Source organism: Hakea prostrata, chromosome 7 (genome assembly GCF_041222555.1).
Source record: "Hakea prostrata isolate BN-2017 chromosome 7, UWA_Hpros_2, whole genome shotgun sequence".
Lineage (NCBI taxonomy): Eukaryota > Viridiplantae > Streptophyta > Magnoliopsida > Proteales > Proteaceae > Hakea > Hakea prostrata.
Window position 1 is genome coordinate 52,549,121 of NC_142606.1, and position 144,179 is coordinate 52,693,299.

The 144,179-nt window shown below is 41.0% G+C and overlaps 1 protein-coding gene across 1 annotated transcript; it reads left to right on the forward strand.

The window, feature by feature from the left end:
• The first annotated feature begins 49,093 nt into the window (after positions 1–49,093).
• LOC149011358 (F-box protein At3g07870-like) lies at positions 49,094–51,472 on the forward strand. The gene has a single exon (XM_089163022.1). It carries the CDS (start codon positions 49,342–49,344, stop codon positions 50,542–50,544), a length of 1,203 nt encoding a protein of 400 aa, XP_089019148.1. The 5' UTR covers positions 49,094–49,341; the 3' UTR covers positions 50,545–51,472.
• Positions 51,473–144,179: the final 92,707 nt, after the last annotated feature.

Genomic DNA, 144,179 nt, shown 5'->3' on the forward strand with positions numbered 1-144,179 from the left:
TATTTGTGGATGGATCAACACTCCCTCCCCCTTGCTTGCATTTTCATCTATGCCCCTCTCCCCCAGAAGAAAAAAATTGTAGGTAGAATTAATTTGTTGGGCAGCCTTGAATGAATTTCTTGATACCCTACCCAATCCCTTCTTCATCATTAAAGATTTTAATGAGACTCTCAACCAAAACGAAGAGATTTGTGCACCTCATTTACCCTCAATCTAGCCTCATTGCTTTTTTAAAATAGCTGGAAAGCAAAACCTTGGAGCCATCACTTGGAATGGAAACCCCTTTACTTGGTTCAATAAAAGGAACCCGCCAACAATGCTTTGGAAGGGCTAGACAAAATCTTTGTTAACCTTCACTGGTCTTCTCTGTTCCCAAACTCTCTAGCCAAAAAATTACTAGCTATAGGATCTGATCATAACCCCCATGCTGCTAATTACAAACACCACTAACCCCAAAAAATAAGTCTTGCACTTCCACAATGCATGGTGCTTCCATCCAGATTTCAACAATTTTTGGCAGCATACTTGGTCTTTTCTACCTCACTCCAATGTCCGCGCCAAATTTACAGCTCAGTCCTTCCAATTGAAAAAAATGGAACCAAGACTGTTTTGGTCACATTGACCGCATCAAGGACCAACTTATTTGTTAAGGCTTTGATTTCTAACTCCGTTGAAGGTTGTGAGAATGTGACTAAACAGAAAAGTGGGCGCTCGAAGTAGAAGAACTTTTTTTTTTGTTTCAAAAATCAAGAACACAATATGTCAGTGATGAAGATCGAAATACAAGGTGTTGGGATTTATTAATTATATTATTAAATTAAATGTCCAAGGGAAAAACTGAAAAAACACTTTTAGGTGGTTACAAAATATAGGGTTATATATTTGTAACCACTGCATCACTAAAAAAATATACGAAAATCATTCGTGCGTAAGTTTTCCAGAAAAGAGGCAGCTCCCTCTTTCCTAGAAACACAGGAAATGAGTTTTTTGCTTTAGATCTCTTTACCATCCTTTCCACATGACATTTGGGTTTTGGAATTTATTCCCTTTCCCAGAGATTGTAGAATCACCCCGGTGGAGCTTTGGTGGAGGAACGAGGACGTGGATCCAGTTTAGTTCCGCTGCAAGATATTCTATATTTAGGAAAGCGAATCCAGGTTAAGGAACTTTCCCCTATCAATTGTGGAATTGAAAATTATATGAAATATTATCAACATTGGCATCAGAGCCGTGGTTCCCATGATTCTTGGTTCCTCCCCATTGTTTATTTTCATTGTATGGATCCAATGAGAGGATTAAGGGTTTATGGAAACCCACAATGAATCCAGAGTTTAATAGGAAACCCATGAGAGAATTGAGAGAGTTTTATGCAACCCTTATTTGGTTCGAATCTGAGTGGGAGGATCCTTGTTAATTTCCCTTATGAATTTTTGCATGAATTGATAATCCATGAATGCTTTGGTTTAATGTTTATTGGATTTTTTTAATGCATATATATTTTTTCTTTTTGATGAATTTTTTGGGAGAAAAAACGTGTTCTTTCGTTTTCTATCAAGTCTTCAACATTAATGGCCCAAAGATGACTTATTGCCTTATTTCGGGTCACTGGACCTACAAATAACAAAGTTTCCGGATTAGGGTTAGGGCTGGGTTTCACACATGCCTTATTCTTGGTCTTGAGATTGTGATTGTTTGTAGTTGTTAATTGTGATTGAACTACTTGTTGAATTCTTTTGAGCTCACCCTTTAGGGATATGTTTTTAGATGACTTTGCAAGTTTGAAAGAGATCCCATGCACCAGTATGGAGGACCCTTCCTTATATATTACAGTTGCGGACACAATGGGAGAATTGTACGACCCATACACCGATGTTGACCACTTTAATGGCTCCTATTGATAGTAGTAGACACCGTCTTGCTCGCCATTGGGATCAAGAGTTAGATGAAGATCCAAAGATGCAAGTGCATAAGCCTAAGGTGAAGAAGATGAACATCAAAAAAAAAGAAAAAGAAGAATTGATGGAAGATTTGATTTGACTCTTAGACTTCTTTGTTTCTTTACTTTCCATAGTTGTATTATCTTAGATTCGATCTACGTTCTACATTGGTTTGTAGAGTTATTTTCCGCTATACTCTACAGTTATCTCTTTGATTGGTATCTTTTATTCCACACTCTGATATTCTTTTTTGATTTTGAGATTCTTACTTGATTGTTTCTTAATTTACTTTAATACAATGATTTCTTCTTGCTCGGTAGTATTCCAATGTGCATGGGTATGTTGCCCTAACTTGTCTTCGGGGGGATGTGACAATAGCTGCCATGAAGTTTCTCCAAGAAGATTGAATTCTTAATTTGCAATTAAGTAATCCATCATGTGTAATATGGACCCTTCATCTTGAGTTGGCGGTTTGGAGGGCTAGGATGCACCTTCACGAGTTTAGAGGTAGTGAATTTGGTATACAAGCACCATACTTATCACAAATCAAGGTAAGTCCAAGTAACAATAACTCGGCATTTATTCTCCTGCAAGTTTCGAAGAAGACATTCCTTCGTGGAGCAATTACCCCTCAATACGATGATTGTGTTTTCTGAATTGGACTTAATCATTGGAGGTGGCTTCCCATCTTTAGAGGCGGCCCACACTCACTTTCTTTAAATTCTAGGAATCAAACTTGGATCAACATCGAACCTGTGAAATCCAGCCCTATCCTAACCCTGACCTTGACCCAAAAATCCGGTTGTTTGTAGGTCCGAAAACCTAGAGTAAAGAAAGAAGCCAACTATGGGCTATCTCAGTAGAAGACATGGTGTTTGATTCAGAACCCATGGAAATTGATGATGGAGTTCCATACTTGGAAATCTGTGCTGATCTGGAAAGGAAGCTGCAATTTGTTGAAGATGAGTCTAGTTGATGGACTTAAAGTATAGTGAGACATGATTCGAACGCATTTGTCTATACTAGGTAAGTCATATGTTGTGTTGGGAGAAGCTCATGAGGTTTGGACTTGAGTTGGGCCTCGAATTCCCTGTCTAGGCCTTGCTGACTAGCTTGGTCGACTGGTTGGTTGATTGGGCCAATTGACCAAGCAATCGACCAACAGGTCCAGAAATCCGAGAAAATCCTCTGTTTAGGGTTTTTCACTTTCTATTTAAGTAAACTTCGTGTTTCTTAGTATCCTTTGCCTCCAAAACTCTCTAAGACCGTGGGAAGATTCTTTCAAAGCTCTCTTTGGTGATTTCAAAGGATCTTTGCAAGATCTTTGCAAGATCTGAAGCTTTTCATCTTCGATCTGTCAATCAAAGGTTAGTGATCTCTTCTGTGTTGTGATTTATTCTTCTATGATCTTATTCTTTATTGAGACTATGAAGAAGATGCTGCATCCTTGCAGCCATCTTCTTCTTCCATAATCTCCTTTCATGACAATTACATTGATCTTTGCCATGATCCTTGTAAAACCCTCATAAAACCATGATCTCCCTTTTTGATTCACTTTCTTAACATGATTGGATATAATTTTCATGATGGAATTGTATATCACTACTGATTATCTCCTACTAGGATGAGATCTGATCATTTCTAGTTTTCCCATGGATTCATAGTATATTTTTCATCGAAAACTAGGGTTTTTACCAAATTAGGGAGTCATGATTTCAAATTGGAGGGTAGTGTTTTTAATCATTGTTAATGCCTAATCTATACTCCTTTAGTGTTAGAATACTGTTATAAAGGTTTCCTCCAAGTTTCGTAGAGTTTCAAATCTTGTAGATTGAGTTTCGGATCAAAATCCATGTTTTTGCTTCGTACTGACTCAGTTGGTCGACTGGGTCAGTAGACAAACCAATCGACCAAGCAACTTTGTTTTTTGCTCGATTTGATTCGTTTGCTCTCCAATTTTATAGGCTTCTTTCCTAATGTTGTATCTATGATTGTTCGGGGTTTATTTGCTAGGTTTGGAACCTCTCTCTTTGATCTTTGGATAATCATCAACGCTATTTAAGGTAAGGACAGTTATCTCCACAGTAACATAGATTGCGTGCATTTTAGTTTCTAATGACGGAAACTCTTAGATTCACTACTGATATTGTATTTTTTTAATTATGATGTACTGCTGTAAGTACAGTAGCACCTTACTTATGTCTTCTTTTTCATTATTCAAGTATATTTATGCATGCTTACTCATGTATGTTGTTTAATGAATGGATCATGCTTTTACATATTCCTTTATATGATGAGATGTCGGTTATGTATGATGTGACTAATTTGAGAATGTGATTGATTAGGTATGATTTGATATTGGGAATTGTCCTTTTGACATTTCTGTCCTTGGACATCAGTGGGAATAGTATGGGATATTTTCAATGATGCCCTCTGACGCTTTCCCGGATTATTGGTTGTCATACCTAGGGCTGTCTAGCAGTGTTTGGCTAGGATGTCCCCGTTATATCAGACCCAATTCAGAAGGGTATTGAGACCGAATGACCCGTGGTAGCAATGGGGATTCATGGGCGCTCAAGACTGGTAACCAATCCGCGAAAGGACATGAATCACATTGTGGATACTCCTGAGAGGCCATTTATTGGTAGGGTTGCAAATAGTAAACTTGGGCTCATGGGCGCTCAAGACCGGTAACCAACCCGTGAGGGGACATGAGAGCTTCCCGTCTATTATTTGTGGATGACCAATAGGGTTGATGAGTCCGTAGTCAGGGACTATGCTGACTCTAGTGTGAAGGATACCGGAAAGGATTGCCAGGGGCTAGGAATGGTCGTATCTGGATCTAAGTTGATATGACTAAGTAGATGACATGCATTGGGTAGGCTTAACCTTGACATGCGCCAGTACTTAGACCAATGGTGATGTGAGAGAGCGGTGACCTATACCCTCAGCCATGGATTGTCTCGAGGGATGAGACCCACTATTAACCGGCGTTGTGAGATGAGACCTTCCTAAAGAAGTATGGTGCTATGACTTAAAGCACGTCTGCCTATAAAGGCCAGCATACATAGAGTTAGATGCATACACACATTGTCTGTTTCATATCGCATTGCATCATGTTATGCTCTGAAATCATATTATTTATGTTGTTATGATTTAACTTGCCTTACTGAGTTCATTCGAACTCACTCTTTTATGTGCAACCAATTTTGTTAGATTACTCTACAAGTACTGAATACTATGAAGGGCAATATGAAGAAGCACCAGTTGAAGAAGCTTACTACATGCAAGGTGTTGGCAACAATGAAGATCACATTGATGATCCCACGATTGATCACGTTGCGTACTACGATTAGACCTAATGTGGAGTGGGAACGTTTGAGTTGGATTGATGAAGTCCATTATTTTAAAGACATTATCTATAAACTAGAAGACTCTTAGTTTAATTGATTTCCATTTCTTTACCTTCCTTTAAGAACAATTATATTTCTTTTTAGACTTACGTGCTACATTCCGCTGTAACTATGGAGTGAGATTCTGCCTCACTCTACTCCTTTTTGATGTTTACATCTGGAATCATTTTCCGCACTCTGATTATACTGTCACTTATTTCCTTATTTGGATCTCTTATTTATAATATTATACTTTGATTATATTCTTTCATGATTTTGTTATTGCTTATGTGGGAGGATGATTTCCTCGATACTTGATCTTCGGGGCTGTGGATCACACACTCGAGTATGCCAAATAGGGTGTTGGCTGGGTGGATGTGACAAAACCAGACAACCTACAGTCAGATTTTAGAACAACCAAACTGAACTATATTACTATTAAATTAGCTACTAGGTTAGTCTTGGTTTATATCATTTTGTGGTTCTAAGCATGAAACCGCGTATGGAATCATATTCTTACAATTTCAACTTGATTACAAGTCAAATAAGTCTAATATGTGGATCGTTATGACTCACCTAGTGTCACATCCACCCATCCGGTACCCTACCTGGCATACCCGAGTGTGTGATCCACATCCCCGAAGATCAAGTATCGAGGTATTCAACCTCCCACAGACAATAACATAATCATGAACATAAATAATCAATGTACAAAGTATAATCCAAAAGATCCAAATAAGGAAAGAATAAATCATATATCATCAGAGTACGAATGACAATCAAAATGTCTAAATCAATAAAGTAAAGTGAGGCGGAATCTCACTCTACAACCAGCGGAAAGTAGATCGCAAGTCAAAAGAAAGGTTACATCTGTTTCTAAGATAAGAAAGAAAGATATAACAAACTAAACTAAAGTCTATTCTATCTTATAAAGAACGTCTTCATAAACATAGACTTCATCAATGACGCTCAGACGTTCCCACTCCACAGTAGGGCTAATCCTGGTAACAAGCAAAACCACTTAAGGAATCCTCAATGTAATCTTCATGGTTGCCAGCACCTTGCGTGAAGTACACCTCTTCAGTTTGTGCTTCCTCATATTGACTTTCATAGTCATCAATACCTGTAGAGTAATCTAACAAAACATTGCACAAAAGGAATGAGTTTCAAAAAAACCCAGTAAGGCAGTTAATCCATAACAACATAAATGGCAGGATTTCAAAGCAAAGTAAAATGCTATATGATATGAAACACATTATGCAATATGATTCTAACTATATGTATGCTGGTCTCTATTGGCAAACATGCTTTAAGTCATAGCACCGTACTTCTTTAGGAAGGTCTCATCACACAACGCCTTTTGGTAGTGGGTCCGGCATCCCTTAGGACATTCCATGGCTGGGGGTTAAGTCGCCACTCTCTCACATCACCATTGGTCTAAGTATCGGTGCATGTCAGGGTCAAATCCTAGCCAAATGCAAGTCTCCTACTCAGTTACATCAAGTCAGATCCAGATACGTCCATTCCTCACCCCTGGCAATCCTTTCCGGTATCCTTCACATTAGAGTCCTCATAGTCCCTGACTATGGACTCATCAACCCTATAGGTCATCCACATATGGTAAACGGGAAGCTCTCACGTCCCCTCACGGGTTGGTTACTAATAACTCTATAAAATAGCGTTAAGATTGGTAACTTTATACTTGAGATGGCTTGATTTAGGAGTATTTTGTCTTTGTTTTAGTGATAGTATTCCTTAGATGTTGTCTTATTTAGTCTTAACATGTTGCATCTTGTTTAGTTCATTATTGTCACTCTTACTTGAATTTCTCTTCAAATTTGTGGATGAATTTGATTGTTTCTCTTTCTCTTGAAAAATGTAGGTAAAGAGCCATAATAGGAGAAGAAGTTGTCCTCTAACTTTGCTGCAGCATTGCCACAGCAACCGAGCAGAATATTCTCAGATCCAATTCAAATGGAAATGACCAGAAAGGGCTAACTTAAGTGGACAATATTCTTGTAAATACATGATGGTTCTCAGCCCTTGATCTCAGGAGGAATGTTCTAATCCTATGGCCAAGTTCTACCCTAATGATTGAATACATTTATAGAGGGAAGAGAGGTAAAGAGGAGGGAGGAACATTGGACACACACTCGGCCAGGAGAGAATAGAGTACTCGGCTGAAGAAAGGAGAAGAAGGACCAGAGCTGAAGTCATGCGGAAGCATTGAAGGCTGCTGGAGAAGTTGATTAATTGGAGAAGAAGGCTGGAGCTCATGTGGAAGCATTGATGCTTTAGTTTCTTTTCATTTTCATAAACTTATCTTCTCATCTTCTAGCTTAATGTTAATTATAACTACTGCTGTGTTTTTAATGTCTATTATGGGCTAAACTTGTGTTGTGTTGGGATGATAAGAGTACCTAACTTGAATTTTGAGATGTACTTATCATGTGTTCTTCAATTTTACTACAATACAACTTGTTGTCAATGAATTCAGCATGATATATATTGATTAATTTCTGTTCTTGATAAATCTTTCATGAACGATTGTTAAGATTGAGTTAGCTAGAAAGTTAATGCATTCTAGGTGTTTGTTGAATTGTGTGAGTTAGCATAATCTTTAATTAGGTTGTGTTAATTAGTAGGTTGGGTAGGAATACCCAATTACCTCACATTACCATTGATTGGATTGGGTTTAAATTGCATTCATAGTTCAACTCTTCATAGGAATATGCAGATGTTGATTTAGGATGCTAGCTTATGTGTATTGGAAAATACCATATTGCCATTCATTCCAAGTTCTTGATATATTTTGGGGTTGTAGTATTACTTTAGTATTTGCATTATAAAATTCAGGGGAAGGGAAACTTGATTCCCAACACTCTCTTCACTCACTAAGTTCCCTCTATTGCTTAATCTCCTCTTTAGTTCTTCAGTTTAATCACCTGTCATTCGGTTAATTAGTTAGTCAATCACAAATCAATCTTGTTAATCTCATTTAAAAAGCGGCATATGTAGTATCCCTATCCCTATATATATAAAAAGCGCCTTTGTACCAAAAAAAAAATCTTGTTAATCTCATTTAAATCAATTTTACTTTTACATTGAAAGTTAAGGATAGAATTCTCCATGGGATCGATACTCTACTTATCATTTATCACTTGATTGCGACACGTGCACTTGCGTAACATCTTGGTACACAAGCAACAGTTACCGGTCTTGAGCGCCCATGAGCCCAAGTCTATCCATATGCAACCCTACCGATAAATGGTCCCCACAATGTGATTCCTGTCCTCTCACGGGTTGGTTACCGGTCTTGAGCGCCCATGAATCCCTATTGCTACCATGGGTTGTTCGGTCTCAATACCCCTTCGATTAGGGTCTGACATAACAGGACATCCTAGCCAAACACTACTAGACAGTCCTAAATATGTCATCCAACAGTTTAGGAAGGTGTCCAGAGGGCATCTCCAGAAACATCCCATATATTCCTGTAGTTGTCCAAGGACAGAAGTGTCAAAAGGACACCTCTCCTTTCCAAACCATACTTAATTATTCACAAACATAAATCCATAACATCACATATATGGTAACTTCTTATATGGAAAGAAATCAATAATAACATCCAACTTGCATATATTTGGTAAGTAAATCACACATGGATCAATTTAGTATAAACAAGTAATGCTACTGTAATCAAGGTAGTGCATCAGTAGTATATTATTATAAGAATCTAATTAATGAAATAAACCAAAGATTCAAATATAGAAACTAGAACATGCAATCTATGTAGTTAGGGAAATAACCATCCTTACCTTATATAACTCGCAAAGGATCTTAGGGAATCAAGTAAGACCTTGACTAAACTTGGGAAGAAAGTCCTAAACAAGTATATATAACATATTAGGAAAGATACTTAGAAGGAAAGGTATCAAAACATCCAAAACAGACCAAATATGAGGTTGTTGTACTCATTGGTCGATTGGATTGGTCTACTGCCTCAGTCGACCAATGAGTCGACCAACAGAGACAATGGCCTTCAAAAATCAGTGTTTTAGAATATGAAACCGAATTTGGTGGTTCAAAAGGGTACTAAATAAGGAGGAAACTACAACGGCAGTATACTAGTATATAGAGGACTCCAAAACACTAATCAAATCAAGTCTTCAAGTTACAAATTAGGAAACAAAAAGTTACCATAATTAGATCAATCATGGTTCTTGAAGAATTCATAGTAAAAATCATGGACAAGAACAATAGGATGATGGATTACTAATATGACAAAGGATTCATGAATAGCATGCATAGATTCTCAAAAGAAATAGAGCTAAGGCTGAAGAACATCAATCTAAATAAGGAAAGAGAATGAATGCAAGCTTTCCTTCAAAAGTGAGTGATGATCTTGATGAAGATCATCCACCAAGCTTTAGATCCTTAGGAAAAGAGAGGGAAAGAGTATAGTGATAGTTGCAACAGAGATACAACCTCACTACTATTGTCCTCAATCAGAAAAGGAAAGAAAAGTAATGAAGAATCAAAGATGAAACATAGAAGAGGATGATCACATACCTTTTTGTGTACAAGCATGAGTTTTGACGAAGATCCGTCAAGATAATCACCAAGGACACAAGGGAGATGACTTGTAGAGGGCTCTGGTACGTTCCAAAGAGTTTGGAGGCAGAAAATACGAAGTAGACTCGAGATTGGACTTAAATAAAGCAAGCAAAGACCTAATTAGCAAAATCAAATCCCATTGGTCGATTGGATTGGTCGACTGGTCCAGTCGACCAATCAAAACATCAAATCCAAAACAGGGAATTGAAGGCTCAGATCAAATCCAAACATAAAGGGGTTTTGCACACACACTGTAACATCCAGCCCAAACCTAGCCTGAACACCCTATTTATTTTGGGATAAAGAAAGACTGGTTCAATGTTAGACCTTAAAAGTTGGACTTTAATTTCAATATTATTATCTTTGAAAACCTTAGGAAGCCATGTCAGACCTTTCCCTTAGGGTAGATCTGTAATGTCTGGCCTTATCCTAACCTTGACCCGGCCCAGGACCAGTTATGTTTATAGGTCCGAAGACCCAAAGTGGGGGAAAATATACTTGTGGACCCTTTTGGTTGATGATCTGGTGTCGGAACCCAAGCCCGTGGACATTGACGATGATGCCCCTCACTTGAGAGCATTGTCAGTGTTAATTTTGAATCTGCGCACCGAAGAGGGGTGAATTAGTTGAAATACCAAATAAACTCCTGTGCTCAATCCGAATATATTTCCCAAAACTAAACTTCTTTATGGACTTGTAGGAGAAAACCCCACTCCATTTGACCCCATATAGCCCTCCAAATCCCTGTCCGAAGTTGCTGAACTATGTCTGGCAAATCCTGCTTGCGCATCAAAGAAGGTGAGCTTAGTTGGTGGACCTAATAAACTCTCATGCTTGATCCAAAGGTATTTCTGGAAACTATACTTCTTGATTGACTTGTAGGAGAAAACCTCACTCAATTTGATCTTGTATAGCCCTCCGAATCCCTGTTCGAAGTTGCTGAACTATTTCTGGATTTTCTGCTGAAACCTGTTACCAGTTTTGGTCGATGCTCTTTGGTCGATGCCATCAACCAAGGACCATCGACCAAAGTTGCTCAGAATCGTGAAAAAGATGCTTTTTGGATATTCCTTCCTCTATTTAAGTGAAACCTAGAATGATATTTTACTCATTTCAACACTTGAGAACGTGGGAAGGCTCCTCTTAGGCTCCTCCTTGGCTTGGGTGATGATCTTCTACAAAAATCATTGTCTCTCTTCTCTAATCTCTTCTCCAAGGTATGTAATCTCTCACTCTCTCTCTAATCTACTTCTACCTCATCTTGTTCTTGCTACTGAGTTCGTGAAGAAGGTGCTGCAACCTTGCAACCACCTCTTCTACAAGCTCTTTTGCTTTAATTAAACCTCTCTTCACCCTTTCCATGCTATGATTCTCATACATGATGTTCTTGTTTTCTTATTTTGATTTTTCTCTTCTTTACAACATGAATTCATCTCTTAATCTGATTTTATCTTTCAATTAGTTCTGATTATATGTTAGTATGTATCTCTAATCTACTGCCCATCATTCGCTTAATTGAATTCCTAAGTTCTTTTGCAATTGCAATCGATTTCATTGATGAACATGATTCTTGCAAGTTTGAACCTAAGGTTTCAATTTGGGGGTTTTGATTTGGACCATTGGATTGTGATAATACTTGCTAGGTAGTGTTCTTACATTGTTATTAATCATCCCTCCAAGTTTCAGATCGATCCGAACCCCGGAAGACCCATTTCGGACCAGAATCCCCAAAATCCACTATTCTGTCCCGAAGACAATTTTGGTCGATCCTTATGGTCGATACCATCGACCAAGACCATCGACCAAACTTGTTGCTGACAGCAACCTTGCTCCGTTTTGATCCGTTTGACATCCGATCTTCTCGACTTCTTCTCTAACTTATTATTGATGTTTGTTTAGGGTCTTAACAATTCTTTTGGACTAATTCTTGATATTCTCAATTCATCATCAACTCAACCTAAGGTAAGGATGGTTATCTCCATAAACATATAGATCATCAACTTATGATTCATGTTCTTATTTATGAATAGAATCTCTTGATTTCTTTTAATATTTATAAGACTGTTATATATGTGTTAGAACAGTAGTATTGAAATCTTTATACTCTTGTCATGTTACATTACTATTCTTGTTTACTTATGTATATGGTGATTCATTTCAATATCATGATTTAACTTGTATTATGAAGATGTATTGGATGCATGAGAAGTGATGAACTTGAATATGTGATTGCCTACGTATAACTTGGGATTGGGGAGTGTCCTATTGACGCTTCTGTCCTTGGGCACCGGAGGGAATAGTATGGGATGTTCTCCGAAGGTGCCTATCGACTCTTTCCCGGGTTATTGGATGACATACATAGGACTGTCTAGTGGTTTGGCTAGGATGTCCCTATCGTATCAGACCCGAATCGGAATGGCATTGAGACCGAACGACCAGTGGTAGCAGTGGATATTTTGGATTATACTTTGTACATTGATTATTTATGTTCATGATTATGTTATTGTCTATGTGGGAGGTTGATTACCTTGATACTTGATCTTCGGGGCTGTGGATCACACACTCGGGTATGCCAGGTAGGGTACCGGCTGGGTGGATGTGACAATACTTCTTTAGGTCGTCTGTCACTCCCCCTCAATCATACATGATATATTGGGTATGCCGGGGTAATTGGGTAAAGTTCTCATCAAAACCATGGTTGGGGCTTAAGTCACCACTCTCTCACATCACCATTGGTATAAGTATTGGTACATGTCACGGCGAAGCCTAGCCCAATGCAAGTCATCTACTCAGTCGTATCATGTCAGATCCGGATACTTTCCCTATGGCACCGACCAACTCGGATCCGTATCCTTCACACTAGAGTCAGCGTATTCTATGGCTACCACCAACTCGGATTACGGACTCATCAACCCTATTGGTCATCCACAAATGGTAAACGGGAAGCTCTCACGTCCTCTCACGGGTTGGTTACCGGTCTTGAGCACCCGTGAGCCCAGGTTTATCCATTTGCAACCCTACCAATAAATGGCCCCTTTCGGGTATCCGCAGTATGGTTTATGTCCTCTCACAGGGTGGTTACCGGTCTTGAGCGCCCATCAACCATACCCTACCATGGGTCATTCAGTCTCAATTCCCTTCCGATTCGGGTCTGATACAACAAGGATAATCCTAACCATACATCTAGACAATCCTATGTATGTCATCCAATAACCCGGGAAAGTGTTGATGGACACCTTCGGAGAATATCCCATACTATTCCCTCCGATGTCCAAGGACAAAAGTGTCGAAAAGACACTTCCCAATCCCAAGTCGTACGTAGTCATTCACAAGTTCAATCTCATCATATCTTACATAATCAATAATTCATCATATAAACAAAGGCATATCATAACATGATTAATCATATACATAATCATAAAGAATAATTAAGCATGATATTCCGAATGACATGTATCATACAATTACTGATAAAAATGCATACAATAGTCATGCATGGTTAAGGGGAACACATATGAAGTATATCTACTAAGCTTCCAAAGTATAAGTATGTTTGCATAATCAATGTACTTGAGGTAATGACCGTCCTTACCTTAATCGAGTCGGGAATAGGATTAAGAGTCACCAGGAATAGCCCCAAAAGTCAGTGTTGTACCCTAGACAACATATAATCAACATTAGAAAAGAAAGCAATTGAATCGGAGGTCAAACGAAGCATTTCGGCCACAAACAAGGATGATGTCATATCTTGGTTGACTGGCTGGTCATTGTCGATCGACCAAGCGATCGACAGCAATGATTTAAAGCTTAATAAAGAATGGGAGAATTGAGGATTTGGCCCGAAACTGATCTTCCGATGCTCCGAATGACATGAAACTTGGAGGGCATGATTATGGCAATATGGGGACACTACACACCAAAAATTATCATGATCCAACGGTCCAATTGTGAATACCCAAATCAAAACCCTATGTTTTATATGCTAAACATCACATATAGAATTGGAACTGATTGCAATAGTAAGAATTGATGGCGAATCAATTATGGGGATGATAATAATTGAATTAGGATCATGACTCAATAGTAATTCAATTTAGCATACATCTACACTTCAATTTGAACTAAAGAATAGGTTGAAATGAAGGGAATCAAAGCAATGCAATGTAAGCAAAATCTTAATGGGAGTATAACCTAGCAAGAGTGGGGTGATAATCATTGAATTGAAAGGGGGAAACTCATGATTAAGTGTTTGCAAGGTTGCAGCACTTCAACCATGGACTAAAGATCATAATTTGATAGAATAATGAGTAGATTAGAAGAAGAATAAGAGGAATCATACCTTGAGTTGATGATTGAGGTGGAAAACTAATGATTGTAGTCAATGATCTTCACAAACACCAAGGAAGGCCCAAGAGAGTGTCACTTTTCATTCTCTGGAGTGCCAATGATTGGGGTAGACCTTCATTCACGAGTTCCAAAAAGGTAGGGTCAAAATGGTAAGTAATTTTGTGAATTTTCGAAATTCATAACTGCTGGTCGACTGGGTCGTCGACCAAGGCTTGATAGCAACTTCAAGAGTGGATTTGGAAGGCCAGACTGATTCGAATTGAGTTGGGTTTTCTCCTACAAGTCAATCAACAAGTCTAGTTTCAAGAAATACCTTCGGATTGAGCACAGGGGTTCAATAGGTGCTTCAAATAATTCAATCTTTTTCGATGCGTAGATTTCCACTATGTGCTCAAGTAAGGGGCATCATTGTCAATGTCCATAGTGTCACGCCCTCCCAGCCGGTACCCTATCTGGCATACCCGAGAGTGTGATCCACAGCCCGAAGATCAGGTATCGAGTGATCAACCTCCCACATAAACAATAACATAATCATGAACAATCATAACAAGAGTGCGGAAGACAAATCATAGATCCAATAAAGAAAGAATGAATCAGAATAATAGATATAATCAGAGTATCAAACAGATAAGTAAAGTGAAGCAAAAATCCCACCTTACATCCAGCGGAAAAGTAGCTCTAAAGAGAATAAACTAGACAAAACCTAATCCCAGTAGCAAGTACATTGGGTAACTAAATTGTTCTCCACTTTATAGACAACATCCTTGTAAGTGTAAATCTCATAAATGGCACAAGGACGCTTCCACTCAATGGTCGGACTAAGCATCGTACGGAGCATAACCACTCGTGGGATCTTCAGAGTAATTGTGGTAACCGCAATCACCTTCCGGAGATATGCCTCTTCGCCTTGCGCTTCTTCATAGGGACCGTCATAACACTCGGTGCACTGCGGGATAGTCTAACAACATTGTACAATAAAGGAATGAGTTTCAAAGAAACTCGGTAAGGCGATTAAAATCCATAATAACACAAATGGCGAGGATTCCGAACAAACATAAATGCAATATGATATGAGACAAACAATGAATGAATGAATCTAACTCTATGTATGCTGGTCTCTATTGCGCAGACATGCTTTAAGTCATAGCACCGTACCTCTTTAGGAAAGTCCACTCACATCCTCAACCATTTAAGATATCTTGGATTCTCTCACGGATCATTTCACCGGTCTTGAGCAGCCGATTGGTAATGGGTCCTTCATCCCTCGGGACAAACCATGGCGGGGGTTAAGTCAACACACTCTCTCACAACCATTTGGTATAAGTATCTGGCGCATGTCGGGGTAAAACCTAGCCAAATGCAAGTCTTCTACTTAGTTACATCAAGTCGGATCCGGATACTTCCATTCCTCGTCCACGACGATCCTTTCCGGTATCCTTCACACTAGAGTCCTCATAGTCACCCGACTACGGACTCATCAACCCTATTGATCATCCACATATGGTAAACGGGAAGCTCTCACGTCCTCTCACGGGTTGGTTACCGGTCTTAAGCGCCCGTGAGCCCAAGTCTAACCATATGCAACCCTACCAATAAATGGCCCCCACAATGTGATTCCTGTCCTCTCACGGGTTGGTTACCGGTCTTGAGCGCCCATGAATCCCCATTGCTACCACGGGTCGTTCGGTCTCAATACCCCCTCCGATTAGGGTCGACATAACAGGACATCCTAGCCAAACACTACTAGACAAATCCTAGATATGTCATCCAACAGTTTAGGAAGGTGTCCAGAGGGCATCTCCGGAAACATCCCATAATATTCCCGTAGTAGTCCAAGGACGAGAAGTGTCAAAAGGACACCTCTCCTTTCCAAACCATACTTAAGCATACACATGCATCAAATCATATCATCACATATATGGTAACTTCATATATGGAAAGAAATCAATAATTACAATCACTTGTATAACATTGGTAAGTAAATCATACATGAATCAATTTAATATGAATAAGTAATGCTCTTGTAATCAAAGTTATGCAACAGTAGTATATCATTGTAAGAATCTAATTTAGGAATCATATCTATGATATTCAAATATAGAAACTAGATTCATGCTATCTATGTAATTAAGGAAATAACCATCCTTACCTTTTATAACTCGCAAAGGAATCCTAAGAAATCAAGTAAGATCTCGGCAAACTTGAGAAGAAGGTCCTAAACAAGTATATACAACATATTAGGAAAGATCCCTAACAGAAAAGATACCAAAACATCCAACATAGACCAATTCTGGAGTTGCTATACTCATTGGTCGAGTGGATTGGTCGAGTGGTCCAGTCGACCAATCAGTCGACCAATGCGAGACGATAGCCTAAAAAAAAAACGAGTTTTAAGATATGAAATCCGAATTTGGTGGTTCAAAAGGGTATTAATCAAGGGGTAGACTACATCAGTAGTATTCTAACATATAGGGGACCTCAAAACACTAATCCAATCAAGATATCAAGATCCAAATTAGGAAACAAAAAGTTACCATAATTAAATCAATCATGGATCTTGATGAATTTGAAATAGAAAACAAAGACAAGAACAATAGAAGGATGGATCATTGCTTTCGGTAATGGTATCATGAAAACATACATAGATCTTCATGGAATAAGGCTTAGAAGCATAAATCTAAATAAGGAAATAAAACCTACCATATATGTAACTACCATGCATCATGAAGAACACATAGTATGGTAGAAGAGAACAACTAGAAATCTATAGATTATGGATCATGGAAAGAAAACACACAGTAATTAACTACTAACATGATCAACATAGAAGATCCAAAGAGATCAGAATTTAGATTAGAAGTTTAATCAAAGATTAGATCATGGTTTGATCATGATTCCTTCAAAAGCTTGCAATGATCATGGTTAAGATCATTGTTCTAGCCTCAAATCCTTAGGATGATCATGAGAACATGTTCAGAGATGTTTGCAACAGAGAATGCAGCATCTCTTCTACTGTCTCAACTCAAAAGGGAAAGAAAAACAAAGATGGAGGAGAAGAAGAGAGAGTAGACATACCTTTTGATGCAAAAAGAAGAGTTTCGACGAAGATCCGTCAAGAAAACACCAAGGATGCAAGAGAGATGACTTGCGAGAGGTCTTTGGTTCGTTCCGAGAGGGTTTGGAGGCAGCAAATACGAAGTGGACTCGAGATTGGACTTAAATAGAGCAAGAACAACCTAATTGCCAAAGACAGCACTCATTGGTCGAGTGGATTGGTCGACTGGCCCGATCGACCAATCGGTCGACCAATCTTGACAAACAAGACCAAAACGAGGGAATTGAAGGTCCGGATCAAATCCAATCCTAAAGGGGTTTTGCACACAAGTCAAGTGACTTACCTAATAGGTAGAAATGCCTTCAAACCAAGATAGAGAGCACTCCAAGTCCATCAACTAATCAGATCTTCATCAGGATTCAGTTTCCATAAATAGAACCTCATCATCAACTTTCATGGATTCAAAGCCAGACACCAAGTCGTCTACTGGGATGGCCCAAAGCTGACTTCTTACTTTACTTCGGGTCATCGGACCTACAAATAACAAGGTTTCCGGGTCAAGGTTAGGGCTGGGTTTTACACATAGGCTCTGGATCAAGCATCGAATCTTCAACTAAGAGGGCCCACAAGTCTCTTCTTCCTCTACTTTGGGTCTTCGAACCTGCAACAGAACAAAATCCGGGCCGGGTCAGGGTTAGGATGAGGCCGGATTTTACACCTTCATCCCTTGGGATATTCCATGGCTAGGGTTTAGGTCACCGCTCTCTCACATCATCGTTTGGTCTAAGTATTGGCGCATGTCAAGGTAAAACCTAGCCAAATGCAAGTCATCTACTTAGTTATATCAAATCATATCCAGATATGTCCACTCCTCGCGCCGGGCAATCCTTTCCGGTATCCTTTTCACTAGAGTCAGCATAGTCCCGGACTACGGACTCATCAACCCTATTGGTCATCTACAAATAATAGACGAGAAGCTCTCATGTCCTCTTACGGGCTGGCTACCGGTCTTGAGCGCCCATGAGCCCAAGTCTACTATTTGCAACCCTACCAATCAATGGCCTCTTACGAGTATTCACAATGTGACTCATCTCCTCTCATAGGTTGGTTACCAATCTTGAGTGTGAAATAGGGCCCAAACCTAGCTAGGACACCCTATTTGTTTTGGGTGAAGAAAGACTTGTTTAGTGTTAGATCTTGATGTTGGACTTTGTTTTCATTGATACTACCTTTGAAAACCTTAGGAAGTCATGTTAGACCTTTCTCTTAGGGTAGGTCCATGTCCCGAAGTGAAGGAAGAGGTCTCTATGTGCCCTCTCTGTAGAAGACATGGTATTTGACCCGAAACCCATGGATATGGTTGATGGTGCTCCATACTTGGATCCATTGTTAGTGTTAGTTAAGAATCTGCAGCCTGAAGAAGATGAGCTTAGTTGGTCAACCTAATGAGCTCTCGAGCCCGATCTGAAGGTAGTTCTTGAAACTAGACTTCTTGATTGACTTGTAGAAGAAAACACCACTCAATTTGACCCCATATAGCCTCCGAATCTGTCACATCCCCCCAGCCAGTAAGTACCCTAACTGGCATACCCGGGATTGTGATCCACAGCCCCGAAGATCAAGTATCGAGGAAATCATCCTCCCACATATACAATAACATAATCATAAACAGGAAATAATCAAGGTTTAAATATTATAAACAAAAGGTTTAACTCAAGAAATGAATAAATAATATAATCAGAGTGCGGAAAATGATACCAGATATCCGAAGATATCAAAAGAAGTAAAGTGAGGCGGAAACTCACTCCACAAACATAGCGGAACGCAGTATGAAAGTCAAAAAGGAAATTACAACTGAAACAAATGTACTAAGAAATAAACTAGGAACAAGAGTCTTCTAGTCTATAGATAACGTCTTCATAAGTGTGGACTTCATCAACCCAATGAATCCTTTCTAACTCTATGCTGTTTTCAAAAGTAGTACGCAGCTTGATCCGCCGGGGGATCATCAGAGTAATCTTGATCGTCGCCAGTACCTTGCGTGTAATACGCTTCATCGGCTTGCGCTTCACTGTACTGCTCGTCATAATAATCTGTACCTGCAGGATAATCTAACCAGAAAATATACAAAAAGGAATGAGTTTTGAAGAAACTCAGTAAGGCAAGTTAATCCATAACATCATAGATAACATATGACAAAACATAACATGATGCAATGCAATATGAAACAGATAAAGTATGAATGCATCTAAACTCTATGTATGCTGGTCTCTATGGTAGACATGCTTTAAGTCATAGCACCATACTTCTTTGGGTAGGTCAGTCACTCCCCCTCAGCCATCCTGGCATCTTGCGTCTGCCGGGTAATTGGGTAAAGTCCTCATCAAACCATGGTAGGGAATTTAGTCAACACACTCTCTCACAACCATTTGGCATAAGTACCGGCGTATGTCAGGGAAAAGCCTAGCCCAATGCAAGTCATCTAGTCAGTTATATCATCTTAGTTTCAGATACGTCCATTCCTCGTCCCTGACGATCCTTTCCGGTATCCTTCGCACTAGAGTCAGCGTATCCTATGGCACCGACCAACTCGGAATACAGACTCATCAACCCTATCGGTTATCCACATATGGTAAACAGGAAGCTCTCATGTCCTCTCACGGGTTGGTTACCAGTCTTGAGCGCCCATGAGCCTAAGTCTAGCCATATGCAACCCTCCAATAAATGGCCCCCACAATATGATTCCCGTCCTCTCACGAGTTGGTTACCAGTATTTAGCGCCCGTGAATCACATTGCTACCACGGGTCGTTCGGTCTCAATACCCTTCAGATTCGGGTCTGATATAACAGGGGTATATCCTAGCCAAACACTGCTAGACATCCCTAGGTATGACAACCAATGATTCGGGAAAGCGTCAATGGGCATCTTTGGAGAACATCCCATACTATTCCCTCTGATGTCCAAGGACGACGAAGTGTCAAAAGGACACTCCCCAATCCCAAACCAAACTTAAGCAAACACATTCTCAGATCAGTCATGACATATACAACCAACAATTCATCATATACAAGAGAATGTAAAAGCAAAATCAAATTAGGTAATAATAAGTAATTCATATAACATGAATAATGAAAAAGATAATATAAACAAGTGCTACTGTTCTCACAGTAAGAGATTAGAATTAAATTACAATAACAGTAAGTAATCTCATAGTTTCATAAGGTAGAAACCAGAGAACAAGCAATCTATGTAGTTAAGGAAATAACTGTCCTTACCTTGATTATCGAAGAAGATGATCCAAAGATCAAAGTGAGCAACTCCAAACTTAGCAAATAAACTCCTAATAACCATAGATACAACATTAGGAAAGATGCCTAAAAGATCAGAGAGCAAACGAATCAAATCGGGCAAAAAACGAAGCTACTAACTCCTTTGGTCGAGTGCTTGGTAGACTGGCCCAGTCGACCAAGCAGTCGACCAAGCAAGTCAGTACGGAATTGTACAGACTGCTTTGGCCATAACTTCCTCGTTTGAAGTCGGATTGATCCGAAATTCGAAGGGGAACTTCCTAGGATGTATTAGAATCATATGGGAAGATAAAAACATCAAATCATGGTAAAAAAAAATTGGGTTCTTAATTTAACCCAAGAAATTAGGGTTTCAACCTTTATGGCTCCCCAAGAAAGGTTATGATCACAGAATGAAAATGAATTAATGATTTGCCAATTATAACAAGAAAATCATAGAAATTATAGTTTAGGTTAATAGAAACATTATCCATGAGGTTTCCCTCGCATGGGAGGTCACCAAAGTTTTCCAGAAATCAAGCAAGGGTTAGGGTTTCCAGAAAAATATACGGCCAGGGTTGAGATCATGATGATGATCATAGATCTCAAAGAAACGAAGGAGATCATGAAGGGATGGTTGCAAGGATGCAGCATCTACTTCCTGATCTCAATCAAGAACAAGATCGAAGAAAAGAAATTCGCAATGTTGAAGCGATTACTAACCTTGAATTGTAAAAACAGCGATGAGAGGCTTTAGATCTGCAGAGGAGTTTTCGAAATCACCAGAGAGAGTTTCGGAGAGGTGTTCTCACGTTCACAAAGTGTTTAGGAGGCAGCCGTAACAAAGAAATACGAAGTAGGGTTTAAATAAAAGTGAAAAACCCTAAAATTACAAATTCTCGGATTTCACACCCCTTTGGTCGAGTGGCCCACTCGACCAAGGAGTCGACCAAGGCAGACAGTAAGGAATAATCAGGGATTTGGAGGATCAAATGGGCTTTAAACCTTATGGGCTTTTGCATACACATCAAGTGACATGTCAAGTGTAAGGAAATACCTCCAAACCAAGTCAGATAATACTCCAAGTACTTCAACTAATCTCATCTTCAGACAGCTGCAGCTTCCTTTCCAAATCTACACAGACATCCAAGTATGGAACTCCATCAACAACATCCATGGGTTCAGAGTCAAACACCATGTCTTCTACTAAGATGGCCCATAGTTAGCTTCTTCCTTTACTCCCGGTCTTCGGACCTAAAAACAACCGGGTTACCGGGTCAAGGTCAAGGTTAGGTTAGGGATGGGTTTCACAGAATCCCTGTCCGAAGTTGTTGTTCTTGTCTGGTCGACTGCTTGGTCGACTGGCCAGTCAACCAGTCAATCGACCAGAAGATTATAAGCCCTAGAAAATCTGATTTTTGGGTCTTTTTGAGCTCTATTTAAGTGGTCTTCTTGGCTTAAGCCCTATTCTATTGCTGGGACTCTCTTAGGACGTGGGAAGGCCCCTCTTAGGCTCCTCCTTGTCTTGGGTGGTGATCTTCTACAAGAATCATAGTCTCTCTTCTCAAATCTCTTCCCCAAGGTATGTTTCCTCTCTCTCATTCTCTATTCTACTTATTCATCTACTCTTTCTTTCTATTGAGACCATGGCTAAAGTGCTGCAACCTTGCAAACACTTGGTCATGTGTTTCCCCTTTCACTTCCATTGTTTTTCTTTCATTCTTGCTATGCTATGCTTCCAATACAATCAATAGCATTGCATTTCTATGATTCCTATCATTCCAACTTGTCTTATTGATCTAAACTGATGTGTAGATGTATGCTAGGTCTGATTTACTATTGGTTTATGATTCTCGTTTAGTTCTTATCACTTCCTTAGCTGATTCCACATTATTCCTTGCCATTGCAACAAATTCCATTTTAATTCTTGATGTTTAGCATATAGAACATAGGGTTTCAATTTGGGTATTCCTAATTGGACCGTTGGATCATGATAATATTTTTTGTGTAGTGTTCTTATATTGCTATAATCAATCCCTCCAAGTTTCAGATTGATCCGAGCCCCGAAAGATCGGTTTCGGGCCAAATTCACTATTCAGCCCGTTACTGTTCATCTTGGTCGACCGACCGATGGACGATCGATTGACCAGATGAAGTCAAGCAACTCTGTACTTGCTCGATTTGCTCCGTTTGATCTCCGATTTGATTGTTTTCTTCTCTAATGTTGCACATATGTTGTCTGGGGTTCAAGTACTAAATTGGGGACTATTCTAAGTGATCTTTGGGATTAGTTTTGACTCAATTAAGGTAAGTACAGTTACGACCATAATTACATGGATTATGTGAATTATGCCTCTATGTTGGAAATTTGGTAGATTCACTTTAATTATTGTGCTTCTAACATCATAGGACTACTGTATGTACATTAAGACAGTAGTAACATGTTTATATATATTCTTTGATTATCATGACTATTCGTTCTTGTTAATTACATATATGATTGATCACGTTATGTTATATATCCTTCTATATGAAGAACTATCATTGGTGTATGATATGATGGAATTGATAATGTGGTTCCATAGGTATGATTTGGGATTGGGGAATGTCCTACTGACATTTCTGTCTTTGGACATCAGAGGGAATAGTATGAGATGTTCTTCGAAGATGCCAATCGACGCTTTCCTAAATTATTGGATGACATACATAGGACTTGTCTAAATGTATGGCTAGGATGTCCTTGTCGTATCAGACCCGAATCGGAAGGCATTGAGACCGAATGACCCATGGTAGTAGTGTGGATTTGTGGGCGCTCAAGACCGGTAACCATCCTATGAGAGGACATAAATCGCATTGCGGATACCCCAAAAGGGGCCATTCATTGGTAGGGTTGCAAATAGCTAGACTTGGGCTCACGGGCGCTCGAAGATCGGTGAGTCATATCTATGAGAGGACGTGAGAGCTTCCCGTCTACTATTTGTGGATGACAGATAGGGTTGATGAGTCCGGTGGGTAATATCCGTGACTCTAATGTGAAGGATATTGAAAAGAATCGCCCAGGGCGAGGAATGGACGTATCTGGATCTGACATGATATGACTGAGTAGATGACTTGCATTGGGCTAGGCTTTACCATGACATGCGCCAATACTTATACCAATGGTGATGTGAGAGAGTGGTGATCTAAACCCCAGCCAAGGTTGTTCGGAAGGTTTCAGGTCCCAATTCCCACCGGAGAACCCAAGATACAAAGATGGTTAAGGGAAGACTAATTTGAGACCTACCCAAAGAAGTATGGTGCTATGACTTAAAGCATGTCTACCATAGAGACTAGCATATATAGAGTTAGTTTCATACTTGCATCGTTTGTTTCATATCATCTTGCATCATGCTATGCTTTATATGATGTATCTGTGTTATTATGGAATAACTACCTTGCTGAGTTCTTTTGAACTCACTCCTTTTTGCAACATCTTCTGTTAGACTTTTCTGCAGGTACTACTACTGTTGTCAACACTTTGGTGACCAAGTTGGAGACTCGTACAATATTGGTTATGGTGACTACGTCGGTGAAGACTATCAGTACAAGACTGATACTTGCCAGGAGTAGTTTGGCCTTTGCACTTATGTGCCAGTGATGGGATATCGTCCCATTTTCTTTTTAACCTTTTATTTGAATCATTGAGACCGTAGTTTAGTTTGTTCCCCTTTCACCTTGGGAACCGGTTGTAACCTTTACTTTCATTCGATCTAACTTCCGTTGTTGTTGTAGAATGGGTTTCCCCCTTCTTTTCACACTTTGACTATTTATTTTATTGGTATCATTTCCGCACTATGATGTTCTTTGCGATCCTTCTGAGATCCTTTCCTTGACTTTTATTATTAAATTACTTGAAATTTTTTATTTGTTTTCGCTTTTGATTAAATTATTGTGCTAAGTGGATATGATAGTTCCTAAACTTGATCTTTTGGGTTGTGGATCACTCCACCGGGTAATCCAGATAGGGTACCCCCTGGGTGGATGTGACATTGAGCGCCCACAAATCCCCATTGCTACCACGGGTCGTTCGGTCTCAATACCCTTCCGAATCAGGTATGATATAACAGGGTATTCCTAGCCAAACACTGCTAGACAAGCCTTAGGTATGACAACCAATAATCCGGGAAAGTGTTAAAGGGCACCATCGGAAGTATCCCATACTATTCCCACTGATGTCCAAGGACAGAAATGTCAAAAGGACACTTCCCAATCCCAACATATTCAATTCAGTCATAATACACAAAACCATATCTCATCATATAAAAAGATGCATATAACATGATCAATCGCATATGTAAATGACAAGAATAAGTATTCCTAATCAAAAGAATACATGAAAATGATACTACTATACTTGAAGTACTTACAACAGTAATATAATAAAAAAATACAATTATGGTAGTAAATCTAAGAATTTCCCAAAATAGAAACTAGGATTCACAAAATCTATGTAATTAATGGAAACAACTGTCCTTACCTTAAATAGCTTCGATGAATATCCAAAGATCAAAGAGAATGGTTCCAAACTTAGAAAATAAACCCTAAAGATACATCATTAGGAAAGATGCCTAAATGATTGGAGATTAAACGAATCAAATCGGACAAAGAACACAGCTACTGTCTTGCTTGGTCGATTGGGAGGTAGCTTGGCTTAGTCGACCAAGAAATCGACCACCTGAATAGTACGCAGTAGAAATCTGATTTTTTTATCCAAAACTCATCCTACAAGATCCGAAACACTACGAAACTTGGAGGAAACCTCTAAAACAATAATCTAACATTAAAATAGCATAGATTAGACACTAACAATGATAAAATAAAAATATAAAAAAAATGCTAGAGAAATCAAATCGAAAGAATGATCATGGCTTCATGAAGAATTCACAAGGATCATGGCTAAGATCAATATGAAGATCATAGAACCTTAAGAATGAATGGAGATTGTAGAAGAGATAGTTGCAAGGATGCAACATCTTCTTCATAACCTCAACATAGAGAATAAATCATAGTAAGAGTAGATCAAATACCATACAAAAGAGATTACTAACCTTTGATTGAAGAACAACAAATGAAGAACTTGAAGTCTTGCAAGAGTTCTTCACAAACACCAAGGAGAGGCTTTGAGAGAGTCTTTCCACATTCTCTAAGGGTTTTAGAAACAAAGGAGGCTAAGAAACATGTACTTCTATTATATAGAGCACCAACAGACCTAATAGAGGATCTTTTGGCAGATTCTGTCCCTGTTGGTCGATTGGTTGGTCGATTGGCCCAATCAACCACCCAGTCGACCAAGCAAGTTAGAAAGGCCAAAACAGGGAATTGGAGGTCCAAATCAAGTCCAAACCCAATGAGCTTCTCCCAACATAACATATGACTTACCTAGTATAGAGAAATGCCTTCAAATCATATCCAACTACACTTTAAGTCCATCAACTAGTCTCATCTTCATCAAGTTGCAGTTTCTTTTCCAATTTTGAACAAGCTTTCCAAGTATGGAACACCATCATCAACTTCCATGGGTTCTGGGTCAAACACCATGTCTTCCACTGAGATGGCCCATAGTTGGCTTCTTCCTTTACTTCGGGTCTTCGGACCTACAAACAACAGGGTTTTCGTGTCAAGGTTATGGCTGGGTTTCACATTCACCTTTTGAAGATCTACATGCTACATTAGCAAAATTATCTCAGGTCTCGAGCATTGCCGAATATCAATCACATTTTGAAGCTCTTGCCAACCGAATTTCAGGGATGCCGAGTGCATTTCTGGTGAGTTGCTTTCTTTCAGGTTTGCATGCAGATATAAGGCATGAGGTGATGGCGTTCAAGCCAACGATGATGGCAGAAGCAATGGGAATGGCACGTTTGCAAGAATCGAAGCTGATGGAGGCCAGACAGGGAATATTACGACCAATGCCCATATCCACCGCCCTTCGCTACTACCGAATCCTTTGACACCGCCAATGAACCGGCCATTGCAACTCACAGGGGCGACAACCAATTCAATACCCATCAAAAGACTCACACCCACCGAAATGCAAGCTAGACGGGAGAAAGGGTTATGTTTCAATTGTGAGGAAAAATTATCACCAAGTCATCGATGTAAAGCACGCTAGCTTCTTCTGCTAGAGTGCGAGGATGGTGAAAACCCATGAGGTGTTGAATCACAATCTATCCCAGAAACAACGGCCACAATGATGGACGATGAAGTGATGCTCACCCTAAAATGTCTTACCATTCTATGATGGGGGTCAGTTCGCCACCACCATCAGATTCATTGGCATGATAGCGGGTCAGCCAGTTCAAGTGTTGATAGATGGGGGAAGCACACACATTTTCGTGCAGAACTGGGTTGCCAATCAGCTTGACTTGATGATCGAAACCGCTCCAGGCGTAACAGTGTTGGTTGGGAATGGGAACCGAATGGTGTGTGAAAGTTTGGTACAAAATATTCCTTTAAAAATTCAGGATTATGAGCTAACCCTACATGCATACGTGTTACCTATGTTTGGAGCAAATGTCATATTAGGTGTTCAATGGTTAGCCCAACTTGGACCAGTGGTATTTGATTATGGGAAACTAATGATCCAGTTTAATGAAGCAAGCCAGCGAGTGACATTAAGGGGAGAACCAGCTTAGCCACCTACCCAACTTTACTATCATGAGGCCCGCAACATGATTGAAGCCCAAAGGTGTGTAGCATTATTTGCATTAAACTAGACGCCTTGGAACCCGAAAAGCCCATGAGTGATGAAAGCCCAAATTTGTCAACACTAGTGGAGGCCCACACATCAATATTTCAAGAGCCCAATGGATTGCCACCAGAGAGAGCTCTAGATCACTACATCCACTTGCAATAGGGATCCCAACCGGTAAATGTCAGACCATATCGATACCCCTACTTTCAAAAATCTGAAATAGAAAAGCAAGTCACAGCAATGCTTAACAGCGGTATTATCAAGCATAGTAACAGCCCTTTTTCATCGCCGGTGCTACTCATGAAAAAGCGCGACGGAACTTGGCAATTTTGCGTCAACTACCGTGTGCTAAACGCGATTACGGTGAGGGATCGGTTTCCTATTCCGATGGTGGATGAATTGTTTGATGAATTAAATGGAGCAACTTATTTTTCAAAACTGGATTTGCAAAGTGGCTACCATCATATCAGAGTTCGCATGGAGGATACAACAAAGACAGCGTTTAGAACTCATGAAGGGCACTACAAATTTCTCGTTATGCCCTTCGGTTTGACAAACGCCCCGTCGATGTTCCAAGTGATGACGAACGATATTTTCAAACCTTTTCTCAGATGGTTTGTTCTTATATTTTTTGATGATCTGTTGATTTACAATTCAACATGGGCAGAACACTTACATCATCTTGAACAAGTATTGCAGAAATTGCAGGATCATCTTCTGCTTGCCAAAATGATTATATGCATCTTTGTGAAGACTAAAATGGAATGTCTCGGCCATGTGGTTTCATGGAGAGGATTGGTTGTTGATCAGGCAAAGGTGGTGGCGGTATTGGCTTGGCCCATTCCCCGTACCCTCAAGGACGTGTGAGGCTTCCTCGGACTCACCGATTATTATCGACGATTCATCCGAAGCTATGCGCAGACTGCAGCTCCTCTTATGGTCTTACTTAAAAAAGGGGGTTATCATTGGAATTCTGACATAGAAAAATCCTTTCATGACTTGCAGGATAGCCTGGTGCGAGCTTCTGTTCTGGCATTGCCCAATTTTACCAAACCATTTCTCATAGAGACTGATGCATCTAGGTATGGTGTTGGAGTGGTACTGTCTCAAGAAGGTCATCCAATAGCCTTCTACAGCAAGAAGTTATCACCAACTATGCAGGTAGCATCCACCTATGCCAAAGAGATGTTTGCAATTAAGCAAGCAGTGGCTCGCTGGCGACAATATCTATTGGAACAACGCTTCTATATCCAAACTGATCAGCAAAGTTCAAGGGAACTCACAACACAAATCATCTAGACACCTGATCAACACAAATGGCTGAGAAAGTTACTTGGGTATAAACCAGGGAGTGAAAACCAAGCAGCAGATGCCCTTTCACGTTCACCCAAAATTCTGATGGCTGCCTTGACAGTAACACGACCTCCAAAAGATATTGTGGATGAGCTGCGTAGAGAGATTAGTAACTCAAAGGAAATGCAGAAAATCATACAGGGAATTCAAGTGGGTGAAGCACAATACCGACAGTACCAATTGTGTGATGGGCTCATTTTTCAATGGCAACAACTAGTCATTCCAGCAATGTCTAGCTTGTGCGCACGATTCCTGCTCCAGTACCATGATTCACCAATTGGGGGACACTCTGGTACCATCGCACTTGAAAAAGGATAGCAGAAATTGTTATATGGAATGGAATGGCAAGGGAGGTTTGGCAATATCTTAGATTGTTCTATATGTCAGCAAGTGAAATCCCTCAATACGAGTCCAGCTGGATTGTTGCAGCCACTTCCAGTGCCCAAAAAGGTATGGGATGATATTTCTATGGATTTTATTGTTGGTTTGCCAATATCAGTAAGAAAGGGAGCTATTATGGTTGTTGTAGACAGACTTACCAAGTATGGACATTTCACGACACTACCACCTGCATTCACCAGCCTACAAATTGCAAATGCCTTCATGGCAAAGGTGGTCCATCATCATGGTATTTCAAGGTCCATCGTAAGTGACAGAGACCAGCTCTTTCTTAGCAATTTTTGGCAGGAGTTGCACAAGATGCAGGGAACAACTTTGGCTCTTAGTACTTCCTATCATTCGCAAACTGACAGTCAATCGGAGGTTTTATGTGAAATCCAGCCCTATCCTAGCCCTAACCCTGACCCGGAGACCCGGTTGTTTATAGGTCCAAAGACCCGGAGTAAAGGAAGAAGCCAACTATGGGCCATCTCAGTAGGAAATATGAAGTTTGACTCTGTACCCATGGATATTGATGTTGGTGTTCCAATCTTAGAAGTCTGTGCAAATTTGGGAAGAAAGTTGCACCTGTCTGAAGATGAGATTAGTTGAAGGACTTGGAGTATTATCTGACTTGGTTTGAAGGCATTTCTACACACTAGGTATGTCACTTGATGTGTTTGCAAAAGCCCTTGAGGTTTAGTGTCCATTTGATCCTTCAATTCCCTATTTGAACCTTGTTAACCTGATTGGTCAACTGGGTCAGTAGACGAATCAATCGACTGGGTCAGTAGACCAATCAATTGACCAATGGTGTGTTAAATCCGAGAAACTCCAATTTTAGGGTTTTTCACTCTCTATTTAAACACACTTCGTGTTTCTTAGTGTCCTCTGCCTCCTAAACACTTTGAGAACGTGGGAAGACTCATTTGAAACTCTTTTCGGTGATTTCAAAGATCCCTCTGCCAGATCTGAAGTCTCTCATCTCCAATCTACTAGTCTAAGGTTAGTATCTCTTCTGAATTATAATTTATTCTTTCTTCGATCTTGTTCTTAATCAAGATTGGGAAGAAGATGTTGCATTCTTGCAACCATCTCTTCCATAATCTTATTCTTTTCTTTAGGGTTTATGATCAACATAGAGATCTCAACCCTAATTCTTGTCAGATCTGTTTGAAACCCTAGTTCTTCTCATTGATCTGATTTCGTAACCATTTAGATCTAATTTTCATGATGTACTTGTATTTGATTCTGATTACCTTTTTCTTGGATGAGATATAAATCATCCCTTGTCTTTGCTGTGATTTCCATAGTGTATTTTCATCGAATTCTAGGGTTTTTCACCCAATTGGGGAAAAACCATGATTTTAATTGAAGGTAATGTTTTTGATCATTATTAGTGCCCAATCTTTACTCCCTTAGTGTTAGAATACTATCCTATAGTTTTTCTCCAAGTTTCGTGAAGTTCCGAACCCTGTAGATTGAGTTTCGGATCTGAATTCCCATACTTGCTTCGTACTGACTCTGTTGGTCGAATGATTGGTCGACTGGGTCAGTAGACCAATCAATCGACCAATGAAGGCAGTAGCTTTGTTTTTTGCTTAGTTTGATTCATTTGCTCTCTGATCTTTTAGGCATCTTTCCTAATGTTGTATCTATGATTGTTAGTGTAACAACCCTCGTATTTCTAACCCGAGATCCGTATTGCAGGTCTGAGAACCCGAAGGTCTAGTCAGGTAAATTTGTGGAGTGTTCGGATAGAAGTCCATGATCCATACCCTGAACCCATGGATTTGGATCCCCTGTCTGAAGAGCCTGCCTTGCTTGGTAGTTGGTCTTCTGGAAGACAAGTGTTGTTCGGAGATGTCTGGATTGAAGGTAAGATCTCCCCCATCTCTTCTTTAGGGCTAGGTTGTACTTGGATATCAACCCCCTAGCAAAAGCACCCTTGTATGGCAAATTACATGGGGGCGGTTGCTAGTGGCGGTCGAACAAACCAAGCGACCGGCTGGAGAGACCGCCCGGTCTATTTTCGGGGTTTTGCCCTATTTTTCCCCCTGACTTCTATAAAAGGTAACCCTCGTCCAACTTACGAATATTTTATTCGTGGTTACATTTTTGGAGGTCAGACGACTGCGGAGAAGTGCCGAAAGTGGATGCGAAGTCTTGGCGGTGATCCTGGAGATCGATCCTTCCCCTTTTTTCTGGTGTTCTGAAGTGAGGTAATGGATTCACCCTTCATCCTTTATCTCCTTTGTCTTTAAATTCCGTGTTAACCCATCCCCTCATCATTGTGGTTACCCTTTTGATTCAATTGTGACTCTCTTTCCAATCTTCTTGAGGTGATTCATCCAAAAACGAAACCCTGCTTTCGTGAAAAGGATAATCCAATCAAGGGAAGAGTTCTAGGTAATCCAATGATAGTAATTGTTAGGATTCCTTCACCCTTTGGCTATAGGAGTGTTAGATTCGAGATTCAGGTCATGCTCACTCGAAATCTGGACTGAAACGGGTGATCAGAACCCTGAGTTTCGGATTGAAACTCTCTATTTTTGGGGCGGTCACTAGTGGCAATCGCTCAACCTAAGCGACCGGCACGAGCGACCGGCTGGTAAACAATGACCAACCGACTTTTGGTTTTGATCCACTTTGATTCAATTAACTTATACATTATTGTAACCCTGTGTTTAGGTATTCTCTGTTTGAAAAGAAAGTCTTGTAATAGTTTACGGATCTCTTTTTACGAACAATTTACTTATATGCAGGTAAGGACATTCAATCCTATCTTATGAATAGACTTGAACATGCTAGTCCAGTGTCTGTTAGCATTAGCCTTTCTTTATATATGTTGTTGTAGTCATGTTTTATATATTAATCTTGTTATATTACTGTTGTTTGTCTTGTTTACATATATACTTTGTTGGTTATGATTGTAATATACTGATGATGCATAGTGTGAGGTTCTGATGGATGAGGTATTCCTTTGGGATATCAGAAGGTTGTGGAATGGGACACATGCCTACTGATGTCTCCAGACCTGTCATGACTGTTGGATGACATTCTTAGGTAGAGTCTAGAATTTGCATGGCTAGGTACCCAACATGCTACTACCTTTTCGGTAGGGGGATTGAAACCGGATGACCCATGATGACAGTGATGTGACGTGGGTCCACTGTTAGTCATATAAATGGTAGGGTTGCATATGTTAGGGTTGGGCTCATGGACGTCCAAGGAACGGATCGGGAGTCGTGAGAAATCATGAGAGCTTCCGCCTCAATAATATGTGGATGACCATAAGGTTAAGGAGTGGAGTCCAACAGCGGTAGCTAGTCCGTGAGGATTCTCATTCCTAGGTTGCGAAGGATACTGAACCGAGTTGGTTGGTGCCATAGGGGATGTATCTAGACTTCATGTAGACATGTTACCAGTATAACCTTGCATTGGATTAGAAACCCCAACATGCGCCAGTACTCATTACCAATGGTCGTGGTGAGAGACTGTTGACTTAACCCCATCCATGGTTTGAGAGTCAGGTGTGGACTTCCATTTTGCCCAGGATCCCTACAGAGGTAACCAGTCCTTACCGGATCAGAGTGACTAGACTTACCCAGAGGAGAGCTGGTGTATATCTTAAAGCATGTCAGCTGCTAGAGACTTGCATAGTTAGAAATCATAGTATCATTCATACTTTGTGATGCGTCCAAAATATGCTCAGCCCTTAGATCTCCTCGTGATGTCCTGCAAAACGAAAGTGTCAGATGTGGCCCGACCGCTGGGGTCGGGAGTCCACCTCCGAAGGCTAAGTCAGTTGATGAACTTAATCACAAACGGCTCTGCTAGAAGCGCAGAGCTAAGGAATGAAGAACTGGGAAAGGTGATCTAGATAGCAGATCGCTGATAGTTTAGGTCTATCAGTATGTATCTGAACCTGAGTCTCAGATAGTATTCTTTTCGATCCCCTCACCTTGTATGGTAGTGAGGTTTATATAGAGTGTACCTTCGAATCTCCTTCGTTGGACGCACTTGAGCCTTCTTCGGGTAGTCGTTGGATCTTATCAGTTAGATCCGTTGAGCAATAGACTTCTACTAGTTTGGGCTAGTAGAGGACTCCTGAGATAACCTTTAGGTTATGCGATGATTATCCCTTCGATAATGATTATCCGCAGCCGTCAATTCGAGTCTGCCATCATTAGGGTGATTACCCTAATCCATAAGTAGGATTAGGGCACGCTTGTAGCCGAATAAGCTTTCTTCTCCAGCGAGCCATCTTCCGGATCCGGTTCGGTCGGGAACGAGTCGGATCTCTCCGTCTCGACCGGGGTCGAGGGTCGGACCAGGTATGAACCCGGTCTGATCATAATCTTTCCATATCACGAGCCCCCCAGACCAAGCGTTCGGTCGATCCCGAGGGGTTGGTTTTTAACTGGGTTCGTCGTCGAGTGATAATCTCTGCGTGCTTCATTAAATGTCATATCACATTTAATGCGGTGGTCACTTTTCCTCGAGCGTTGTGAGTGTAAGGCCACATATCTCCTTGCAGTTGATCTGTCGTGGCTCACGTCATCCAAGCAACAGTTTCCGAACCCCTATTTCGGATTCGTGAGTTCAAACTTTCAAAACGTCTTTCAATCTTGATCGGTGATTTTGAATCAATCTCGATCGTTCAGATTCCCGAACACTCGTGCGGGAGTTTTAAAAGCGGTTAGTTGTCTTCGTAGGTTTCATTCTTCCCGTCCGGAATTTGAACCTTTGTTGTTCGCTTCGCGCCTTCCGCTCTCAAGCTTCCGCCTCACCGAATCAGTAAGTTTATTGGTCTTTTTCTTTTTGTAGTTTATGAAACAAGTAATGGCGGACGATAGGGCTTCTCTAGTACCCAAGTGTTGGTAATAGCAAGTGAGGCTTTTGCTTCTCCTACTCCCGAACAGTCGGATAGTGATAACAAAACCCTAAGCGTCCTCCGGCGCGCGAGTTCGCTGAAGTTTCTCAAAAAGGTTTTGAAAGAAAAACCGAAACTTCTCCTGTCCTTCTCGAGTCTAGATCTTCCAAGATTGTCGAGTCTTCTAGGCAGCCTCAAACTTCCGGGTCCAATGGTGGACCTGGCTGCATTCCCTCCATTTATGATGAGGAAACCCTTCTTTCAACCTGTCCAAGATTTTGATCTTCCTTCCTCATATCAGGTTAGGGCTCCCCACCCCGATGAGAGGGTTGATTCATCCCTTTCGGGTGAATTTTCTCTCGTATATAGATGCACCGGAAAGCGGGGTTCGCTTTCCCTTTTTTAATCCTTTGTTCTCCGCAGTTCTGAATCATTGGAACATTTGTCCCGGAATGCTCCTCCCCAATAGCTGGCGTCTCATCGTCGGCTTCTTGGGTTTGTGTTTTGAACTTGGCATTACGCCATCTCTTTCTCTCTTTGTACATTTTCATGTTCTTTCTATCTCCCATCCTCCCGGATGGGTTTTTCTGTCCAAACGCAATAAGGCTGAACTTGATTGGAGGGGCAGCATCCTTGTCAAAGGAACTTGCCCTTCTAACCACAAAAGATGGCGCGAACGATACTTTTTCTGTCGAGCGCCTCCATCAGATCTTAACTTCCCAACCACCTGAAGGAGGTGTACTTCTTCTTCTGAGAATAACCGAGGCCTTCCCTTATCCAGAGAAGACGAGGCGGCCATCAGGAAGATCAAATCCATTCCTTGGTATCAAGAGATACATGGATTTGAAATGGAGTATAACTCCATCCTTCAATACTGGGGCTTGGCTCATTGTGAGCTTCTAACCACCATCCTTTAATTTGACTGAAGTGATATGTTTTGAATTCTGACACTTGTCCTTCTTCTTTGCAGTGCCTCCAAGAATGAACCCTGAAAGCCTGCGGGTGAAGGCCGCCAGGGCCGTTGTGACAGCAGAGCAACGATCGCCCAGAGTCTTGACCGTAGATCAAGAGGCTTCTCTTCCCTCTCCCGACCCCTCTTATAGGGGTATCGGGAATATCGGGCCCGTAGCCGATGCTTCGGGTAAAGGGAAGAAACCGATGGTGGAGAGGTCTAATGTCTCTTCCTCCGCCCGAACCAAGAGGAGGCATGACACAATTGATGCTCCCTCCAATAAAAAATCCAAAGCTTCAACGGATGGTGAGGAGGTCTTCACCCCCCAGCGGACCCCGAAGCCGACCGACAGGTGACTCGGGATCCCGAGAAAGCGCTGAATGGAGCTCCCTCGGCCTTGCTCCTTCGATCGCCGGGAATTTGAAGCCCCGGATGACACCTCCCTTGTTAGTCAATCTACAAAGTACCGGTCTTCTTGCTTAGTTATTTTTTCATAATTCCTTATGACTTCTTTCGATATTTTCCGCCTTCCCAGGAATGTTGTGTTGAGCTTTTATCAACACATGGAAGCATTGAGTCGGGTTGGTCACACCAGCTCCTTGTCGCAAACTCCGTGAAGAGAATTTGGCGAAAGCCAATTCCGAAATAGACCAATGATCGCAGCTGCCGTGGAGCTGCAGAAAAAGCATGAGGAAGAAGTGATCTCCCTCAAGGAGGCCCTCGAAGCGTCTAAGATTCGTGCCTCCGCAGCCGAGCGCGAGGCCGGGAAGCAAAAAGCAGCCTGCCACGTTGTTTGGTGACAGGCTTGAATTCAAAAGTAGGGAGCTTGAAGAACATCTGAAGTTGGCGATCCCTAGCAAGCCCGAGCATATAAAGCCGTAGCTTCGGAAGGAGTGTGTTTGGAAATACCGACAACAGCGTACCTTTCTCCGAGCTGCTAGGTATCTACAACCTTCAAGCTTATCACCCGGGGGAGTAACGACGTTTGGGAGCGAATCCTCGGATCAATCCCCGCCTTCGACACTCGCTCCTTTTCGTGAGGTGTGCCACAAAGAGGTCTTCGGGAAAGTTGGTATGGATCTCCGGACCGGGCTCGGGAAGAAGATGATCCTTTTCCAGCTGACCCTCAATATGAGGCATACCGGCCGACGAGCCGGCACTTCCAGAGGAGAAATCACAAGCCGAGTCTCAAGTTGCTGCTGTAGAGGACTCAGCCGATGCCATTCTTGAGGAAGGCTCTTCTCATGATCCGGAGAAAAGTCCTCCCGACCAGGGTCCCTCGGGCAACAATGAAGAAAAGGCTTAGGGAGTTATCTTTTTGTACAGATTTACCCTCTATTTAATGAATAGACATTTCTTTCTCATGTTGGCCTTTATATTTCCCCGTCTCCTGCCGAAATCTTGCCTTGAATATCAAAGTATTAATGATAAAACTCATCACTTAACTTTGCATTCCTCGCCAAATAATAATCTTGTAGAAATATTGTGAAGATGCGTTTTGGGAAGATGCATTAGTCTTCCCCACTACTTCATTTATTGCAAAGTCTGCACGTTTCCCTTCTGCGAAGTTCAAACGTTTTCTTGCTTTTGTATACCATTCACTGTTTCCAATGAATCGAAAATACATCCGTTATTTTAATGGCGGTGCGACGATTGAAGGTATCTCTGCATCAGGTGCTCGCTTCCACATGTTTCCATGTGGCATCCCTCCGACCGTTGATCTTGCTTTCTGCGGATTTCGAAGCGTCATTTCGATTTAGGTCGTCGATTGTCCTTAGCCTTCAACCGTCGTCTTAATACCTGAGGCTATTTAAAGCCTTCGTGGGTACTCTCCATCTATCCTGACTTCTGCAAGTTAGATTTGCTAAAGTGCTAAAGCGACCTTTCGTCCTTTGGCCTGCTTCCGTATTCCTCGTACTCCAACAACAGCTCTATCAACTTCTGAACAAGTGAGTTTTTTGATTACTCATCTCTTTCCCCACTTCCCCCTTGAGTAAACTGCACAGTAGTTATACTTGGGGTTTAGTTTTTTGATTTTGTCAGAAGTGTTAGAAAACTAGGGTTTTCCCTCTTGTTGTTGTCGTTTATTTCTGTACTGATACGGCTTGTTTGTTTGCATAGTGGCTCCCAAGATCAACCCGAACTTTATCAGAGCAAAATCTTGCAAGAAAATCGTTCCGTTGGTGGTGGTTGGGGCCGGTGCGGTGGTTTCAGCTAGTGAATCCTCCAAGCGTAAGGCGATCGCTGCCGGTGAATCTTCAAGTCGATTCCCGCAGTTTCTATTGATGCCGTCCCTGCGCCTCCTTTGCCCGAAGTGATCGCTCGTCTTTCCCGGAAGATCTTGATCACTCCGTTGCCGATGGTGCTGCCGGCGCCCCGCTGGTGAGCTGTTGGTGCACCCCGAAGGAGACTCTTCGGGCATCTGAGGCAACTATGTTGGCGTCTGATGAAGGTGTGGTCCCAACAGGTGCTGCTCCTATTTCCAACTCTAGTGCTTGTTTGGCATCCTCCTCCTCTCCTTCCGAGTTGGAGGATTTTGCCACTAGGAAGCACCGTCGGGTGACAACTGATGCAGCTCATCCTTCTCTTGGTGTAGCTCATCCTTCTCATCCTTCGCTCGAATTAGTGTCAAACGAGTTTGACAGAGCGTTGGAATGGTGTACCGCTGCTCGAACGACTTCGAGAGCGCAGCTTCTTTCCAAACTTCTAGATGAAGTCTTTACGAAGTCACTGGTGATGTAAGTCTTTCTTCATTATCCTCTCGATTCTGAAAAATTACTTTTCTCGCTCCTCGTTAACTCGAAAGTTGTTTGGCGGGAGTCTTCTTGGTAACTTCCACAACCAAGTGGAAGCGGTTTCTAGGCTCAGAGGTTGAGCAATGAAGTTTCCAAGGCTTCGGGAAATCTCCGAAGCTAAAGATGTTGAGATTGCTCACCTTCGGAATCTAGCTTGGGAGGTGGCAGGAGAAAAAAATTCGATGATTGGTCATCTTCGGTCAGACTTGGATGATGCCGGGGAGAAGATCCGGCGACTGGAGCGAACAGTTGGAAAGTCAAGAGCCAAAGGATCTCGAAACGTTACCCGAAAGGCAAGTCGTCGTTCCTTTGCCCGAATCCCTTCCAACTGATGTTCGCAGAGCCTACGTCTTCAAGTATTTACATAGTAAGCCTTTTGTTGATATGCTGAATGCTTATAACTTGCAGGCGTACCAGGATGGTGAGAACGAAGTATGGGAATCAATATTAAGGAAGGATCCTCATTTTGATACGACTCCCCACAAAGTCTGTTTGCCATCCCGAAGTATTCTACCGACCCTGCGTATTCCTCCTCCCGATCGAACCAAGGATAAGATTGATCCTCCACCTTCCGATCCGGATATTATGCATTATCCGGAAGATTCTCCCGTTTATTCTCCCCCGGAAGAAGTCAATTATGACGAGCTTGTACTGAATGCGAGTTTGGTCGAGGACCATACTTCTCCTGGGCAAGCTGGACAAAGAGTATGAAATTGCAGAGGATTTTATGCATACCGAAATATTTTTGTAATCCTCATTTCTTCTCTTCTTTTCCTTGTATCCCCACCAATGGTTGACTCATATGTTTGTTCTAGCAAAGTCGCGTTGATCTTGTACAACTTCTCAACAGTCACTTATGATGACTTCCTTTTTTGACCGAAGATTGTATCCAGCTCTTGTAATTGTTTTGATACTGGCCTCTTTGGATCTTTTGAAGAAATAAGAAATTAACTTTATCTTGAACTTTGCTAGCCACTTGAATCGCTGTTGCATTAGGTCTTAGTTGTTTGAAACAATGCCTTTACTTAAGGATTTCCGGAGAAATACAATAAGTCTGAGAAGGAACTCACTCGGGTTTTAAACCGATGCCTTCACTTAAGGATTTCCGGAGAAATACAATAAGTCTGAGAAGGAACTCACTCGGGTTTTAAACCGATGCCTTTACTTAAGGATTTCCGGAGAAATACAATAAGTCTGAGAAGGAACTCACTCGGGTTTTAAACCGATGCCTTTACTTAAGGATTTCTGGAGAAATACAATAAGTCTGAGAAGGAACTCACTCGGGTTTTAAACCGATGCCTTTACTTAAGGATAATTCAAAAATTCAATAAGTCTCGAAGGAACTCACTCGGGTTTCAAACCGACGCCTTGCAAAAGGAACTCACTCGGATTTTCATCCGATGCGTCGACTTAAGAAAGTTCGAAAAATTTTCATAAGTGTTGAAGGACCCACACGAATTTTCATCCGATGCCTTATAGTTGGATCTTGTTCTTGAATGTGGTGTATGATGCCCCCCAATCAAAAGATAGTTTGTTGAAAGCCAAAAATTGCATTGATTGAGTTGAAAATGATTACATCGCGGACAAAATTGAAATCATCCTCAAGGATAAAACTTTTTGAGATGCCTAGCATTCCACGAACGATCCAACTCTTTCTGGGTATTGATGTTCTTCAGCCTGTAAGCTCCTGAACCTATCGGTTTCACAACCATATAAGGTCCTTCCCAAGAAGGGTCCAATTTTCTTTGGTGACGCGGGTCGGAAGCTAGGGTGTTTCTCAACACCAAATCTCCGGCTAAGTACCGAAGATTCTTCACTCGAGTATTATAATGAGACGCTATCCTTCTTTGATAATGTTGAGTTCGTGCTATTGCCTTTGCCCGAACTTCGTCCAACAAATCAAGACTATCAAGCAGTCCTTGTTCATTTGCTTTTTCCTTGAACTCACGATCCCGTAATGTCCCCGCCATTATCTCCACTGGTGCCAATGCTTCGGATCCATATGCCAACCTGAATGGAGTTTCTCCTATGAGTGTTCGAACCGTAGTTCTATAAGCCCACAGTACATTATGAAGTTCTTCGACCCAAGAAGCTTTGTCAGCTTCGAGTCTTCTCTTTATTCCTTCCAGTAGCATTCGGTTAGTAACCTCTACCTGTCCATTGCTTTGGGGGTATGCCACCGAGGACATACGATGCTCGATCATATACGTTCCACGTAATTGCTCAAATTGTGGACAAGTCGAACCGAGTACCATGGTCAGTGACAATAATCTTTGGAATCCCAAAGCGATATATGATTGATTCAAGCACAAATTTCTCCACTTTTTTTCAAGTAATTGCCGCCGGTAATCGGCTTTTACCCATTTTGTGAAGTAATCAATTGCTACTATCGGATATTCCCGTCCGCCTGATGCCGTGGTGAATTTGCCCATGATATCAATTCCCCACATTGCAAAGGGAATGGGATTTAGAATTGAAGTCATAGTTTCCGCCGGGCGCTTCGATCATGTAGCATGAATTTGACAGTTACCACATTGACGAACGTACTCCATAGCAGCCTCTTGGACCTTAGGCCAATATAACCCAAGTCTCGAATTTTGTGAGCCGGGGCTCATCCACCCATGTGAGCTCCACAAATTCCTTCATGAACCTCAGCCAAAGCTGATTTTGCTCCTTCGGGACCTATACATCTCATAAGGGGTCCAGAATAAGATCTTTTGTATAGTCTCCCATTCTGAATGACAAATCTAGCTGATCGAATCTTGATCAACCTTGCCTCACTGGATCCTCGGGTAATTTGTCATCCCTTAGATACTCGATTATTGGATCCATCCAAAGCAACGTTCGCTTCAATATAAGAAATTTCTTTCTCATGATAACTTGGAAAAGTTATCTCTTCAATGTAGACCGAAGGGTCTAGATTCTTTTCCTTGGCATTGGCTAGTCGGGATAGCTCATCCGCCACTGAATTTTCATTCCTCGAAATCCGAGATATCTTCAAATTCGAAATTGGTTTTGAAATGCCCGCACTATCTCTTGATATTTCTGCAAGCGTGGTTCTTTAATACCATACTCCCCCCGGACTTGGTTGACTATAAGTTGAGAGTCACTATAAATAGTAACATCTGCAATAGATAATGCTTTTGACAACCGAAGTCCTGCTATCAGAGCCTCATATTCTGCTTCGTTATTACTTGCATCAAATGCGAATCTCAAAGCATATCGAATAATAAATCCTGCTAGACTTTTTAATAGAATTCCAGCTCCTGCTCCATCTTTATTACTCGAACCATCCACATATACCTCCCAAGTGGTTGGTATAATGGGATCCTCAATGGTGGGTTCCACTGGTGCAGTAGTTTCTACTACAAAGTCTGCTAATGCCTGAGCCTTGATTGCAGTTCTGGGCTTAAAGCTCACTTGGAACTCGCTGAGTTCAACCGACCAGGACACCATCCTTCCAGACAAATTAGGTTTGTTAAGAACTTTACTAAGAGGAAAAGTTGTAAATACCTCAATTGGTTGAGCCTGAAAATATGGCCTTAGCTTCCTGGCGGCCATCATGAGAGCCAGAGCCTGCTTCTCAATTTGTGAATATCTTGTCTCCGCATCTAGCAACACGTGACTTACATAGTAAATCGGCCACTGTTTTTTATCTTTTTCTTGAACAAGTACTGCACTGACCGCCGAAAGGGACGTCGCTAGATATAGCTGTAATATTTCCCCCTTCTCCTGGTCCGGACAGGGATCGGTGGTTGTCCAAGTGCTTCTTTTAATTCCTCGAAAGCTTTTCGGCACTCTTGAGTCCACTTTGCTTCCTTACTGCCCTTCGGGTCTTTAAGTGCCTTGAAGAAAGGCAAACATTTTTCTCCAGACTTGGAGATAAATCGATTTAAAGCAGCAACTCTCCCTATTAAACATTGTACATCCCGAACGGTTTTGGGAGCCTCCATATCAATCAAAGCTTGTATTTTGGCAGGATTAGCCTCAATTCCCCTCTGTGATACCATGAAGCCCAAAAATTTGCCCGAGGAGACTCCAAAGGCACATTTTTCCGGGTTTAGCTTCATTTGATGTTTCCAAGATCTGAGAATACCTCAGTCAAATCTGCAATATGATTTGCTTTTGTAAAGCTTTTCACTAGCATGTTGTCAACATAAGCTTCAACATTCTTTCCTATCAGCTCTTTGAAAATCTTGTTAACGGCCCTCTGATATGTTGCTCCTGCATTCTTCAGGCCAAAAGGCATGACCTTGTAATAATAGCTCTCACGATCAGTCATGAAAGCCGTATACTTCTCATCCTCCTTATTCATAAGGATCTGATTATACCACGAGTAGGCATCCATGAAACTTAAAGTTTCATATCCTGCGATCGCATCTATCAAGAGGTCAATCCGAGGCAACGGGTAGCAATCTTTTGGGCAAGCTTTGTTAAGATCTGTGTAGTCTGTACACATCCTCCACTTCCCATTCGCCTTTTTTACCATTACCATGTTGGCCAACCAAGTTGGGCACTCAATTGGTTCTATGAAACCAGAATTCTTAAGTTTTTCAACTTCGCTTCGAGCAGCTTCATACTTTTCAATGGAGAAATTTCTTCTTTTACGTATCACTTGGTTTCGCCTTAGGGTCTATCGAGTTTGTGCTCGCAATGGCCCGATCGATTCCGGGCATGTCCTCAGTGAGACCATGCAAATACATCTTTATTCGTTGAAGAAAAAACTTCAACTCATCTTTAAATTCTTCCATTGTTCGGACTGATATAAGTAATCTTTTTCTCATCCTCGGTACACAGCTGGATTCGTTCCGGAGCTTCTCCATTGGTTCGGGTCTTTGCATCTCTCTGTCTCTTCCCGATCATCTCGAACTTCTATAGGCAGGGCGTTACCTTCCTCGGGCCCTCCTTATCTTTTAAATAGGCAACATAACACTGCCGAGAGATCTTCTGGTCAGAGGAGACTTGACCAATTCCCATATCAGTCGGGAATTTTATCTTCAGGTGCTTTGTCGAAACAATAGCACCTATCTTGGATAAAGATGGTCGCCCGAGGATCATATTATAAGTGGCAGGTTCCCGAACCACCAAAAAATTGATTCGGACAGTTGTTTCCTTAGGAAAACTTCCAATGGATAAATCCAACTGGACCGATCCTTCCGCCACTGCAGATGACCCTGCAAAGCCATATAGATGTGTGGATGAAGGTTTCATCAAGTCCTTATCCACCTTCAATTTTTGATACACTTCGTAGGAAATTAGGTCAACTGCAGACCCTGTATCAATCAAAACTCTATGCACTTCCCGTCGTGCAATCTCTACCTTGATTACTATAGCATCATCATGAGGTAAACAAACATCTCTTTCGTCTTCCTCGCTAAAGGTGATAGAATCTTCACCATTCAGCTTCTTCCGCTTGCGTCTCTCCGGTTCCAACAAATTTGGATTTTGTTTTCAGACTCCGGAGTGATTCGGGCTCTGGTCCCCCAAAGATGGTAAGGATCGGTGACCGAGTAGCTTCAATCACTTCCTTGCCTTTCTTAGACTTCGGGGCCTCCCTTGATCGTTCCGAACTAACCGAACGATCCCTTTTAGGAGCAGCCGCACGTGGCTCACGTGGCTCCTCCCTTCTTCTGCTAACGAAACCGGACAGATGTCCCCGAGATAACAATCTCTCAATATACGCCTTGAGATGACGACAGTCATTAGTATAATGACCATAGTCCTTGTGGAATCGGCAATACTTTTCTCGATCCTGCTGCTCTCCGGGTTTCAAAAGAATTTTAGGCGGCCACTTTAAAATATTTTTTCTTTTGAGGATATTTAAAATATCAGCCCGAGGAGCATTCAATGGAGTGTACTCACTTTTACCGGGGGACCTTTGGCGCCAAGGCTGAGATTTTCCAACCCGATCACGAACATTTTTCTTTGGCTTCTGCTTCTGCTCAGAAGCCTTTTGTTCCTTATTGGAGACTTTATTATCCCCTTGGCGCGCATCTAGAATCTCCATGACTTCAGCCTGCTTCTGGCATCTCTATACCAACTCAGCATAAGTCGCAGGCATATCCTGTAGTAATAACTCCATGAGTTTTCGATTAGTGAGCCCCGTGAATAGAGCAGTTCTGGCTACTTGTTCATCCAAATTTTCTATCTCCATCGTCACTTTGTTGAATCTTTTCAGAAACTCTCTGATTGATTCGTTCTTTCCTTGTTTGACAAGAAACAAGGTTTCTTCCGTTTTCTTGACCTCGTATTCCACTGGAATCGCCCTATGAATTGGCGCGCCAATTCGTCAAAGTTTACGATCCTTCTAGAGGGGAGGTTCGAAAACCACTTTTGTGCTTGCTCGATTAGAGATGAACCAAAAACCCCGCATAAAATTTCATCGGAATTACACTCGAAACCGCCATGGTCTCGTTGGTAATAGCCGATGTGAGCTGTTGGATCTCCGGAGCCATCGAATGTTGAGAAGGTAGGCAAACGGAAGTTATGGGGAAACCGATATCCCGCAATTGGCTCGACAAAGGGAGTCTTCCGAATGACCGAGTAAATATCCTCGGTTATTCTTCCCTTAGCCAATCGCCCTAATTTCTCATTGATGTTGGCCAATTCTCGACCAATCTGGGTCGGGTGATCTTCAACAATATGATCACGACCTCGATTAACACGATCATCCCGTGCTACTCGATCATCACGAACAGCCCGTCCTTCCCGAGCATTCCTCTCGTCGCGAACTCGCTCGATCATCACGAACAGTTCTTCGACGGTGGGTGAGTGAGTTCTTACCCCGTATCCAACCTTGTGTTTGAATCAGTTGTACTCTCTTGCGGTCTGTCGAACCGATCGTCTCGCCTTGGTTGATCATCGATCCTCCTAAGTCCTCGGTCTCCTTCACGGAAATTCTGATCAATATTCCGGTCTTCAGCCAGTCTCTGGTCACGTGGTAATGCACGTCTCCCTGAATCGTGCTGATCAGGCTCTTGTGGTAAAACCACTCGTCTGGTGAGCATGCGGAGTGCTTGGCTCACCTCCAAGAGTTGAATCTTTACCTGATCCAATTGATCTTGGATTGTATCAGGAGGAGGATTACGTCCTCCCTGGCCACCATCTACCTCGATAGGATTTTGGCTTTCCTGGGGAACATCTGGATTATTCACTCCAGGGATCTGAACACCGGAATTGCGTTGTGCAGCGGCTGCTGATCTAGTCACCATGGCTTTTCAAGTTGTTTCCCACAGACGGCGCCAATTGATGCGTCCAAAATCTGCTCAGCCCTTAGATCTCCTCGTGATGTCCTGCAAAACGAAAGCATCAGATGTGGCCCGACCGCTGGGGTCGGGAGTCCACCTCCGAAGGCTAAGTCAGTTGATGAACTTAATCACAAACGGCTCTGCTAGAAGCGCAGAGCTAAGGAATGAAGAACTGGGAAAGGTGATCTAGATAGCAGATCGCTGATAGTTTAGGTCTATCAGTATGTATCTGAACCTGAGTCTCAGATAGTATTCTTTTCGATCCCCTCACCTTGTATGGTAGTGAGGTTTATATAGAGTGTACCTTCGAATCTCCTTCGTTGGACGCACTTGAGCCTTCTTCGGGTAGTCGTTGGATCTTATCAGTTAGATCCGTTGAGCAATAGACTTCTACTAGTTTGGGCTAGTAGAGGACTCCTGAGATAACCTTTAGGTTATGCGATGATTATCCCTTCGATAATGATTATCCGCAGCCGTCAATTCGAGTCTGCCATCATTAGGGTGATTACCCTAATCCATAAGTAGGATTAGGGCACGCTTGTAGCCGAATAAGCTTTCTTCTCCAGCAAGCCATCTTCCGGATCCGGTTCGCTCGGGAACGAGTCGGATCTCTCCGTCTCGACCGGGGTCGAGGGTCAGACCAGGTATGAACCCGGTCTGATCATAATCTTTCCATATCACTTTGCACTCATTCATATCATTTATACATTAATGATTTGTTGGATGATTGATGGGAATTGTAATTGTTCTTACTGAGTTCTCTAGAACTCACTCCTTTATTTTGTATATGTTTATTAGCCTGCACAGATGAAGGAATTGTATCGGAAGATGGACTGGTTTCCTATGAAGGAACCATCCCGTATGAAGAGGATGTGGCACCGGTAGTGGGAAATGGAGATAGCCTGTGCGGTAGATCCTGCGGGTGCATGGAGTGCGCTTATCACACCTATTGATGGTCAAAAGACGAAAAGTGGTTAGACAGTTCGCTCAGTGAATGGAGAAGAACTGGAGGACACCCTATCTTGAAATTTATGAAAAACATTATTTATCCTTAGAAAAGGAAACTGAAAGAAACTAATATAACTCTTTTGATTGCTTCCGCTGAACTCGTATTCGTTTTATTCATTATTATTGCTATTGGAGTATTTGAACTCCTGTAATTCTTTAATTCATTTATTGAACATTTATTGTTCTTGATTGTCTATATTTGTATTTATTATTGTTGATAGACTAAAACCGTGGATCCTGTGATGGATCACTCCCACGGGTTGTCGGGCGGATAACCGAGACCGGCAGGTGGGGTGTGACAGTTAGGGGTTTACTTACTAAGTTTGGAGCCTCTTTTTCTTTGATCTTTGGATTATCTTTGACGATAATCAAGGTAAGGACAGTTATTTCATAATAACATAGATCGCGTATGCTTTGGTTTCTACTTTAAGAAACTCTGATTTTATTTACTGTTCTTGTATTTTATACTTCTGATGTACTACTGTAAGTACAGTAGCACTTCACTTATGTCTTCTTTTTCATTATTCAAGATTATATGAAATGTTTATTACTGCATATGGTTTAATGATTTGATTATACTTTTACATTCTCTCTGTATGATGAGTTGTTGATTTTGTATGTCATGACTGATCTGAGAATGTGTTTGATTAGGTATGGTTTGGGATTGAGAGGTGTCCTTTTGACACTTCTGTCCTTGGACATTGGAGTGAATAGTATGGGATGTTCTCCGAAGATGCCCATCGACGCTTTCCCGAATCATTGGTTGTCATACCTAGGGTTGTCTAGCAGTGTTTGGCTAGGATGTCCCCGTTATATCAGGCCCGATTCGGAAGGGTATTGAGACCGAACGACCCGTGGTAGCAATGGGGATTCACAAGCGCTCAAGACAGGTAACCAACCCGTGAGAGGACGGGAATCACATTGTGGGGGCCATTTATGGGTAGGGTTGCATATGAATAGACTTAGGCTCATGGGCGCTCAAGACCGGTGAGTTATATCCGTGAGAGGACATGAGAGCTTCCTGTTTACTATATGTGGATGCCCTATAGGGTTGATGAGTCCGTAGTCCGAGAGGGAATACGCTGACTCTAGTGTGAAGGATACCGGAAAGGATCCCGAGAGGGGAAGAATGGATGTATCTGGAATTGAGTTGATGTAACTGAGTAGATGACTTGCATTGGGCTAGGCTTAACCCTAACATGCGCCAGTACTTAGACCAATGGTGAAGCGAAAGAGCGGTGACTTAACCCCCAGCCATGGATTGTCCGAGAGGGATGACGGACCAATTACCAACCAGAGCCGAGTGACTGAGACCTTCCCAAAGAAGTATGGTGCTATGACTTAAAGCATGTCTACCAATAGAGACTAGCATACATAGAGTTTAGATGCATACATACATTATCTGTTTCATATTTCATTGCATCTTGTTATGTTCTGCTGTATGTTATTTATGTTGTTATGAGTTAACTTGCCTTGCTGAGTTCATTCGAACTCACTCCTTTTTGTACAATATTTTTGTTAGATTATTCTACAAGTACTGACTACTATGAAGGACAGCACGAAGAAGCGCAAACCGAAGAAGTGTACTACACGCAAGGTACTGGCAACTATGAAGATAACCCTGATGATTCCTCGAGCGATCAAGTTGCGTACTACGATTAGACGTAACGTAGAGTTGGAACAACTCTGTTGGATTGATGAAGTCCATTACTTTGAAGATGTTATCTATAGGATATAAAACTCGTAGTTCAGTTGATTTTCTTTCCTTCTTTTCTTTAGAAACAGTTGTAATTCTTTTTAGGCTTACGTGCTACATTCCGCTGTAACTGTGGAGTGAGATTCCGCCTCACTCTACTTCTTTTTGATGTGCTTACATCTGGTATCATTTCCGCACTCTGATTATACTGCTATTTATTTCTTGATTTGATCTTTTATTTATAATATTATACTTGATTTTATCTGTTCATGATTATGTTATTGAATATGTGGGAGGATGATTTCCTCGATACTTGATCTTCGGTGCTGTGGATCACACACCCGAGTATGCCAGTTAGGGTACCGACAAAGGGGATGTGACATTTTAAATCGTTGCCACCAAATGTATCTACGATGTTTTGTGGTTGATCAACTAAAACGGTGGGCAAAATTTCTCATTTGGGCTGAATATTGGTATAATACCTCCCATCAATCGGCAATCAACACCACTCCTTTTCAGGCGTTGAATGGGCGAGCTACCCCTACTCTGAGTTGGTAATTTCCCTTGACCTCATCGAATGCCTTGGTGGATGAAGACCTATGCACTAGAGACCAACTCTTAGATGACTTGAAAAGCAGTCTGCTTAAGGCTCAAAGTAGAATGAAATCGTTGGCAAATAAACATCATCTCGAGAGGGAATTCCAAGTTGGTGACTGGTGTATGTTCACCTTCGCCCTCATCGCCAGACCTCTGTTGCAGTCTGTCTGAATACCAAGCTCAGTCGCAGATACTACGGTCCATTCCAAGTGACAGAGCGAGTAGGACAAGTCTCTTATCGCCTGGCTTTACCTGAAACGTCAGCCATTCATCCAGTATTTCATATTTCCCTACTCAAACAGAGTCATGTTGAGTGTTCCACCTACACAACCTCTGCTGCCTCCTACACAATTGATCCCAACAGCTATTCTGCAACTCCGCGAGATCTACCGTGGCAACAATATAGTGCAGCAAGCACTGATTCAGTGGGCAGGGCTTCCACTCGAAGATGTCACTTGGGAAGACATGATGGTCCTTCAACTGTAGTTTCCAAACTGTAACCTTGACAACAAGGTTACTGTGCTAGAGGAAGTTAATGATACAACTGGATGTGAGATAAGAGTTAACACCTCAGCAAATAAGAGTGGGGAGCCAACATGACACTCATCTTGTGTGGGACAAATGGCCAAACACTTGAAGGATTACACTCTGTGAATAGAAGGTCCTAGAAGATGAGGTGTCACTTGGCAATTTGATCATAGAGGTCATGCGTTTTGTGGCGATTTGGTCATAGAGGTCATGCGTTTTGTATACACTTTATAACAGAATATATTAGGAGTGGTTGTTTCATTATAGGGCTGTTTGTCTAGAATGCGTGATGTTTGTTTGCTACTGTTTATAATTGTTTTCAACGTCGGTTGATGAGCTAAGGTATACAGCCTCATTTTGGGCATTAAATGAAAGGTTGAGAAGTTTATCCCTAATCTCAGCCTCTGTTTCCTTTCTTTCTCGGTCGTTTATTCTCTTCTCCTTGTTCGGTTCTTGGAAACGTATCAGTAGATCTACATCTTTCTTTTCAGAGGTTCTCTGCTTTTATCTGAATAGTTGGGTTTGGATCTGTTCTCTGCCTTACCATGAAAAAAGGAGAGGAGCAAGGGAGGATCACAATATTAGAGGATTTGGTGTGGGAGATCCTGTCGAGAGTTCCTGTTAAGTCACTGTTGCGATTCATGTGTGTATGCAAAAGCTGGTATGATATCATGAGGAACCGTGTTTTCATTCGCAAGCATTTACAGATAACAACTGAGAACAACAACCCTCTTCTAATTCTTGATGCTGTTGAATCTAGTAGTGGCAATAATGTTTTCAGTAGTGGCAATAATGTTTTCTACACTGTAGATTCTGGGTTTCCCAGCCGAGCAAAGAAACTAGATTTCCCATTCAAGTCGTATCTTGAATCTGTTAGAGATGTTGTTCTCGTGGGTTCATGTAATGGATTGGTATGCTTGAATTTTACGCCTCAAGGTGGGGAGCATGGTTTGGACACGTGTTTGTGGAACCCAGCCACTGGAGAAGGAAAGTTTCTTCCAGTGAGTGGGTTCACTTCCAATCTTCTTTGCATGGGATTAGGTTTTGATTCCATTAGTGATGATTACAAAGTGGTGAGGGTTGTTTACTCTTTGGATAACAAGAAAAACAAGAAGAATGATGTGAGAGTGTATTCACTGAGTAGTGATGAGTGGAGAAGACTGGGTAGTATTCCTTACTGTATTGATGAAAGCATGGCAACAATTGTGAACGGGATTCTTCATTGGATAGCTAGACCAGAAAACGAGAGTAGGAGATTACTCATTTGTTTTGATTGTGCACGAGAAGTATTCGAAGAAATGCCTGAACCGAATTATTATGCATATACAATTGAGAATGAGACTTGTATGAAGGAAAAGTGGATCGTAGTTCTGGAGGGATGTCTTTCTGTCTTTTGCTATTTCTCAGATAGAAGCCTTGTGAATTGGGTGATGAAGGACTATGGCTTGAAGGAGTCTTGGACTATGCAGTTTGTTTTTCGAAGCCGAACATGGACACATCGCTTAGTTAAACAAGTTAGGCCATTAGGAATTTGGTCGTGTGCTCGTATTCTATTGCTGAAGGATTTCAGTTCGTTGGTTTTATACGACACAAAAAGAAATTGTCTAACGCAGCTCGAAATTGAGGGGCTTCCACAGATACTTGAATTTCAGGCTTTTTATCACGTTGAGAGCCTTGTTCCACTGGTAGTTCCTAACCTGAGGAACATGAGTAAGGTTTCTAGCGACAATTGGATTACTTTCTTGTGAAAAAGGGATTATTTTCTTGATCTGGTGAGTTTACTCCTGCAACTTGTTTGTTACATCATTTAAAGTTGGAAATAGCTTTACTTGCAGAGAAAAGGGCAAGGTTGCATACTGTCCACTCCAAGGCCCTGCAGTAATTGGGAGTCTTGTGCACTGGATGTATCTACTCATAACTGTGAACATTCATTGTCAAAAAGAAGTCCTGATTGAGGATTTCTGTTTTAGTTATTTGAAGGGATATTGTTTCATTTGGATAAACGAAATAGAAACAAGATTGGGTAGCATTCTATGATCATTTTGTGTGGGAAGTTATAACCTTGTGTTCCAAGGGATTGGTTTCATGTTTCCCAATTGCTTCTTGTATTGTGAATACTAGTGAACACTTAGGCTCACTTTGGTATAATTTTTCATTGTCATTCTTGTGGGTGGTTTTGGCATCAATACCTCATTTTGTTTAATAGAATGGAAAAGATGCTAGGTTTCATAATCAGAGAGCATATAATCTGTAGTGGATAATGGACACAAATTCATTTTGATCATTACTGTTGTAGTTTAAAGGATTGTATGGTAATGTTTATATCATGCTTCCCTGTTTTTAGGTAAGAAAAAGGTTTTCTATGCATTTTCATTGTTTCCTAGCCTGAGGAACATAAATAAGGTTCATTGTGAGAAATGGATCACTTTAGATGATCTCTTAGGTCACTATTGCAGCAACTAGTTTGTTAGAGGATTGAAACTTCGAAACAGCCTAACATGCACAGCAAAGGGCAATGTTGCATATATTCTCCACTCTGAGGCCTTTGTACTGACAGGGAGTCTTGTGCACTAGATTTATCTACTCATAATTGTGAACATTGCTTATCAAAATATAGTTCGGACCAAGGATTTTTGTTTTAGCTATTGGAAGGGATATCATTTCATTTCAATAAATAAAATAGAAACAAGATAAGATTTTATGATTATTTTGGATTTTTGAAGTTAGAACCTAATGTTATGAGGGATTGGTTTCTTGTTCCCCAGTTGCTTCTTGTATTGCAAATACTTAAGGCTCATTTTGGCATGATTTTTATTTTGCATTTTGTGGGTGGTTTTGGCATCGAGATACTAGAATGGAAAATAATTTATTGCTTTAGAGTACAATATTATCTCACCAATCTCAAATTCCATTGATTTAGACTACAATGCTGTCTTCTCAGCGATCTCAAATTCCATTGACGAGAAATCCTTCCATATTTATACCTTCAATAAGAACTTTGTCCATATATAACAAGTTGAATGACTCAAAACCAAGCTGTTGCTCTTCTTCTTTTATGGAGAAGAATATTTCGTAAGAGTTGGATCAGGTCAAGTCCAATGTACTACGTTCTTATATTCTTAGTGTCTAAGAAAAATGAAAACTTCAAGAAATTTAGATTTTTTGTACAATTGGTTGACAGTAGACACCAAAGTTCTCTTCACTATGGGCCCTCTGCATGTTTTGTCTTTAATTCTGTAGAAACCAAAACCCATTAAGACTTACAACTTTAAAATGAAAACCAATTTGAAAGAGGAAACCTCAAGTGTGATCGATCTCCTACTGTTTTCTGCTAATGTTAGCAGCGGTCAGTGTAGGGAAAGACTCAAAGAGAGAGAGAGAGAGAGAGAGAGTTGCCGTGTGGACCATGAAATACTTAGCAGATGGCAACTCTTACAAGCTGAAAATAGGGTTTCTATGCATTTTTATTTTTTCTGGGTGTTGAAATCATGTGATTAAACAAGGGAATAATTTTCATGTAGAAAAAAGCACAAATGAAACAATTAACTTTGAGTACTTAGGCTTTTAAAATGAGGTTTTATTTTGATTGAAAAAGACGAGAATGCCTCCATTGGAAGGTGTTTCTCCTTCATTTCAAAAGAAGCGTGTTTTTTATTTATTTATATTTTTGGGTGTTTCTTAAAGTAGATTCAAAACTATGCAAAAATGTCAGCTGGATTCAAAAATGAAAGAAAAAATTTAAAAAAAATACAAGAAATAGACCAGATTACACATACATGATTTTGGTTATTTCTGTTCTAAAAATGAAAAGAAAAAAACATATAAGAAACAAGAAATAAGAATATTACCAAACAATGCCTTAATGAGCACATGTCTATGTGTCCTACAATTGGGTAAAAGTGTCATTTACTTTTCATATTAGAATCCGTTATCACTTTACCAAGATGAGATTATTGACCAGGCAAGGTTGAATCAAGTCAAGCACTTGATCCTTACCTGTTTAAGGAATAGTTTTATATTGCCTTACATTTACCAAGTATTTCGTTTATCAAATGAAACAATATCCTTTCAAATAGCTAAAACAGAAATCCTCAATCAGAACTACTTTTTGACAATGAATGTTCACAGATACATACAAGTGCACAAGACTTCCTGTTACTGTAGGGCCTCAGAGTGGATAGTATATGCAACCTTACCCTTTTCTCTGCAAGTTAAACTATTTCCAAACTTTAAATGATGTAACAAACAAGTTGCAGTAGTAAATTGTAAAAGCCAAGATCTAATCTACGGAACCGGATGATTAAACAAATCACCCAAATAAACAAAATAACCAATGATCTTGTGCAAATAAGTTGAAAGACAATCACAAAGCAAATAAACAACAAACCACCACAAGAATGAAAAAGAAATACAAACAACACACAAGAATTTTACGTGGTTCACTAACCCGAAATATTTTTATAGATTAGCTACATCCACGGTGAGAGATTTCACTATTTTAATCTTCAAAATAGTATAAGATTTGAGTGTGATACAATGTTACCTCAACCGATCACATAACCTCTCAAACCTCCTCAGAATACCCTTCCACCTTAAGCTCTTGAAGAACCCTTCAATCCAAGCTCAAGCTTCAATTGAATTGCAATGGAGAGAATACAATAGAGAAGAGAACCATATTCTTGCAAAACCACAAGAAGAAGAAGAAACCACTAAAGCTCATCCCGTTTTTGGACAAAACCCATTTAGAAGTCACTAGAAACTTTCTTTTTCTCACTCCATTTATCTCTCCCAAGGCCCTCTTAATGATACCAAACACCTACCCATGTTTAACACTAAGTGGGACCCACCAAATTCAAATTTGAATTCAAACAAAAAGATAAAGTGATTTTCATCACTAAACCCAACAATCTCCACCTTGATGGAAATCACTTACTTGTCAAATCATGTTTCTTGAAACCAAGAGAAGATAAATACCAATTCAACTTCTCTCCTTGGACAACCTTGGTAAGCATATCTGTAAAATCCAGCTTTTACCTAACCTTGACCCGACCCGGTTATTGTTGTGTTTGTAGGTCCGAAGACCTGAAGTGGTGGTAGGAGGGACTTATGGGCCCTACTGGTTGATGACGTAATGTCGGGATTTCAATTTATGGACATTGATGATGCTGCTCCTTCCTTGAGCGCATTACCAGTGTTAAGTTAGAATCTGCGCACTGATGAAGAGTGAGACAGTTGAGATATCAAACGGACTCCGGTGCAAAATCCGAAGGTACTCCCTAAAACTAGACCTCTTGAGTGAACTGTAGGAGAAAACCCCATGCAATTTGACCTTGTATAGCCCTCCAAGTCCGCACCTAAAGTTGCTGAACTATTCTGTAAAATTCTGCAGAAATATGTTTTGGTCGATACTATTGGTCGATACTATCGACCAACGGTATCGACCAACAAATTTGCTGAACCCAGATTTAAAGATTCTTGGAATATTCTTTTCTATTTATTTATTCCTCGAGACTGGAGCCCTATTCTCGCGTTTTTAACATCTGGGAATGTGGGAGAGCCTCCCAAGAACTCCTCCTTGGTAGTGGTGAAGCATCTTCTTCATCAATCATTGCCACCCACTCATTCATACTTTCTTGTTCCACTTTAAAGGTATGACTCTCTCTCTCCTAATCACTTTCTCACTCATCTTTCCTCTATTTCACTGTTGGGACCATGGCCAAGGTGCTGCAACCTTGCATACACCTTGCCATGAACCTTCTAAACCCCATACAATGATGTTTTCACCGATATGACTGATTGATTCACCTCATGATCATTAACTACACATTTCCATGATTTATTGCTTACCAACTTGCTTTATTTACCAAAACTGAGATGAAGCTCATGATTAACCTAATCTATACCTTGCATATGTGTTCCATGTTACTTCTAAACGATTCCCTACCTAATCCCTAATGTTTTCCCCAAATTTGCATTGAGATGTAGCCAATGCCATGACCTACAACTCTTAACCTGAATATGTCGATTTGGGGATTTCCAAATGGACCATTGGATTATGAAAGTTTCTTGATAATTAGTGTCCCCATGTTGTGCTTAGACTATCCTCCAAGTTTCGTGTTAATCCGAGACCCGGAAGACCAAATCTGGGCAAGAATCCAAAAAGCCAGCTTGCTGTCCTGGAATTGATTTGGTCGATACTATTGGTCGATACTATCGACCAAATGTATCGACCAATAGAGTTGCTGTTAGCAACTTTTGCCTAGTTCTGATTCGTTTGATCTCCAATTGTTCTGATTTCTTCTCTAACCTTTCATATATGCTTGTTTAGGACTTTAAGGCTATTTCGGCCACTTGCTTGCGATCTTGGACCATTCTCTTCTCCGATTCAAGGTAAGGATAGTTATCGATATAATTACCTAAGATGTGGAATTTTGACTTGGTATCCCTAACTTAGTAAATATAGTTTCTATTTCATATTATTATCATGTTAGACTTGCTACACATGTCTTTCAACAGTAGCTTTGTGTTTACATTATGTTATTTCAATGTCTTATCATGTTTATCAATTTCAATATATGATGACTTATGTCAATGTCATGAATTGAATGTTTATTATGATGTTGTATCTTGTGAACTGATATGATGAACTTGGGCATGTGATTGCTTAAGTATAACTTGGGATTGAGGGGTACCCTACTGGTGCTTCTGTCCTTGGACATCGGAGGGAACAGTATGGGATGTTCTCCGAAGGTGTCTTTCGACGCTTCCCGGGCTATTGAATGACATACATAGGACTTGTCTAGATGTCTGGCTAGGATGTCCCTATCATATCAGACCCGATTCGGAAGAGCATTGAGACCGAACAACCCGTGGTAGTAGTGTGGATTTGTGGGCGCTCAAGATCGGTACCCACTCCGTGAGGGGACATAAATTGCACTACGGTTACCCGAAAGGGGCCATGTATTGGTAGGGTTGCAAATGGCTAGACTTGGGCTCACGGGCACTCAAGACTGGTGAAATGATCCGTGAGAGGGACGTGAGAGCTTCCCGTTTACCATTTGTGGATGACCAATAGGGTTGATGAGTCCGGTGAGTAATATCCGTGACTCTAGTGTGAAGGATACCGGAAAGGTTCCCGAGAGGGGAGGAATGGACGTATCTGGAACTAACATGATATGATTAAGTAGATGACTTGCATTGGGCTAGGCTATACCTTGACATGCGCCAATACTTAGACCAAACGGTAATGTGAGAGAGTGGTGACCGAAACCCCCAACCATGGATTTGTCCGAGAGGGATGTAGGACCCAATTTCCCCCGGTGATGAGTGATTGAGACTACCTAAAGAAGTATGGTGCTATGACTTAAAGCATGTCTACCATAGATGACCAACATACTTAGAATAAAATCATATTGCATTATATGCCTCATATCATCTGCATCATGTTATGATTATCTTGTGCTTTATGTGTGGTGGAATAACTTCCTTGCTGAGTTCTTTTGAACTCATTCCTTTTCTATTGCAATATTTTGTTAGGCTATTCTACAGGTGATTACTCTGATGGCACCCTCCCTGAGGCGGACCCGGATACCTCATACTACTATCCGGAGACTAGCTACATTGAAGACTTCGGTGACCATACCGAAGAAGATCACCCGGCGTACCAGGGTTAGCCCTGGAGTTGTATGGGAGCAGTCATGTTGGATCTCCATGGTCCTCACCTTTGAAGAGGACATATCCATTGTGGAGGAGACTTATGAGTAGTTACCCCTTCTTTTTGTGACAATTAAATTTAGAAGAATTGTAATAACTTTAACTTACCTTCATAACTTGAGACTTGTACTTAACTAAATTTTGACCTCACTTCCGCTTGGTGAAGGAGTGGATTCCGCCCATTGCCTTCTTAATTTATCTAATTTGATATTTATTTCCGCACTCTGATTATCCTTGATATCTTATTCCTGAATTCTATTTTATTGATTGTAGCTTAATATTGATTGTTCATGATTGTGTTATTGTCGATGTGGCTGATGTGGTCTCTGAACTATGGATCTTCGGGGCTGTGGATCACATCCCGGGTATGCCAGATAGGGTACCGGCTGGGTGGATGTGACAATATCCGCCACATTCTCATTTGTTCCAACTTTTAACAATTGGATCCTTCCGTCTTCAATGACTTCTCGAATGTAATGATATTGTACCAATACATGCTTTGTCCTCTTGTGATGTACCGGGTTCTTGGCCAAGTAAATTGCACTCATATTATCACAAAACAAATGCATACCTTTTGACTCAATGCCAATCTCACCCATCAAACCTTGAAGCCACACTGCTTATTTACAAGTTTCGGTTGCCGCCATGTATTCCGGTTCGGTAGTTGATAATGCCACCGTCGCTTGAAGCTTAGACATCCAACTTATTGGACCATTTCCATACTTGAAAACATACCCCATTGTAGATCGCCCCTTATCACGATCATCACAATAACTAGCATCCACATAGCCCTGAATTTGCTCTCCACCTTTGCTAAATGTGATAGAGTAGTCACTTGTGCCTTTCAAATATCTAAGCACTCATTTTGCCGCCTCCCAATGCTTCTTTCCGGGATTTGCCATAGACCTACTCAACACACCAACCACATGAGCAATATCCGGCCTAGTGCACACCATTAGAAACATCAAGCTCCCAACTAAACTTGCATAAGGGTATCTTGACATCTTGGTCTTTTCATCTTCCGTATTTGGGCTATCATTGGAAGATAATTTGAAATGTGATCCCAATGGAGTTGAAACCGCCTTTTCTTTACACTTGCCAAACTTCTCAAGAATTTTCTCCACAAAAGACTTTTGTGAAAGTGATAAAGTCTCATTCATTCTATTTCTTTGAATCTCAACTCCAAGAATTTGTTTGGCTTGACCAAGATCCTTCATTTCAAACCTCTTGCTCAAACATCCTTTGAGCTCTTCAACTTTAGCTTTATCCTTAGACACCAAGAGCATGTCATCCACATATAAAACTAAAATCACATATGAACCATCATCAAAGAACTTAATGTATAGACAATGATCATATTCACTTCTTTTGTAACCAAGACTTAAAATGAAGGAATCAAAATTTTTGTACCATTGTCTTGGAGCTTGTTTAAGTCCATATAAGGACTTCCTCAACTTGCACACGAGCTTCCCTTTGCCTTTCTCAACAAATCCTTCCGGTTGCCTCATGTACACCTCTTCTAGAAGATCACCATGTAAAAACGCTGTTTTTACATCCATTTGTTCAAGCTCCAAGTCATGTATAGCAACAAGTCTAAGCATCAATTTAATAGTCACCAACTTCACAACCGGGGAAAAGACTTCAAAGAAATCTATACCTTCCTTTTGTGCAAAGCCTTGGGCAACAAGCCTTGCCCTATACCTTTCCACCTTGCCATCCACCCCTCTCTTGAGTTTGTACACCCATTTACAACCAATGGCTTTTCTTCCCTTTGACAATTCCACCAAATCCCATGTCTTGTTCTTTTGAAGTGCTTGAAACTCTTCATTCATTGCATCCTTCCAATGCTTTGCATCATCCGCATTGATGGTGTCAAGAAATGTACTTAGTTCTTCATTTAAAGCCACCAAAGCTCTAAGAGTATTTGGATCAACATAATCCTTGTACCTTTCCGGCAAACGAGTTTGTCTTGTTGGCCTTCCTCCCAAAGGTACCACAATTTCTTCTTCAACACCAACCGATGTTTCTTCTTGAATTTCTCCTTGTACATCTTGATTATCAAGATCCATAACATCTTCATCATGAGCATCCTCATTTGAAGAACTTGTAGGTTGCATGTGAAATTCATAGGTATCCTCAACAATTGATTTTTCTTCATCACATTTCTTTTCCACTCCCTTAATCAATATAGAGGATTCATCAAAATGTACATCACGACTTATAATGATCTTATGGGTACTTGGATCCCATAACCGATACCCCTTCACATTCTTAGCATATCCTACAAAAATGCATTTCTTGGATTTTGGATCAAGTTTGCTCCTTTGACAACTTGGAATCAAAGCATATGCATCACGTCCAAGAAATTTTAAATCCGAATAATCACAAGGAGTTTCATGCCATACCTCATTTGGAGTTTTTCCATCCAAAGTCATTGAAGGAGACCTATTCACAAGATAGCATGCCGTCAACACTGCTTCGGCCAACAATTCTTTCTCCAAGTTTGCATTGCTAAGCATTGCCGGAACCCTTTCCATCAATGTTCTGTTCATGCGTTCCGCCACTCCATTTTGTTGTGGAGTATGCACTACCGTATCATGCCATACAATTCCTACTTCTTTGCAAAATTTACCAAATTCATTATTTGCATATTCCATTCCATTATCCGTCCTTAAAACTTTGATGCTCCTACTGGTTGTTTCTCCACCTCAACCTTGAAGTTCTTGAATGCCATTAACACATCATTCTTTGACTTGAGAATTGTCACCCATACTTTCCTTGAAAAATCATCAATGAAAGTAACAAAGTATTGAGCACCACCATAAGACACATTCGGTGATGGACCCCAAACATCCGAGTGAATATAATCAACAATCCCTTTACTTGTGTGTATACCCGCTTTAAAAGCCCTTCTATGATGCTTCCCATTGACACAATGCTCACAAAATTCTTTCTCTAAAAAAAATTCAAATTTGGGATAAATTTCTTTTCCATCAAAATTTTCATACATTTTTCACTCATGTGCCCAAGTCTTCAATGCCACAACATAAGAGAAATATCTCTTTTGTCAACCGCCACATTTACAACATCATCAACAATGGAACTACCCTATAACTTGTACAAGAGACCAACCCGGATTCCCTTAATGATAACAAGAGCGGCTCTTGAAACTTTGAGTGCTCCATCTCCTTCGGAAAATTTACAACCTTCCTTCTCCCAAGTAGATACAGAAATCAAACATTTTGTCATATCCGGAACATGTTTAACATTTTCAAGTGTGTGAACAATACCATCAAACATCTTCAAGTGTACCAATCCAATGCCAAGTGTTCTACTAGATGAGTAATTCCTCATCTTCACCAATCCTCCTTCACATGGCTCATATGTGCTAAACCAAGATTTGTGTGGGCACATATGATGTGTAGCACCGGCGTCAAGAACCCAATTTTGGTGAAATTCCAAATTGCAACTCGCTATCAACACTTCATCTTCAATAACACTAGATGTGGTAGCCACAATTTGATTTGCCTCTTTAGAATGTTCACCAACAATCTCTTTACCTTTTTCATTTCCCGAGGTAGAATCATTTTTCTTTCTTTTGAAACAATTCTTTCTAAGATGTCCACTTTCTCCACAAAACCAACAATTATACTTGCAATCATGCCCCTTGGATTTAGAACGATGTCTTGACTTGCTTCTTGAAGAACCCTTTGAAGAATCATGACGTTCTTTGCTTCTACCCCTTATCATATTAGCTTCCGAACCCACCTCCATAGAACTTCCCAACGAAGCCTTTTCCGGAGTTCATCGGCAAGTAATGTACTACAAACCAAATCAAAGTCAAGAGAATCCCCCTTACTACAACTTAGGGTCGTTACTAAATGATCATAAGATTCCGGTAGAGTGCAAAGTAAAATCACTGCCCTGTCTTCATCCTTCATCTTTTCTCAATACTTTCCAATTGACAAAGTATATTGTTGAACTCATTCAAATGATTAGAAATATTTGAACCATCCTTCATTTTTAAAGAAAATAATTTTCTCTTCAAGAAAATTCTATTTGTGAGAGACTTTGTTTGGTAGATGCTTTCCAACTTTGACCACAAATCCGCCGCCGATTTTTCATGTGAAATATTAAATAAAACTTCATTGGACAAGCTCAACAGAATAGTGGACATGGCTTTGAGATCCATCTCTTCCCAATCATCATCTTTTATTTTCTCTGATTTCTTATCTTTTCCCAACAATGCTTTATGACAACTATTTTGAATTAACAAATCTTTCATCTTCATTTTCCATAGCTCAAAATTTGTCTTTCCATCAAATGGTTCCACCCTAAATGTATGAGCACTCATTGTCTTCAAAATAAATGCACAAAACCTATGCTCTAATGCCAATTGTAAAAGCCAAGATCCAATCCACGGAACCGAATGATTAAACAAATCACCCAAATGAACAAAATAAACCAAGGATCTTGTGCAAATAAGTTGAAAGACAATCACAAAGCAAATAAACAACAAACCACCACAAGAATGAAAAAGAAATACAAACAACACACAAGAATTTTACGTGGTTCACTAACCCGAAATATTCGAGATTAGCTACATCCACGGGGAGAGATTTCACTATTTTAATTTTCAAAATAGTATAAGATTTGAGTGTGATACAATGTTACCTCAACCGGTCACATAACCTCTCAAACCTCTTTAGAATACCCTTCCACCTTAAGCTCTTGAAGAAAACCCTTCAATCCAAGCTCAAGCTTCAATGGAGTTGCAATGGAGAGAATACAATAGAGAAGAGAACCATATTCTTGCAAAACCACAAGAAGAAGAAGAAACCACTAAAGTTCATCCCGTTTTTGGACAAAACCCACTTTAGAAGTCACTAGAAACTCTCTTTTTCTCACTCCATTTACCTCTCCCAAGGCCCTCTTAATGATACTAAACACCTACCCATGTTTAACACTAAGTGGGACCCACCAAATTCAAATTTGAATTCAAACAAAAAGATAAAGTGATTTTCATCACTAAACCCAACATAAACTCACGAGATCAAGAAAATAATACATTTTTCACAAGAAAGTAATCCAATTTTCGCCAGAAACCTTACTCATGTTCCTCAGGTTAGGAACTACCAGCGGAACAAGGCTCTCAATGTGATAAAAAGCCTAAAATCCACGTATTGTGGAAGCCCCTTGACTTCAAGCTGCATTAGACGATTTTTTTTGTGTCGTATAAAACCAATGAACTGAAATCCTTTAGCAATAGAATACGACACACAACCAAATTCCTAATGGCCTAACTTGTTGGACTAAGCGATGTGTCCATGGTCGGCTTCGAAAAACAAACTGTGTCCATGGTTGGCTTCAAAAAACAAACTGCTTAGTCCAAGACTCCTTCAAGCCATAGTCCTTCATCACCCAATTCACAAGGCTTCCATCTGAGAAATAGCAAAAGACAGAAAGGCATCCCCTAGAACTACGATCGACTTTTCCTTCATACAAGTCTCATTCTCAATTGTATATGCATAATAATTCAGTTCAGGCATTTCTTCGAATACTTCTCGTGCACAATCAAAACAAATGAGTAATCCCCTATGCTCGTTTTCTAGTCTGGCTATCCAATGAGGAATCCCGTTCACAATTGTTTCCATTCTTTCATCAATACAGTAAGGAATACTATCCAGTCTTCTCCACTCATCACTACTCAGTGAATACACTCTCACAATTCTTCTTGTTTTTCTTGTTATCGAAAAAGTAAACAACCCTCACCATTTTGTAATCATCATTAATGGAATCAAAACCTAATCCCATGCAAAGAAGATTGGAAGTGAACCTACTCACAGGAAGAAACTTTCCTTCTCCAGTGGCTAGGTTCCACAAACACCTCTCCCAACCATGCTCCCCACATCGAGGCATAAAATTCAAGCATACCAATCCATTACACGAACCCACGAGAACAACATCTCTAACAAATTCAAGATACGATTTGAATGGAAAATCTAGTTTCTTTGCCTGGCTGGGAAACCCAGAATCTATAGTGTAGAAAACATTATTGCCCCTACTAGATTCAACAGCATTAAGAATTAGAAGAGGGTTGTTGTTCTCAGTTGTTATCTGTAAATGCTTGTGAATGAAAACACAGTTCCTCATTATATCATACCAGCTTTTGCATACACACTTGAGTCACAACTGTGACTTAACAGGAAGTCTCAACAGGATCTCCCACACCAAATCTTATGAGAATATTGTGATCCTCCTTTGCTCCTCTCCTCCTTTTATCATAGAAGGTGGTAGGAGCAAGCCAACCTAGGCCAATCACTCTGGTCAGGTTAGGTGAAATACTTAACCTTAAGATTGGGTCACTTGGCCAGGTTAGCATGTTCATTGGATTTACCCTAGCTCTTGGGTTATAATATACACGTCGATGAATCTTAAACTCATTTGACACTTATTGGGAGAGCCCGTCCATAAAGAAAAATCAAACTTAACTAAATATGCAATGGAAAAAGCCCTTTCACTTTGCGTAATAGTCAAATCCGTTAGTTGTGAATAATTTATTAGTAGGTTCCTATGATAGAGGATGAGAAAAACATTCGATCTGTTTTGACTTGACCTAACATAATTTGACTTTTTCCATAAATTAGGGAGAAACATAAATTAGCTTGATCAATTACAAATCTATTATCCAGCCATGAATTGAAGTTCTTAAATATTGACATGAGTCTCTTCCTCCTTATTTTATCTTATTCTTATTCTTAAGCCTAAGGAATGGACAACATCTGGTTTTGGCTTGTTTCCTTTTCTCTAAAGGGGAATGTGTCATTTTGTTTGTGTAGATGTTTTGTAAGCTAAGCCCTTCATTTTTAGGTAGACTTGATTTGCAGACTGAGATTAATCAAACTGTTTTTATATTATGAATTTGATTATAGAGAATTAGATTCTATTGCACCTAGATGGTAAATCAAAACCTGATTTTTCATAATCAGTCAATCAAACGCTTTATATTTTGAATTGTGAAGTAAGATTTGGGCTTTGGCTTGACTGTTTAATGATATTACCCATTTGAACCCATTGTTACAACCACATCAACATATAAAAGTGGATACAAAGGGGTTGTACGATAACTTATTCTGTCACACCCCACCTGCCGGTATCAGTTCTGTAAAATTCGGCCTTATCCTAACCCTGACCCGGCCCGGATTTATACTGTTGCAGGTCCGAAGACCAGAAGTGGTGGTAGAAGAGACCTGTGGGCCCTCTTAGTTGTTGATTCGATGCTAGAAGCGGAGCCTATGGACATTGACAATGATGCCCCTTACTTGAGCACATTGTCAGTGTTGAGTGAAAATCTGCGCATCGATGAAGATTGAATTAGTTGAAGCACTTTCTAGAACCCCGTGATCAATCCGAAGGTATTTTCTGAAACTAGACTTGTTGATTGACTTGTAGGAGAACACCCTGCTTGATTTGACCCTGTATAGCCTCCCGAATCCACTCCTGAAGTTGCTGTCATGGCTTGGTCGACTGACAGTCGACCAGCCAGGCGACCAAGAGTAATGGAATCCGAATATTCATGAAATCACTTCCCATTTTGCCCCTACCTTTTTGAAACTCGTGAATGAGGACCTAATCTAATCATTGGCACTCCAGAGCTCGAGGTTGGACACTCTCTTGGGCTATTCCTTGATGTTTGGGAAGATCTTTGACTCCAATCATTAGTGTATACATTAATCATCAACTCAAGGTATGATTTCTTCTATTCTTCTTCTAATCTATTCATTTTTCTATCATTTGATGATCTTGAGACCATGGCTGAAGTGCTGCAACCTTGCAAACACTCAACCATGAGTTTCCCCCTTTCAATTTCTTGATTCTCCTCACTCATACTATGTCATGATTCAATTAAGATTAATTACACTCCATCACCTTGATTCTTTTCAATTTAACCTATTTTGATTCAAATCTGATATGTAGATGCATGTTAAGCTTAGATAATTATGAAATTAAGATTCTAACTTGATTCTTACCCTTCATTTGATTGATTCCCATCATCCTTTACAATTTCTATCATTTCCAATTTAATTCTTGATTAGTATCATATAGAACCTAAGATTTCGATTTGGGCATTTTTGATTGAACCGTTGGATCATCATGAAAATTAGTGTGTAGTATCCTCTTACTGTTATAAGCATGCCCTCCAAATTTCATGTCGATCGGAGCAGAGGAAGGGCAGCTTCGGATCAAGTTTCCATTGTTGGCCTGAGGTTAACAAGTCTTGGTCGACTGCTTGGTCGACTGTCAACCAAGAGCTGTTAACACCCCGTACTCAGCTGATTTGATCCGTTTGAACCCCGATTCGAATGTCTTCTTCTCTGATGTTACTTGTATGTTATCTAGGGTATCAACACTGATTTTGGGACCATTCTTGGTGATCATTGGATTTATTTACAACTTGATTAAGGTAAGGACAGTCGTTAATTATTCCAACATGCTTACCTTGTGGGAACTTAATGGTTATGTTCATATGTGTATTTCCTTTACCATACATGACTGTTATATGTTTCTATAAGTAATATAATGTCACATATCATTTAGAATATCATGTTCAATTGTACTTGATGATTTTATATATGATCAATCATGTTATGATATGTATTGTTTATATGATGAATCATTGATTTAGTATGATATGATGAGATTGAGCTTGTGATTGACTACGTATGACTTGGGATTGGGAGGTGTCCTTCCGACACTTCTGTCCTTGGACATCGGAGGGAGTAGTATGGGATATTCCCCGAAGGTGTCCATCGACGCTTTCCCGGGTTGTTGGATGACATGCATAGGATTGTCTAGATGCATGGTTAGGATTTCCGTTGTTGTATCAGACCCGAATCGGAAGGGTATTGAGACCGAACGACCCGTGGTAGAGTATGGTTGATGGGCGCTCAAGACCGGTATCCACTCCGTGAGAGGACTTAAACCATACTGCGGATACCCGAAAGGGGCCATTTATTGGTAGGATTGCAAATGGATAGACCTGGGCTCACGGGCGCTCAAGACCGGTAACCAACCCGTGAGAGGACGTGAGAGCTTCCCGTTTACCATTTGTGGATGACCAATAGGGTTGATGAGTCCGTAGTCCGAGTTGGTTGGTGCCATAGGATACGCTGACTCTAGTGTGAAGGATACGGAACCGAGTTGGTCGGTGCCATAGGGAAAGCAGTATCCGGATCTGGCATGATACGACTGATTAGATGACTTGCATTGGGCTAGGCTTCACTGCGACATGCGCCAATACTTATACCAATGGTGATGTGAGAGAGTGCTGACTAAATCCCCAACCATGGCTTGATGAGGACCTTACCCAATTACCATGGTAGACCCAAGATATCTTATGAATGAGGGGGAGTGACTGACGACCCAAAGAAGTATGGTGCTATGGCTTAAAGAATGTCTACCTTAGAGACCAGCATACTTAAGATAGAATCATATTTCATCATTGTCTCATATCATATTGCATCATATTGTGACTTGTATCGAATGGACTGTGTATTATGAAACGACTTGCGTTGCTGAGTTCTTTTGAACTCATTCCTTTTTGTGCAATTTGTTAGATTATCCTGTAGGTACAGAAGATCTTGATGGCGCGTCCTATGACTTGAGCTATGATCCCGCATACTACCCTTCGGGTGATGGCTACGCTGAGAGTCAAGATTGCTATGCCGAGGAGGATTATGGTTCATACCAGGGTTAGCCCCACCCTAGTGAGGGAGCGGCCACGTTGGGTTCACTTCATCCATACTTACGAAGAAGTTATCATTAGGATAGAAGAAACCTATGTGTAGGCCCCATTTCCCTGGATGACTGTAATCGTTTGGATATTCTCTCTCTAGTTCCTATGGATTTGTTCTTAACACTGATTGTAACTTAACTTAATTAACCACTGTTCCGCTGATTTGGAAGGAGTGACTTTTGATCACTCTTTCTCTTGAGATTTTGTCACTTAGAATTTAATACTTAAATGTTTCCGCACTCTGATTAATTATCTTGTCTTATTCATTTGATCTATTTATTGCTTACTTTATACATTGATTATATTGTTCATGATTATGTTATCGTGTATGTGGGAGGCATGGCCGCTCGATCTGGATCTTCGGGCTGTGGATCACATCCCGGGTATGCCAGATAGGATACCGGCTGGGTGGATGTGACAGAGTGGTATCAGAGCCCAAGATCAAGTAAGGCCCCAACCACAGAAACGATAACGGAACATTCCGAGTCACAGATCCAAGGTGACTCAATTACTCTTAGAAGTGAATAATAGATAACTCGGACTAGAAACCTGATTAACGAAGCATAAGTGAATTGTTGAATAACATACAATAATTATAATTTAACAATCATCACTTAATGAAACGAAAAAGAAAGTGAATAATACACAATAACAGATGAAACTGAAATAACCTTGATTAACTTAAATAAGTTTTACAACAGGTTACATATGAAAAGCATAACTGAAATCCTAGTACAATCTATCTATATAGGAGATCGTCGTCGAACTCTGGATGTCCTGACATCCTCAGTGATCTGAGTAAGCTGAGACTGCATCTGATCCTGCTGGACTCTATCTGTGCCAGCCTCACCTCGAGCCTCTCGTACATACGTGACTGACTCGCCTCCATCCTCTCGTATATCTGAGTCTATCTGGCTCCTAAACTCTCGAACAACTGCCCCTGTCTAACCCCCATCCTCTCCATCATGGAAGTCATAGACTGCATCTGAGCATACAGATCCGGTGCCTCTGGTGCAGCCTGTGATGGACCCCCAGTCTCAAACTGTGATGCGGGAACCCCCTGATCATCGGGACCGACCTCCTGTACACCGATATCATCCCAAGCCCGATCCTCTGCTGGAACATCCTCATCATCATCCTCGGACTCCGACTCGTCACCTAGACTGGGAGACCTGTCAAAATGATCTAATTGCATCAGTCCAATGGTCCTCGTACCGATGGAATACCCCGCACCTCCAACATCTCTCTCCTCACCATCCAGATCTATCCCGAAATAACTGAAGATGCGTGTCAATAGAATCCCAAAGCAAAGATTTCTAACCCCCGGATTCGTGACAACCTCGATCATAACATTCTGTATAATGTAAGACAAATCAATCTCGAATCCCATATAGATCCGATAGATGAGTAAGGCATCCATCACCGTGACCACATTATGATGTCCCGCTCTCGGTATGATGTTCCTCCCTACGATCCGCTCAATGACTCTAGCCGATGCAATCATCTCACCGCTGTTCCTAGGCTGATAACACCTGTCATCATCCCAAAGTGTCATGCATATCTCATACAACTCGTATGGAAGCATGTGTCTGCTGAAGTCCTCCCCTACTGATATCCACACACATGCATGTGGGCAATAAGCAACCCCGAGAATCTCTGCTAGTGTGCGAGTAGTGAATCTGATCTGAGTCTCCTTGATCTGACTCACTATCACTAACTTCATCTGATCAGCTCGACCCTCCATAAATGAAGTCAGATTGCCGTAAAACAGCCAAACCAACTCTGGGTACACCGGCAAATCCCCAGTAAGTAGGTGTGTCCATCTCAAAGTATCGAATCTCTCCCCAATCCGAAAAGTAGTCAACTCTCCAACCCGAAATGGTCGACCATACTCTATGTGACAATGCCCAAAGTATGCATTATAAAGAAACTCGGCCAATGGTGTGACGAAGCGGTGTCGATCAATCACCTCCGCTCGTGGCAGCAAAGGCACTTGACCTCTACCTCTCCTGGCTCCTACTACCCTACCTCAAGCACGACCACCTCGTCCTCGTCTCTCCATAGGGTATAAATATCTGTAGAAAAGATCAACAAGTCAATGTTAGAAGATTAACCAAAATCGGACATGAAGGGCATTTTCGTAATTTTTTGGAAAATTTCAAATTTGGGGGAAATTCAAGTTGAGTATACTGGCATATGCACAATACTTAGAATAGCATGATTGTGGTGTGTGTTCGAAGAAAACCAATCGAAATCGCGTCCTAAAGTTGAAAATTCAGCAAGCTAGAAAAGAGGAATTTCGATGTTTAGGTCAAATTTGGGGATTTTTGATATTGTTGAAATTGGTTGAAACGAATTGCATGATAATGTGAAGCATGTCATTTAGAATGTGTGGCATCAAATTTGGTGTTAAAACTCCTAGCGGTTTGGGAGAAATCGAAATTTTTCTAAATTTTGGAAACTTTCGGCTACGTTAACGAAACCAAGTTGAGATTTTGTGTTTGCTTGATGTTTAGGCATTTTTATTGCATGAAAACTATGGGATTATGTTTCTAAGCATGCATGAACATGTTTCTATCTAAGAACAACAAGTTTAACATGATATTTTGAGAAATCTGAGTAAGGAAATCAAATGAGAAGATGATGAATAGTGATTCACTTACTTGGTTGAGTAATGCTTGATGTTTTGATGATGTGAAAGCCTCAAACCACTTGGAATCTACTTGGAAATGTTTTCCAATGTGTTCTCCAGAGCCCCTCCACAAGTGAAATGAGTTAGAAATGAGAAATGAAGAAGAAATGAAGTTAAAAACCTGTTTTTTTCATTACTGTTGGGCTTGGTCGACTGACAGTCGACCAAGGCTATAAAAATTGAGAAAATTGGGATTTTGATGAAAAATTTTGGATTTTGACCAATGTCTGATTATTTGCTTATTATATTGATGAACCTATATATGATTTGAGCATTTTAATCATATGGTCAAGGGTGTTTTGATAAATTTTCGTGTCTCGATGTGATCAATGTTCCTTGCAGAATGGTTGTCTTGAGAAATCGTCTTGTCGGCTCCGGTAGTACCGGAAATGAGGAGACGCCTGCTGGAGGGTTTGATCAACAGACCCAAGAGGACAGCCATACTACCAATGGATAGAAGAAGTTATCATTAGGATAGAAGAAACCTATGTGTAGGCCCCATTTCCCTGGATGACTGTAATCGTTTGGATATTCTCTCTCTAGTTCCTATGGATTTGTTCTTAACACTGATTGTAACTTAACTTAATTAACGACTGTTCCGCTGACTTGGAAGGAGTGACTTTTGATCACTCTTTCTCTTGAGATTTTGTCTCTTAGAATTTAATACTTAAATGTTTCCGCATTCTGATTAATTATCTTGTCTTATTCATTTGATCTATTTATTGCTTACTTTATACATTGATTATATTGTTCATGATTATGTTATCGTGTATGTGGGAGGCATGGCCGCTCGATCTGGATCTTCGGGCTGTGGCTCACATCCCGGGTATGCCAGATTGGATACCGGCTGGGTGATGTGACAAGTTCCGCCTAACAACCCGTGAGTGTGATCTGTCACAAGATCCACGGTCTTATCATCAATAATAATAAATGCAAGAAATAGTAATCATAAGCAAGAACAAGTTCAAATGAATAATTAATTTAAAAGGATTACAAGAGTCCATATACTCCATTAATAAATCAAAGGAAAGAATTCAAATAATCAAGTTTCAAAGTTTGTCAAGTTCAACGAAAGCAATATAATAAACTAAATAAGTTTCTTTCCAATAGCTTGCTCTTGAGCCAAGAATTGCTCTTCTATAGCAAGATAGGAGGTTCTCCAGTTTTTCTCCAAGGACTTCTCAAAATGCCAGGCAATCTGCCTTCTTCTACCATCAATGGGTGTTGTAAGCGCATTTCAAGCATCCGTAGGAGGCTTCGTGGAATACATCTCCATCTCCCACTGATGGTATCACATTCTCTTCATAGGAGTTGCTCCAATCACACGGAACTTCTCCTGATTCCGGAATACCATCTATACAATATATTTTAACATACAAAGAAAAGAACGAGTTCTGACGAACTCAGTTAGGATAACACATATCACATACATATAACAATATATCTAAGTAGGCATATATGTAATGAATGATATGCAAAATATGAATGCTACTAAGATCTAACTATGCATGTATCTATACGGTTGACATGTTTTAAGATATAACACCAACCCTCCTCTGGGTAGGTCTAGTCACTTTGATCCCTCATGGACTCGTTACTTCTGTTGGGATCCCAGGTAAAGGGGTTCAATCCTCGTCAATCAACCATGGCTAGGGTTTAGGTCAACACTCTCTTACCACGACCATTGGTATGAGTACTGGCGCATGTCAGGGTTTCTAATCCAATGCAATGAAAGACCATAACGGATCTGTTATGGTTTGAATTTGATTTTTTAATTTAAGTTTTTTGATTCAATTTTTGGATTCATGTTTTGAATTCAAGTTTTTAAATTTGAATTCAAATTTTTAATTTTGAATTCAAGTTTTTAAATTTGAATTCAAATTTTTAATTTTGAATTCAAGTTTTTAAATTTGAATTCAAATTTTTAATTTTGAATTCAAATTTGAATATTGTAAACGAATCTTGTACAACAGCCATGTTTATTTATAAATACATAAGACTTACCCATCAAGGTAAGCAACCTACTTATCAAAATTAGAGTTTTTCTTTGCATTCTTTCATGGTATTAGAGCTAAGATTTTGAGATTTTTTTTTCTTTCCCAAGACACTATATTTTCAATGGCCACTGCTAACACTCCATTCCTCATTACCAATCTCTTGAACCTTGTTCTATCAAGCTTGATGGAGCAAATTATTTCATGTGGAGAGAACAATTAGAATCCATTTTTTACCTGTGATCTTATGCATCATCTTGATGGTATTAGATCAATGCCAAATCAAACTGTCACTACTGGAGGAACCCAAATGCCGAATCCAGCATTTCAAACCTAGAGAAAGAATGATCATTTTGTTCGAGCATGCATCAATGTCACCCTCACACCGTCTCTTTCTTCTCATATTCTTGGCCTTCAAACATCAAAAGATGTATGGGATTCTCTTGCACAACTTTTCCAACAACAGTCCACTGCTCGAAGGACTTATCTTCGCAGTGAAGTGCAGATGATCAATAAAGGAATGAGCACAATTATGGACTATCTTCACAAAATTAAGTCCATCGTTGATTCCTTAGCGGCAATCAATGACAAGGTAAATGATTATGACTTGGTAGTATATACATTAAATGGTCTTGGCTTGGATTATCTCACTTTCATCATCACTGTGGAAAATATTACCCCACCTGTTACATTTACCGACCTAAGGGCCAAACTACTTACTCATTAGCAACGGTTACGCCGTGGCTATGGGAACACCTAATCAATCTTAACTGATTCCCATTCCCCTACTGCATTACTTGTTATAGATCAGCCTAAATTTAATCGGCCTAGTAATAGTTAATTCCTATCCACCCAACAACCGAAACCCACCTAGATCTGTCTTCCGAAATTCATCAAATGGCCCTCCAAGATCTCAGAATTCCTATTGTGAAATCCCCCAGATTTCTACCCCTTTAACCCGTGGTTTTAAGACCGAGAACCTGGGCCTTGATTCGGCGACAATTGTGGACCATTTAATTCGAGCCCGAAGGATTGGAAATTAAACAAATGTTGGTAAATGACCCTTATAATGACTCAAAAACTCTCTTAAAGTTTAAGTAAAGAAAGAAGATTAGTCTCGATAGTGTAAAAAGGGTAATTTTGGAATATCTGTAGATCAGTGATGGAGAATCCGATTGACATAAATAAGATATAAAATCGAAGATCGTCGAAAGACCTTTCCAACGAGCCAAAGATCATCAAAATCGGAGTTCGTTTGGGGGTCCAACCATGAGCCAGAAGTTTGAGCCGTTTAGGTGAACCAACCCCCACCCTATTTTCTATTTAGGGGTAAAATTGGAAATTCGGATTTTAAAACCCTATTTATGTTTTATCTCATCCGTAAACGCATTTTTGGAGGCTAGAAAGAGGCGGAGGCTTTGGAGAAAAGGAGAAACGAAAGAGAGGAGCGATTTCCATTCTTCCGAAGGTGTCTGTGATCCGAATCTTCGCAAAATCATTACGAAAGGTTAGTTTTCTTTAATGCTTCTCTTACTCACAATTTTGTGAGTATTTTCTCTCCTTTCCTTTTAAGGAATCTTGAAAGGGAAGGTTGTTAGGCATCTTGGTTGCTTTCCTTTATTGTTTTAATGTCCCTTCCTAATTTGTGGGAGTGATATCTTTTCTCTTCTATTGAAGGATATGTGAAAGGGAATAATGATAGGTACCCTAATGCTTATATTTTCTTATATTAATGTTTCCCTTGAGTTTGGGAATAATGCTTTATCCTCTTGCAAAAGATTTTAGAATTTTGATTCTCTAGGTCATCCACGGGTGATTTATGAGAGTCAAATTTGGGGCATTTTGATTTTGGTCAAATTTAATAAAATTGAAGGTACCCGTAAGATCCTTTTGTTGTCAATTAGCTTTCCCCAAGATTTCGTTTCGTTTAGACTTCGAATTGGTGACGAATTAAAAACTATTCACTAGTGAGGTTGAGAACTACTCTTTTTTAGTCTAGTTTTCAGATTTGGGTTTTTGTGGGAAGATTTTAAGATATCATTTGAAACCCAAATTGGCTCTAATTTGTGATAATTATTTCTTTTGCATGAATAGGTTAATATATCTTTAGTCACTAATTTGTGAGAAGGAATTATTGATCATTGGAGGAAGAACAAAGTAAAAGGTGAGGAATATACTTAACTTTATATTACATGTGTAATGATGTCAGTTACTTTTCATTATTGATATCTTGTATTGCTTTAGTATTATCTTGTGGTTATTTTATGTCTTTTGTTAAATATGAATTGCTATGATTTATGTTTATTATTACTTCTGATGTTGCTCCTTGCTTTGAAATCAATTATTGTTGTTATGAAATGGAATGTGATTGTATGAGAGGAGAAATATTATTATTTCTTCTACCTTGTATTTTCTACTAGGGTTGTGGGTTCACCCATTGCCCTAGTGATATTATATGATTGTTTTTATTGTGGTTGGGAATGGGGAATGCCCTTTGGGCATTTCTGCCATAGGATACCAAAGGAGGCGGTATGGGACGCATTCCTATGGTGCCCTTGGCTCTTTCCCGATTACTAATTTACATATTTAGGGCATGTCTAGAAGTGTTTGGTTAGGTGACCTCATGAGTACTACTACCCTTTCGGCAGGGGGTATTGAAGCCGGTTAACCCGTGATGTTAGTGGCTGGGTCCTGTATGTCAAGCGGTGCCCACTATCATCATAGAGAGGTAGGGTTGCATATAATAGATAAGGGCTCATGGACGCTCAAGACCGGTGAAATGACCCGTGAGAGGACATGGAGATCATCCTGTCCATTATATGTGGATGACCACTGGGTTAATGAATGGGGTCCAACAGATGCCTCCATTGAGGATTCCATTCATAGGTGGGAAGGTATTGAACCAACAGAGCACTAGGCGTGAGGGGAGATATCCGGACCATATGTAGTACGAGACCATATGACTTTGCATTGGGCCTAAGATTATCCTTGACACGCGCCAGATCTTATACCAATGGTGATGTGAGAGAGTGGTGACCTAATCCCCAACCATGGCTTGACAAGACTTTACACAACAACCGCGGAGAACCCAACAGACGTGCTTGAGTGCCGTGAGGGAAGAGTGATGAGACCGCCCAAAGAAGACTGGTGTATGACTTAATGCGTGTCTACCATAGAGACTTCATGATAGAGTTAGGAGCATAATCATTCACATATCATATCATTGTCATCAATTACATTATTGATATTCATGTTATATGTGTGGTGTGGAATCTTGAGAATGAATGTGTGATATGATGTTGAGTTGACCTCACTGAGTTCTGTTGAACTCATTCCTTTTATATGTCTTTTTTTCTATTAGATTATGCTGCAGGTTATGAGGACTTCTTCCAAATGAAGGATGCGTTACCAGTATGTCTTCTTGAAGGAGTGACCGAAGAAGAAATTGAAGCACATGGAGCTTCATGCCAGTATCAAGACTATTCTTTTGGGTGGGATTCCATTAGAGAACTAGTATACTTTAGTTTTCCGCTGCGTTGAAAATTACTCTCTTTTCTTTTAAAAACTCTGATGTTATATTTTTATTTTGAAGTAATGGAGGATTGTAACCATTATTTCGGTTTTGATAACTTAGTATGATAAACTTGATTTATTCTTGTCCATTTAATTATGCTATATCATGTTTTGTATGGATTTGTCACTGAACCTAGATCTTGTGGTGTATCACCCCCACGGGCATTCGGGTAATGACCGGATCCGGCTGGGTGGGGTGTGACAGAAGTGGTATCAGAGCCTAGGTTCATACAAGTCCTAACATTATATGATACAGTAGGGGCATCCTGAGTCATCGATCCATAAATGACTCTACCTAATAGGAGTGAATAATAGGCTCAACATGAACTTAGAAAATTTATTGTAATAATGCATAATGAATCAACTTGAATAAGATACAATAAGTATATGAAACACAAAGTCATGAATGTCATTAATTAAACAAAAGCATAAAACACAATAAAGCATATGAAACAGTAAAGTGCATAATTTATAAAATATTTAGGTTCTAAAATATTACAACCCAATATCAAGTGAAAGAGCGTGGACAAACACGCATAATAAAATATGTTTGAAACATAATAAAGCCGAGTGAAGTTACCCGGTACATCTGTAATAGTAGAAGGTAGAGTCAAGGTTGTTAATGCTTGGGTGGAGGTTGAGGCATTTTGGACGAAGGAAGTTCTCCGAATTTTTCTCCCTCAGTTTTCCGTGTTAGTGAAATCCATTCCAAAGTGTCTGAAGATACGGGTCAAGCGACACCCGTACCCAAGGTTGCGTACCTTGAGATGATTCATGTTGAATGATATATGTGAAATCAATGAGGATACCTCACATATAAGCGAAGATGGTGTGTGGAGAAAGTTTGCATTTGATTTCGTGAAGGAGATGTAATTAAATCTCGCGTTCGAGCGTCGCATGGGGTTAGATCTAACCTAGAAGTATAGTAGAACCACCCCCAAGGCAAGAGTGAGGGTGAGAGAATGTGAAAAAGGTTAAAGAATGGAGGAGAAAAAAAAAAAAAAAAAAAAAAGACTGTGGGCGCGCGCGCGCGCGCAGCGCAGACGGCTGCGCCAGCGCGCGCGCGCGCGCAGCGCAGACGGCTGCGCCAGCGCGCGCCTCGTGCGCGAGCAGCGCAGACGGCTGCGCCAGCGCGCGAGTGTTTTCAAAAAAAAAAAAAAAAAAAAAAAAAAAAAAAAAATACTTTTGGCAGGTCTCTGATTTCCAGAGACCTACCGGGCGGGTGGCCGGGCGCTTGAAGCCACCGGCCTAACCCCCCATGGTTTAAAAAAAAAATAAAATTTCGGGGCGCTGTTTGTAGAGACCCGTGGGTTTATAAAACAATAATAAAAAGAAATATATATTTATATATGTATATAAACAAAATTAAATTAAATATAAAATTAGAAATAAAATAAAAACATTTTTTTTGGGTCCCACCCAAAAAAAAAAAAAAAAAAAAAAAAGTTTGAAAGAAAGTTTTTCTTCTTCTTTTGGTTTTGGGCATGTGATTTCAAAAACCACATTTGGTTCCTTTAAAAAATAAAAATCAAACAAATAAAAAGAACATTTTTTTTTTCGGGCCCTTGATTTCAAAGACTGGGTGTTTATTTATTATTTAAAAAAAAATTAGGTTCTGATTTCAGAAACCCCTAGTACTCTTGAAAAAATAAATTGAAATTATTATTATTATTTGTTTTTTTTTCTTCTTTCTTTTGGCCCTTTTATTCCAAAGACCCCCATGGGATTTATTAAAAAGAAAATTTTGGAATCCTTCAAGCACTTCTATTGATTCCAATAATAATAATAATAATAATAATATAAAAATTAATTAATTTTTGGGGGGACCTTTTAAGCGCTTCAATTGATATTTATTCTTGTCTTAAGCTCAAATGGTTGGTTGGTTTGCTAGTGGTTATTACAAGAGATGGATGTATGGGACAAGTGTTTGTGAAGTTGGGATTTTGGTAAAGTGAATAGTGAAATTGGTGCAAAGTGTGGGAAATCTTTTTGTTGAAGCTTGGCTTGTGCGGAAATTGGTTGGAGCATGTTTCTAAACACCCTTAGGCATGTTTCTAAACAATATCAGCAAGCATTTCCCAGTTCTGAATAAAATCATGTTGTTGATAATGAAATTGAAAAGAAAGATAGGTAAGAATGAAGGTTTTCTTGTGTTGTTGATCTTGATAGTCTGTATGAAGTGTCTATGAGTGTTGTTTTGAGTTCCTCTTAGCTGTTTAAGAAGTCAGCTCTTTACCCATTAGACCTATTCTTCGTTGTACTTTCCATCCCCTTTGTAAAATTCGGTGGAACAATCACACCCCTGAAGAAGTTCCTCATCTTATTGGGAGTTCAAGTATGCTTTCAATTTCGAGGACGAAATTATTTTAAGGGGGGAGATTGTAAAATCCCACCTAACCCTAACCTTGCTGCTGTGCTGAATGCATACCTACCATATACATTGTTCGATTTATTGTCTATCATATGAGTTGCCTAATTTCGTTTAGTAGAAGTTTACCCCAAACTTGACATATTCTCTCTTCGAGTTCTTTTTGTGCCTTCTATTCTTTTGATAGGAGGGTGATCTTAAGTCATTCCCATGATTGATCCTTATATCCCTGCTGTTCTATAGTGGATCTCCATACACTCTATAACCTTGTGAATTCTCCACATGATGATTTTGAAAAGAAATCAAGTGTGATCTTCATGATTTGTTATTCCTTCTAATTGTTTCAAGACTTCAAGCTTTTCATCTCCTATTCTTCAGTCAAAGAATTTTAATCTCTCTTGTCTTGTATTGATCTACTCTTGCTATGATTTATTCTTTGAGATTGAGATTATGAAGTAGATGTTGCATCCTTGCAACCATCTCTTCTACAATCTCCTTTCATTCTTAAAGTTTTGTGATCTTCATATTAATCTTCGCCATGATCCTTGTGAAATCTTCATGAAGCCATGATCATACTTTTGATTTGATTTCAAAGCATGTCAGATTTACTCCTTGTTTTATTACAAAAGACTTATTTTTATTTGTTTCCCGTAGATTTTGGGAGAAGAAAGTCAAGATAAAATCAATGTATCTCCATCTATTTGGAAGCCTAGTACTCTCCCAATTTCGAGGACGAAATTTCTTTTAAGGGGGGAGGAATGTGAAATCCCCCAGATTTCTACCCCTTTAACCCGTGGTTTTAAGACCGAGAACCTGGGCCTTGATTCGGCGACAATTGTGGACCATTTAATTCGAGCCCGAAGGATTGGAAATTAAACAAATGTTGGTAAATGACCCTTATAATGACTCAAAAACTCTCTTAAAGTTTAAGTAAAGAAAGAAGATTAGTCTCGATAGTGTAAAAAGGGTAATTTTGGAATATCTGTAGATCAGTGATGGAGAATCCGATTGACATAAATAAGATATAAAATCGAAGATCGTCGAAAGACCTTTCCAACGAGCCAAAGATCATCAAAATCGGAGTTCGTTTGGGGGTCCAACCATGAGCCAGAAGTTTGAGCCGTTTAGGTGAACCAACCCCCACCCTATTTTCTATTTAGGGGTAAAATTGGAAATTCGGATTTTAAAACCCTATTTATGTTTTATCTCATCCGTAAACGCATTTTTGGAGGCTAGAAAGAGGCGGAGGCTTTGGAGAAAAGGAGAAACGAAAGAGAGGAGCGATTTCCATTCTTCCGAAGGTGTCTGTGATCCGAATCTTCGCAAAATCATTACGAAAGGTTAGTTTTCTTTAATGCTTCTCTTACTCACAATTTTGTGAGTATTTTCTCTCCTTTCCTTTTAAGGAATCTTGAAAGGGAAGGTTGTTAGGCATCTTGGTTGCTTTCCTTTATTGTTTTAATGTCCCTTCCTAATTTGTGGGAGTGATATCTTTTCTCTTCTATTGAAGGATATGTGAAAGGGAATAATGATAGGTACCCTAATGCTTATATTTTCTTATATTAATGTTTCCCTTGAGTTTGGGAGTAATGCTTTATCCTCTTGCAAAAGATTTTAGAATTTTGATTCTCTAGGTCATCCACGGGTGATTTATGAGAGTCAAATTTGGGGCATTTTGATTTTGGTCAAATTTAATAAAATTGAAGGTACCCGTAAGATCCTTTTGTTGTCAATTAGCTTTCCCCAAGATTTCGTTTCGTTTAGACTTCGAATTGGTGACGAATTAAAAACTATTCACTAGTGAGGTTGAGAACTACTCTTTTTTAGTCTAGTTTTCAGATTTGGGTTTTTGTGGAAAGATTTTAAGATATCATTTGAAACCCAAATTGGCTCTAATTTGTGATAATTATTTCTTTTGCATGAATAGGTTAATATATCTTTAGTCACTAATTTGTGAGAAGGAATTATTGATCATTGGAGGAAGAACAAAGTAAAAGGTGAGGAATATACTTAACTTTATATTACATGTGTAATGATGTCGATTACTTTTCATTATTGATATCTTGTATTGCTTTAGTATTATCTTGTGGTTATTTTATGTCTTTTGTTAAATATGAATTGCTATGATTTATGTTTATTATTACTTCTGATGTTGCTCCTTGCTTTGAAATCAATTATTGTTGTTATGAAATGGAATGTGATTGTATGAGAGGAGAAATATTATTATTTCTTCTACCTTGTATTTTCTACTAGGGTTGTGGGTTCACCCATTGCCCTAGTGATATTATATGATTGTTTTTATTGTGGTTGGGAATGGGGAATGCCCTTTGGGCATTTTCGCCATAGGATACCAAAGGAGGCGGTATGGGACGCATTCCTATGGTGCCCTTGGCTCTTTCCCGATTACTAATTTACATATTTAGGGCATGTCTAGAAGTGTTTGGTTAGGTGACCTCATGAGTACTACTACCCTTTCGGCAGGGGTATTGAAGCCGGTTAACCCGTGATGTTAGTGGCTGGGTCCTGTATGTCAAGCAGGCCCACTATCATCATAGAGAGGTAGGGTTGCATATAATAGATAAGGGCTCATGGACGCTCAAGACCGGTGAAATGACCCGTGAGAGGACATGGAGATCATCCTGTCCATTATATGTGGATGACCACTGGGTTAATGAATGGGGTCCAACAGATGCCTCCATTGAGGATTCCATTCATAGGTGGGAAGGTATTGAACCAACAGAGCACTAGGCGTGAGGGGAGATATCCGGACCATATGTAGTACGAGACCATATGACTTTGCATTGGGCCTAAGATTATCCTTGACACGCGCCAGATCTTATACCAATGGTGATGTGAGAGAGTGGTGACCTAATCCCCAACCATGGCTTGACAAGACTTTACACAACAACCGCGGAGAACCCAACAGACGTGCTTGAGTGCCGTGAGGGAAGAGTGATGAGACCGCCCAAAGAAGACTGGTGTATGACTTAATGCGTGTCTACCATAGAGACTTCATGATAGAGTTAGGAGCATAATCATTCACATATCATATCATTGTCATCAATTACATTATTGATATTCATGTTATATGTGTGGTGTGGAATCTTGAGAATGAATGTGTGATATGATGTTGAGTTGACCTCACTGAGTTCTGTTGAACTCATTCCTTTTATATGTCTTTTTTTCTATTAGATTATGCTGCAGGTTATGAGGACTTCTTCCAAATGAAGGATGCGTTACCAGTATGTCTTCTTGAAGGAGTGACCGAAGAAGAAATTGAAGCACATGGAGCTTCATGCCAGTATCAAGACTATTCTTTTGGGTGGGATTCCATTAGAGAACTAGTATACTTTAGTTTTCCGCTGCGTTGAAAATTACTCTCTTTTCTTTTAAAAACTCTGATGTTATATTTTTATTTTGAAGTAATGGAGGATTGTAACCATTATTTCGGTTTTGATAACTTAGTATGATAAACTTGATTTATTCTTGTCCATTTAATTATGCTATATCATGTTTTGTATGGATTTGTCACTGAACCTAGATCTTGTGGTGTATCACCCCCACGGGCATTCGGGTAATGACCGGATCCGGCTGGGTGGGGTGTGACACCTATAACCGACCAAACCAAAACACATTTAATACTAATTCCTTCAAATGTCAAATATGTGCTAAGCAAGGCCATTCGGCTAATAGATGCTATTTCCGTTATGCCCAGAGCCGAAATAATAATCCACCACCTCACATTCCTTATGCTGGCTTATATGGTACCCAAAATACCCAACACATTACACCACAGAATGATGCACAGTGGATACCGGATTTAGGTGCTACCAACCATATGTCATTTGATCCAGTCATGCTACATTGATCTGCCACTTACAAAGGAGAAGACCAGGTTTCAGTTGGTGATGGTAAGAAACTCCCTATAACTCATATAGGCTCCTCAACTTTGAAAACAAATTCAAATGATTTATCTCTTAATGACATACTAATAGTTCCCCAATTGTCAATGAATTTAATTTCCATTTCTCAACTTACGTCTGACAAGAATTGTTCTGTTGAATTTTTTCCATGGGGGTTTCTGTGTTAAGGATTTGAGGTCAGGCATCACTCTACTAAAGGGTCTAGTCAAAGATAAATTGTATTCTTTCTCGACCAATGTTGTGCCTCCTTTGGCTCTTTATGGAAATAAAGCTCCTTCTGATATTTGGCATCACCGGCTTGGTCATCCTTCTTCTGCAGTACTTACTCATTTGAGAAATAGTGTCTTATTTAATTCCTTTGAAACACTTGGATCCAATAAAATTTGTGACGCTTGCCAACTTGGCAAACATCACAAATTACCATTTTCTATTTCCGTTAGTTGAATTGCTCAACTATTACAGCTTATTCATTGTGATTTTTGGGGTCCCACTAAAACTTAGTCAATTAGTGGATTCAATTCATATATTATTTTTGTTGATGATTTCAGTCGATTTATTTGGTTTTATCCTCTGCGATTTAAATCTGATGCAATTCATTGTTTCAAGCATTTTAAAAATATGGCTGAAAACTTGTTTTCTACTTGTATTAAATTTTTTCAAAGTGATGGAGCCTTAGAGTTAACAAGGGGATCTTTCAAAAACTATCTTGATGAATGTGGCATTGTATCCAGGATTTCATGTCCTCATACTCCAGAACAAAATGGAGTTTCAGAAAGAAAACACAGACACATTACAGAGATGGGTTTATCCCTTCTATTCCAAGCTCACATGCCCAAAGAATATTGGTTAGAAGCCTTTACTACTGCTGTCTATTTAATAAACCGGTTACCTACACCGATATTGCTAGGAAAATCTCCTCATGAAGCACTATTTGGCTTAAAACCAGATTATTGTTTATTGAGAGTTTTTGGCTGCCTTTGTTACCTCAACTTGACACCCTACAGAGAAGAAAAATTATCGCCAAAGTCCAAGGCTTGTATCTTTCTTGGTTACAGTCTTTATCACAAGGGTTATAGATGCTTAGATAAGGACACTGACAAGGTATATTTATCTAAACATGTTATTTTTTAAGAAAAGGAATTTCCCTTTTCAAATCCCCCATTACACCAATCATCAAACAAACCACCAGTCGAACTTATTTCTCTACCTGTTTTCATCCCACACACCCCACCAAATGTGCCTCCACTCACTTCACATTCTTCATCACCTATTTCAAACAACCAACCATCACAAACAGCCCCTACAACATCATCACCAGTCATATCAATGGCAAATCCAACCCAAGATGTTAATCAATCCCCACCAACAATAAACCAACCATAGCCCCAACCATCTCATCCTATGATTACTAGGAGTAAAACCAATTCTATCAAACCAAAAACCCCTCTCTCTTTACTCACTATTAGACACCCAATACCTCAAACCTTTCTTACCACCATCTCCAACATCCCAACTGAACCTAAAACATACAAATCAGCCTCAAAAGACCCAAAGTGGATTGATGCAATGCAAAAAGAATACAAAGCCTTGATAGACAATCAGACTTGGAACTTGGTGCCTTATTCTAAGGGTATGAATATTGTAGATTGTAAGTGGGTGTACAGGATCAAGACAAAAAGTGATGGTTCCATTGAGAGATACAAGGCACGATTAATTAGGGGTTCAACCAGCAAGCAAAAGTGGACTTTCATAAAACATTTAGTCCAGTTGTAAAGTCAGCCACCATTCGAACAGTATTAACCGTTGCACTATCAAAGTCATGACCAGTACATCAACTTGATGTGAAAAATGCCTTCTTGAATGGCAACTTAGCAGAAGATGTTTACATGGAACAACCACAGGGGTTTGTTTCCACATCTAAACCAACACATGTTTGTCATCTACAAAAAGCAATTTATGGTCTCAAGCAAGCTCCACGAGCTTGGTTTCACAGATTCAAAACATACCTACAAGGAGAAGGTTTCAAGCAAAGCGTGGCAGATTCTTCCATGTTTACATGCAAAACCCAAGGTACAATGACAGTATTGTTGTTATATGTAGATGATATAATATTGACAGGAGTCAATGAAGCTACAATTCAAGAGGTCATTCAAAGCCTGAGCAAAGAATTTGCAATTAGAGTTTTTCTTTGCATTCTTTCATGCAAGGTCATAAAGTAACATACTACATGTAGTCCATACACTTCCCCTATGGCACCAACCAACTTGGTTCAGTTTCCTTCCCTACCTAGGAATGAGAACCCTCATGGACTAGCTACCGTTGTTGGTCTACATTCCCTAACCCTATGGTCATCCATATATTATTGTGGCGGATGCTGTCATGAGCCCTCACGACTCTCGGTCGCTCCTTGGATGTCCATGAACCCCAACCCTAACATATGCAACTCCACCAATGTATGATCAACAGTCGACCAATGAATCTCTGCACGAATTGGTTATCGTTGTGGGATGAAATAGAGTCACGTCACTATTATCAAGGGTCATTTGGCTTCAATTCCCCTACCGAAAGGGTAGTAGCATGTAAGGGTACCACCTAGCCATGCAATCTAAACTCCTTAGGTATGTCATCCAGCAATCATGATAGTGGTAGGGGCATCAGTAAGCATGTGTCCCATACCACAACCTTCTGATATCCCAAGCAATGGATTCCCAAATGGATACCCTTCCATCATAACCACATCAAATCACCAAATATCATAACATAATCATCCATTCTATATCACAGAGCGATAAAGTATATATAAACATCATTTACAACATACATTCAACTACAATTCAATGACTTATACAACTACAGCAAGTTACATGAGCAATGAATAATATAAGAATTAAACAATCCATCATATAGCATATCATCGCATATAAATAAGAATGTGTGTCCTTACCTGTAAATATGTAAAAATCTTACTAAAGTGCAAGTAAACCTCACTCACAACAGATCCAATAAACTTCAAAGAATAGCTAAATATAGAGTTGCAAGAATATAAAGAAGACATGAGTCAAATCAGAGCAAGGACCAACTTCAGAGAGCTACTGTGACCTAGCCGTTGGCTTGGGGCGGTTGGTTGGGTCAAGCGACCGCCCCTATTACAGACAGCCTCTAAGTCCGAAATTTTGACTTTTCATCTCCCAATTTTAATTCGGTTTTGGGAAGATTTATATCCGAATTTCATCCTTAAGGAGCCTACAACATAAGCACGAAGGAGCAACCTAAAATTCTAAAGATCCATAATTCAAATCATCTCCTTCGATTAGATCTATCCTTTATTCGAATGCAAGGATTCGTTTTCGGATAGGATCTAATCAAATTCATTGATACGGAATAGAACTAAAGAATTTAACTAACTACCAATCCATAAGGAGCATGATTCCACACCAATCAAAGAGATGGGAAAGAATATAGAGAGTGTGGGATCAATGTGAAATCCAGCCCAAACCTAGCCAGGGCACTCTATCTGTTTTGGGTAAAGAAGGGTTAGTTTAAATGTTACACCTTAAAGTTGGACCTTGATTTGATCGTAGCTTGTTGCTTGTAGACCCTTTTGTTTGATGATTTGGTTTCGGAGCCCAAGCCCATGGACATTGTCGATGATGCCCCTCACTTGAGAGCATTGTCAGTGTTAGTTTTGAATCTGCGCACCGAAGAGGGGTGAATTAGTTGAAATACCTAATGAAATCTTGTGCCCAATCTTAATATATTTCCTGAAACTAGACTTCTTGATGGACTTGTAGGAGAAAATCCCACTCAATTTGACCCCATATAACCTTCCAAATCCCTGTCCGAAGTTGCTGAACTATGTCTGGCAAATCCTGCTTGCGCATTGAAGAAGGTGAGCCTAGTTGGTAGACCTAATGAACTCCCATGCTTGATATGAAAGTATTTCTGAAAACTAGACTTCTTTATTGACTTTTAGAAGAAAACCTCACTCAATTTGACCCTGTATAGCCCTCCGAATCCCTGTTTGAACCTTGCTGTCCTGATTGGTCGACTCATTGGTTGACTGGACCAGTAGACCAATCCAATCGACCAATTGGTTCTGAATTTACCAATTTGGTCCTGTCTCCTCTATTTAAGTCCAAATCTCGGGATTTCTTTGCCTCCTATGCCTCCTAAGCCTCTGGAATGAGTTAGAACCCCAATCTAATCAATTCCCTTGCATTCCTTGGTGATCTCTCACAAGACTTGAAGAAATCTTCATCCTCCTGTAGCAAAGGTATGTGTATACTCACTCTTTCTTCTATCTCTGATTTTCTTTCTTTAATTCTGTTCTTAGTTGAGATCAGGAAGAAGATGCTGCACTCTTGCAACCATCCACTCCATGATCTCATCTTGTTCCTTGAGATCTATGATCGTCATCATGATCTCAACCCCAGCCAGTTGAATTCTTGAAACCCTAATCTTGAAACCCTAATCTTGAAACCCTAACCTTTGAAATCCTAACCTTGTGTGATCATCCGGAGAACCTTTTGTAACCTCCCATGTGAGGGAAACCTCATGGGTCATATTCATGTTAATCTAAATTTGACCTTCTATGATTTTCTTGTTTTAATTGGCCAATCATTAATTCCCTTACATTCTGTGATCTCAAACTTTTCCTGCGAGCCAAAAAAAGGTGAAACCCTAACTTCTTGGATCAAACCAAGAACCATTAGTTTGATCTTGTTAACATCCAATCAATGTGTTTTCCTTACTAGATCTGTAACCTTTCATATCCTAGTTATTTATCCTTAACCATACTATATTTTCTTCATGATCCATGTTTAACCTAATTAGGATTTCTAATTATTCTTTCTTCGTTCTTGTTCTTGATTGAGATCAGGAAAAAGATGATGCATCCTTGCAACCATCTATTCCATGATCTCATTCTATTCTTTGAGATCTATGATCATCATCATGATCTTAACCCTAGCCAAAAGGGGGAGATTTTGAGGGGAAATTCTTGGGTAACCCTCATGAGAGGTTAACCAATTTGGGAACCCTTTTATTTCTGTTAATTCATTGGACCCTCCCCAAAACCTTTCTTGATTGTAAATTCTTTGCCCTAGGATGAATCTTTATTCTCCCTAGTCTTTCCGTGGGATACACGGATCCTTGTTAGTAAATCCCTAATCGTATGATTAGAATTTCTTTCCTTTCACTTTAATTGAGAACCTTATTTTCTCTCATTGGTAGATCCTTCCCAATTCCATTCTTGATTTTGAAATACTAATGAGATGTTCCTTTATCTATCTTGGGTTGTTTTTGTGAGAGTTAATTATGGGTAACTCTCATGGGAGGTAACCAACTCTTATGAGAAGTAACCATATCTGAGACCCTAATGTTCTTTTATCTGTTGGAAACTTCCCAACACCTTTTCAGATTGTGCATTCTTTGTTTCTTTTTCCCTAGGGTGAATCTTGATTACCCCTAGCCTTTCCATGAGAGCCATCGGTTATGTATGATGAAACCCTAACCCCTTTGTTATAGACCTTTTGAGTTTGATTTTCGGACTAAGATCTCCCCCATGTCTTCATTAGGGTTAGGTTGTACTTGGTCATCAACCTCATGAGCAATGTTTTTATTAACCTAAACTAGATTTCCTATGATTTCTTGTTATTTTCTTGATAACAATCATTCCCTCTCTTTCCGTGATCATAACCTTTTTATGGGAACCATTAGGTTGAAACCCTAGTTTCTTGGGTTAAATCAAGAACCCATCTTTTGACCATGACTTGATGATTTTATCTTCTTATATGATTCTAATACATCCTAGGAAGTTCCCCTTCGAATTTCGGATCAATCCGACTTCAAACGAAGAAGTTATGACTAAAACAGTTTTCACTATTCCGTACTGACTCGATTGGTCGACTGCTTGGTCGACTGGATCAGTAGACCAAGGCAATCGACCAATGAAGTCAGTAGCTTCAATTTTCGCTCAGTTTGATTCGTTTGCTCTCCGATCTTTTAGGCATCTTTCCTAATGTTATATCTATGATTGTTAGGGGTTTATTTGCTAAGTTTGGAGCCTCTCTTTGATCTTTGGATTATCTTCGGCGATAATCAAGGTAAGGACAGTTAATTCCTTAACTACATAGATTGCTTGTTCTCTGGTTTCTACTTTATGAAACTATGAGTTTACCTACTGTTGTTGTATTTTAATTCTGATCTCCTACTGTGGGAACAGTAGCACTTGTTCATATTGTCTTTTTATTATTCATGATATATGAATTACTTATTATTGCCTAATCTGATTTTTTTGCTTTTACATTCTCTTGTATATGATGAACTGCTGGTTGTGTATGTCATGACTGATCTGAGAATGTGTTTGCCTAGGTATGGTTTGGGATTGGGAAGTGTCCTTTTGACGCTTTTGTCCTTGGACATCGGAGGGAATAGTATGGGATGTTCTCCAAAGATGCCCATCAACGCTTTCCCGAATCATTGATTGTCATACCTAGGGCTGTCTAGTAGTGTTGGGCTAGGATGTCCCCGTTATATCAGACCCGATTCAGAAGGGCATTGAGACCGAACGACCTATGGCAGCAATGGGGATTCGCGGGCGCTCAAGACCGGTGAAATGATCCGTGAGAGGACGGGAATCACATTGTGGGGGCCATTTATTGGAGGGTTGCATATGGATAGACTTGGGCTCATGGGCGCTCAAGACTGGTGAAATGATCCGTGAGGGGACATGAGAACTTCCCGTTTACCATATGTGGATAACCAATAGGGTTGATGAGTCCGGTGAGTAATATCCGTGACTCTAGTGGAAAGGATACCGGAAAGGATCACCCGGGGCGAGGAATGGAAGTATCTGGACCTGAGTTGATGTAACTGACTAGATGACTTGCACTGGGCTAGGCTTTTCCCTGACATGCGCCGGTACTTATACCAAATGGTTGTGAGAGAGTGTGTTGACTTAACCCCCTGCCATGGTTTGTCCTGAGGGATGCAGGACCCATTACCAACCGGCTGCCCAAGATACCTTAACTGGTTGAGGGAACCCAAGATATCTTTTATGGTTGAGGGTGTGAGCGGACCTTCCCAAAGAAGTACGGTGCTATGACTTAAAGCATGTCTACCATATAGACCAGCATACATAGAGTTAGATGCATACATACATTATCTGTTTCATACTGCATTGCATCTTGTTATGTTCTGCCACATGTTATTTTATGTTGTTATGGATTAACTTGCCTTACTGAGTTTCTTTCGAAACTCATTCCTTTTTTTGTACAATCTGTTGTTAGACTTCTCTACAGGTTCGGATTTCTTTGACGGTACGTATGAGGAAGCACAAGGTGAAGAAGATGAAGACTGAAGAGCAAGAAGAGCTGACTGAAGATGTGGATTAGATTTCTTTTGTTTCTTCTAGACTTATCTTTTACTTTACTTGTATTAGCTTAGAGCTTTATTTAGATTTCGATCTACCTTCCGCATGTGTTTGTAGGGTATATTTCCGCTATACTCTACAGTTGTCTTTTGATTTGGTATCTTGTTATTCCGCACTCTGATATTCTATAGTGATCCTTCTGAGATCCTTTCTTGACTTTTATTATAAATTACTTGAACATTATGATTTGTTCTTGCTTTTGATTATGTTATTGTGCGAAATGGATATGATCGTTCCTAAACTTGATCTTTAGGGCTGTGGATCACACTCTCGGGTATGTCAGTTAGGGTACCGGCTGGGAGGATGTGACAACTTACCTCCACTAGATTTACAAAACGGACGAAGGATTGGATCTACTTCACAAATCACACTTCTCTCACCTTCTAGCACGTATCTTCTACCTCCTAACCGTCCACAGAAGCAATCTCGAATAGAATAATGAATAAAAAGGTCAGAGTTTGGTATATATATGGAACTGTGGGAAAATTAGGGTAAAAATCCCACAAGCAAACCTGACGATCACTTGGGGCGGTTGATTGGCTAATCAACCACCTTAAGCACCTGTTGTAAAATCCAGCTTTTACCTAACCTTGACCCGACCCGATCCCGACCCGATCATTGTTGTGTTCGTAGGTCCGAAGACCCAAAGTGGTGGTAGGAGGGACTTGTGGGCCCTGCTGGTTGAGGACGTGGTGTCGGAACTCCAGTACATGGACATTGATGATGCTGCTCCATCCTTGAGCACATTATCAGTGTTAAGTTAGAATCTGCGCACTGATGAAGAGTGAGACAGTTGAGATATCAAACGGACTCCTGTACATAATCCGAAGGTACTTCCTAAAACTAGACCTCTTGAGTGAACTGTAGGAGAAAACCCCATGCAATTTGACCTTGTATAGCCCTCCAAGTACACACCTAAAGTTGCTGAACTATTCTGTTAAATTCTGCAGAAACATGTTTTGGTCGATACTATCGACCAAATGTATCGACCAACAAGTTTGCTGAACCCAGGTTTAAAGATTCTCTGGAATATTTTTTTCTATTTATTTATTCCTCGAGATTGGAGCCCTATTCTAGCATTTTCAACATCTGGGAACGTGGGAGAGCCTCTCAAGAACTTCTCCTTGGTAATGGTGAAGCACCTTCTCCATTAATCATTGCCAACCACTCATTCTCACTTTCTTGTTCCACTCTCAAGGTATGACTCTCTCTCTCCTAATCACTTTCTCACTCCTCTTTTCTCTATTTTACTGTTGGGACCATGGCCAAGGTGCTGCAACCTTGCAAACACCTTGCCATGAGCCTTCTATACCTCATATATTGATGTTTTCACCGATATGACTATGATTTATTCACCTCATGATCATTAACTACACACTTCTATGATTTATTGCTCACCAACTTGCTTTATTTAGCAAAACTGAGATGAAGCCTATGATTAACCTAATCTTCACCTTGCATATGAGTTCAATGTTGCTTCTAAGTGATTCCCTATCTAATCCCCTATGTTTTCCCCCAATTTGCACTAAGATATAGCCAATGCCATGTTTAACAACTCTTGACCTTGCTGAATCAATTTGGGGATTTCTAAATGGACCATTGGATTATGTTAAATTCTTGATATTTAGTGTCTCTATGTTGTGCTTAGACTATTCCCCAAGTTTCGTATTAATCCGAGACCCGGAAGACCAAATCTGGGCCAAAACCCAAAAAGCTAGCTTGCTGTCCGAAATCTTTTTGGTTGATGCTTGTTGGTCGATACTATCAACCAAATGTATCGACCAACAGAGTTGTTGTCAGCAACTTTTGTCTAGTTCTGATTCGTTTGATCTCCGATTGTTCTGAATTCTTCTATAACCTTTCATATATGCTTGTTTAGGGTTTTAAGACTATTTGGGCCACTTGCTTGTGATCTTGGACCATTCTCTTCTCCAATTCAAGGTAAGGATAGTTATCGATATAATTACCTAGGACATGAAATTTTGACTTGGTATTCCTAACCTGGTGAACATGGTTTCTATTTCATATTCTTATCATGTTAGACTTGCAACATATGTCTTTCAACAGTAGCTTTGTGTTTACATTAATTTTATCTCAATGTCTTATCATATTTATCAATTTCAATATATAATGAATTATGTCAATGTCATGAATCAAATGTTTACTATGATGGTTGTATTTTATGAATTGATATGATGGACTTGGGCATGTGATTGCTTAAGTATAACTTGGGATTGAGGAGTACCCTACTGGTGCTTCTGTCCTTGGACATCGGATGGAATAGTATGGGATGTTCTCCAAAGGTGTCCATTGACGCTTTCCCGGGTTATTGGATGACATACATAGGACTTGTCTAGATGTATGGCTAGGATGTCCCTATCATATCAGACCCGATTCATAAGGGCATTGAGACCGAACAACCTGTGGTAGTAGTGTGGATTTGTGGGCGCTCAAGACCAGTATCCACTCCGTGAGAGGACATAAATTGCATTACGGTTACCCGAAAGGGGTCATTTATTGGTAGGGTTGCAAATGGCTAGACTTGGGCTCACGGGCACTCAAGACCGGTGAAATGATCCGTGAGAGGGACGTGAGAGCTTCCCGTTTACCATTTGTGGATGACCAATAGGGTTGATGAGTCCGGTGGGTAATATCCATGACTCTAGTGTGAAGGATACCGGAAAGAATCCCGAGAGGGGAGGAATGGACTTATCTGGAACTGACATGATATGATTAAGTAGATGACTTGCATTGGGCTAGGCTTCACCTTGACATGCGCCAATACTTATACCAAATGGTGATGTGAGAGAGTGGTGACCGAAACCCCAACCATGGATTTGTCCGAGAGGGATGCAGGACCAAATTCCCCCCCGATGATGAGTGACTGAGACTACCTAAAGAAGTATGGTGCTATGACTTAAAGCATGTCTACCATAGATGACCAGCATACTTAGAATAGAATCATATTGCATTATATGCTTCATATCATCTGCATCATGTTATGATTTTCTTGTGGCTTATGTGTCGTGGAATAACTTCCTTGCTAAGTTCTTTTGAACTCATTCCTTTTCTATTGCAATATTTTGTTAGGCTACTCTACAGGTGATTACTCTGATGGCACACTCCCTGAGGCGGACCCGGATACCTCATACTACTATCCGGAGGCTAGCTACAATGAAGACTTCGGTGATGGTACCAAAGCAGATCCTTCGGCGTATCAGGGTTAGCCCTGAGATAGTATGGGAGCAGTCATGTTGGGTCTCCATGGTCTTCACCCTTGAAGAGGACATATTTATTTTGGAGGAGACTTATGAGTAGTTACCCACCTAGTTACCCACCCCCTCTTTTGTGACAATTAAACTTTGGAAAATTGTAATAACTTATATTTTTACTTCATGACTTGTAAGTTTAGGTTATCAGTGTTGATCTCTTTCCCACTTATCTGAAGGAGTGGATTCCGCCCATGGCCTTCTTAATTTATCAAATCTGATATTTACTTCCGCACTCTGATTATGTCTTGTATCTCATTTCTGAATTTTATGATTATCCATTGTTAGTTTATTATTATTATTTGTTCATGATTGTATTATTGTCGATGTGGATGATGTGGTCTCTGAATTATGGATCTTCGGGGCTGTGGATCACATCCGGGTATGCCAGATAGGGTACCGGCTGGGTGGATGTGACAGAGTGGTATCAGAACCCCAGGTTCAGTAAGACCCTAACCACGGAAGCGATGATGGAACATTCCGAGTTATCGATCAAAAGGATAACTCAACTATTCTTAGAGTTGAATAATAGATAACCGGGATTAGTAACTGAATAAATGAAACTTAATTGATTATGGAATAAGACACAATAATATAAGCAAAACAACTTGATCTCATTAATCACATAAGAGAATTTTTACAAGTCTGAAAGAAAGTACATTTGGGAGAACATAAAAGGAAATTCCTAGTGCTCTCTATCTAGGTGATCTACTTCGACGATCTATCTGATCCCTCCTCGATCTAAACTCATCCTCGAGTCGCGTAAACCTCTCACCTAGAGTGTGCATGTATGACTCCATCCTCATCTGTCGAGCCTCGATCCTCTCGAGTATGGAATGAATCGAAGACTGATGAGAAGCCACACCTGGAGCCTCAGAAGTCTGGTGAGATGGACCTCCATCCTCGGAAAATCGTGGAGCAGGAACCTCCTCATGCCCCTGATCATCATCCTGAGCTGGAGCATCACCCTGATCATCACCGTCTCCATGCTCATCTACATCGTCATCCTCGGCACCCCCATCGATGTCGGCCTCATCATCTGATCTAACTGCATTACCAAGCCCCATCTTCCTAATCGACCATGCACAGAGGTCCTCACCTATGTCTATATCAGAAATCATCAGTGTGTCCTCTAGATCCACCTGGAAGTACTGGAAGATGCGTGTCAAGATCCGGCCAAAAGCTAAGTTCCTGACCCCGGGAAGCTCAACTTGGTCTATCATGATATGTTGCATGATGTGAGCCAAGTCTATCTGCACACCAGTGTAAATGCAATAGATGACTAATGCCTCCATGATCATCACCCTACTGTGATGCCCTGCCTTCGGAACAATGTTTCGCCCGACAAAGAGAGCGATGACTCGAGCAGATGGTAGCATAGAAGTGCCACTCCTGGGCATGTAGCAGTCCTCATCATCCCACAGAGTCATACATATCTTGTGTGTCTCGTGTGGAAGAAGAGCCTCCATGATGTCAGTGCGAGGAGGAATCCACCAATGAAAATTCGGTACGGACGGCACCCCCAAGATCGCAGCCAACTCACTGGTGGTGAATGTGATCTCGATGCCTCTGACCACGGAGCTGATGACAATCCGAGAACCATCTCGTAGGTCATCCTCGAATCGGTAGGTCAGGTTACTATAGAGGTACCTGACAAGCTCTGGGTAGACTGGATATGGCGTGGTGTACAAAGGTAGCCATCCCATCGCCTCTAACCTCTCCCAGATGCGGAAAGTCTCTAACTCATCTAAAACTACCAACCGCCCGTACTCGATCGGTATGTCGTAGAAGTAGCGCTCAAACAGGAACTCTGCCTGAGGTGTGATAAAGAGGTCCTCCTCGATAACCTCCTATCGTGGACCATGCCCTAGACCTCTGTCAGCCCTCCGTCCTCCCCGGGCATGATGAACCTTGTGGAGACAAGGAAAAAATTTCATTTTGATTAGTCCCCGTGTACAATTGTTGGATGAAGGGCATTTTCGTAAATTTTTGAAAAATTAAAATTTTTGCAAAAATGCAATTCGAACGTACTAGCATGTGCATAAGACTTGGATAAACATGCTGGGATGCTTCGTTTAGTGAAAATCTAACATTTTGACCTTGTGGAAGTGAAAATTCAGCAAAATGTGAGAAGGAAAATCCCTCCTTGGGCTATGTTTGTGATTTTTCAAAAGATGGAATTTCGGCAAACCGAATGTGGGAACACCTCCCCCATGGTAAATTAGTCATGTGAGACTTGGTTTCATGCAAAATTCAAATTGGTTTAAAAATGAGGCAAGTGTTTGCAAAGTTGGAAATTTTGAGATGAATAGTGATTTTGGAACCTAAGAATGTGAAATCTTGTGTTTAATGCTTGGTTTTGTTTGTAGTGTCACATCCTCCCAGCCGGTACCCTAACTAGCATACCCGAGAGTGTGATCCACAGCCCCGAAGATCAAGTAATGAGGAAATCATCCTCCCACATATACAGTTACATAATCATAAACAAGAAATAATCTGGGTTTAAATAGTATAACAAAAGATTTAAAGCCAAGAAATGAATAATCAATATAATCAGAGTGCAAAATGATACCAGATGTAATCACATCAAAAGAAGTAGAGAGAGGCGGAAACTCACTCCACAAAATACAGCGGAACGCAGAATGTAAGTCTAAAGAATTAATATCTAAAACAATGGAACTAAGAGAATATTCTAACATCAGGGTTTTCTATTCTATAAATAACGTCTTCAACTTAGTGGACTTCATCAACCCATTTGAGACGTTCCACGTATACGTTGTCTTTAATCGTAGTACGCATCTTGATCAACTGAGGGATCATCAAAGTAATCTTGATGGTTGCCAACACCTTGCGTGTAGTACGCTTCATCGGATTGCGCTTCATCGAACTGTTCGCCATAGAATTCAGTACTGGTAGAATAGTCTAACAATGTACAAAAGGAATTAGTTTCGAAGAAACTCAGTAAGGCAAGTTAATCCAGAACAACATAAACAACATGTGGCAAATGCAATGCAATATGAAACAGATAATGTATGAATGCATCTAAACTCTATGTATGCTGGTCTCTATGGCAGACATGCTTTAAGTCATAGCACTGTACTTCTTTGGGTAGGTCACGCATACGGCTCTTGTTGGTAGTGGGTCCGGGCATCCCTCTCGGACAAACAATGGTAGGGGGTTAAGTCAACACACTCTCTCACAACCATTTGGCATAAGTACCGGTGCATGTCACGGAAAAGCCTAGCCCAATGCAAGTCCAGATACTTCCATTCCTCCCCTCTCGGGATCCTTTCCGGTATCCTTTCCACTAGAGTCAGCGTATCCGACTCTCTCAAATACGGAATCATCAACCCTATTGGTTATCCACATATGGTAAACGGGAAGCTCTCATGTCCTCTCACGGATATAACTCACCGGTCTCGAGCGCCCATGAGCCCAAGTCCAGCCATATGCAACCCTCCAATAAATGGCCCCCACAATGTGATTCCCGTCCTCTCACGGATATAACTCACCGGTCTTGAGTGCCCGTGAATCCCCATTGCTACCACGGGTCGTTCGGTCTCAATACCCTTCAGAATCGGGTCTGATATAATAGGGGTATAACCTAGCCAAACACTGCTAGACATCCCTAGGTATGACAACCAATGATTCGGGAAAGCGTCGATGGGCAACCCCGGAAACATCCCATACTATTTCCGATAATGTCCAAGGACAGAAGTGTCAAAAGGACACCTCCCAATCCCAAACCAAACTTAATCAAACACATTCTCAGATCAGTCATGACATACACAACCAGTAGTTCATCATATAAAAGAGAAAGTAAAAGCAAAATCAGATTAAGCAGCAATAAGTAATTCATATAACGTGAATAATGAAAAAGATGATATACACAAGTGCTACTGTTCTCACAGTAGGAGATCAGAATTAAAGTACAACAACAGTAGGTAATCTCATAGTTTTACAAAGTAGAAACCAGAGAACAAGTAGTCTATGTAGTTAAGGAAATAACTGTCCTTACCTTCTAATTCGCAAAGGAACTTAGAGAATCAAGTAATACCTTGACTAAACCTGAGAAAAGAGTCTTAAACAAGTGTAAACTATGAGTTAGGAAAGATACATGGAAGGAAAGATTACAATTCAATCAAAACGGGCCAAGAAGGGGGGGGGGTCCCCTTGGGGGGGGGGGGGGGGGGCGGGGGGGCCGAGGGGGGGAGGGGGGGGGAAAGGGGGGGGGGAAAAAAAAAAAAATAATAATAAGAAGATGGTGTGGTGGTGGGGGTGAGGGGGGGGGAAAGGGTGAGGAATAAGTAAAAAAATAAATTTTATGTATTAAGGAAAAAAAAAAAAAAAAAATTTTTTTGGGTTGGTGATAGGAGGGGGTTAGGTTATTTAATTTTTATTATGGTTAAAATGGGTTAGGATGGTATAATAAAATGTGGGGAAGGGGAATTAATTAAATTTAATTTTATTTAATTAATAAAATTGAAGAAGATGTTTTTTTTGTTTTTTTATTTGGTTTTTGTGGTTTTTTTTATTTTTTGTTTTTTTTTGTTTTTGTTTGTTTTTTTTGTTTTGGTTGAGGTGGTGGGGGAACAAAGGCAAAACGCACCCTATCTATTTTGGGTGAAGAAAGGTTAGTTTAATGTTACATCTTGAAGTTGGACCTTGATTCCAGTGTTCTATCTCCTTCTTCTCTCTTTTCTTCTTCTTACTTGTTCTATCTTGATGTTTTGATTGTGGAGAAGGTGTTACACTACTATAACTACCCATTCTCTAATCTTCTTATGTCTTAGAGTGAACTCCCAATCACTCAATGCATTCCTTGAAACCACATGGTGAATCTCCTCAATTCTTCATTGATTTTGGTTGAGTTTTGGATAGCATGATCATTCTACTGTAGCTTCTTTTCTAATTAATGTTTAACATGTTTGGTCTTAGCCTTTACTACTGTTCCAATGTATTTCATCTCCTTGAATCAATTCCCCTTTCTTTCTAGCCATTTTAGCCTTCTATGTTGACCATTGATATAAGCATTCTAGTAAGTTTCTATTTTTGATTCCTCTCATTCTAGGATTAGTATTCTTTTGATTTTCTATTTAGTTATTCTTGCCTCTGATATCTTCTTGATATTCCATTAGAGAGAAGCCTTGTTCTCTCTAATTCTTCCCTTGAATCCATGGTGAGTTTGCTATGAGAACCATGTTGTTTCCAATTTAGAAACTCATGTTCCCAATTTATAAAGTACTGATTTTTGGACCATGGATGATGTCAAATTCATGCTAGATAGTCTTAGTATGTTTGTGTGAAGTTCCCTTTCGAATTTCGGATCAATCGGACTTCAAACGAAGAAGTTATGACCAAAACGAGTGCAATTTGTGCCTTCTTTGTCTCCATTGGTCGATGATTGGTCGATGGGCCGATAGACCAATCCAATCGACCAATGAGATCTGTTTTCCAGATTTAGGTCTTTCTTGCTCTATTTAAGTCCAATCTCGGGATTAGTTCGTCTCCTCTGCCTCCTAAGCCTCTGGAACGAGTTAGAACTCCATTCTAATCAATTTCCTTGCATCCTTGGTTGATCCCTCGCAAGAACTCAAGTAATCTTCTTCCTCTTGCATCAAAGGTATGTCTACACTCTCTTCTTCTTCTCCATCTTTGTTTTTCTTTCCTTTTTGGGCTGAGACAGTAGAGAAGATGTTGCATTCTCTGTTGCAAACATCTCTCTACTCATCTCTCATGATCTTCCTAAGGATTAATGGCTAATGCGATGATCTTAACCATGATCATTGCAAGCTTTTGAAGGAATCATGATCTAAATCATGATCTTGTCTTTGTTCATCTTTTGATTCAAATTCTGCTCTTCTTAGATCTGTTTTATTGATCATATTAGTAGTCAATCGCTGTGTTTTCTTTACAAGAGTTGTAACCTATCAATCTCTAGTTCTTTCTTCTTGATCATACCATGCTTTCTCCAAGAACCATGACTAATACATTTATGGTAAGTTTTGTTTCCTTATTTAGATTCATGTTCTTCAGTCTTAGATCTATTTTTCTTGAGGATCTATGCATGCTTTTCATGATTTCTCTATCACAATCAATGATCCATCATCCTATTGTTCTTGTCCATGATTTTTACTATGAATTCTTCAAGAACCATGATTGATCTAATTATGGTAACTTTTGTTTCCTAATTTGTAACTTGAAGACTTGATTTGATTAGTGTTTTGAAGTCCTCTATATACTAGGATACTGTCATAGTAGTTTCCCCCTTGTTTAGTACCCTTTTGAACCACCAAATTCGGTTTTTTATTCTTAAAACTCTGATTTTGTAGGCCACTGTCTCTATTGGTCGACTCATTGGTCGAGCGAGGCGATAGACCAAGTCAATCGACCAATGAGGACGGTAACCTCATATTTGGTCTATTTTGGATGATTTGATCTCTTACCTTCTAGGTTTCTTTCCTAATATAATATGTATACTTGTTTAGGACTTTCTTGCCAAGTTTAGGAAGATCTTCCTTGATCCTTGGAGATTCTCTTCAAGTTATATAAGGTAAGGATGGTTACTTCTATAATAGCATAGATTGTGTGATTTTAGTTTCTATATTAGAATCTTTTGGATTTGTTACCATAATTAGATTCTTTTATGAATATATTACTGTTGTATTTACTTCAATTACAATAGCATTATTTACTTGCTTTCTTTAGTTTATGAAAGTCTTTATTTGTCAATGTATATGAGATGAATCTTATTATGGTATATTTTCTATATCTTGTAAATGTACATGATATGATTGATTTGTGATTGTGATTGATTAAGTATGGTTCGGGGAAGGAGAGGTGTCCTTTTGACACTTCTGTCCTTGGACATCGGAGGGAATAGTATGGGATGTTCTCCGAAGATGCCCATTGACACTTCCTGAATTATTGATTTTCATACCTAGGGCTGTCTAGTAGTGTTTGGCTAGGAATACCCCGTGATATCGGACCCTAATCGGAGGGGTATTGAGACCGAACGACCCGTGGTAGCAATGGGGATTTGTGGGCGCTCAAGACCGGTAACCAACCCGTGAGAGGACAGGAATCACATTGTGGGGGCCATTTATTGGTAGGGTTGCATATGGATAGACTTGGGCTCACGGGCGCTCAAGACCGGTAACCAACCCGTGAGGGGACGTGAGAGCTTCCCGTTTACCATATGTGGATAACCAGTAGGGTTGATGAGTCCGTAGTCAGGGACTATGAGGACTCTAGTGTGAAGGATACCGGAAAGGATCGTCAGGGACGAGGAATGGACGTATCTGGATCGACTTGATGTAACTAAGTAGAAGACTTGCATTTGGCTAGGCTTTACCCTGACATGCGCCGGTACTTAGACCAATGGTTATGTGAGAGAGTGGTGACCTATACCCCTAGCCATGGAATGTCCCGAGGGATGCCGGACCCATTACCAACTGATGATGAGTGATTGAGACTTTCCTACAGAAGTACGGTGCTATGACTTAAAGCATGTACCCAATAGAGACCAGCATATATAGAGTTAGATTCATACATTCATTGTTTGTCTCATACCATATTGCATTTATGTTTGTTTTGAAATCCTGCCATTTATGTTATTATGGATTTAAGCGCCTTCTTGGGTTTCTTTCGAAACTCACTCCTTTTGTACCATATCTATTGTCGGACTTCTCTGCGGGTTTGGAATATGATGACGGTCCATATAAGGAAGCGCAAGGTGAAGAAGATGAAGGCGAAGATGAAGAAGAGCCAACTGAAGATGTGGATTAGATTTCTCTTGTTTCTTTTAGACTTATCTTTTACCTTACATGTATTAGCTTAGAGGTTTACTTAGATTTCAATCTACCTTCCGCATATGTTGTGGAGTATATTTCCGCTATACTCTACAATTGTCTTTTGATTTGGTATCTTGTTTTCGCACTCGATATTCTTAGTGATCCTTTCCGAGATCCTTTCTTGACTTTTATTATAAATTACTTGAACATTATGATTTGTTCTTGCTTTTGATTATGTTATTGTGCGAAATGGATATGATCGTTCCTAAACTTGATCTTTAGGGCTGTGGATCACACTCTCGGGTATACCAGTTAGGGTACCGGGCTGGGAGGATGTGTGAGAATGGTATCGAGCCCTAAGTTTTCGGACAATCATAACCATAGAACACAATAATGAAAGCATCCTTGAGTCATAGATCCAGAAGTGACTCAAACTTTCTTAGAAGTGAATAATAGAAAACTTGGATTAGAAACTTGAACAAACAAAGCATAATATACCATGTTTGAATAATGCACAATAATTAAAGTTTATGACTTGTACTTGGGTTGTAGTCATGGTTAGAGTTAAGTTGTTGGTTTTAAGTTATTGGGTATGTGTATGAGTTGTGAGTTGAGTCTTCTATTGAAAGTTGTCGTGGTGAGTCGTCTTTGCGAGTGAGTCCTTATTGTGAAGTATTGTCAATAGTAAGTTGTCATATGAGTTTGAGTCGTGTTATCGTCGTGTGTTGTCATGTAAGTCTGAGTCGGGAGTTGTCGTTGGGAGTAATGGTTGTGAGTAGTCGTTATGAGTTATAAGTCATAACTAAACATTAACAACTACTAATGCAACAAAAGAAATGCATAATGTACAATAACATAAGTGAAACAAACTGAATCTCATTAATCACATAGGATATTTTTACAAGTCTGAAAGGAAATACATTTAAGAAAGCATAAAAGGAAACTCCTAGTACTATCTATCTAGGTGATCGACTCCGATGATCTATCTGGTCCCTCCTAGATCTGAACTCCTTCTCCAGTCATGCAAATTTCTCTCCCAAGGTATACATATAGGACTCTATCCTCTCTGTTGAGCCTTTATTCTCTTAAGTGTGGAAGAAATCGATGACTAATGAGAAGCCACACCTGGAACCCCAGAAGTTGTATGTGATGGACCTCCAATCTCACGGAAGCATGGTATAGGTTTCTCCTTGTGTCTCAGAATCTCACCCTGACCCTGATCCTCACCTCCCTGATCATCAATAACATCCTCATCCTGAACTGGAACCCCATCATGATCATCATTGTCTCCATGCTCATCCCCATCATCATCATCATCACTGTCATCGGCATCCTCAACCTCTGTGTCATCAGCCTTGACAATGTCACCCTCATCCTCTGACCTAGCTATGTTGTGAAGCCCCTATGATGTCCCTGGTAGTGAAACTGATCGTTGTGCCTCCAACCGTAGACTCGATGACAATTTTAGTGCTATTTGTTTAGGAAATTGTTCCCGAGAATCGAGTGACCTCTCATAGCCCGAGACTTTCATCTTAGTCGTGTTAATCGATCTTCTATAGTATATTTGTGTGCCTCTATCCTCAAAACCGTCGAGCTGGAATAGTTCCCTCCTCGTCTAACTGAACTTCCTGATTCTCCTCATCATCATCTCCATCCTGATCTTGAACCTCACCTGAAGTTTGGATTGTTGTCTCCTTATCCTTGTATTATCTCTGCTTGTGGCGTAGGAATAGTACTTTGATCCTCATCTCTACCTCTCCTAACCCTAAAGCGTTATCTTCATGGTGGTTTGAAGGGACTTTGAAGAGTCAAGTTGAGTTTTGCATTACATGAGTAAAGGATGTTAAGCAATGCAATATTTGGTGAAGAGGGGCATTTTGGTAAATTTTTGGAAAAGTTTGTTTTCGATGGAAACTACGGTTTAGACATGTTAGCATGTGTATAAGAGTTGGTTTAACATGCTAAGAAGGTTTGTTTGAAGAAGATCCATCGAAACCCACGGAGTTTGGAAAAATTTTGCAAGAAGGGCATTTTCGTAAATTTTTGAAAAATTTCGATTTTGTCAAAATTTCGATTTGAACATTCTAGTGTGTTCATAAGACTTGGATAAACATGCTGGGATGATTTGTTTGAAGAAAACCCATCAATTTTGCTTTATGGACATGAAAATTCAGCAACTTTGGAAGAAGGAATCCTCTTATGGACAAGGTGTTGTGATTTTTGGAAAGTTGGATTTTCAACAAAGGGAGAGTGGGAGCATCTTCCCCATAGTAAATCAGTCTTGTGGGAATTGGTTTGGTGTTAAAATTCAATTTGGATTGAAAATGGGACAAGCGTTTGTAAAGTTGGGATTTGGTAAAGTGAATAGTGTTTTTGAACCAAAGTATGGGAAATCTTTTTGGTTGAAGTTTGGTTTTGTTTGGAAAATAATGGGAACATGTTTCTAAACATCCCTAGGCACTATTCTAACCTTTAGCCTCATGTATTTCTCAGTTTTAAAGAAAAAACATACCAATGGTAAATGAAGTTTGAAAGAAAAGAGAAGAAAGAGAAGGTCTTACTTGTGTTGTTGATCAATGAGGGTTGTAAGTTGCCGTTGAAGCCTCTTGAGAATCTTGGAACCTTAGGAGCCCTAGATAACCTTTTCCCTGAGCCAAACTTGAAGTTAGAAGTGTTTGAAATGGGATTGAAATAGAGAAAGTGGTCCCTTTAAGGTTGTTTTTCAAGCAGGACAAATTTTACTGTTTTGGCAGTTTTGGGAAAATATTGATTTTGATGCATTGTTTGGATTTTTAATGACATGTGCAGTTGAAATCAAGTATGTTTGACATGTTGGGAGTGTGATTTTGAATTTGGACATATTCTCATAGATTTTTGACTTTCGATTGGTTTGTCAGAATGACCGGAAGAAGGAACTGTGGTGCTTCCTTAAGTTGGAATGGAAAGAGAGTTGTTCCTAGAGCTGGAGTGTCCTCAGGCAGTGTTGAAGCCCAGAACCCTCTGACAGGTCAAGCGACCGGTAACCCATCCGGTGCTCCTCCAGTGGTCAACTACCAAGAAATCATTAATCTTATGGGGGATATGTTGCAACAGAGAGTGCACAGTTCAACCGGATCTTGACTGGGATAATGGCCATGCACAATGAGACCCGTGCTGCTGCCCAGACAAACCCTAATCTCGCTATTGTGCCTGATGTTGGAAGAAAGAATTTTGGTCACCAGAAGTCCCTACCCAGTAGAAGTCCTAGCTATGTTAAAAGACCCGGCGAGAAAGTTCACTAGGCCACTGCACCGTATTCCACCTTGACTTATCAGCCCCGGATTGTGGGACAAAGTGTTGGGAATTCAAACCTCAATCAAATTTCTGCGGACACGAGACCAGTGAATCGAAGACCTCTAGAGCCGGTGCGCGACTGTAGGACGAGAGAGAACTTGTTTGTTTTTACTGCCGTCAAAAAGGACATTTTGCCCGTCGCTGCCCTCATAAACCAAGTCGTCTAGTTGCTTTAGCTACGAAGTCGGTTCAAGCCCCTCCCTGCTGGTAAAGTGTGTAGCATAGTTGGAAGTGAGATACAACCAAACCAAGATCTCGTAACCGGTACGTTGTTCTTATCCTTTAACTTCTGTTGTTGATCTATTCTTTACTTATGCATTGTATAAATACCATATGCACTACCTTGATTTATCTTTGCTTGCGCATTGTATGAATACCACATGCATTGCCTTGATTTATTCTTTATTTATGCATTACATACATATCATATGTGTTGCTTGATTTAATCCTTACTGATGCATTGCATATAGGCCATATGCATTGTTTTGATTTATTCTTACCATGTGAGTTTGCCTAGTCTGTATGAAATGCTTGTCAGTATTGTTTTGAATTCCTCTTAGCTATTTAAGAAGTCAGCCAAGAGTCCAATATTCTTTACCTATTAGATCTATTGTTCATTGTACCTTCCATCCCCTGGTAAAGTTTCGGTGGAAGAATCACACCCCTGAAGAACTTTCCTCATCTTAGTGGAAGCCCAAGTATGCTTTCAATTTCGAGGACGAAATTTTTTTAAGGGGGGAGATTGTGAGATCCCACCTAACCCTAACCTTGTTGTTGTACCAAATGTATACATACCATATGCATTGTTCGATTTATTCTCTGACGTATGAATTGCCTAGTTTCGTTTGGTAGAAGTTTATCCCAAAGCTAATCTATTCTCTCCATGATTTCTTCTTGTGCCTTACATTCCCTTTGATAGGAGGATGATCTTAAATCATTCCCATGACTGATCCTTCTATCCCTTCTATTCTAGAGTGGATCTCCATACACTCTATAACCTTGTGAATTCTCCACATGATGATTTCGAAGGGAAATCAAGTGTGATCTTCATGATTTGTTATTCTTTCTAATTGTTTCAAGACTTCAAGCTTTTCATCTCCTATTCTTCAATCAAAGATTTGTAATATCTCTTGTGTTGTATTGATCTACTCTTGCTATGATTATTCTTTGAGATTGAGATTATGAAGAGGATGCTGCATCCTTGCAACATATTGATCCTTGCAACCATCTCTTCTACAATCTCCTTTAATTCTACAGGTTTTATGATCTTCATATTCATCTACGCCATGATCCTTGTGAAATCTTCATAAAGCCATGATCATATTTTCGATTTGATTTCAAAGCATGTCAGATATATTCCTTGTTTTCTTACAAAAGACTTATTGTTATTTGTTTTCCGAAGATGTATCTCCATCTCTTTCGAAGCCAAGCATTCTCCCAATTTCGAGGACGAAATTATTTTAAGGGGGGGAGAATGTGAAATCCAGCCCAAACCTAGCCAGGACACCCTATCTATTTTGGGTGAAGAAAGGTTAGTTTAATGTTACATCTTGAAGTTGGACCTTGATTCAGTGTTCTATCTCCTTCTTCTCTCTTTTCTTCTTCTTACTGTTCTATCTTGATGTTTTGATTGTGGAGAAGGTGTTACACTACTATAACTACCCATTCTCTAATCTTCTTATGTCTTAGAGTGAACTCCCAATCACTCAATGCATTCCTTGAAACCACATGGTGAATCTCCTCAATTCTTCACTGATTTTGGTTGAGTTTTGGATAGCATGATCATTCTACTGTAGCTTCTTTTCTAATTAATGTTTAACATGTTTGGTCTTAGCCTTTACTACTGTTCCAATGTATTTCATCTCCTTGAATCAATTCCCCTTTCTTTCTAGCCATTTTAGCCTTCTATGTTGACCATTGATATAAGCATTCTAGTAAGTTTCTATTTTTGATTCCTCTCATTCTAGGATTAGTATTCTTTTGATTTTCTATTTAGTTATTCTTGCCTCTGATATCTTCTTGATATTCCATTAGAGAGAAGCCTTGTTCTCTCTAATTCTTCCCTTGAATCCATGGTGAGTTTGCTATGAGAACCATGTTGTTTCCAATTTAGAAACTCATGTTCCCAATTTATAAAGTACTGATTTTTGGACCATGGATGATGTCAAATTCATGCTAGATAGTCTTAGTATGTTTGTGTGAAGTTCCCTTTCGAATTTCGGATCAATCGGACTTCAAACGAAGAAGTTATGACCAAAACAGTGCAATTTGTGCCTTCTTTGTCTCCATTGGTCGATTGATTGGTCGATCGGGGCGATAGACCAATCCAATCGACCAATGAGATCTGTTTTCCAGATTTAGGTCTTTCTTGCTCTATTTAAGTCCAATCTCGGGATTAGTTCGTCTCCTCTGCCTCCTAAGCCCTCTGGAGCGAGTTAGAACTCCATTCTAATCAATTTCCTTGCATCCTTGGTTGATCCCTCGCAAGAACTCAAGTAATCTTCTTCCTCTTGCATCAAAGGTATGTCTACACTCTCTTCTTCTTCTCCATCTTTGTTTTTCTTTCCTTTTTGGGCTGAGACAGTAGAGAAGATGTTGCATTCTCTGTTGCAAACATCTCTCTACTCATCTCTCATGATCTTCCTAAGGATTAATGGCTAATGCGATGATCTTAACCATGATCATTGCAAGCTTTTGAAGGAATCATGATCTAAATCATGATCTTGTCTTTGTTCATCTTTTGATTCAAATTCTGCTCTTCTTAGATCTGTTTTATTGATCATATTAGTAGTCAATCGCTGTGTTTTCTTTACAAGAGTTGTAACCTATCAATCTCTAGTTCTTTCTTCTTGATCATACCATGCTTTCTCCAAGAACCATGACTAATACATTTATGGTAAGTTTTGTTTCCTTATTTAGATTCATGTTCTTCAGTCTTAGATCTATTTTTCTTGAGGATCTATGCATGCTTTTCATGATTTCTCTATCACAATCAATGATCCATCATCCTATTGTTCTTGTCCATGATTTTTACTATGAATTCTTCAAGAACCATGATTGATCTAATTATGGTAACTTTTGTTTCCTAATTTGTAACTTGAAGACTTGATTTGATTAGTGTTTTGAAGTCCTCTATATACTAGGATACTGTCATAGTAGTTTCCCCCTTGTTTAGTACCCTTTTGAACCACCAAATTCGGTTTTTTATTCTTAAAACTCTGATTTTGTAGGCCACTGTCTCTATTGGTCGACTCATTGGTCGGCGAGGCGATAGACCAAGTCAATCGACCAATGAGGACAGTAACCTCATATTTGGTCTATTTTGGATGATTTGATCTCTTACCTTCTAGGTTTCTTTCCTAATATAATATGTATACTTGTTTAGGACTTTCTTGCCAAGTTTAGGAAGATCTTCCTTGATCCTTGGAGATTCTCTTCAAGTTATATAAGGTAAGGATGGTTACTTCTATAATAGCATAGATTGTGTGATTTTAGTTTCTATATTAGAATCTTTTGGATTTGTTACCATAATTAGATTCTTTTATGAATATATTACTGTTGTATTTACTTCAATTACAATAGCATTATTTACTTGCTTTCTTTAGTTTATGAAAGTCTTTATTTGTCAACGTATATGAGATGAATCTTATTATGGTATATTTTCTATATCTTGTAAATGTACATGATATGATTGATTTGTGATTGTGATTGATTAAGTATGGTTCGGGAAGGAGAGGTGTCCTTTTGACACTTCTGTCCTTGGACATCGGAGGGAATAGTATGGGATGTTCTCCGAAGATGCCCATTGACACTTTCCTGAATTATTGATTTTCATACCTAGGGCTGTCTAGTAGTGTTTGGCTAGGAATACCCCGTGATATCAGACCCTAATCGGAGGGGTATTGAGACCGAACGACCCGTGGTAGCAATGGGGATTTGTGGGCGCTCAAGACCGGTAACCAACCCGTGAGAGGACGGGAATCACATTGTGGGGGCCATTTATTGGTAGGGTTGCATATGGATAGACTTGGGCTCACGGGCGCTCAAGACCGGTAACCAACCCGTGAGGGGACGTGAGAGCTTCCCGTTTACCATATGTGGATAACCGATAGGGTTGATGAGTCCGTAGTCGGGGACTATGAGGACTCTAGTGTGAAGGATACCGGAAAGGATCGTCGGGGACGAGGAATGGACGTATCTCGGATCGACTTGATGTAACTAAGTAGAAGACTTGCATTTGGCTAGGCTTTACCCTGACATGCGCCGGTACTTAGACCAATGGTTATGTGAGAGAGTGGTGACCTATACCCCTAGCCATGGAATGTCCCGAGGGATGCCGGACCCATTACCAACTGATGATGAGTGATTGAGACTTTCCTACAGAAGTACGGTGCTATGACTTAAAGCATGTCTGCCAATAGAGACCAGCATATATAGAGTTAGATTCATACATTCATTGTTTGTCTCATACCATATTGCATTTATGTTTGTTTTGAAATCCTGCCATTTATGTTATTATGGATTTAACTGCCTTACTGGGTTTCTTTTGAAACTCACTCCTTTTGTACCATATCTATTGTCAGACTTCTCTGCAGGTTTGGAATATGATGACGGTCCATATAAGGAAGCGCAAGGTGAAGAAGATGAAGACTGAAGATGAAGAAGAGCCAACTGAAGATGTGGATTAGATTTCTCTTGTTTCTTTTAGACTTATCTTTTACCTTACATGTATTAGCTTAGAGGTTTACTTAGATTTCAATCTACCTTCCGCATATGTTGTGGAGTATATTTCCGCTATACTCTACAGTTGTCTTTTGATTTGGTATCTTGTTTTCTGCACTCTGATATTCTTAGTGATCCTTCTGAGATCCTTTCTTGACTTTTATTATAAATTACTTGAACATTATGATTTGTTCTTGCTTTTGATTATGTTATTGTGCGAAATGGATATGATCGTTCCTAAACTTGATCTTTGGGGGGAGTTGAGAGTTCCGGATGAAGGGAGGTAAATTGTTAGGTCAATTACAACAAGAAGAATTAAAGAACATTGAATTTAGACCAACCTCCACATTACCCATGAGGTTTCCCTCACATGGGGGGTTTACTAAAAGGTTCCCCTGATGATCACACAAGGTTAGGGTTTCAAGGGTTAGGGTTTCCAGGATTTAATTGGCAAGGGTTGAGATCATGATGATGATCATGGATCTCAAGGAACATCATGAGATCATGGAATAGATGGTTGCAAGAATGCAGCATCATCTTCCTGATCTCAATCAAGAACAGATTCAAGAAAAGAAAAATCAGAAATAGAGAGGAAAGAGATCATACACATACCTTTGATGCAGGAGGATGAGGATTGCTTGAGTTCTTGCGAGATATCAACCAAGGATGCAAGGGAAACGATTAGATTAGGGTTCTAACTCGTTCCAGAGGCTTAGGAGGCAGATGAGCGGAGTATTCCCGAGATTAGATTTAAATAGAGTAGCCACGATTCAAATTTCAAAAACAGAATCAATTGGTCGATTGATTGGTCAACTGGTCCAGTCGACCAATGAGTCGACCAATCAGAACAGCAACTTCAAAACAGGGAATTGAAGGCTCAAATCAAGTCCAAACATCAAGGGGTTTTGCACACACCTAAAGTGACATACCTAGTAGGTAGAAATGCCTTCGAACCAATACAGAGAGCACTCCAAGTCCATCAACTAATCCAATCTTCATTAGTGTGCAGTTTCCATAGCAGGGGCACTGACATCCATACTCAAGGATTCCACTCCAGCCATCAAGTCTTCAACTGAAATGGCCCAAAGTTGACTTCTTGCCTTACTTCGGGTTGCTTGGACCTACAAACAACGGGGTTTCGGGTCAGGGTTAGGGCTGGGTTTCACATGTAGGCTGGTGGGAGCATGTTTCTAAACATCCCTAGACATGATTCTAACCAATAGCAACAAACATTTTGCAGTTTTGAAGGAAAACCATGTCATGGTAAATGAAAATGCAAGAAAAGAGAAGAAGAGAATGAGACTTACTGTGTTGTTGATCAATGCAAGCTTGCAAGAGTGTTGGAAGCCTCAAATCACCCCTAAAACCCTTAGAGACCTTAAGAAGAACTTTTCCCCAGAGCCAAGAATGAAATGGAAATGTTTTGAAATGAAACGAGTGGGCCATATATTCTGTTTTTGCGCAGAATATGAATTGGTCGATACTATTGGTCGATGCCATTGACCAAATGTATCGACCAATAAGGGAAAATTTCTGCTTTTGGACTTTTTGTGGAAAACTGCTTTGTGATTTGTTCTTGTTACCAATGTTGGACTATAATCTTGCTATGTTGATGATTTTAAGCATGATTTGGGCATTCTAATCTTTTGATCAAGTGATTTTGACAAGTTTGATTTTCGATGTTGAAATCTCCGGTTTTGCAGAATGGTACTTCTAAGAAATAGTCTGATTGGTTCTGATAATTCGGAGTTGATGATGTGCCTGCTGGGGTCCCGGACCAGCAAAGACAAGGGGAGAACCCCACCCCTAATGGAGTTCCCGATGCTCCTGAAATCGGAAGCTTCAGAGACATTGCTAGCATTATGACCAACATGATGCAGCAACAGGCAACACAGTTCAATCAAATGATGACCAGATTTATGGCTATACGAGAAGAGAACCGAGCAAGCGGTTCAAGAAACCCTGGCCGTGCAGCTCCGTATGTGGAGAGGTCCGCCGAGATCCCGCATACCAAGCTGATGGAAAGTTTTCTTAAGCTTCAAGTACCATCTTTTACCGGAATGACCAAGGAAACCCTCTTTCCTAATAGATGGTTGAGAGAACTGGAGAAGGCATTCAGACACCTGCAGTGTTCAGATAATCAGAAGGTGTTGTTTGCAGAACAGAAGCTTCAACATGAAGCTGATGCATGGTGGACCTCCACCAGGCCTATTCTCGAGAACCTTCATGCTGGTGTGGTCTCTTGGGAGTTGTTTAAAGAAGCATTCTATAGAAACTATTTCCCTGAGTCAGTGAAAGATGCCAAGGAGGCAGAATTTATGGCATTGGTGCAAGGTACCCTTTTTGTGCTGGAATACCAGCAGAAGTTTGAAGAATTCTTTTTCTTCGCTCCTGATTCCTTGAGTTCCGATGTTGCCAAGGCGAAGAAATTTTTCAAAGGGCTGCGACCTTCGATCAAAGTCCACCTCACTGCCTTGCCTCTTGGGGACTATGCTCAGGCCGTTGAGAATGCAAAGAAAATTGAGGAAACTGAGAAGGAGAATACGCGAGCACAGAAACCTTGGCAATCCAGACCTTCTGGATTTGTTGATCGTACTGACCGTCGCTTTGTGAGGCCTGCACCGTACCCCACTCCCATCTATCAGCCCCGGAGTGTTGGGCCGAGTCCCAGTGCTGTTCATGTAGACCAGTATGGCCAGACTAGTGGGACCCGACTTGCAGGAATTGTTCAGCCTCCTCAACCTGGAATGGTGCACCCCAGGCCTGCATTTCAGAGACCTCCAGTGGCAGCTACCTCCGTTGGACCGAAGGATAATGTTTGCTTCTTTTGCAAACAGCCCGGCCATTTTGCCCGCCTCTGCCCCAAGAAGTCTGTTCAGCCCGGTGCTCCTGTTCAGAAGAGTGTCCCTGCTCCTCCTACCGGCAGAGTCTTCAGTATATCTGGTACTGACCAAGAAGCTTGTCATGATGTTGTTATAGGTACATTGTTAGTCGCTTCTTTACCAGCATTTGTATTGTTTGATACGGGTGCGTCTCATTCATTCATTTCATCTACTTTTGTTGTGAAGACTAACCTAACACCCAGATGTTTGTCTAGTTATTTGTCAATTTGTACCCCTGTTGGGTCTCTGTTAAACTAGATAAAGTGTTAGAAGAATGTCCTGTTTGTGTTTGTGGTTTGAACTTGAAGGCAAATTTGGTGTTGTTCGATATGAGAGATTTCGACGTGATCTTGGGAATTGATTGGTTGATATCCTACAACGCTATGATCTTGTGCTCTTCAAAGAAGATCCAATTCCGATTGGAGGGGAATTCAGTTTTGGAGTTCCAAGGGAAGAAGGGAAGAGTGAGCAAGAAGACTTTGACCGCTTTAATGCAAGTCCACTCCCTGGTGGAAGATGCTTCATCTGGAAGCAAGGTCAAGGAAAAGAAGAGACTTGAAGATGTCAGTGTTGTTTGTAACTTTGCTGATGTGTTTCCAGGCGATCTATCAGGACTACCCCCTGATAGAGAGGTTGAGTTCTCCATAGACTTGACTCCTGGAGCGTCTCCGGTGTCTAAGGCTCCTTACAGGATGGCGCCTACCGAGCTAGAGGAGTTGCAAACTCAGTTGAACAAACTCCTGGATAGAGGTTTTGTGCAGCCAAGTGTGTCGCCCTGGGGAGCTTCGGTCTTGTTCGTTAAGAAGAAAGACGGTAGTATGCGCCTATGCATTGACTACCGAGAGTTGAACAAGTTAACCATCAAGAATAGATACCCATTGCCTCAGATTGATGACCTGTTTGACCAGTTGAAGGGTGCGTCTGTGTTCTCGAAGATTGACTTGAGATCGGGGTATCACCAGTTGAAAGTGAAGTCAAGTGATATCTTTAAGACGGCTTTCTGAACAAGGTATGGATATTATGAATTCAAAGTTATGCCTTTTGGTTTAACGAATGTCCCTGCCATGTTCATGGACCTCATGAACCGAGTATTTCATGATGTGCTCGATAAGTTTGTGATCGTGTTCATTGATGACATCTTGATTTACTCGAAGAATGAGGAAGAGCATGTGGAACATCTGAACTTCACATTGCAAAGGTTGAGAGAAAAGAAACTCTATGCTAAGTTTAGCAAGTGTGACTTTTGGCTCTCAAGGGTAGTGTTTCTTGGCCATGTTGTTTCAGCCGAAGGTATTCGTGTTGACCCGGAGAAAGTGCAAACGGTTACCTATTGGGAAAGACCGAAGACTGTGACTGAGATAAGAAGTTTCCTTGGATTGGCAGGATACTATCGGAGATTTATCGAGAATTTTTCTAGGTTGGCTGCCCCGATGACTAAGCTAACTAGAAAAGAAGAGAAGTTTGTTTGGACTGAATCTGACGAGAAGAATTTTGAAGAGCTGAAGGTTAGACTGACAAGCGCCCCGGTTTTAACTATACCTGATAGTTCCGATGGGTTGACGGTCTACACCGATGCTTCCAAGATCGGTTTGGGTTGCGTGTTGATGCAACACGGCAAGGTTGTGGCTTATGCCTCTCGGCAATTGAAAGACTATGAGCGGAATTATCCCACTCACGACTTAGAGCTTGCCGCCATTGTTTTTGCTTTAAAGATTTGGAGGCATTACCTATACTGTGATAAGATCGCTATCTTCACAGATCATAAGAGTTTGAAATACTTCTTCACCCAGAAAGAGCTGAATATGAGACAGAGAAGATGGTTGGAGTTGGCTTCTGACTATGATTGCGATATCCAGTATCACCCAGGCAAAGCAAATGTGGTTGCGGATGCTCTTAGTAGGAAAGGTCAGAAGAAGGATTTGAACTTGTGTACTTTGAGTCAACCTTTGTTGTTGTCGATCGAAAGGTTTGGCTTAGAAGTGGTTCCTGAGGGTTCGGATTGTATCCTTTATGCCATGATGGCAAGATCCACCCTTAGAGACCGGATTGTTGCTTTGCAAAGTTCTGACCCGGAGTTGAAAGAGAAGATGGAGAAGGTTGCCACAAATTCAGAAATGGACCCTGCTTTTAGTACATCTTTAGATGGTACCTTATTGTTTAGAGATAGACTCGTGTACTGCTTGTTGATGAAATCAAGAAGGAAATATTGAAAGAAGCACACCTATCGATCTTTACAATGCACCCTGGAAGTACCAAAATGTATAAAGACTTAAGGGAACATTTTTGGTGGAATGGTTTGAAAGCGGATGTTGAAGACTTTGTTGCCAAGTGCAAGACTTGTCAGCGTGTTAAAGTCGTTCGTCAACCTCCTTCCGGATTGCTTCAGCCCCTTCCTATTCCTAGCTGGAAGTGGGAAGATATCTTCATGGACTTCGTGACTAGCTTGCCACGGACCAGTAAAGGGAATGACACTGTCTGGGTGATTGTTGATAGGTTGACTAAATCAACCCATTTCATTCCTATGAAAATCACTTACACTTTGGACAAGCTAGCTAGACTTTATGTGGACAATGTGGTTCGTCTGCACGGAGTGCCTGTGAGTATTGTTTCTGATCGTGATCCTAGGTTCACCTCAAGGTTTTGGAATGGGTTGCAGAAAGCCTTGGGAACCCAATTGAATCTGAATACAGCTCATCATCCACAGTCTGATGGACAATCTGAGCGGACAATTCAAATTTTGGAAGATATGCTTAGATCTTGTGTGGTGGATATGGGTGGAAATTGGGATGAACAATTGGCTTTAGTTGAGTTTGCCTATAACAACAGTTATCAGTCAACAATAGGCATGGCTCCATTTACAGCTTTGTACGGTAACACTTGTAGGACACCTTTGTATTGGACTGAGACGGGTGAATGAAAAGTCTTAGGCCCGGAAATGATTGAAGTTACAAGTGCGATGGTCGACATGATTAGGGAAAGGATTAAGTCTGCTCAATTAAGACAGAAATCTTATGCCGACAAGAGAAGGACCGATCTGAAGTTTCCAATTGAAAAGAAAGTTTTCCTTAAAGTATCACCTATGAAAGGGGTGATGAGATTCAATGTGAGAGGAAAGCTTAGCCCCCGCTTCATTGGACCTTTTGAGATCTTGGAAAGGGTTGGATCTGTTGCTTATCGCTTGGCCTTGCCCCCATCTCTTGCTGGAGTTCACAATGTGTTCCATGTTTCGATGCTTCGGAAGTACATAGAGGACCCGGAACACATACTACAGCAAGCACCAGAAGGACTTAGTGTCGATCTTTTTTATGATGAAGGACCAGCCGAAATCCTAGATAAAAAGGACAAGCAGCTGCGGAATCGCACCATCCCTTTGGTGAAGATTCAGTGGAAGAACCATACCCCGGAAGAAGCTTCATGGGAGAAGGAAGACGAAATGAAGGATAAGTTTCCTCATCTTTTTGGAAGCACAGGTACGCTTTCAATTTCGAGGACGAAATTTCTTTTAAGGGGGGGAGAATGTAAAATCCAGCTTTTACCTAACCTTGACCCGACCCGGTCATTGTTGTGTTCGTAGGTCCAAAGACCCGAAGTGGTGGTAGGAGGGACTTGTGGGCCCTGCTGGTTGAGGACGTGGTGTCAGAACTCCAGTACATGGACATTGATGATGCTGCTCCTTCCTTGAGCACATTATCAGTGTTAAGTTAGAATCTGCGCACTGATGAAGAGTGAGACAGTTGAGATATCAAACGGACTCATGTGCATAATCCGAAGGTACTCCCTAAAACTAGACCTCTTGAGTGAACTGTAAGAGAAAACCCCATGCAATTTGACCTTGTATAGCCCTCCAAATCTACACCTAAAGTTGCTGAACTATTCTGTTAAATTCTGCAGAAACATGTTTTGGTCGATACTATTGGTCGATACTATCGACCAAATGTAACGACCAACAGGTTTGCTGAACCCAGGTTTAAAGATTCTCTGGAATATTCTTTTCTATTTATTTATTCCTCGATACTGGAGCCCTATTCTAGCGTTTTCAACATCTGGGAACGTGGGAGAGCCTCTCAAGAACTTCTCCTTGGTAATGGTGAAGCACCTTCTCCATTAATCATTGCCAACCACTCATTCTCACTTTCTTGTTCCACTCTCAAGGTATGACTTTCTCTCTCCTAGTCACTTTCTCACTCCTCTTTTCTCTATTTTACTGTTGGGACCATGGCCAAGGTGCTGCAACCTTGCAAACACCTTGCCATGAGCCTTCTATAGCTCATATATTGATGTTTTCACTGATATGACTATGATTTATTCACCTCATGATCATTAACTACACACTTCTATGATTTATTGCTCACCAACTTGCTTTATTTAGCAAAACTGAGATGAAGCCTATGATTAACCTAATCTTCACCTTCCATATGAGTTCAATGTTGCTTCTAAGTGATTCCCTATCTAATCCCCTATGTGTTCCCCCAATTTGCATTAAGATATAGTCAATGCCATGTTTAACAACTCTTGACCTTGATTTGGGGATTTCTAAATGGACCATTGGATTATGTTAAATTCTTGATATTTAGTGTCTCTATGTTGTGCTTAGACTATTCTCCAAGTTTCGTATTGATTCGAGACCCGGAAGACCAAATATGGGCCAAAACCCAAAAAGCCAGCTTGCTGTCCGAAATCTTTTTGGTTGATGCTTGTTGGTCGATACTATCGACCAAATGTATCGACCAACAGAGTTGCTGTCAACAACTTTTGCCTAGTTCTGATTCGTTTGATCTCCGATTGTTCTGAATTCTTCTCTAACCTTTCATATATGCTTGTTTAGGGTTTTAAGACTATTTGGGCCACTTGCTTGTGATCTTGGACCATTCTCTTCTCCAATTCAAGGTAAGGATAGTTATCGGTATAATTACCTAGGACATTAAATTTTGACTTGGTATTCCTAACTTGGTGAACATGGTTTCTATTTCATATTCTTATCATGTTAGACTTGCTACATATGTCTTTCAACAGTAGCTTTGTGTTTACATTGATTTTATCTCAATGTTTTATCATATTTATCAATTTCAATATATGATTCATATGTCATTGTCATGAATCAAATGTTTACTATGATGGTTGTATTTTATGAATTGATATGATGAACTTGGGCATGTGATTGCTTAAGTATAACTTGGGATTGAGGAGTACCCTACTGGTGCTTCTGTCCTTGGACATCGGAGGGAATAGTATGGGATGTTCTCCGAAGGTGTCCATCGACGCTTTCCCGGGTTATTGGTGACATAGATAGGACTTGTCTAGATGTATGGCTAGGATGTCCCTATCATATCAAACCCGATTCGGAAGGGCATTGAGACCGAAAAACCCGTGGTAGTAGTGTGGATTTGTGGGCGCTCAAGACCGGTATCCACTCCGTGAGAGGACATAAATTGCATTACGGTTACCCGAAAAGGGCCATTTATTGGTAGGGTTGCAAATGGCTAGACTTGGGCTCACGGGCACTCAAGACCGGTGAAATGATCCGTGAGAGGGACGTGAGAGCTTCCCGTCTACCATTTGTGGATGACCAATAGGGTTGATGAGTCCGGTGGGTAATATCCGTGACTCTAGTGTGAAGGATACCGGAAAGGATCCTGAGAGGGGAGGAATGGACATATCTGGAACTGACATGATATGATTAAGTAGATGACTTGCATTGGGCTAGGCTTCACCTTGACATGCGCCAATACTTATACCAAATGGTGATGTGAGAGAGTGGTGACCGACACCCCAACCATGGATTTGTCCGAGAGGGATGCAGGACCCAATTCCCCCCTATGATGAGTGACTGAGACTACCTAAAGAAGTATGGTGCTATGTGATCCGTCCAAAATCTGCTCAGCCCTTGGATCTCCACGTGATGTCCTGCAAAAGGAAAGCGCCAGATGTGGCCCGACCGCTGGGGTCGGGAGTCCACCTCCGAAGGCTAAGTCAGTTGATGAACTTAATCACAAACGGGTCTGCTAGAAGTACAGAGCTAAGGAATGAAGAACTGGGAAAGGTGATCTAGATAGCAGATCGCTGATAGTTTAGGCCTATCAGTATGTATCTGAACCTTAGTCTCAGATAGTATTCTTTTTTATCGATCGATCCGTCCCTCACCTTGTACGGTAGTGAGGTTTATATAGAGTGTACCTTCAAATCTCCTTCGTTGGATGCACTTGAGCCTTCTTCGGGTAGTCGTTGGATCTTATCAGTTAGATCCGTTGAGCGATAGACTTCTACTAGTTTGGGCTAGTAGAGGACTTCTGAGATAACCTTTAGGTTATGCGATGGTTATCCCTTCAATAATGATTATCCGCAGCCGTCAGTTTGAGTCTGCCATCATCAAGGTGATTACCCTAATCCATAAGTAAGATTAGGGCACGCTTGCAGCCGAATAAGCTTTCTTCTTCAGCAAGCCATCTTCCGGATCCGGTTCGCTTGGGAGCGATTCGGTTTCCTCCGTCTCGACCGGGGTCGAGGGTCGGACCAGGTATGAACCCTGTCTGATCATAAACTCTCCATATCATGAGCCCCCCAGACCAAGCGTTCGGTCGATCCCGAGGGCTTGGTTTTTAACTGGGTTCGTCGTCAGGTGATGATCTCTGCGTGCTTCATTAAATGTCATATCACATTTAATGCGGTGGTCACTTTTCCTCGAGCGTTGTGAGTGTAAAGCAACATATCTCGTTGCAGTTGATCTGTCGTGGCTCACGTCATCCAAGCGACGGTTTCCGAACGCCTATTTCGGATTCGTGAGTTCAAACTTTCAAAACGTCTTTCAATCTTGATCGTTGATTTTGAATCAATCTCGATCGTTCAGATTCCCGAACACTCGTGCGGGAGTTTTAAAAGCAGTTCGTTGTCTTCGTAGGTTTCATTCTTCCTGTCTGGAAATTGAACCTTTGTTGTCTGCTTCGCGCCTTCTTGCTCTCAAGCTTCCGTCTCACTAAATCAGTAAGTTTTCTTGGTCTTTTTCTTTTTGTAGTTTCTTGAAACGAGTAATGGCGGACGATAGGGCTTCTTTAGTACCCCATGTTGGTAATAGCAGTGATGCTTTTGCTTCTCCTGCTCCCGAACAGTCGGATAGTGATAACAAAACCCTAACCATCCTCTGGCGGGAGTTCGCTGAAGTTTCTCAGAAAGGTTTTGAAAGAAAAACCGAAACTTCTCTCTGTCCTTCTCGAGTCTGGATCTTCCAAGATTGTCGAGTCTTCTAGGCAGCCTCAAACCTCCGGGTCCAATGGTGGACCTGGCTCAGCTCATTCCCCTCCATTTATAATGAGGAAACCCTTCTTTCAGCTGTCCAAGATTTTGATCTTCCTTCCTCATATCAGGTTAGGGCTCCCCACCCCGATGAGAGGGTTGATTCATTCCTTTCGGGTGAATTTTCTCTCGTATATAGATGCACTTGAAAGCGGGGTTCGCTTTCCCTTTTCTAATCCTTTGTTCTCCGTGATTCGAATCATTGGAACATTTGTCCCGGAATGCTCCTCCCCAATAGCTGGCGTCTCATCGTCGGCTTCTTGGGTTTGTGTTTTGAGCTTGGCATTACGCCATCTCTTTCTCTTTTTGTACATTTTCATGTTCTTTCTATCTCCCATCCTCCCGGATGGGTTTTTCTTTCCAATCGCAATAAGGCTGAACTTGATTGGAGGGGCAGCATCCTTGTCAAAGGAACTTGCCCTTCTAACCACAAAAGATGGCGCGAACGATACTTTTTCTGTCGAGCGCCTCCATCAGATCTTAACTTCCCAACCACCAGGAGGAGGTTTACTTCTTCGTCCGAGAGTAACCGGGGCCTTCCCTTATCCCGGAGAAGACGAGGCGGCCATCGGGAAGATCAAATCCATTCCGTGGTATCAAGAGATACATGGATATGAAGTGGAGTATAACTCCATCCTTCAATACTGGGGCTTGGCTCATTGTGAGCTTCTAACCATCATCCTTTGATTTGACTGAAGTGATATGTTTTGAATTCTGACTCTTGTCCTTCTTCCTTGCAGTGCCTCCCAAAATGAACCCTGAAAGCCTGCGGGTGAAGGCCGCTAGGGCCGTTGTGACAGCCGAGCAACGATCGCCCAGGGTCTTGACCGTAGATCAAGAGGCTTCTCTTCCCGCTGCCGACCCCTCTTATAGGGGTATCAGGAATATCAGACCTGTAGCTGATGCTTCAGGTAAAGGGAAGAAACCGATGGTGGAGAGGTCTAATGTCTCTTCCTCCACCCGAACCAAGAGGAGGCATGACACAATTGATGCTCCCTCTAATAAAAAATCCAAAGCTTCGACGGATGGTGAGGAGGTCTTCACCCCCCAGTGGACCCTGAAGATGACCTACAGGGTTACTCGGGATCCTGAGAAAGCTGCAGAATGGAGCTCCCTCAGTCTTGCTCCTTCTGATCGCCAGGAGTTTGAAGCCCTGGATGACACCTCCCTTGTTAGTCAATCTACAAGGTACCGGTCCTCTTGATTGCTTATGTTTTCATAATTTCTTATGACTTCTTCTGATATCTTCCGCCTTCCCAGGAATGCTGTGTTGAGCTTTTATCAACACATGGAAGCATTGAGCCGGGTTGGTCGCACCAGCTCCTTCTTTGCAAACTTGTGAAGAGAAATTGGCCAAGGCCAATTCTGAAATAGACCAGCTGACTGCAGCTACCGTGGAGCTGCAGAAAAAGCATGAGGAAGAAGTGATCTCCCTCAAGGAAGCCCTCAAAGCTTCAAAAATTCGTGTCATTGCTGCCGAGCGTGAGGCCAGGAAGCAAAAGGCAGCTGCCACGTTGTTTGGTGACAGCCTTGAGATCAAAAGTAGGGAGCTCGAAGAACATCTGAAGTTGGCGATCCCTAGCAAGCCTGAGCATATAAAGCCAGAGCTTCGGAAGGAGTGCATTCGGAAATACCCGAACAGCGTGACCTTTCTACGAGTTGCTAGGTCTCTTACAACAGCTTCAAGCTTATCGCATGGGGGCGAACGACGTTTGGGGAGCGAATCCTTGGATCGATCCACGACTTCGACTCTTGCTCCTTTTCGTGAGGTACGCCACCAAGAGGTCTTCGGGAAAGTTGGTATGGATCTCCCGGACTGGGCCCAAGAAGAAGATGATCCTTTTCCAGCTGACCCTCAATATGAGGCATACCTGAATGACGAGCCGGCACTTCCAGAGGAGAAATCACAAGCCGAGTCTCAAGTTGTTGTTGTAGAAGATTCAGCCGATGCCACTCTTGAGGAAGGCTCTTCTCCTGGTCCTGAGAAAAGTCCTCCCGACCAGGGTCTGTCACGCCCTCCCAGCCGGTACCCTATCTGGCATACCCGAGAGTGTGATCCACAGCCCGAAGATCAGGTATCGAGTGATCAACCTCCCACATAAACAATAACATAATCATGAACAATCATAACAAGAGTGCGGAAGATAAATCATAGATCCAATAATGAAAGAATGAATCATAAAAGAATCGAAAAAAAGGAAAAAAAGGGGGAAAAAAAGGGAAGGGGGAGGGGGGAAAAAAAACCCATTTTTACATCCAGAGGAAAAGTAGCTCTAAAGAATAAACTAGACAAAATCTAATCCCAAAGAGCAAGTACATTGGGTAACTAAATTATTCTCCACTTTATAGACGACATCCTTGTAGGTATAGATCTCATAAATAGCACAAGGACGCTTCCACTCAATGGTCGGACTAAGCATCGTACGGAGCATAACCACTCGCGGGATCTTCAGAGTAATTGTGGTAACCGCAATCACCTTCCCCGGAGATATGTCTCTTCGCCTTGCGCTTCCTCATAGGGACCGTCATAGTACTCAAGACTGCAGGATAGTCTAACAACATTGTACAATAAAGGAATGAGTTTCAAAGAAACCCAAGAAGGCGCTTAAAATCCATAATAACATAAATGGCAGGATTCCGTAACAAACATAAATGCAATATGATATGAGACAAACAATGAATGAATGAATCTAACTCTATGGATGCTGGTCTCTATTGGCAGACATGCTTTAAGTCATAGCACCGTACTTCTTTAGGAAAGTCCACTCACATCCTCAACCATTTAAGATATCTTGGATTCTCTCACGGATCATTTCACCGGTCTTGAGCAGCCGATTGGTAATGGGTCCTTCATCCCTCGAGACAAACCTTGGCAGGGGGTTAAGTCAACACACTCTCTCACAACCATTTGGTATAAGTACCGGCGCATGTCGTGGTAAAACCTAGCCAAATGCAAGTCTTCTACTTGGTTACATCAAGTCGATCCAGATACTTCCATTCCTCGTCCCCGACGATCCTTTCCGGTATCCTTCACACTAGAGTCAGCGTATCCTATGGCACCGACCAACTCGGACTACGGACTCATCAACCCTATTGATCATCCACATATGGTAAACGGGAAGCTCTCACGTCCTCTCACGGGTTGGTTACCGGTCTTAAGCGCCCGTGAGCCCAAGTCTAACCATATGCAACCCTACCAATAAATGGCCCCCACAATGTGATTCCCTGTCCTCTCACGGGTTGGTTACCGGTCTTGAGCGCCCATGAATCCCCATTGCTACCACGGGTCGTTCGGTCTCAATACCCCTCCGATTAGGGTCCGACATAACAGGACATCCTAGCCAAACACTACTAGACAATCCTAGATATGTCATCCAACAGCTTTAGGAAGGTGTCCAGAGGGCATCTCCGGAAACATCCCATAATATTCCCGTAGTAGTCCAAGGACAGAAGTGTCGAAAGGACACCTCTCCTTTCCAAACCATACGTAAGCATACACATGCATCAATTCATATCATCACATATATGGTAACTACATATATGGAAAGAAATCAATATTACAATCACTTGTATAACATTGGTAAGTAAATCATACATGAATCAATTCAATATGAATAAGTAATGCTACCGTAATCAAAGTTATGCAACAGTAGTATATCATTGTAAGAATCTAATTTAGGAAACATATTAATGATATTCAAATATAGAAACTAGATTCATGCTATCTATGTAATTAAGGAAATAACCATCCTTACCTTTTATAACTCGCAAAAGGATCCTAAGAAATCAAGTAAGATCTTGGCAAACTTGAGAAGAAGGTCCTAAACAAGTATATACAACATATTAGGAAAGATCCCTAACAGAAAATATATCAAAACATCCGAAAATGCACCAACTCTGGAGTTGCCGTACTCATTGGTCGAGTGGATTGGTCGAGTGGTCCAACGACCAATCAGCCGACCAATGCAGATAAAGAGCCTATAAAATCAGAGTTTTAAGATATGAAATCCGAATTTGGTGGTTCAAAAGGGTACTAATCAAGGGGTAGACCACATCAGTAGTATTCTAGCATATAGGGGACCTCAAAACACTAATCAAATCAAGGTATCAAGATCCAAATTAGGAAACAAAAAGTTACCATAAATAAATCAAACATGGATCTTGATGAATTTGAAATAGAAAACAAGGACAAGAACTATAGGAGGATGGATCATTGCTTTGGTAATGAAAACATGAAAACATGCATAGGTCTTCATGGAATAAGGCTTAGAAGCATAAATCTAAATAAGGAAATAAAACCTACCATATATGTAACTATCATGCATCATGAAGAACACATAGTAAGGTAGAAGAGAACAACTAGAATTCTATGGATTATGGATCATGGAAAGAAAACACAACCATTAACCACTAACATGATCAATGAAAGAAGATCCAAAGAGATCGGAATTCAGATTAGAAGATTAACAGAGATTAAATCATGGTTTGATCATGAATCCTTCAAAAGCTTGCAATGATCATGGTTAAGATCATTGTTCTAGCCTTAAATCCTTAGGATGATCATGAGAACATGTTCGGAGATGTTTGCAACAGAGGATGCAGCATCTCTTCTACTGTCTCAACTCAAAAAGGAAAGAAAAACAAAGATGGAGGAGAAGAAGAGAGAGTAGACATACCTTTTGATGCAAAAAGAAGAGTTCCGACGAAGATCCGTCAAGAAAACACCAAGGATGCAAGAGAGATGACTTGCAGAGGTCTTTGGTCTGCTCCAGAGGGTTTGGAGGCAGCAAATACGAAGTGGACTCGAGGTTGGACTTAAATAGAGCAAGAATCAACCTAATTGCCAAAGACAAGACTCATTGGTCGAGTGGATTGGTCGATCGGCCCAGCCGACCAATCGCCGACCAATGCCGACAAAGAAGGCCAAAACAGGGAATTGAAGGTCCAGATCAAATCCAAACCTAAAGGGGTTTTGCACACAAGTCAAGTGACTTACCTAATAGGTAGAAATGCCTTCAAACCAAGATAGAGAGCACTCCAAGTCCATCAACTAATTAGATCTTCATCAGATTCAGTTTCCATAAATAGAACCTCATCATCAACTTTCATGGATTCAAAGCCAGACACCAAGTCCTCTACTGGGATGGCCCAAAGCTGACTTCTTACTTTACTTCGGGTCATCGGACCTACAAACAACAAGGTTTCCGGGTCAAGGTTAGGGCTGGGTTTCACATTCTCCCCCCCTTAAAGAAATTTTCGTCCCCGAAATTGAAAGCGTACTCGTGCTTCCAAAGAGGTAAGGAAACTTCTCCTTCATGTCTTCTTCCTTCTCCCAAGAAGCTTCTTCAGGGGTATGGTTCTTCCACCGAATCTTCACCAAAGGAATGGCGCGATTCCGCAGCCGCTTGTCCTTCCTATCCAGGATTTCGGCCGGTTCTTCATCATAGGTCAAATCAGCACTAAGTCCTTCAGTGCTTGCTGCAAAATGTGTTCCGGATTCTCTATGTATTTTCGGAGCATCGAAATATGAAACACATTGTGCACACCAGCAAGAGACGGAGGTAATGCTAATCGATACGCAACAGGTCCAACCTTTTCCAAAATCTCGAAAGGTCCAATGTAACGAGGGCTAAGCTTTCCCTTAACATTGAATCTCATCACACCCTTCATTGGTGAGACCTTCGTAAAGACTTTCTCTCCAACTTGAAATTCCAAATCGGTCCTTCTCTTATCAAGATAAGATTTCTGTCTCGATCGGGCAGACTTAATCCTTTCTCTTATCATATCAACCATAGCACTTGTAGCTTCAATCATCTCAGACCTAAGACTTTTCTTTCAATTGCCTCACCAAAGACAAAGGTGTCCTACAAGTACTACCATACAAAGCCTTGAATGGAGCCATGCCTATTGTTGCTTGATAACCGTTGTTATAGGCAAACTCAACCAAAGCTAGGTGTTCATCCCAATTACCACCCATATCCACCACACAAGATCTCGAGCATGTCTTCCAATGTCCGAATTGTCCGCTCGCATTGTCCATCGACCGTGGATGATGAGCTGTACTCAAGTTCAATTGGGTTCCCAAGGCCTTCGCAAACTATTCCAAAACCTTGAGGTGAACCTAGGATCACGATCCGAAACAATACTCAATGGCACACCATGCAGATTTAACCACATTATCCACATAAAGCCCGGCTAGCTTATCCGGAGTATGAGTGATCTTCATAGGAATGAAATGGGCTGATTTGGTCAACCTATCAACAATCACCCACACAAAGGTCATTGCCTTTACTTGTCCGAGGCAAGCTAGTCACAAAGTCCATGGAGATATCTTCCCACTTCCAACTAGGAATAGGAAGGGGTTGAAGTAATCCAGATGGAGGTTGTCGAACGGCTTTCACACGTTGGCAAGTCTCACACTTGGCAACAAAATCATCAACATCCGCCTTTAGACCAATCCACCAAAAATGTTCCTTCAAGTCCTTGTACATCTTGGTGCTTCCCGGTGTACAAAGAAAGACCGACCGGTGTGCTTCCTTCAATATTTCTTTCTTAACTTCATCGTTTGTGTGCACACACGCCTTCCTCTAAACAACAAAGCACCATCCATGGATATACCAAAGTCGGGGTCCGACTCAGATCCGAAGAAATCTTCTCAACTTTGGTCAAAAACTCTTGATCGTAACTCGCAGAGCAACAATCTTATCTCTAAGACCAGATCTTGCCGTCATGGCGTAAAGAATAAAATCAGAATTCTCGTGGACGATTTCCAAACCAAAACTCTCAATAGAAGACCACAATGGTAAACTCAAAGCATTCAAATCCAAAGTCTTCTTCTCGGTTCTTCCTACTAAGAGCATCGGCAACAACATTTGCTTTCCCTGAGATGATACCGAATATCACAATCATAATCGGAGACTAGTTCCAACCATCTCCTTTGTCTCATGTTCAACTCCTTTTGGGTAAAGAAGTATTTCAAACTCTTATGATCCGTGAAAATGGCAATCTTCTCACCGTAAAGATAATGTCTCCAAATCTTCAAAGCAAAGACAACGGCGGCAAGTTCTAGATCGTGAGTGGGGTAATTCCGCTCATAATCCTTCAATTGCCGAGAAGCATAGGCTACGACCTTGCCATGTTGCATCAGCACACAACCCAAACCAATCTTTGACGCATCGGTATAAACCGTCATACCACCGGAACTATCGTATAGTCAAAACCGGGGCACTTGTCAATCTATCTTTCAACTCTTGGAAATTCTTCTCACAAAGCGCCGCACCAAACAAACTTCTCTTCTTTCCCGGTCAACTTAGTCATAGGAGCAGCCAACCGAGAAAAGTTCTCAATAAACCTTCGGTAGTAACCCGCCAATCCAAGAAAACTTCTTATTTCCGTTATCGACTTCGGTCTCTCCCAATCAGCCACAGCTTGGACTTTTTCAGATCGACACGAATACCTTCGGCTGAAACTACATGACCAAGGAAAACCACTCTCTTAAGCCGTAAATCACACTTGCTAAACTTAGCAAACAACTTCTTTTCCCGCAACCTTTGCAAAGTGAAACTTAGATGACTCGCATGCTCTTCTTCGCTCTTCGAATAGATCAAGATGTCATCAATGAAAACAATCACAAACTTATCAAGCACATCATGAAATACTCGGTTCATGAGGTCCATGAACACCGCAGAGCATTGGTCAATCCGAAGGGCATGACTCTAAACTCATAGTGACCATACCGCGTTCGGAAAGCCGTCTTGAAGATATCACTAGACTTCACTTTCAATTGGTGATATCCGGACCTTAAGTCAATCTTCGAGAACACAACCGCACCCTTCAACCGATCGAAGAGATCATCGATTCTGGGCAGCGGATATCTATTCTTGATAGTCAACTTATTCAACTCACGGTAGTCGATGCACAAGCGCATACTACCGTCTTTCTTCTTTTTGACGAACAAGACCGGAGCTCCCCAAGGTGACACACTAGGCTGTACGAAACCTCTATCAATGAGCTCATTCAACTGATTTTGCAACTCTTTCAACTCAAGAGGAGCCATCCTATACGGAGCTTTAGATACCGGTGCAGCACCAGTGGACGAGATCAATAGAGAATTCGACATCTCTCGTCCGGAGGCACTCCCGATAGATCATCAGTGGAAGACATCAACAAAGTCGCAGCATAACTCGACTTCATCGACTCTTTTCTCCACTATACCCTTGCCTTCAGCATGAAGCATCATCCACTAGGGCATAGACTTGCATCAGCAGCAGATAAAGCACCTTCTTACAAACCCTTCTCTTTTCACCCCGAAATTCAAAGACCGGACTTCCACAAATATGGAACCGAATCTTCTTTGAGGAACAAAGGAACACAGCTTTGTGGGCCGTCAACCAATCGATTCCCAAAATAACATCGAAGTCCTTCATGTCAAGAATCACAAAATTGGCTTCCAAGTTCTTCTCACCAACCAACACAGACATTTAGATAACCCCTTATCTAGTTTCACAACAGACCAAAGAGGTGTACTAATCAATAAACAACTAGACAACTTCTCGAGGATTAGGTTAGTCTTCTTGATGAATGCAGATGACATGAACGAATGAGATGCACCCGTATCAAATAAGACAAATGCAGAAATAGAAGCGACTAACAATGTACCCGTAATCACATCATGGCTTGGATCCCGCTCAAGATCGGAAATACCGAAAACTCTACCAGAGGGAGGAGCAGGAGCACTCTTCACCATCGGGGCAAAGCTGTCGGGCATGTGCCGCTTCGGACAGCACGAGCGAAATGACCAGCTTGCTTGCAGAGAAGCAAACAGATTGCCGGATCCAACAGGGGTGGCTGCAACAGAGGGCTTCGAACAAAAGGCCTTGCACTTGCACTTGCACTTGCACTTGCATTTGCTGGTGGTCGGTTTCCGCCATACCGTTTAAACCGGCCGGGCTGCTGAAAACCCGTGTTCCGACCTACACTCTTAGCCCGAAAGGTAGGAGTGGGGTAGGGTGTAGGTCTCACATAACGACGGTCATTGCGATCCACCAAACCAGAATTCCTTGATCGCCAAGGCTTTTGCACACGAGCACTTTCCTTCTCTCGTTTCTTCCAACTTCTTCGAGTTCGCACCACTTGAGCATAGCTCACTATAGGCCGGACCGTGAGGTAAGCTTTAATGGCAGGGCGCAGTCCTTTGAAGAACTTCTTTGCTTTGGCGAGGTCTTCCTTCAAAGAATCTGGAGCAAAGAAATGAAGCTCCTCGAACTTCGTTGGTACTCCAACACAGACAAAGTTCCTTGAGTCGTAATCATAAACTCAGCTTCCTTCGCATCCTTCACCGCCTCGGGAAAGTAGTTCATACAAAAAGCCTCTTTGAATAACTCCCAAGTTACAACTCCCGCATGCAAACCTTCCAAAAACAGACGAGTGGAAATCCACCATGCATCAGCCTTCTTGTTGCAACTTCGCTCAAAGCAAACAAAATCTTCCGAGCTTCCGAGCATTGCAGATGTCGGAAAGCCTTCTCCAACTCACGAAGCCACTTGTTAGGAAACAAGGGGTCCTTGGTAACTCCAAGAAAAGTGGGTACTTGCATCTTCGTAAAACTCTCCATCAAAGTAGTATGAGGAGTTCCACTAAACCTCCCGCATTCAGGATCGCGGCATGAGGATTCACATTAGCACCAGCCCGGGTCTCATTATGCAGAGTCATGAAACCCACCAACATCTCGGTTGAACCGAGCCGCTTGTCGCCGCATCATATTGCCCATAATATTGGCAATATCTCTCGAAACTTCCAACATTCGGGGCACCAGGGATCTCATGAGTACCCCGATCAGCATTTGGTATCTCACCACCTCCATGAGGTACTTCACCACCTCCCCGAGGTACTTCACCACCTCCATGACCACCGGATTCACCACGCCCACTTCTCGAGTAACCATTCTCGCAAAACCGAGAACATCAAAATACCGAATTTCGAAGATTCAACATAAACCACAAGTCCAAATGATTTGAAAACTTAAATCATGCTCAAATATATCCATATAGTCATCAAACAATATTCCATAAGGCAAAAATCACATTTTCCAAAAATTCAACAGCAAATGAGGTCACCGTGACCATTGGTCGAGTGGTTGGTCGAGTGACCCAGCCGACCAATCGCCGACCAATGAAGATGTAATGCGAAAATTCGCATTATAAGCCTCATTTCCACATTCCAACCTCATTCTAACTTCTTCCAAAGGTGAGAGAGCTCTAGGGAAAATCTCCAAGAGTTCCCACAAGTGTTCTTGAGGTGATTTAGTGCTTCAACAACAACACCACAACACACCATCTTCACAAACAAGGTAAATCTCTCATTCTTCCTTCCATTATCATCTTCTCATGCTTGCATTTCAATAAAACCATGCTTTACTTGTATCCAATGCTAGAAATCATGCTTAGGAATGCTTAGAAACATATTCCCTAGGTTTTAAACACAATGCCATGCATAGACAACAAGTTTTAACACATTTGGTGCTCATCTCGCAAAGTTTTATACCGAAATCGATATCTTTAGAAAAATTTCGTTTTCTCTCAAACCGCTTGAAATTTTCGCACGAGATCAAATGCTACATGCTCAAGATGACATTGTAGATAGGTCCATACAATTTGATTTAACCAATTTCAACTTTTCAAAAATCCAATTTTGACCTAAATTGCAAAATCCCCAAATTTCCTTCTTGCTGAATTTTTCGCTTTAATCCAAGTTTTCGATCGATTTTCATCAAAACAACTTCATAGACATGAAATTCCAAGTATTGCGCACATGCTAGTATGTTCAAATCAAATTTCCCCCAAATTTGAAATTTTCCGAAAAATTACGAAAATACCCTTTTGGCTCAAATCTTAAAATAGCACTAATTGGAAATGTCTCTTGTCTCTTCCACGTATACACCATGCGGAGGGGAGGACGAGGAGGAGGTAGAGGTCGAGGTCGCATCGTAGGTGCTCTTAGGGGCAGAGGTCAGGTTCCTTTCGAGCCTAGAGAGGAGGTTAGGAGACCGGACATGTTTGACACACCTCGAAGCCGAGTTTCGTACGAGGCCTACTTCAGCTATTGTAACATCGAGATGGGGCGTCTACTTCATTTACGCCAGCTCGTAGCCTTTAGGATCCGGCAGAGGTTCGACACTTTACGGTGGACTCATCTCTTCACCGAGGATTTGCCGGTATACCCGGAGCTAGTGAGGTTGTTCTTCAAGCAACCTTACTTACACAGAGGAGGCTCGAGGCCGGGGACATCCACTCGCACTTGTCCTCGGGAGCAGTGGTCCTCCGGACTCGGATTCGCTTCTCTACCCGGACACCGGCTGAGATCTTGCTAGTGTCCCTTACTATCCACAAGCAAGAGTGTGTGGATACCGCAGGAGCAGATCCGGACAGCCATCCGATGCCGTACGAGCTTCGCGAGATATGCTCTACGCTATGGGATAGCCGTCGATGCTACACACCGTGGACTAGCGGACGGATGACGGGCTCGCACGTATTATCGGTCGCATAGTCGGCCGAAACATCATGCCGAAAGCCGGACATCACCATCGGGTCACGTTGATGGAGGCCTTGGTCATCTACCGCATCTACATGGGCTTCGAGATCGATCTCTCCTACATCATTCAGCAGGTCATGCCGGACTTAGTTCTCGCGGCCTAGCATGCGGAACCTTTGCTATGGGAGGCTTCGACTTTGATCTTCAGGCATTTCGGGGTGAGTTTCGAGGATACACCGATGGACACTAGATCACAGGATACCCCATTGGGACTCGGACCATTCGACGATGAGACTACATCGCTTAGAGAGATCTCCGGTCCAGAGGGTGAGGATGATGATGAATCGAGGATGAGGATCAGGGATCAGAGGATGGAGGAGAGGATATCGGTCCCGATAGTGATGATCAGGCCGGAGATGATACAGATATGCGCGAGGCCGAGCCTCGTGCATCACGAGTTTCCTTCATCACACTTCGAGGCAGTGCGGCCCTTCACATGCGGTTCCGGAGACTTCGGATCTTGGTGCACAGATGAGATCGATGACTTCCATGCTAGAGAGGATGGAGGTCGACAGAGCAGATGTACGAGAGGATGGAGTCACGACAGAGATAGGATAGAGCATCGTGTGACTCAGCTAGCAGAGGAGTTCGGAGCATACAGAGATCGTAGTAGATCACCTAGATAGACTGTACTTTAGGATTTTCCATTTATGCATTTCAGATGTAATCATTGTAAAAACTTTTGAAATTAATGAAGTTCATTTTGTTTCTCTTTAATTATTGTATGTTATGCACTTTTCTTTTCCTTGCATTAGTGTCATTTGTTCAAGTATAATTATGGTATGTTATTCGAAATGTTCTCGTTATGCCTCAAAGGTCAAGTTTCTAATTCAAGTGTTCTATTATTCACTTCTAAGAGTAGAAGAGTCATTTCAGATCAATGACTCAGAATGTTCAGTTGTTGTCTTTTGTGGTTAGGATCTCCTCGAACCTTGGGCTCGATACCAATCATCACGCCCTCCCAGCCGGTACCCTATCCGGCATACCCGAGAGTGTGATCCACAGCCCGAAGATCGGGTATCGAGTGATCAACCTCCCACATAAACAATAACATAATCATGAACAATCATAACAAGAGTGCGGAAGATAAATCATAGATCCAATAATGAAAGAATGAATCATAAACGAATCGAATAATAGATATAATCGTAGTATCAAAAGATAAGTAAAGTGAAGCAAAAATCCCACTTTACATCCAAATGAAAAGTAGCTCTAAAGAATAAACTAGACAAAATCTAATCCCAAAGAGCAAGTACATTGGGTAACTAAATTATTCTCCACTTTATAGACGACATCCTTGTATGTATAGATCTCATAAATAGCACAAGGACGCTTCCACTCAATGGTCGGACTAAGCATCGTACGGAGCATAACCACTGCGGGATCTTCAGAGTAATTGTGGTAACCGCAATCACCTTCCCCGGAGATATGTCTCTTCGCCTTGCGCTTCTTCATAGGGACCGTCATAATACTCAAGCACTGCAGGATAGTCTAACAACATTGTACAATAAAGGAATGAGTTTCAAAGAAACCCAAGAAGGCGCTTAAAATCCATAATAACATAAATGGCAGGATTCCGTAACAAACATAAATGCAATATGATATGAGACAAACAATGAATGAATGAATCTAACTCTATGGATGCTGGTCTCTATTGGCAGACATGCTTTAAGTCATAGCACCGTACTTCTTTAGGAAAGTCCACTCACATCCTCAACCATTTAAGATATCTTGGATTCTCTCACGGATCATTTCACCGGTCTTGAGCAGCCGATTGGTAATGGGTCCTTCATCCCTCAGACAAACCTTGGCAGGGGGTTAAGTCAACACACTCTCTCACAACCATTTGGTATAAGTACTGGCGCATGTCGTGGTAAAACCTAGCCAAATGCAAGTCTTCTACTTGGTTACATCAAGTCGATCCAGATACTTCCATTCCTCGTCCCCGACGATCCTTTCCGGTATCCTTCACACTAGAGTCAGCGTATCCTATGGCACCGACCAACTCGGACTACGGACTCATCAACCCTATTGATCATCCACATATGGTAAACGGGAAGCTCTCACGTCCTCTCACGGGTTGGTTACCGGTCTTAAGCGCCCGTGAGCCCAAGTCTAACCATATGCAACCCTACCAATAAATGGCCCCCACAATGTGATTCCTGTCCTCTCACGGGTTGGTTACCGGTCTTGAGCGCCCATGAATCCCCATTGCTACCACGGGTCGTTCGGTCTCAATACCCCTCCGATTAGGGTCTCGACATAACAGACATCCTAGCCAAACACTACTAGACAATCCTAGATATGTCATCCAACAGTTTAGGAAGGTGTCCAGAGGGCATCTCCGGAAACATCCCATAATATTCCCGTAGTAGTCCAAGGACAGAAGTGTCGAAAGGACACCTCTCCTTTCCAAACCATACGTAAGCATACACATGCATCAATTCATATCATCACATATATGGTAACTACATATATGGAAAGAAATCAATAAGTACAATCAACTTGTATAACATTGGTAAGTAAATCATACATGAATCAATCCAATATGAATAAGTAATGCTACCGTAATCAAAGTTATGCAACAAGTAGTATATCATTGTAAGAATCTAATTTAGGAAACATATTCATGATATTCAAATATAGAAACTAGATTCATGCTATCTATGTAATTAAGGAAATAACCATCCTTACCTTTTATAACTCGCAAAAGGATCCTAAGAAATCAAGTAAGATCTTGGCAAACTTGAGAAGAAGGTCCTAAACAAGTATATACAACATATTAGGAAAGATCCCTAACAGAAAATATATCAAAACATCCGAAACAGACCACCTGGAGTTGCCGTACTCATTGGTCGAGTGGATTGGTCGAGTGGTCCAATCGACCAATCAGTCGACCAATGCAGAGAAAGAGCCTATAAAATCAGAGTTTTAAGATATGAAATCCGAATTTGGTGGTTCAAAAGGGTACTAATCAAGGGGTAGACTACATCAGTAGTATTCTAGCATATAGGGGACCTCAAAACACTAATCAAATCAAGGTATCAAGATCCAAATTAGGAAACAAAAAGTTACCATAATTAACTCAAACATGGATCTTGATGAATTTGAAATAGAAAACAAGGACAAGAACTATAGGAGGATGGATCATTGCTTTCGGTAATGAAAACATGAAAACATGCATAGGTCTTCATGGAATAAGGCTTAGAAGCATAAATCTAAATAAGGAAATAAAACCTACCATATATGTAACTATCATGCATCATGAAGAACACATAGTAAGGTAGAAGAGAACAACTAGAATTCTATGGATTATGGATCATGGAAAGAAAACACAACCATTAACCACTAACATGATCAATGAAAGAAGATCCAAAGAGATCAGAATTCAGATTAGAAGATTAACAGAGATTAAATCATGGTTTGATCATGAATCCTTCAAAAGCTTGCAATGATCATGGTTAAGATCATTGTTCTAGCCTTAAATCCTTAGGATGATCATGAGAACATGTTCAGAGATGTTTGCAACAGAGGATGCAGCATCTCTTCTACTGTCTCAACTCAAAAAGGAAAGAAAAACAAAGATGGAGGAGAAGAAGAGAGAGTAGACATACCTTTTGATGCAAAAAGAAGAGTTCCGACGAAGATCCGTCAAGAAAACACCAAGGATGCAAGAGAGATGACTTGCAGAGGTCTTTGGTCTGCTCCAGAGGGTTTGGAGGCAGCAAATACGAAGTGGACTCGAGGTTGGACTTAAATAGAGCAAGAATCAACCTAATTGCCAAAGACAAAGCACTCATTGGTCGAGTGGATTGGTCGATCGGGCCTGGCCGACCAATCGATCGACCAATGCCGACAAAGAAGGCCAAAACAGGGAATTGAAGGTCCAGATCAAATCCAAACCTAAAGGGGTTTTGCACACAAGTCATGTGACTTACCTAATAGGTAGAAATGCCTTCAAACCAAGATAGAGAGCACTCCAAGTCCATCAACTAATTAGATCTTCATCAGGATTCAGTTTCCATAAATAGAACCTCATCATCAACTTTCATGGATTCAAAGCCAGACACCAAGTCCTCTACTGGGATGGCCCAAAGCTGACTTCTTACTTTACTTCGGGTCATCGGACCTACAAACAACAAGGTTTCCGGGTCAAGGTTAGGGCTGGGTTTCACAACATGACCAAGGAATACCACTCTCTTAAGCCAGAAATCACACTTGCTAAACTTAGCGAACAACTTCTTTTCTCGCAACCTTTGCAAAGTGAAACTTAGATGACTCGCATGCTCTTCATCGCTCTTCGAATAGATCAAGATGTCATCAATGAAAACAATCACAAACTTATCAAGCACATCATGAAATACTCGGTTCATGAGGTCCATGAACACCGCAGGAGCATTGGTCAATCCGAAGGGCATGACTCTAAACTCGTAGTGACCATACCGCGTTCGGAAAGCTGTCTTGAAGATATCACTAGACTTCACTTTCAATTGGTGATATCCGGACCTTAAGTCAATCTTTGAGAACACAACTGCACCCTTCAACTGATCGAAGAGATCATCAATTCTGGGCAGCGGATATCTATTCTTGATAGTCAACTTATTCAACTCACGGTAGTCGATGCACAAGCGCATACTACCGTCTTTCTTCTTGACGAACAAGACCGGAGCTCCCCAAGGTGACACACTAGGCTGCACGAAACCTCTATCAATGAGCTCATTCAACTGATTTTGCAACTCTTTCAACTCGGTAGGAGCCATCCCTGTACGGAGCTTTAGATACCGGAGCGGCACCGGGGACGAGATCAATAGAAAATTCGACATCTCTCGTCCGGAGGCACTCCCGATAGATCATCGGGGAAGACATCAACAAAGTCGCAGACAACTCGACTTCATCGACTCTTTTCTCCACTATACCCTTGCCTTCGGATGAAGCATCATCCACTAGGGCATAGACTTGCATCGGTCAAGGCAGACAAGACCTTCTTACAAACCCTTCTCTTTTCACCCCGAAATTCAAAGACCGGACTTCCACAAATATGGAACTGAATCTTCTTTGAGGAACAAAGGAACACAGCTTTGTGGGCTGTCAACCAATCAATTCCCAAAATAACATCGAAGACCTTCATGTCAAGAATCACAAAATTGGCTTCCAAGTTCTTCTCACCAATCAACACAGGACATTTAGATAACCCCTTATCTAGTTTCACAATAGGACCAGTAGGTGTACTAATCAATAAACAACTAGACAACTTCTCAGGGATTAGGTTAGTCTTCTTGATGAATGCAGATGACATGAACGAATGAGATGCACCCGTATCAAATAAGACAAATGCGGAAATAGAAGCGACTAACAATGTACCCGTAATCACTTCATGGCTTGGATCCCGCTCAAGACCTTTGGAAATACTGAAAACTCTACCACAGGGAGGAGCAGGAGCACTCTTCACCACCGGGGCAAAGGCCGGGCGGGTGCCGCTCGGACGAGCATGAGCAAAATGACCAGCTTGCTTGCAGAGAAGCAAACAGATTGCTGGATCCAATAGGGGTGGCTGCAACAGAGGGCTTCGAACAAAAGGCCTTGCACTTGCACTTGCACTTGCACTTGCTGGTGGTCGGTTTCCGCCATATCGCTAAACCGGCCGGGCTGCTGAAAACCCGTGTTCCGACCTACACTCTTAGCCCGAAAGGTAGGAGTGGGGTAGGGTGTAGGTCTCACAAAACGACGGTCATTACGATCCACCAAACCAGAATTCCTTGATCGCCAAGGCTTTTGCACACGAGCACTTTCCTTCTCTGTTTCTTCCAACTTCTTCGAGTTTCGCACCACTTGAGCATAGCTCACTATAGGCTGGACTCGTGAGGTAAGCTTTAATGGCAGGGCGCAGTCCTTTGAAGAACTTCTTTGCTTTCGCGAGGTCATCCTTCGGAGAATCGGAGCAAAGAAATGAAGCTCCTCGAACTTCGTTGGTACTCCAACACAGACGGAGTTCCTTGAGTAAGAATCATGAACTCGGCTTCCTTCGCATCCTTCACCGCCTCGGGAAAGTAGTTCATACAAAAAGCCTCCTTGAATAACTCCCAAGTTACAACTCCCGCATGCAAACCTTCCAAAACAGGACGAGTGGAGATCCACCATGCATCGGCTTCTTGTTGCAACTTGTTCAGCAAACAAAATCTTTCGAGCTTCCGAGCATTGCAGATGTCGGAAAGCCTTCTCCAACTCACGAAGCCACTTGTTAGGAAACAAGGGGTCCTTGGTAACTCCGGTGAAAGTGGGTACTTGCATCTTCAGAAAACTCTCCATCAGCGAGTATGAGGAGTTCCAGCTAAACCTCCCGCATTCAGGATCTGCGGCATGAGGATTCACATTAGCACCAGCCCGGGTCTCATTATGCAGAGTCATGAAACCCACCAACATCTGGTTGAATTGAGCCGCTTGTCGTCGCATCATATTGCCCATAATATTGGCAATATCTCGAAAACTTCCAACCGATCAACATTTGGTATCTCACCACCTCCATGAGGTACTTCACCACCTCCCCGAGGTATTTCACCACCTCCATGACCACTGGATTCACCACGCCCACTTCTCAGAGTAACCATTCTGCAAAACCGAGAACATCAAAATACCGAATTTCGAAGATTCGACATAAACCACAAGTCCAAATGATTTGAAAACTTAAATCATGCTCAAATATATCCATATAGTCATCAAACAATATTCCATAAGGCAAAAATCACATTTTCCAAAAATTCAACAGCAAATGAGGTCTCTGTGACCATTGGTCGAGTGATTGGTCGATCGACTCGCTCGACCAATGAGTCGACCAATGCGGCATGTAATGCGAAAATTCGCATTATAAGCCTCACTTTCACATTCCAACCTCATTCTAACTTCTTCCAAAGGTGAGAGAGCTCTAGGGAAAGTCTCCAAGAGTTCCCACAAGTGTTCTTGAGGTGATTTAGTGCTTCAACAACAACACCACAACACAACATCTTCACAAACAAGGTAAATTTCTCATTTTTTCATCCATTTTCATTTTCTCATGCTTGCATTTCAATAAAACCATGCTTTACTTGTATCCAATGCTAGAAATCATGCTTAGGAATGCTTAGAAACATATTCCTTAGGTTTTAAACACAATGCCATGCATAGACAACAAGTTTTAGCATAATGGTGCTCATCTCGCAAAGTTTTATACCGAAATCGATATCTTTAGAAAAAATCCGTTTTCTCTCAAACCGCTTGAAATTTTCGCACGAGATCAAATGCTACATGCTCAAGATGACATTGTAGATAGGTCCATACAATTTGATTTAACCAATTTCAACTTTTCAAAAATCCAATTTTGACCTAAATCGCAAAATCACCAAATTCCTTCTTGCTGAATTTTCCGCTTTAATTCAAGTTTTCGATCGATTTTCATCAAACAAACTTCGTAGACATGAAATTCCAAGTATTGCGCACATGCTAGTATGTTCAAATCAAATTTCCCCCAAATTTGAGATTTTCCGAAAAAAATTACGAAAATACCCTTTTGGATCAAATCTTAAAATAGCACTAATTGGAATTGTCTCTTGTCTCTTTCACAGATACACTATGCAAAGGGGAGGGCGAGGACGAGGTAGAGGTCGTGGTCGCATTGTAGGTGCTCTTAGGGGCAGAGGTCAGGTTCCTTCAGAGCCTAGACAGGAGGTTAGGAGACCGGACATGTTTGACACACCTCAGGCCGAGTTCCCGTACGAGGCCTACTTCAGCATCGCAATATCGAGATGGGACGTCTACTTCACTTACGCCAGCTCAGAGCCTTTAGGATTCGGCAGAGGTTCGACACATTGCAGTGGACTCATCTCTTCACCGAGGATTTGCCGGTATACCCGGAACTGGTGAGGTTGTTCTTTAGCAACCTTAGTTACACAGAGGAGGCTCGAGGCCAAGGACATCCACTTAGACTTGTCCTCGGGAGCGGGGTCTTCCGGACTCGATTCGCTTCTCTACCCGGACACCGGCTGAGATCTTGCAGGTTCCTTACTATCCACAAGCAGTGTGTGTGGATACCCGCAGGAGCAGATCTGGACAGCCATCTGATGTCGTACGAGCTACGCGAGATATGCTCTACGCTATGGGATAGCCGTCGATGCTTCACACCGTGGACTAGCGGACGGATGACGGATTCTGCACGGATTATCGGTCGCATAGTCGGCCGAAACATCATGCCGAAAGCCGGACATCACCATCGGGTCACAGTGATGGAGGCCTTAGTCATCTACCGCATCTACATGGGCTTCGAGATCGATCTCTCCTACATCATTCAGCAGGTAATGCTTTGGACTTAGTTCTGCGGCCTAGCATGCGGAACCTTTGCTATGGGAGGCTACCGACTTTGATCTTCGGGCATTTCGGGGTGAGTTTCGAGGATACACCAGTGGACACCTGGATCACGGGGATACTCTATTGGGACTCGGACCATTCGTCGGATGAGACTACAGCGATCGGAGAGATCTCCTGGTCCGGAGGGTGAGGATGATGATGAATCGGAGGATGAGGATCGGGATCGGAGGATGGAGGAGAGGATATCGGTCCCGATAGTGATGATCAGGCCGGAGATGATGCAGATATGCACGAGGCCGAGCGTGTGCATCACGAGTTTCCTTCATCACACTTCGAGGCAGGTGGCCCTTCACATGCAGTTCCGGAGACTTCAGATCTTGGAGCACAGATGAGATCGATGACTTCCATGTTAGAGAGAATGGAGGTCAAGAGAGAATGTAGGTCAGACAGGAGCAGATGTACGAGAGGATGGAGTCACGACAGGATAGGATAGAGCATCAGGTGACTCAGCTAGCAGAGGAGTTCGGAGCATACCGAGATCGGAGAAGATCACCTAGATAGATCGTACCTTAGGATTTCCATTTATGCATTTCAGATGTAATCGTTGTAAAAACTTTTGAAATTAATGAAGTTCATTTTGTTTCTCTTTAATTATTGTATGTTATGCACCTTTCTTTTCCTTGCATTAGTGACATTTGTTCAAGTATAATTATGGTATGTTATTCGGAAATGTTCTGTTATGCTTCAAAGGTCAAGTTTCTAATTCAGTGTTCTATTATTCACTTCTAAGAGTAGAAGAGTCATTTCAGATCAATGACTCAGGAATGTTCAGTTGTTGTCTTTTGTGGTTAGGATACCCTCGAACCTTGGGCTCTGATACCAATCTGTCACGCCCTCCCAGCCGGTACCCTATCTGGCATACCCGAGAGTGTGATCCACAGCCTGAAGATCAGGTATCGAGTGATCAACCTCCCACATAAACAATAACATAATCATGAACAATCATAACAAAGTGCGGAAGATAAACCATAGATCCAATAAAGAAAGAATGAATCATAAATGAATCAGAATAATAGATATAATCAGAGTATCAAACAGATAAGTAAAGTGAGGCAAAAATCCCACTTTACAACCAGCGGAAAAGTAGCTCTAAAGAGAATAAACTAAATAAAATCTAATCCCAGTAGCTAGTACATTGGGTAACTAAATTGTTGCCCACTTTATAGACAACATCCTTGTAAGTGTAAATCTCATAAATGGCACAAGGACGCTTCCACTCGATGGTCGGACTAAGCATCGTACGGAGCATAACCACTCGCGGGATCTTCAGAGTAATTGTGGTAACCGCAATCACCTTCCCTGGAGATATGCCTCTTCGCCTTGCGCTTCTTCATAGGGACCGTCATAGTACTCAAGACTGCAGGATAGTCTAACAAACATTGTACAATAAAGGAATGAGTTTCAAAGAAACTCAGTAAGGCAGTTAAAAATCCATAATAACATAAATGGTAGGATTCCAGAACAATCATGAATGCAATATGATATGAGACAAGCAATGAATGAATGAATCTAACTCTATGTATGCTGGTCTCTATTGGCAGACATGCTTTAAGTCATAGCACCGTACTTCTTTAGGAAAGTCCACTCACATCCTCAACCATTTAAGATATCTTGGATTCTCTCACGGATCATTTCACCGGTCTTGAGCAGCCGATTGGTAATGGGTCCTTCATCCCTCGGGACAAACCTTGGCAGGGGGTTAAGTCAACACACTCTCTCACAACCATTTGGTATAAGTACCGGCGCATGTCGGGGTAAAACCTAGCCAAATGCAAGTCTTCTACTTAGTTACATCAAGTCGGATCCAGATACTTCCATTCCTCGTCCCCGACGATCCTTTCCGGTATCCTTCACACTAGAGTCCTCATAGTCCCTGACTACGGACTCATCAACCCTATTGATCATCCACATATGGTAAACGGGAAGCTCTCACGTCCTCTCACGGGTTGGTTACCGGTCTTAAGCGCCCGTGAGCCCAAGTCTAACCATATGCAACCCTACCAATAAATGGCCCCCACAATGTGATTCCTGTCCTCTCACGGGTTGGTTACCGGTCTTGAGCGCCCATGAATCCCCATTGCTACCACGGGTCGTTCGGTCTCAATACCCCTCCGATTAGGGTCTCGACATAACAGGACATCCTAGCCAAACACTACTAGACAATCCTAGATATGTCATCTAACAGTTTAGGAAGGTGTCCAGAGGGCATCTCCGGAAACATCCCATAATATTCCCGTAGTAGTCCAAGAACAGAAGTGTCAAAAGGACACCTCTCCTTTCCAAACCATACTTAAGCATACACATGCATCAATTCATATCATCACATATATGGTAACTTCATATATGGAAAGAAATCAATAATTACAATCACTTGTATATAATTGGTAAGTAAATCATACATGAATCAATTCGATATGAATAAGTAATGCTACTGTAATCAAAGTTATGCAACAGTAGTATATCATTGTAAGAATCTAATTTAGGAATCATATCTATGATATTCAAATATAGAAACTAGATTCATGCTATCTATGTAATTAAGGAAATAACCATCCTTACCTTTTATAACTCGCAAAGGAATCCTTAGAAATCAAGTAAGATCTTGGCAAACTTGAGAGGAAGGTCCTAAACAAGTATATACAACATATTAGGAAAGATCCCTAACAGAAAAGATACCAAAACATCCAACACAGACCAATTCCGGAGTTGCTGTACTCATTGGTCGAGTGGATTGGTCGACTGGTCCAGTCGACCAATCAGTCGACCAATGCAGACAGTAGCCTAAAAAAAACAGAGTTTTAAGATATGAAATCCGAATTTGGTGGTTCAAAAGGGTACTAATCAAGGGGTAAACTACATCAGTAGTATTCTAACATATAGGGGACCTCAAAACACCAATCAAATCAAGATATCAAGATCCAAATTAGGAAACAAAAAGTTACCATAATTAGATCAACCATGGATCTTGATGAATTTGAAATAGAAAACAAAGACAAGAACAATAGGAGGATGGATCATTGCTTCAGGTAATGGTATCATGAAAACATACTTAGATCTTCAAGGAATAAGGCTTAGAAGCATGAATCTAAATAAGGAAATAAAACCTACCATATATGTAACTACCATGCATCATGAAGAACACATAGTATGGTAGAAGAGAACAACTAGAGATTTATAGATTATGGATCATGGAAGGAAAACACAGTAATTAACTACTAACATGATCAACATGGAAGATCCAAAGAGATCAGAATTCAAATCAGAAGTTTAACAAAGATTAGATCATGGTTTGATCATGATTCCTTCAAAAGCTTGCAATGATCATGGTTAAGATCATTGTTCTAGCCTCAAATCCTTAGGATGACCATGAGAACATGTTCAGAGATGTTTGCAATAGAGAATGCAGCATCTCTTCTACTGTCTCAACTCAAAAAGGAAAGAAAAACAAAGATGGAGGAGAAGAAGAGAGAGTAGACATACCTTTTGATGCAAAAAGAAGAGTTTCGACGAAGATCCGTCAAGAAAACACCAAGGATGCAAGAGAGATGACTTGCAGAGGTCTTTGGTTCGTTCCAGAGAGTTTGGAGGCAGCAAATACGAAGTGGACTCGAGGTTGGACTTAAATAGAGCAAGAACAACCTAATTGCCAAAGACAACACTCATTGGTCGAGTGGATTGGTCGACTGGCCCAGTCGACCAATGCTGACAGCAAGACCAAAACAGGGAATTGAAGGTCCAGATCAAATCCAATCCTAAAGGGGTTTTGCACACAAGTCAAGTGACTTACCTAATAGGTAGAAATGCCTTCAAACCAAGATAGAGAGCACTCCAAGTCCATCAACTAATCAGATCTTCATCAGGATTCAGTTTCCATAAATAGAACCTCATCATCAACTTTCATGGATTCAAAGCCAGACACCAAGTCCTCCACTGGGATGGCCCAAAGCTGACTTCTTACTTTACTTCGGGTCATCGGACCTACAAGTAACAAGGTTTCCGGGTCAAGGTTAGGGCTGGGTTTTACAGTGTTGGATTGATGAAGTCCACTATTTTGAAGATGTTATCTATAGAATAGAAAACTCGTAGTTCAGTTTGACTTTCTTTCCTTACTTTCCTTTAGAAACAATTGTAATTCTTTTTAGACTTACGTGCTACATTCCGCTGTAATTGTGGAGTGAGATTCTGCCTCACTCTACTTCTTTTTGATGTGCTTACATCTGTTATCATTTTCCGCACTCTGATTTTACTAATATTCATTTCCTGTTTAAGTTTTTTTTTTAATAATATTAAAACGTTGATTATTTTCTGTTCATGATTATGTTATTGCATATGTGGGAGGATGATTTCCTCGATACTTGATCTTCGGGGCTATGGATCACACACCTGTTTATGCCAGTTAGTGTACTGGCTGGGGGGATGTGACAGAGTGGTATCAAAGCCCAAGGTTCAAGGAAATCCTAACCACAGAAAACAATAACGGAACATTCCTGAGTCATAGATCCAAAATGACTCAACTACTTTTAGAAGTGAATAATAGAACACTTGGATCAGAAACATATTTAATGAAGCATAACTGAATTTTTTTGAATAATACACAATAATTATGTATTTAACAAATGTCATATAATGCAATAAAAAGAAAGTGCATAATACACAATAATAAAGAGAAACAAAATGAACTTGATTAATTTTAAAAAAAGTTTACAACGATTACATCTGATAAAGCATAAAAGGAAATCCTAAATACAATCTATCTAGGTGATCTCCTCTGGTCTCTAAATGCTCTGAAGTCCTCGGCCATCTAAGCAATCTAAGACTCTATACGCTCCTGCCGTGACTCCATAGCACTATACATCTGCTCCTGTCTGACCTCCATCCTCTCTAGCATGGAAGTCATCGATCTCATCTGCGCACCCAAATCAGAAGACTCTAGAACTGAGTGTGAAGGGCCTCCAGTCTCAAAATGTGGTGATCTAGGAATCTCCTGATACTCTGGATCAGCCTCATGCATCTCTGTGTCCTCCACTGCCTGATCATCAAAATTTGGACCAACATCACCCTCATCTGCTAGAACCTCATCCTCATCCTCATCTGTCTCATCATCCTCCTCACCCTTTGGACCTGGAGATCTCACAGTCTAGGTAAGCCACATCTGTCTGATGGTCCTCGTCCCAATAGTGTACCCCAGTGCTCCAGTGATTGCATTTTCTCCCTCTAGACTCACCCCGAAGTGCTGGAAGACTAATGTCAGTAATCTCCCAAAGCAAAGGTTCCTCATACTCGGACGCGCCACCAGGTCTATCATAACGTTCTGTATGATGTAGGACAAGTCGATCTGAAATCCCATGTAGATACCGTAGATGACTACAACCTCCATCACTGTGACCCTATATGATGTCTGGCCTTCGGCATGATGTTTCGGCCCACAATGCGACCGATGATCTGAGCCGAATCCGTCATCTGCCCGTTGTTCCACGGAAGGTAACACTCTGAGCTATTCCAAAGCGTGGCACATATCTCATGAAGCTCGTAGGGCAGTAGGTAACGGACCAATTCAGCTCCTGAAGGTATCCATAGGCACTGATGTGAATAATAATGCACCTGAAGAATCTATGGTAGTGTCCTAGTAGAGAACCGGATTTGTGTCTCCATGACCCTACTCTCAAGAATCAGTCTGAAAGGATAACCTGTCCTCTAGCCTCCTCGATAGACGTGAGGTTACTGAAGAACAACCTCACTAGTTCCGGGTAGACGGGCAAGTCCGCCGTGAAGAGATGAGTCCACCCTAGGGTGTCAAATCTCTGTTGGATCCTGAACACCCTTAGCTCTTGTAAATGAAGCAGCTGCCCGTACTCAATGTGGCAGTATCCAAAGAACGTCTCATATAGGAACTCTGCCTGCGGCGTATCGAATCTGTCGAGCCGAAGTACCTCTGCTCTTGGCTGAGCTGGAACTCGACCTCTGCCTCACCTAGCACCAACTATCCGGCCTTGACCGCGTCCACCTCTTTGCATGATGAATGTCTGTGGAAAAGACAAAAGATTTTTGCTTGTTAGTGTTGTTTCGAAAATTCAGTCAGAAGGGCATTTTCGTAATTTTCATCAAATTTGAAAATTTGGGGAAAGTGCAAATTGAACATACTAGCATGTGCGCAATACTTGGAATTGCATGATTATGAACTTTATTTGAAGGAAATCGAACGAAACCTTGGTTTAAAGTCAAAAATTCAGCAAGAAGAATTTGGGGATTTTGCATTCTAGGTCAAAATTGGATTTTTGAAAATTCTGAAATTGGTGGAATCAAACTACATGTGCACATCCACAATATCGTTTTAAGCATGTAGCATTTGATTTCGTGTGAAAACTCCAAGCGGTTTGTGAGAAATCGAAGTTTTTCTAAAGATAGGCAATTTCGGTTGCGTTAGCATTGTGAAAGTGCAAGATTGTGTTAGAACTTATTGTTTAAGCATGGCATTGTGCTAAAAATATCATGGGACATGTTTCTAAGTGTTCCTAAGCATGATTTCTAGCAATAGACACAAGCAAAACATGGATTTTGATGAAATGCTAACATGAGAAATTGCATTTGAGAGAGAAAATGATGGTTTACCTTGTATGTTGATG

Coding starts and splice junctions, on each gene's coding strand:
- LOC149011358 (XM_089163022.1), top strand. CDS start 49,342: ATGAAAAAAGGAGAGGAGCAAGGGAGGATCACAATATTAGAGGATTTG.